Below are 144,179 nucleotides of genomic sequence, written 5' to 3'. Positions count from 1 at the left end.
TGTATGGTTAATGTCGTACGACAGAATTAAAGATGTTACCATATAAATAACTAATCATCTATGCAAGTACATCAAGAACATGGTTAATATAAAAATATTATGATGTTGCTAGTAGAATTAGAATATTAGCTTAAACTGTATGCAGATGTATGACAATTTTATCCTTTTTGAGATTTACCATATCCAAGAGAAAAAGTAATAATAAAATTTGATCAAATGAAAAAGTCGCTATAAAAGTATCAAAATGAACAAACTCACAGGCTTATTCATTATGAAGAATACAGGCGAAAGTTTAAGATTTTCGCTGCTCCTGCAGACTTGCACACATCCATACATGATTAGATTACTTCAAGGCTTCAAAGATGCAAAGCATTTCTGAATCAGAGGAAAGTTGTAGATTTGGCGTCTTACACTAGATGAGCCTAGTATGTTTAGTGCTTTGAAAGTCATATAAAGTCACTAGAGACTTCTTGAATTACCTTTTGAAATAAATTCAGCATCTGTTTTGTTTGATAAAAGAGTGACACATATGTCTGACACTTCTGAAGGCAGGGAGCACTCAGTGGAGGTCATTTGGAGAAGATCATTGGACACAACAGGAAAGAACTGAGGTGATTCTGACAGGTTCTGCTGGGAACTGAGGAAAGCTTTGTTGCAGGGACATAACTTGCACTATCCTGTTCCTGAAATAAACTGATGCTGCTGTATCAGTGTGAAATTTTAATTTAGAGACCTGCTGAAAAACTGCTCTTCATGAGTTAAGGCAAGTTTAATTCAAGAGTATACATGAAACTGAAAGAGGGCCTAAGTAAATCAAGTATTCCAGTAATACTATGCAGGAGTACTTGTTCATTCAGATGGAGAGGAGAGCAACTCACTGCAGGAATTCACGTATGGTATATAGACAGAATTAAGCAAGCATTGCCTGTTCTGAATGGGTGAGGGCACTTGCTGTGGCTGAGCAACATGGATGTTTAACTTGGGCAATAGCATAAGCAAAAACAAAACTTGTCTATAAATCCAAGTCATAAAACCTAGTCACATTCTTTTTCAATCTTAATTTTTTAATGCCTTTGTATTCCCAGATGTAACATATGGATAAGATTAGGTATTTGTGGGAGAGCAAAGGAATTAGAATAGATAGAAATTCTCACATGGACTGTACCATGGATTCTTACTCAGTACTCTCTTTTTAGGAACAACATGAGCAGGAGGGAAAAAGATCCTGAGAGACCTGTAACCATCATATTTCTGTGGAGCTCATTCATTTTGATTACTACTTTTACTCTGATAATTTTCTTGATATCTGTAACAAAACTACAGTTCTCTACAGTTCAGACCTCTTTAAGACACCATCAAACTGGTGTAACTCTCACAAGCTTTTATGGAAGTGATGATGACACCTATTGAGTTCTAGGTGGCAATGTTTTTATGCTTGCTATAAATAATTACTTTCATCAGCAGTTTTCTCAACCATATATCACTATAGAGAGATGCAGCACATTCCAGGTCTCCACACATATTAGCACTGATTTATTGTTTCACCTTCTTCATCTGATATAAGAATAGTACAGGAAGAGTTATCCTTCCCGGCTTTGTTCCTCTTATTTTCTGTATAGTTTCAGAGTTTGACTCTGCTGACTTTGGAAATGGCTTCTGTGTTGTTTTCATGTGAGTAACACTTCAGCAAGGTTGGTTGGATAGGTTCTCTTGTGCAACATAGCTTTTTGCACTGCTAAAGCAGCAACAAGACACTTTAGTAGGGGCACACTGTGCTAGCAGAGAATCCCCTTAGGACAGGAAACTGTGCAGAGCTTAACTTTACCACTGCATCTTTGCCTGCCTCCACGCGAGTAGGGGAGAGAGTTTGTGGAAAGAGAGGGCACACTGGAGATGTGGCAGAGAGACTACTGCTCTTAAGGAACTCTACTGAGGATTGTGGAACAGAACAATTTTCTAGTACAGGGAATAGTACATCTTTTAAGCATTGGATAGTTGAGAAAGCTTAAACTATCAAAACTGATGTTGGAGGCATTTAGGTTGTGGAGTCATATCCTAAAGAGGATGCTGTTCCAGGTAACATACTCTGCCTGTTTGTTGGTACTTTTCTGACCTCCAGGTGAGCAGGTTCAGGAAGAAAATTAATCCAGCTGGCGTTGCTCCTTCATGTCACTGGGAGATCAGATGAGCACCTACTTAAACCAGTGCAAGGGGAGAGGAGGGATGCAGCTGGAGACAGGACCGTAGCAACTTCAATGCTGCTATAAAACTGCACCCTTGGAGAATCTACTGACCAGTCTCCTGGCTATTTGGCAGAGTATAGAGCCAGTACGGCTTAATGCAGATACAACTGTGCCTCTTTCTTCCATGTAAGATGTCCACATCCAGCCCTCGGTGGAGTCTCCTGATCATATGTGAGGGCTGGAAAACAATCAAAGTAAAGTATAATAGAGTGATTATATTAAATGTGCATGCAAAATCACTCATGATCCATTGTATACAGATTGTAGGAAGGTACTGGTTCCACATAGTTTATTCTTGTTTTATGTATTTATGAAATAGCTTCTGTCATTATTTTTTTAGAAGATGAAAGCAAATAGTATTCTTAAGAATTAAAAAATATTTTAGGCGTTTTTTGTGAAACAGGTAAGAACTTCATCTCTAACATATGCTTATCTTGACAGCATCACTTTAATTTGCACTTAATTGGCTGGCTGCATGGCTGTTTCCATGACAGCACAGCAAATATACAGTATGGGCACTTACAAACAGTGATAAATAACAGATCATTAGACTTCAGAGGGAATTATTCACAAGACTGTTGCTGCTTTTTATATTTGTCGGGTGGAGACCACACATTCCATGTTGTCCATGACACCAAGATAAAAGCTGTTGAATTCCAAAGGCCTTGTGTGCTAAAAGACAACACTTACTACCTTCAAAAGTAGGTGAAATACCAGTTTTCAACTATGTCAAAGTACCTCTTCTAACAATTAACTTATTAACTACAACAATACTGAGTCTCTTACTTACCCTCCTCAAACTAGTCATAAGCTCCTACTAGGCAACAGCACTTTCAGGATGGAAGTCACTTCTGATGCACTAAGATTTTTCTGACCACGCTGCATCAGAAAAAAATTCCTACAGGAAGCAAATTTACCCTCTAATTTCACTGCTTTGGGGTTCGCTGTACAATCTTTGTGAAAAGATGTTGAGATAACTCATTCTGCTGAAAGCCATCAAGGGGGACACTCTAAGGGGGATGGGCAGAGGTCAAAGCAGAGGCAGTAACTGTAGTATGCAAGATAACCCTGTTGCCATGAGTAGTGTTTAACCAAGATCCACTTTAATTCAGCCCTAAAACATACATAGATGTCAGAAGCAAACCCCTGAGCCTTTACTCAGGGTAATAGCAGCTGAAATACTGCCATTTCAAAGGAGACTCGATGGTGTTAGATGTGTCCTAGTGCAAAATTTAAAAACTTCTGTTTTGCAAGGATTAGATTAGCATTGCAGAAAAAGACCAAATCTCTTTCCTCTTGAAATCAATGTCAGTTTTGTCAAGAACTTAGGGGGAATCAGAGTTTATTTCTTGTTCTATTATTTTTTATGATAATTTATTTTAATGAAACCAGAAGAGGCAGTATTGAATAAAATATTAACATAAGAGTAATTATCTGCTTGTCTGGACTGTCTAGAAAGCAGGTTGAAATAGAAAGGTCATCTACACACTCCCAAGTTTTACAGAAAGATTTTCTGAACTCCTGCTATATTCCAACCATGCATGATATGTTTCAATTTACTAAAACATTACTGCTTACTGCTGAGACAAATCAGTACCCAATCTTGGACAGCCAAATTTTTGTTTCCACTCTTCTTGTAACACAGTGACTGTTTTTAAACCTGTCCTGTGGTTTACCTAGATTGCTATCCATCAAATTTTAAGGGCATAGTTTAATATTTCCTTTGGTGATAGTCCTGACTCAAGCAGCCTCCACATCTTTGCACCTGTGACTAATCCCCAGTCCTCCTTCTCCTACCTATTCCCCAAAGCAAAAGTTGCACTGGTTTGTAACACTGTATGGTTGACCAAATGAGGGGTTTCAACATAGCATTTGAGGCTTTTTTAATACACATCAATTCTCATCAATTACTAACAACTGCAAATTTCAGAAACTTCAAAAAATGTCCAGTCATCATTTGAAAAACTTGTTTCCCTCAGAGGTACATGAAGTCAGGCTGAAGGTAGCAACACACCCAAGCACACATGACTTTTTGGGGGGGCTTAGGCTACTTTGTAATCTAGTAGCTTCATGGGAGTTTGATGATTACATTTCCCCCTTTTTCAGAAAAAAAGCTTTTTTAGCAATAATGCTCAGCAGGAACCTCTGCTTTATTTCATTTTATAGAATATATGACTCCTGGAGAAGATCAAAGAGATTGTTCCTGTAGTGTTCTGAACCACTCAGTGGTTGTTATAAATCAACAAGGCCCTTCCTCTGCAGTTGTAATGTAAGTGATAACTTTCATGCTCTGGCACTGGAACTTCTTCAGTAGTACACTGTGCTGGCTTCCCAGATAATGCTGTGTAATAGAGATGTGTGGCATTTCTCAGCTGTTCCCATTATACAAGCCAGAGTGAAGCACCAACATGGTGTGCCATCTGTGCTAATGCCGATGATGTTATTAAATCATTCATTACATTTCGCAATTTTATATTAGATTGTTTAAATTCTTATTTTGGCATGGTGTATGGATTTCCTCCTCTGAGGAGGAGGAAACTCGGTATGCATAATGTGTTTGCCCTGTTTTCTAATAAATTCATGACTGGGTTGAGCATGCTTACAAGTGCTGTGGCTCATGTAATTATGCCCTCAGATCTCGATAGTAAAAATAGAGACCCCTAGTTCATGCCGGATTAATTGATCAGTATTTAGCACAAAGTAGATTTAATGCATTCATTTCTGCCAACTGATTTTGAGTCTACAAAATATAGTGCCACCAAGAGATTCTACCCCTTTCTCCCTTTGCTGCCTTTCTTTACTGGTGAAGAAAAGTATTTTTCGTTCACATTTTATGTCACTTAATTGTAGGAGTATTGCACTAAAATCATACTATGGTAGTAAACTAACACTGTGATTTTACTGGTCACTTTCTTGTCTTATCCTTCTGCACAGACTCCCTGGCATCACAGGGACTATTTGTGTGGATAAAGCTTTTCAAAACTGGCTCAGAACATAGTGCAACAGCAAAGACATGATGGGTCAAAAGTTAAGATTTGCTGGAGTTATTCCAGCAATTGGAAGTAACCACCAGAAACAGAGGAAAAACATCTTCCCCTTAAAAGAGTAGGTAGCTCCCCGGTGGACCATAGGCCACGAACCCTATAGGAGTGAATATTCAGATATCCCAATCTCCAGCCAGTGGAGATTTTTCTGACTAGTCCATCTCTGCAGTTTTTACTCTTATTTTTGAGATTATCTCACCACCTGTCAAAACTGTAGCCATCTCACAGTGAGTCTAGTTTCAGGCTGAGCCTGTTCTGTTTTCCAGGAAAGGGAGAGGAAAGAGAGAAGGGATGTCAGAAAGGCAGAAAGACAGTAAGAACCTTTTGTGAGATCTGACACAGTTAATTTGTGTGTGATTGTTCTTCGGGCCATGAGCTGAACAATGCCGACTTGTAGAGTTTGCCCTGACACCACCTACTCAGTGAGATGAGCAGTGTAGCTCTAGCTGTCTCTGTTTGCCAAAATGAATTCAGCTCTGAGATGAAAGCACTTTCTTATATTCCAGCTAGGAAATCTTAATGAAGCTTCTGGGGTCTGGAAGTAATCCTTTTTGCTTTAAACACCTCAGTCCCCCATTGTGCATGCTTGGAGATATAGAAAATCTAGAGAGCTCTTTTCACCTTGCTTAAAATAAAACATCTGGGAGAATACAATACAGCTGAGGAAACAATGCTATTTGAAACGCATTGTTCTTTTGACCCATTTTCATCCCCATTTTACCAAGTACAAAACATTCTTCATTTTAACTTTGTCCACTATCATTAACAATGCCTCATGATATTAATTAATACTGCAAGAGGCTAACCCTCAGGCTGACTGTCTCACATGTGGGAATTAGTTGTGTGGGTTTGCAGAGCAACATCTGCCTGTGAATAGATTTTAAAAAATAATAATTAAATTAAACAAAAGAGAAGCTCTAAGCTGAATCTGTGGCTAAATGATTAATATCACTTCATGTTTAAGATTTTTTTTCCAGCCTATTTTGTTTAATGATTTTCAGCTATGAATATTACATGTCCTTCTGCAGTTAATTATTTATGCTGATGAAACATGGCACTCTCTGTACCCTTTTAGGATTCTAAATGGAAAGGAACACATTTTCTAGACAGCTCCTTCTGAACAGTGATGGCTTATAGAGACTTCTTGTATTCAGAGGCAGAATCATCCTCAAAATGGTTTAAGGAAGTTTGCAGTTCACTAGCAGAAATTGTTCTTAAAGTCTTCACTGCTGGCCACCAGCTGCCTGTGCCAGGCTCCCAGCTCTGTGTTTCAAAGAGCCTTGCCTCAGAAATTCTTTTCTTCCTGGTGGAAAAACCTTTCACATGAATGATTAATTAATCAGCAGGAAGAATAGAATTTCAGAATTTTTGGTGCTCAGGAACAGTTTGCATCTGCCCAGGATTTTGAACTGAGCTCAGAGTCTGGCTAAGTAGAACTCAGACATTTTGAGCTTTCATTCTAAATCAGAGTAAAAGCAGTTATCAGATACTGAAATCCTCTCCAAGCTGGAATTATCTTTTTCCAGCCAGTCACTGTTTATGGATGTCTTTGCAGCCAGATATCCCTCATTCGGTGAGCTGATCTAGGCAAGAGCTTTGACTGAAAAATATCTGCAGATATTATCTCATTGCTATTGTGTCATTTTAGTCATAAAAATGTATGGCTGTCCTGCACCATAAGTCCCTGTGAATTACCAAATCCCTAACACCACTTTTGGATGAGTCAGACCTTCAGAATTTGACCTTTGTAATAAATTGATGGCACTCAAATAGCCTGAATGGCAAGGAGTCCAATGAAATGTAAGCCCCAGAGAAATTACACTTGCTTTAACCAGTCTGAGTACAAGGTACTGTGGTAAACTGGTCCCACTCAGAAACTCAGTGTACCTTGGCATTTAGGGAAACACAGCAAGGTGTTACAAGCTTTACAAACTCTAGCTATTAACTACACATGTACTGCTATTAAGTAAAGGAAGATTTTTTTCTAGGGACAAACAAGCACTAATACAAGGACTAAGAGAGAAACCTGGTTGCTCCTGAACTTAGCCATAAGGGAAAATTCAGCAGTGGATCTAAAAATAACATTTGGGTGAGACTTCTCTGATTCAGTGTGGCTGGTGCATCTAGCATGATTTATACCTCTTTAATTCTTTCTTTTTTATGACCAGTTAAATACTGGGTTTTGAGATTTTCTCTGAGAGCAGATGAACACAGATGCTACAAAACTCATGCTGTTGTTAGCATAATCAGCTGGAAGCACACCCAGAATAAAGCCAAGTTCAGGCTGGTATCTCCAACGCCCATCGCCCTTTGGGCACAAACCCACTGGAACTGTTTCAGCCGTGCTGGGGGACCACTTGTCCATCTTCCAGCCAGAACACCAGCTCCAGCCCCACTGTACCCCCAAGGCTCTTCTGTTCCCGCGCTGGCAGGGGCCAACTGCTGCCTTGTTGGGCTCTCTGTGTCTTCACTCTTCTTGTCCCAAGCATGTGCTGCCAATCATTTGTCAAGAGAAAAATGAGAATTGTCTGCTATCTCTTTCTGAGAAATACTTGATCTCCGCGCTGTGCCTATTGGGAGGGTCTGCCATTCTGGTATATGGAAATGTCTCAGCTGTGTGTGGAGGATGAAGGTGTTTGCAGCTGTATCACACATGCATGTGGCAACAGACCTTTCAGGTGCTTGTTCCCTAAGTGACTCATTCAGTGCTATGACGTGATGTAAGCATATCCTATCAGCGAGAGCCTTTTGGACATCCATTTATGATACAGGGCAAGAGGAGGGAAGAAAGAGATTTCTTAAGCTGAGGGCCTTGCACTCTAGCTGAGGCTGTAGACCCTTGCAGGCGTTTAGCCTTGGGGTCCCTTAGAGTCAGCCAAAGTTGTGCCTGTGAGAAAAAATCCTAAACCTATGCAATTCTGTATGCATCAGCTATTCATAATGCAGGTTGATGATGTTATTGTGATTGTTACTGTGATTTTTTTTCCATGAAGGAATTGCCGTAAATAATTAAAAATAGAGAAACAACAACAACTCATGGTAGTGGATCCTGCTCAGATGAAATTTTCAAAGTACTGAAGACTATTTCCAAACAGCACTTCAAAATGCCCTATGTCTTAACAGGACTGTTTAGCCTGTGTGAAAGTTTATGCTAACATGAGCAGTACTATTTCCAGTATAGCAAGCTAGTCCATTCTGAGCTACCTCTGGAAGCTAGATAGTGCCACATAAACATATTCTTAGCTGCTTTTGTACATTTCCCCAAAGTCCCTTTTGCCTTGAAATCTTCCTCTTCTTAGGATTGTCTATGTTTTTAAAAAAATACATTCTCTGACTCCTAACAATGACAACTTAAATAAAATAACTTCCTGTAATTCTGATAGCAGCTACTATCCTCATTTCCATAGCTTTCATCATTCACCTCTGATCCTCTTTCTTTTTTGCTTGTCATTATTTGTCTTTGCCTTTATTCTTTCTGATCACTATTGTTATCCAATTTCCTTCCTTCTTTCATCTTTCCCTTACTCCCACTGCATTTGTGTCCTGTCATTTTATAATTTTGTTTTTACTCCCCATGTAGCTTTCTATCAAATGTACAACTTTGTAACTGACTTTACCTTCATCTTCCTGTCCTTTTTTTCTTTTCTTAGTCATGCTGTAGTGATCAGACAAAGGCTGGTGATATAGGCAGTCGAAGACTCTCCTTGCACAAAATCCACAGAGCACAAACGCTCAGTCTGTTTCCCCGATGAACAGCAGAACAGCCTTTGGCTGCGTTTGTTATTCATATTAGGCTGAAGGCTCTGGGGGATAGAGAATATCTCTTACTGTGTACTGTGCACTGCCTGAAACACTGGGGCTCTGATCCTAATTGGGGTAGATGCTATTCCAGTAATAATAATAATCTCAGGGAGTAGGTTTTGGCCTGCCAACAGGCTTTGGCTCAATCAAGTGATGCAGGAAGTGCTCAAAGGAGCACCTCTGCTACACTGGCTAATCAAGCATTTATTTATTCATTTACTTGGACAGCTATGAAAAAAAATGAAAAAAAAAGGAGATGAACTGTCCATGACTCCAGGCAGCTTCACCATATATTAAATTAGTAGCAAAATAATGATCAGGAATCAGTGTTTCCACCAACACCTCAGTAAGAACAGAACCAGGGAAAAGCAAAATCTCTTCACAGAGGTTATTTCAACCGAATGGCTGGAGCTAGTCTAAAGTGAGATCTGTTACACAGCTTCATGCTACATAATAAGGAAGAGGACTAGGGTAACCAAGTAGATGTTTCATCAGTTTCTCCACATAATTCCAGCCTGGGTTGCATCTGTCTTGCTCGATTATATACAGCATTTTAGACCACTTGGCTACATATGACGTACAGCCATTTCTGAGGAGAAAGATTGTTCCTGTGCCAGCAATCCTACAAAACAGAGAATAAATCTTCTTCTGAATATAAACAGGAGTTCCCTTTTCTCCTCTTCCTCCCTGTCCACCCCTCCACCTAAAAGAGTGGTCTTCAAAGTTCAGAGATATACTCTCAAGCAGATAGAATGAATATTTAATATGTCTTATTTGGGATTTAAGAAAATGGAAAATGGGTCATCAGCTCCAACAGCATGCTTGAAAATTTCCTGGATGCTGACTTACTTAACTGAAGTTCTTGAATACAGTTGCATTTGTTTTAGTTGTCAAATATGGCCATATTGAATGATCTGTTATGTGGTTTCAAGAGAAAGAGATCATGTCCGTCTCTTGAGAAAAACTAGTCCTGACAGAGGTGTCAGGGACAATATACTTCACTCAATTCAGAATTCAGTGCTCTGTCCCTGAAGCTGTTTGCTCGGCATAGACAGACAACTCCAAGATGTTTCTTGAGAAAATTGAACTCGCAGACTATAAGATTGGCAACAGACCTGTCTTAGAATACTCACATTTGGGATGAAATCCGACTTGCCTTTACATGAATCCTTCTTTTGACTTAAATAGGCAATGTGAGCAAGACCTAGAAGGTACAGCCCAAATGGAGGGCCCGTGCTGAACTCCTCAAAGAGACAGTGTGCTATCTAAGCACATCAGAGCAGAAGCTCCCTCATATTTGTAATCACCAGTCCAGCTTCTCTGTCATTTTCATTCTCTGTCTTTCTGCAGCTCTCTCTCCTTCCTCTGAGACGTTATCTCAAAGGAAAAGAGGAGTGTTTGCTTTCAGACAGGTCAGATTTGGAGAAGTTCACTCTCAGGTTATTGAATTGTTCTGGATATTACACAGTCTGTAGAAACCCTCTTGCTTCAAGCAAATATTCTACCGTGCAAATACTCACTGATACATTACCATGAATTGTACAAGAACAGAATGAGTGTATAGACAACTACAGATACCTCTATGGGCATATGGTTGTAGAGGTGTATACATGCACCACCCAAATCCAGGTGTTCATATAATGCTAGAGCTGAGCAGGCAAGCCCTCAAAACTTACAGTTTAATTCTAATCCAGCAGTGGACTTGAAATATTTTAAGAGTTTAGGGGTGCCAGTTTCAAGCACCTGGATAAACTGGCTGAGTTAGCTAGGCAGTCTCCCACTGCAGGCAGTGAAGACGGAAAGCCAGCCCCATCTCTAACACAGATGTTTGCAATAGCCCTACAGAAGAAAACTATCCTTTTCTGTTACCTTATCTCTACTAAAAGAAAAAAAATATATGGAGATTAGCTGTATGGCCCTGTGTTAGAGTGACAGAGTGATTACCCCCAATAGCAAGGAAGCGCAGGCAAGGCAGCATAACTGAGGCTGGCACAAGTTTGCCGTGGCCCCCAGTGGTGCCTGGGTTGGAGTTTATGAGCTCTTGCCTCCAAGGAGGGCAGGGTGCAGGCGCAGCGTGGATGGCGAGGCGGGGAAGCGAAACAGATGTTCGCCTGTCATTTGACCCAGAGAACATGCTTCCCTTTACAGTGCTCATTAGGGGAACTACAGTTTCCTTTGCCAGCTTGTAAATATGCCTTCACTCAGAAGCTCGAAAAAATTATTTGTCCTGTAATGAATACCAAATTAAACTTCTCATGCAAACTTTTGTACAGTAAACATCCTACTGTGTGGCTTTTTATTGTGTCTATGCTAAAAATCATCTCTTTGTGTTGTGTTTGTGCAGCACCAAGCACCAAAGAGTTCTCAGCCTGTAAGAAGGGTTCTTGGCCCTACGATGAGGAAACCAAAACTGACATTATTTGTTTTGTGGTAGTGCCTCAAGGCCTCAATCAAAAATGACACAAGACAACAGATGGATGTGAGTACACAAGGGAAACACAAGACAAAACATTTATTCTTTTAGTAAGCATCAGACACAGCACGCCAGCTGCTTAGGTATTAAATATTTTGTAGGCAGCATTGTATATACATAAAAATTGTAAAAATTGTTGTTATAACCTAGTAGATATGAGAGAGAGAAAGATTTTGTTGTACCATGGGACTAGAAGATGTGGTCATTAAAAACAAACACCTCTGTAAGTATAAACAGTTAGTCATTCTTCAGCTGTAAACATTACATTTTCCTAGATTGAATCTAAGCTGATAGTTGTGTTCTCATTTAAAAGCTGATAAATATCATATCAGAATTTTCCAAAGAGTATGTCTGCAGTATACAGACAATACAACTGGTTGTAATTTGCAGCGTTGGCTAATTTTACATCTGTTCAGATATTTAAACTGCTTTGAAAAGAAAACTCATGCCCCACACAAAAACACCCAGAAGCATATTAAAGTGGCACTGGTATATGAAGTATGTTAAAAGGGAAGGTAGATGACGAATTTCATTTTAGATATTAGATTTAAAGATAAACTTATGAAAATGTATAGGTCAATATTGCATTTTTTATTATTTCAAAAAGATATTTATTGACAGTTGTTGAAACCTGGCTGAAATGTGAGAGTATTAGATCCCAAGATTATAGTTCAGCTACCATTGAATAGCTTGCTTTGTCTGTCAAATCCATGGAACTATTGGGATATATATATATATTTTTTTTTTTTTTTGAAGTGGAAAAGGCAAAACTGAAATTTTTCAGGGCAATGTCCCAAGATGGATTAAACTTTCCTCAGGATGATTTTCGCAGTCTTGTAATCATATTTTTGCTACAACTGAGGGGAAATAATCCAATGTCTTGGCTAATTTCCCCATTTATTTTGGTGTCAAATTTCTATGCTGAGTGCTGTGGGTACATCAAGCATTTTTATCGTATATATTGTTCTCAGGTCCAAGAGTTAAACTGAAGGAGGCTTCTCAAGAATACATTCCTTAATATGGTAAAACAGGGAGATTTGGCTTGGGCCAGATTCATTTGGACCTAAGGTAATATTTTTCCTAGGTGCTTTTGCCCAATTTTCATCACAGTTATACAATTTAAAGTTTAAAAGCTCAATTTCCCTGCTCTCAAATAAGTTTTAAAACTAATGGTTTTGTCTAAGGTTGTTTTTGTTGTCTTTTTGGCTCAGTTTTAAGATACCCAAAATATTCAGAGAAATTTTCCCTCTTTACTTTTCAAGAACAATCTAAAGCAGTTTTACAGGGAGCGATAAAACAAGTAAAAACACATGTAAAAAAAATTTTGTGTATATAGTACATTGTTTGCCTAGCCAACATACATAAGGCTTTTTCCTACATTCAACTATTTCTTTCTTTTTTTTCTTAAGAAGGGGAAGAATGACAACAATGCCAACCAAGTCCATTGAATTGATTCCATGTGTGCTAAATAGTCTGGAACAGATTCCCAACTAGTATAACTAATCACCAAATTCAGTGAAGGTATGTCAGATAACAAAGTAGCCTTCTAATTTTTGTAAACACTTGAGAAATATGGCATGAGATTTGGAGGTGCATATGGAGTTTTTTGCTTCATCAATAGACAATAACTGTCTTTCAGACCTTCAGTCTGTGGTTTGACATCTGACAAAATTTGTAAAATACAATTCTTAGGTATATGGATTGTGTAGGATGCAGATGTACTTTTGCTATGTGAAAATCAACTAATACACTTTATAAATTGCTGTATAGGCTTTAATATTCACATTATCTCTTATTTACTCTGCGAGTGGCTCTGGTGCTAGGACAAATGGAAGCAGTGAGAACCCTGTCCTGTTCCCAGTTGAAGGAATGTTTGGTTAGTGAATATGCAATTTATAAAGTATTTGAGAGTAAGCATAAATTATAATAAAACCTCTCTCCAGTAGACCTTTTTTAAAAAACTTTTTGTCTTATAGATGGATATAATATATGTTTTAGGAAACCTAAAAGTTATAATATCTGAACCCATCTCTCATACAGCTCATCTTGTTTTGCTTTCAGCTAAAACCTAAACTAAAGTGCCCAGCACATTTATGATGCCCTTGTTAGAACAATTGTCTACCTCAGCACTGCCCTTATTTTGGAAAGACAGTTACATAGGGAATTATATTCCCTATTAATGCAATCTAAAAAGTACATAAATTACCCTTTACATTCATCCCATGTTTTTGGTGACCTGTGTAAATTACTTGAATTTCAGCCTTGTGGTTTAGGATGTCACTATAACATGTCTGCTAGAATTACAGCCTTCTTGGGTACTGAGAAGGGCATACTGTTAGTTATATTTTGGTAGGAACTTTATCTTCTCCTTACAGACTAAGAGCAACTTTTGAATATTAACCATCTTCTGAACACCTTACAGCCTAAGATGTTATCCTGTTTGGAGATCACTGAATTTTCCTGTCCATGGTGGACACAGTCCCTTCTACGGAGAGTGCTGAAGCCTTCTTCAGTGATGCTATTCACTTCAGCTTACCACAGGGGGTCAGTAGAAATCAGTGAGAAATATCCCCTTCTTATCTACCCCAGAAACTAGGAAATGCTCACAGCCAGTATGCCATTCTCTATTAATTTCAGGAATTCAATGACAGCAAAACAGATGTGATTGTTTTTCTTTATAACCAGACAGCTTTTACCGCTAAGGTATAGGAGTGGTCTCCTAAAATTACACAGAAGTTTGTTCTTAATCAAAGCTGGTTGAGGTTCAAAAGCTTACATTTGCTTATTTTTCCAGTATAACTTCATCTTTATATTTCTTTATTACATTTGTTAAAACAAGTGTTCCAGATGTGGCATAGGTCTTAATATTCAAGATCAGGGAGCAAAATTTTTGTTTTTTCCAGATTACATTTTGTAGAATAATTTTTCTTTAAAAAGTAATAGAATTTTAAAGAATTTAAAAATGAAATTAGAACGTTTCCCATTTATTAGAAATAAGCTCTGTTCACTTATCTGTGTAATAGTGCTGACCAGTTGCATATAATTTTTCTCCAAGTGCTTGTGTAACTCATTTCTATTTTATTCATAATTGCCCCATCTAGACTATGCATCATACTTGCGCTATTCTCTCTGTATCACATTCCTTTCATTCCAAAGGGTACTGGGGAAAAGGGGGAAAAAAAAAAAAAGAAAAGATCACTGTCTTAAAGTTTTATTCGCTGTCACTTTTTCAACAGAGCGGTTTGCCTAGGGAGCCTTCCAGACATAAATTACAGCAAATTAAAGACTCGCATACACCACAACGTGAATTGTCCTCTCATAAAGTTTACCAAATGCTATCTGACCATTTTCCTTTAGGCAGGTAATGGGTCAAGATGATGTCGGTTGATCTTAAACTGCAGCAGTATATTAGCTAGTGTTCATGGAGCTCTTGAAAATCCTCTTACTTTTTCGAGCAGTAGCATCATCCTGAACAATTTCAGTCTAATACTAATGAAATAGTGCTGAGAAATAGATTGGGAAATATTCGGGCTTTAATTTATTGAGACTGTTGCAGGCAAAGGGTAGGAATGGTCAAAATACTGTTAAAAGAGGAAGTCCAGTTGTTGAAATTGTCAGGGAATTATGGATTTGTAGATTGAGTCATCCACTAGAAGCATTAATGCACTTTGCTTCCTTTTTGTGATGCAGGGAGCATAAAGGGTAGAAAATGAAATAGATGCTTTTTCACTTCCAACAAATCAGAATTTGAACGATCATGTTGCTGCTTGAGAGAAAAATTTCACTGGTATCATTGCACAGTGACTTTGCTGTGCTTTGTCCCAGAGCTGGGCTATAATGAATCTAAGTTCAGCATGGTATGCAGAAAGAGTATGCACAATAAAAAAGGGTTGATTTTTCATGTATACTGCAAAAAACATGGCAGTATTACTCTTTTAACTCAGACACTGACATTCACTAAGCCTCTCACTGCTAGTATATACAGCAACCAGAGTCTTTGAAACACTATTTTTCTTTTGCAACACACACAATTCATTATGACTATAAAATACATACTTTCCAAGCTTTGTTAGAAGAACCTAATTTCAGTTGCAGAGTTAAGAACTGGCAGATTTATAGTTACCCAGACACCCTTAATTCTGCTTTCTTGAGAGTCTATTCTCTGTGTTGAATGTGGTGGGAGATGCTGTGGAAAAGGTAGCAGAAACCTGTCACACTCTGTGTTGGAGATGGAGCCTAGGGCAGACAATGCAAGCTCCTGTGACATGCACTGCAAAATGTGGACCAACTGATGGCAGATAAAAGCCATTGCTGCAGTGAGTGCATATGTTCAGATGAAACCTGTAAGAAATCTCTTCCTTAACTGTTCCCTCAGAACCTAGAAAGCTGCTGCCATGGATATTGTGGAAGGAAAAACATAAATGAAGCCAAGAGGACCAGGCGTATTTATGATGAAGGACACCAGTGCTGCTCCTTATGGCCCAGAGAAGGGTATAGACAACAGAAGCCATGTCCTGGATTGAGGAGATGGGGAACTCAAGGTGCAGTTACTGTAACAGATTCCTGGCACTCATTGCATGGTGTCAACTGCTTGCATCAGCAGTAGTCTAAACCTGGAACATTTATGTGTTTCATTATTCTTTTGACATGCAGCCAAAAAATGAAGAATAAAAATAAAATGTGGAAAACCATAATTTCTTTTTTCTAAAATTATATAGAGCAAACTCAAAAACAGAATCTTTCAGCTACTAGAGCTTTTTTCCTCTGCCATGCAGAGTGTCACTCTTACTCTGTCCTGAGGATCTGATCCAAGTCATAAGGTTCAGAGAGCTTTTGAAGAACAGTTGTGTCTGGAGGCCTCAAGTAGGACTGGCCCTTAGCTGTGTTACGTGCTGTAAATAAACATTGCAAATGATAGCTTATCTACTATAGACTGAAAAAGCAAGGTGGAAAAAACCTATTATTACCATCCTCATGCAGACTTGGAAAAATCTGTATAAGAGGAAATGGTGGAACATGGCCTTCTGGAGTGCTGCTCTGACACATAGGTGCTTAGAAAAAAGCAAAAGTTGAAAACTTCATAGGACCAGTGAGGTGAGGAAAACAGGAAAATTTGTACGAAGCAGGGGGTAAAAAGGAAACTCCATTGATAAATAGCAACTTAAGACATAGAAGTTGGGTATGCAAAATGAACTTTCCCTGAGGCTAATTGCAGTAATGACATGTTAAATAAATTCTTTCTAAACTTGGCTGTACTACAGGAACACTGTTTAAGAATGAAGTGCTCATGGACAAATTCTCCAAAGTGTTAGGTGGGAAGAGGCTTTTATTTAACACAAATTGTAATATATGGGTTTTTTTCCCACCTATTTATTCCCACTTATTATTAGGACCATTACAAATAAGATCATTTTTTTCTGTTAATCTTCAAGCTGCCTCTTCTTTATGCTATCCTGGGTGACCATGAATAAAACACCTGTTTCTTTGCTTTTTTGTATAGTTCCCCAACAGATATAGAAATGTTCTTTGACCTTTATTGAGCAGTTGGTAACTTCCAGGCCTTTCATTTCCCAACACGCACATGCTCAAGACAAGGCAAACCTGCTGGGAGATGGAAAGATGTTTATGAAACAGTAGACAAGAGGCCAAGCCTCTTGAACAAAGGTGCTTTAAGCTGGGAAGGTAAGTGAGAACAATAGAACAGTTTGTGCCTCACTTAAATCTAAATGATAGCAGTCCGTATTGAGGAAAAGGTAGAATAAAAAAATATGAGTGTAGAGGATATTTCTAAAATTTAAAACTTTTAAATGTGAGTAGTTTCTCTCAGTCTGTTTATATAGAAATAGCTATAGTCATAGATATCCTAGTATGTTTATCATTCAGACAGATTACTGTTAGAAGGAGTCCAAGGGTTCAGATGGTTGACTACACTTGGAAAAATATTTCAGAATGTTATCTAAATTTTTTGACAATTTCTCCACCCAAAGAAGCTGAAAATATTGCAGTATCATACTTCTGTGTTATTTGGGGCATTTCTGCTTCTTGTCTAGTTTACTGGGACAAATGACCTCAGAGACGAGTGAAAGACTGGAAATAAAATTCCGAAATCTTCATAAAGGTTTCCCTTTTCAAGGGAATGGAAGGAGTCATTAACATCAGCAGAAATCTGTAAGTCTGAGTTACAAAAGCATTCCAGTAAAAGTAGGTACTTTGTACCTGATTCATCCCTATTCCTCATCTCTTCTGCAGTCATTTGTGCTGGTGTAAAGCACATAAAGAGTCACTGTTTTGAATAGGTAGCACATAAATGGTCTTTGCAAGAGGTAAGAAGGATATGCTCTTTTTTAACTTTGAAATCCAACCTCATGACCAGACATGATGTAATCACACTGAAGTAACCTTCCAGACCTGTGTCTTTTAGTGTTCAAATGATGTGTTGCCTTTTCTTCGAGTAAATATAAGGTAAAGGTAGGAATGCTTATGTCTACTAAGTGAGATGGTGCTTTACATCTTTGGTGGCTTTTTCCAGAAATACACACAACATTTTATCTTTTTTTCTTTTGATAAAACATTTCCTTCAAGTGTTTTCAGAGGACAACAGAAATAAAAGTATATGATTCTTAGAGTCATACAGCCTTAGAATAATGTGTTTACATATTAGGGAATCTATTTGGTAGAAATCAATATCTTTTCATTTCATCTAGGGAAGAATAATATTAGACACTTGTTGCTTCTCGGCATTCTGAACACTCTGTTTGCAAAGGGAAACAAAGAATTTTACAGCCGCTTCCAAGAGAGTGTGTTATTAGATCTTAATACTTAACTGCGTTTCCTCACAAACATTGATTTGCTGTTGTTACTGTTATGACTGCATCCAGGTGGTCGTATAGTTTGAAAGAAATACACAATTAAATTGGTATCACAAAATTATACTTTCTATATTTGCGTCTGCCTTGGTCCAGTACTCAAAAGCAAGTCATTTGATTTTTCTTCAGCAATGAAAAGCTCAATTTCCTCTGAGGAACTTTTCAACTGCTAACAGCCTCCAAGAGTGACAGGGAGAGGTCTCTTCTAACAGAGAGTTCGCCCTGACGGGGGCTCTTCTAGTTCTTTTGCGGTTGCAAACAGGGAGAGAGACATCCCATTTAGATTCTCATTCACATCCCAGAAAAGTGCCATAATCACCACGCTTTGTTTGGGGTGGGCTGCAGGAGACAAGGGAGCTGAAGGAAGGCAACGTCCCACTTGAAATACCCACAAAGTGCTTTACACTCTCTAGCCCTGGAGTCTGGGCAGTGCCCTGAGGCCGAGGTTCAGGTCCCATGATGGAATGAGGTATAGCAAGGGTGTAAGACTTTCTATTCCACCTCCCCAGCAGGTCACACAGACAGTAAATAATTGCTATACATGTACTTGGCCCAGAAATTCTTTCCATATTAAAACTGTATATGTATTACTATTAGGAGCTTTCTTTGACAAACTGATTTTTCCGTATGAAAAATAGCTTCATCTAAACATTTCCAGCCAGCTCCATTGTATATTTGCTAAAGACATGAATACATAGATATTTTTGCTTCAGTGTTATTATTCTTTTTCTGCTGGCCTTTATCCCGTGTCTGTTCTAATATTAGAATTACAAAGGCACACTCAGACTATGTGCTCTGAGTACTAAAAAGTCTTCCACCTAGAGCACATTAAGAAGAGCTTGATTTTCAGAACTTCTGGTCCATGGTGTGCCAACACTGGGCATATTTAGAATTTTTGCTATCTGTTTGAGCTTTTGAGCAGTTAGTCACTCCATATATTTTTAAAACTGTTACAGCAAGGTCGTGAATTTTATTTTCTCTAAATATCCCTGTAGATTTTAATTCCACAGTAGCAGGAACGTGATATTCATTCTTCTGAGAGATTTGTTCTTCCCTACGCATTAAAACTGATCACAGTCAGCAGAAGCTTTGTCCAAGAAATGATCATTTAAACCAGGCCTTTGCTATGTGGTCTTTGAACAATAACAGTCTACTCAAGTACGTGATTATTGCATCTTGTCTTCTGCTAGTGTAGGGGTTCTGCATTGACATTGAAGGACAGCAGGAGCAGATTAGCCTTTGCAGAATGGAAGCTGGGGTGAACTCATTTATTTTGTTCTTACTGTGGGTCTTGGCAATCTCCTGCTGCGTATACACTGCACTCTCTCCTTCCATGACAGGACACCTAGTGCTCCATGAGTAGGGACAGATTACGCTGGGACAGCTGTATTGGCTACTACCCTCAACTGTCCATCCCAGCCATGGTGAAGGGATAGTTCAGCTGCTCAGGAAACTGTGAAAACTGCTGAACAGCTGCAGTTTGCCACCTCACCTGTTAACATAAACGGGTTCCATCAAGATGGGCAGGTTGCATGAGCTGAGTTACCGATGGCCAGGCAGACAGATGGGCAGGGAGGTCAGTCATTCCTATACATGGGTCTGAGCACAAGGCAGCCAAGCTTACAACTGGCTTAGGTATACCATGCTGCCTGGCAGGGCTTTAACTTGCAGAGAAAACTTTACTCAGGAAAAACTAGGCCAGATTCTGGCCTTTGAAGACTTCTGTAAACTTCTTTCTCAGGGAAAAAGGTTGGCCAACTGGGATTTTTTCATAACTTGTCTGCTTTTCAAAGATCTCTGTGAAAGGGTCTTGGTTAAGGGCATTGCTGGGGGAAACCAATTATAATTTTCAAATATGTTAGACTTAAATAAACATTTAATTAAACTGAGACCAGCTCTTTTAGCCATGGCCAATCTTCTCCCGTTTGTAGAGTTGGGGAGTTCTAAGCAATTCCTGGCACTACACATTTTTTGCCAGCATCAGCAAACTTTTCAGAAAAACCTTCAGTATTTCCTTTCCTTTCTCTTCCCTGCCCCCTATCTTTTTTCCTCAGCCATTTTGGCCTACTTAGTCTTTCCACTCTTTCTTTTGTCTCTATTTCTTGCAAACTCCACTTTCCCTCTAACCTTTCCCTCCTTGTCCATTACTCCCTGGTCCTTTTTATATGCTTTTTTCTCTCCACTCTCTCATTCCCCAACCCAATTGAGCCTTACCCACAAATGTGCTTATCTGCCAAATAGCCTCTCCCTAGTGCTGGCGAGGAATACCCCAAAATGTCAGCTTTGGGCAGAAGGGCAGACACAGCTCTTCTTCTCCTCCCTGCTTCCCACCATTCTCCTCCTGAAGAAGGGTTTGGTTTCTCCCAAAGGTCTGTCCACCTTTGGCAGAAATGAAAGATGTAGCTAGATTGGCAAGAGGCAGAATGAAAGAGAGGGCAGGTTTTGTGGCTTTTCAAGGAGATTTAACCCACCAGAAAGCGCAGGGGAAGAGCTGCAAGGGAGGGTAGTACATGACACAGGGCCAGAGTGGTGGCAGTGGGAAGGGGCACCACGTGAGTGTCATGCAGCATATAAAAATCTGTTCCCACTGAGACATCGTAACACTCTGTTTATGCTATGATGAGCATTATATCCACAACAGAGCATGCAACATTAGATGCTGAGTGTGAGTCTTTGCAGTTATTAAAAACTATAAATATCTTCAATAAAAGCAAAGGGAAAATATTGGTCACACAGTGTTTTTCTTGCAGAAGCATCCAATTGATTCTGGTTTGCCCCAGGTTTAAAGTGCCCCCATCCTCCAATATAATCTGATTTTTACTTTTCCTTTCCTTTTTTTCCCCCTCTTCCTCAAGGACTTCCAGTGCTTAAGTGCACTTACTTGGTAGGACATGATTAAGGAGCACAATACTGCATTGAGATAAAGTAAATATAAACAGTATTATCATCCCAATTTTGCAGAGGGACAAAGACGGTATTGTGCAGTAGCTGGTGACACTGACTGATATTAGACATGCATTAACACATTAAATTGTGACTATTTTTTACACATCTTCAAAGATAAAAGGAAACACAGGTTAGCAAACATGGGCAGAAAATACACATGCTTATTAACTACAAACAAACAAACAAGGCATAACTTTAGCTATTCCAATAGCTTTGTTAGAGTTCTGGCATAATTTGCAGAATAAAAAATAATAATTCAAATAAATACCCACTAAAAAGCTCCCTTCTATTTAAAAGGATGTGACTAAATTCTTTTATACAATTCTCATGCAGGTTTCAGCTCAAAATTCTCTTTCTCCTTCTCGATGCTAAACATACAACATGTTTTTTCCTTTGTTATTTTAAAATAAGCAGGATGCGCAACAAAACCTTATTAACTTTGCCTGCCAGCCTTAACTTCTAGGCTTTTTAAACTTTTAAATGTTTGATCTTATAAATCCAGTTTACCATTAATCTCAGTATTCTCTGTCCTCTTACTGCAATTAAAGCTTTGGAGACATTTCGCTTTACATCTGCAAATATTCTATGAAGACGGACTGCTTTTTCACTTGTCAATTAATTCCCAAAAGCAGAAGATCTTTTTAAATTTTCATAATCTAGAAAAGTTACTCCAGGAAGAATCAGCAGACTAAGGACTCAGTGACAGTCTAAATTAATTTGGAATAGGTGAGGAGGTGTTTTCAGAATCACACCATGATAGCCAGCCTACTTATAAATTCTGTTTCAGCTCTTAGCAGGACTTTTCAGAGGGGAGGCATTTCAAAGAGAAGAAAATACTTAGATCCTACTGAAGATAAGCAGTTTCTAGACTTCAAGAAAAAATGTGAAAACACAATCAAAGTAATAGATGTCTATACTGGTTAAAGTTGTGAACAGAATTGGAAAGATAAGCCGTGGTGGAGATGACATTCAATGTTTTGCATGTAAAGAATTTGATAATGATGCTCTGAATTTTGGAAAACAGAAATAGTTGCTTGATTGGAGGTTTGGATGCAAGCACATTTCTTTTCAAGCACATTTCTTTTCATTTTCATACAGACTGCAGATTTTGTAAAAAGAACAATTTGATGATAAGAAGAACAAGAAAAATACAAGGTTTTTCAGGAATCTTCTCCACACCACAAGACAACTAGCAGCTTCTATATCATTCTGGCCCCATCAAAGACGACTGAATTCTTCCATCTGTTAAAATGCAAAATGTAATGTGGCTTAGAACCTCTTTAAGAACAAGACAGAGAGCATAGCTTGAGTTTTTTGGTTTCACAGGTGAGTTGGTCATAATGAATATGGGGATTGTAGTCATATTCATAACTAGTCAATTGAATGAAAGCAACAGTTTCAATGTTCTGTTTTCTAGGCACCTTAAAACACAGTTTCAGTGTTCTGTAAATGGAATCAAATTATTTATTATACCTATTAATGTACATGTGGATTATATTGAGTTGCACATATTAGTTTTTATGTAGTATAGATGAATCACTAAATACTTAATATATTGTATTACTTTTTCATCTACAGAAACTAATCCAATGTATGACATTTTACTAGACTACAGAAAATTGACACACTAAGCAAGTCTGAAAGCATCTGCCCTGTCTAGTCAAATCACTAAATTAATGATGCAACAATGTAAAATTTCTCCTTCTAGTTAAAATTTTCATCATATTTTAATAGACATTTTATATGTCTATTAAATGTCCATTATTTAGAGGGGTAGAATTTGCATACAGGCCATAAAAAAACCATTTTTTCTGTATTTGGTACACAGGTCTTCATCACACATAATCTATTTCTTCCTATCAGGAATTAATACTTTCAAGGAAGGAATCAATATTCAAGTATTTTTTAAAACTTAAATTTCTTCCCCAATGTAAGGAATTAATAGCCAATGGGATTCATACATCTAAACATATGAACAACCCAGGCTTCCGTCTGAGAAATTAGATCTTGTAAGCCATTTGTTCCTCTGATTTTTATTTCTTTCAGTTTTGTCATAAAAGTTCAGAGAGTATTATGCCCATCTTGGAGGATGGGTTTTGTTTAGCTCTTAAGTGTCTACATTCCCGTTTCACTTAGAGTGCTTTCGAAAAATACTGCCTTCATCATTCTGAGTGCTGCAGTCAGACTCTCGAGCCACAGCAGAGGTGCAGCTGCAACAGCAACTATGGAAGTTTGACTACTCAGCATTTCAGTCCTTAGCAATTAGGAGATACTCTCGCAATGGTTTTGATCTGCCTTGCAAGGCTGTTAATGACACTGCAGTTGTGAGGCTTGAGTTTTAGACTGTGAGCATTACGTGTGCTAAGGACTAACAAATTTTTTTGTCTAATAATGGCCTTACTGATTGCCAAGCACTAAATTTGCACTTCATTCTGAAGGCGAGCAGCAAAGTATCTCAGCTGATGCTCGTGTGACACTAAGATTTTGTCCTTAAAAGAAAAGGTGATGTTGGCTAAGTTTTGTCTTAGGCATGTGTGGTAGTGGCAGATGTTCTTGGCAATTGTTAAATGAGCTCCAGATGGTAGTTTAGAAGTTCGACCTCAAACATTTTCTAACCTTCAGTTGTAATTTTTAAATGAAGAGATGTGTAGATGCATGGCTTGTTCAGTTTTTTTTCTAGATTTAGACTGGAGATATGATGATGAGGTTCATCAAGAAGATGGATGATGATATTATCTTGTCTTGAATTCATCGCAAGTGACGTTTGAAGGAATTATCTGTTCACCATTATGTAAAAAAAGATTTTAAGGGAAAAGAAATAGCCCAGTATTTTTATTCCTCATAGAAACTAAAGCATACTTTCTGCTTGAATCTTTTTATTCATTGTCCAATAAAATTTGATCTATTTATGCAGATTGTTTTCTTTTAGATTGTCCAAAGTAACCCCCAACTTGATGCGTTTTTCCTGACAGAGAACAGACCGCTCAACTTTCAAGTTTAAAGAGCTCTTACTTTGTTTTCTCCTTCAAAAGATGAAGTACATATTTTTAGATCATATACTTCTCTCACCAGAGTAATCACCAGATAGTTCAGCAGAAATTGTAAGAAAGCTCATCTCCATAGGAAGCTTTATAATTTAGAAAATAACATCTAAAATCATCTAAATCTCCTGTCTACTGGAATTGTTCTCTAAGTGTAAAGTTAAAGGAGAATAACTCATCATCTATTGCGCATTTCTTCATTAGGAAAGAAAACAACCTGTTGCTGCACACTGGCCACCTCCACAATGGGTATCTGTAGTAAGTGGGTGATTTCGAATGCACAATAGGCATATGCTGTGAAATCATAGTTCAGTTTTAAATAAATTGGTTGCCTCCATTATTCTTTTTTTCTTCTAACACAAACCTACAATTCTAGCAACTACACTGAAAACCATATTTTGAAGTTACAGTCTAGCCACCAAGTGTGGGTCAAGCTCTGCCTTGCCTGTGCAGCAGGTGCAAGCCAGGAGCCCAGTCCTTGGCGGCACAGATCCAGGGCAGAGTGGTCAAAGCATACCGCATTGTGCTCGGCATACCCGCTTCCCTGCCATGAGCATGATGGTGATGGAAGTGGACTGGGCCATGCCCATGTTTCAGCTCGACATTGGTTCAAAACACAGGGGAGGTGCCTCCAGGAACAGGACTCCAGACCCCTACTGACTCCAGTAATTTAGACACAGTCATAACAGTTAAAACACCAGAGATTATCTGAAGCTGTAGATATCCTACTGCTTCAACCACATTAAGCATCAGTACTTCTACACCAAAAAACAAATTTTAGCAGGAGGCAAATGAAACCTAAAGAAGGCCTGTAAGTAGAATTTGAGCCTTCAGTTGTACAACACTTCTAGGTTCTTTTGAATGAAAACATCTGTGGAAATATTGACTTGAAAATATTTAATGGCTGTCATTGATCATATCTTTGATCTATAGATAATTCAAGAAAATAAGATGTAATAACATATCTTATTACAGTTGATGAATGCAATCAGCAGCTTTCATCCTGACTGAATATTGAATGTTCCTTTATATAGCAATAACTCAAAAGAGTAAGGAGCCTTCGCCCAAGGTAAATGAAAGCAAAACCCGGAGGCCAAAAAGGATTCCTTAAAGCTAATTATAAAACAGGAGGGCTGCGATATTGATTTATGCAAATTCCTTTGTCTGTATGTGCATGAGGCAGAAAGGAAGACAAACAATCTTGACTGTGACCGTAGGAATAAGCAGCGAAATGCAGTGACAGACCCAGATTTCTCAACTGGGCATCCTGCTGGCTGCTTGTTCCCCGTGGCTTCAAGGAAAGGGAACTGTGTGCTTGCATCTGGGTGTGTGCAAAAACAGATCTGCACCCAGGCAGCACCTGAGTGTATAATCCATTTCTCTCCCCCACATACACACACAGATGGGCTGCAGCCAAATATTCCTCAAGTGCTCAGATCAGAAAAGGGGCAAGCTATGCTTACATTTTTTAGATGTTAGTCTTCATCACACTTCACACAGGACTCCACATTGCTATGTGGAGTATTGCTGGAAATGAATTAGCTGCTTGTTGGTGGGGGAATTTAGCCCCTTACACAAAGTAAGGGGTCCCTTACACAAGTATATAGCCAGCACTAGTATGACTTATCTATCCTCAACATGTATTGTCTTTTGAAGAGTGAAGATGGAAGATTTTCTTGACTTTAGAATAATATATGGAAAGTGATCAAATGTTTGTTTGAAAATGCTAAATTGGATAATGCCTTTAATGTCTTTAACCACAGTTGACTATACACATAAACATTCATCAACGGGTTTAAACAAATAAAACCAACTCCACTTTTCTGCCTTTTCTCCTCAGAGATGTCATGAATTTGAATCTAAGGCTAGCTTACCAACCTGGATGAGTTCAATCTGGGTGAGGTATAAGTTGAGGACAAGTTTGACCTGTGCGGTGTGAAGGAAAAGCAGTTTCTTTCTATTTCAAGTTGCTGTGGAATGGAAGTTTTTATGTCGATAGTCATGATGAATTCATTAAGTGTAATTTCAAACTAGCCTGGTACAAAATTGTCCAGAAATCAATGTAACTATGGAGTGAGTAATTAGAATTCAATCAGCAAGGAAATTTGCTGGGTCTTAAGACAGAGAAATCAATATATATTTTGGCAGAAATCATAAATTGCAATGGCTACATTCTGTGAAGTTAGAAGGCAACCTGTTTTATTGTTTTAAAATTACCAATTAATTACATCTTTCACTTACACTCCCTCTGTGGGTCTCTACACAGTACACACAGAACTCTCTATAGCTGTACTTATGATTTTTTTGTTAATCACTGAAATTTGGCACACAGTAAGCAATTTTAATGTTCTGATGAACCTTGGGAAAAATGTCAACTTAAAAAGACACAGATAGAGACAGACAGATTTCTGCATGCAAACTAAAAATTCACTCAGGCAGATTGCTTTAATACTTACACTAATTGTTAAGGTAAATAAAAAGTTTTAGTCTCAAGATGTCTTTTCACAAAAGTTACTCTGTTGCTATTGCAGGAACTTGGAGCCTGGATAAGGTTGTATAATGGGCTTAGATATGTGGAGACAGTAGGTAAAATGGTTACCACCTCATGGTAGAAACTTGGGTGTTTTGCAGGAAAGACAGAACACAAGTAGAAACTACGCAATCTCCAGAATTGTTAAAAGGGCCTTCTGAGATCTCAGGGAGAATGTGTTGAGAACCTAATGTCACAGTGAAGCTTTAACAGAAACTACTATGTATTTCTTTTTGTTTCTTTAATATAAGTCCTATTTATAATAAAAACACAGAAAAAGTTGGGAAATTCTGTGCAAGTATATTGTACTACCTGTCTTAAGTCATCTTATCAAAGATGCACATTAACAGTTGTAGGAGACTTTTCTAACAAGGGCCACCAATTTCTGTTCCTGAAGTTCACCTCTGGAGCATGAAAGAAAGTGGCAAACAAGCAAACGAGTTGACCTAAAAAAATGGTAAATAATAGATTTTATTTCTGTGCTCTGTGGGCGATCCTCAGTGCATCTGCGCATGGTCTTGGTTATCAAGCAAAAAATCCATTTCTTGATCCTGCAAGCTAAGCTTAGCAGCTGCTCCATCTGTTGAGCTATAGTAGCAGGCAGAGGCTGCACTCTACTGCTGGGTGTTATATGTATGCTGAGTGTAGTGTAAGGTTGTCATTGCAAGTAGTGACGACCTTTTCAGGGATTTGTACCAGACCGAGACAATATTCTGTAGCTGAAAGCTGCAATCGTTCATATTCTCCCTGGATGAGGGAAAAGGATCAGTGGGTTACAAGTGGGTCTGTGTTTTTTTCCTGGGCTGGTCCAAATCTTGCTTCCATTTAGGTCAGAGAATAAAGCTCACTTCTTTGCAACTCACCAGTCTCCTACTCAGGTTAATGGCATGGCAAGATGCTGGTTGGTGGAATCACAGGAAGTTATTGATGATCCCAGGATGCCCTGACTTGCCATTAAGAGTAAACCATTTTAATAATCTAGTGTAAATCTCAGGTTTATGCCTCTCTTCAGCTCCATCCTGCAGAGAAGCTCTTAAACTGTTTACATTTATAAGTCTCTGCCATTTAATATTATGCTAGATAGGCTCAACTTGCAAAAAGGAAAGTACATTTGCACCAGACCGTTTTTTTATCACTGCTAAATATCAGGCTGACAGGACAGATAATCTTCTCCGATTACTTCCTTCCTTCATATTTTGTTAGATCATGTTCCTGCATTCATTCAGATATTTCATTTCACTATTGATGGCTGCTTCCTAAAATACGAACAATTCCATCTTGATTTGAAAAAAGGTTTATATGATATCCAATAATTGCCTTAAGTGACAGCAACCACCATTACAAGCTCAATGCATTCTCCGAGGTTACTGAACTCAAGAACATTTTCAGCTGCTAATTGTTTTTCTGCATGCTTCTTTGTTTTTCCCTTGGTCTGACAATTAGTTTCTTCATTCCTTCCTCAGGTTTTCATGTTCACACACTAATTTTCTTCCTCAAGTTCCTGAAATGTTTTTGTGCACCTTACCCTTCAGACAGAACTACTATTCTCCTGAGCATACACCAGTTTCTTACTTGGAGCTGTGCTAAACCAGGTAACTCTAGTGTTGCCCCACCAGCTTCAGAAGAGTCCCTATAGGTGTGTACTGTTATGACTAAAAGAGGGATTGGCCCCTTAGCTATTTACAGATAAAGTACTTTTTCACTCTCTGATTGGGGTCTGCTAATGTAATACTGGGGAATTCCAGAAGTTTTGCTCCGAAAGTTGAGCTAAAAATGCAGAACGCAGCTGGAACACATAAAGTTGCATTTCTTCTTCTTTCCAAACAACTGCAGTGATTACAATGGTATTGAAGCAAAAGACAATGTGACTGAAAGCTCACACCATTCCTTTTAGAGGAATGGCTAAGTGCAATATCAGTCTGTTATGCTCTCTGGCCAGCTACTCTTCCTTCAGAGAGAGCCTGAGGAACTGCTCTTTTGCTGCTTGAACTAGGGACTGACAAAAGCTAAAGGAAATTTCTGAAGAATCATAGCATCACTGGGATCTACCCTCCCTCTGATAAACAGCACTGGAAGAAACAGAAAAAGATCTAGATGTGCTCAAAGGCGAAAGCAAGGAATTGCAGTTGCTGTCAAAGCGTCTGTGGAAATAACATGACTCAGCCTCTATGAATAAGGAGGGGGGTGCTGGCTTGTGTGTGAGTGAGCCACAGCCACCAGTTGCCTTCACGACTCTCAACCTAAAGCTTTTGGCAGTATTAACATAAGAATTACTCATGCTCATGCTGGAGAGCTAGGGACATGCCAGAACAAAATGTGTTACAGAACTTGTTAGTTAACAGTAAGATCTCACTCTCCCAGCACTGCAAACTGCAACGGCTGCTGCAGTGACTTGCATTCTGCATGCGTTTTGCAGTAGCTTCTTGTATGTACTTGCAGATCATTGTACACAGTGGAAATCACAAATGTGAACTTTGCTGACCTGTTCTGATCAATGATAAGTGCCATTTCAAATGCTAGAGTGTGCATGCTGGTTTTCTTAAAATATGAGATGTTTCATGTCTCATTTAGAGCAAAATTTCATGTTATGAAGCATCAGTCTTTGTGGGCTTGTTGACTAGAAGAAAGGAACTCTGTCTGAATCTTCAACCTATCCCTACACCTAAAGCTATTGTACATGAAAAGGAAGGAGAGCTCATTTTGTCTGTACACTTGCAGATATTAAATCGCATATAGTTGAAACTGCAGCTTTTTCTGCAAAAATTATCCCATCTTTTGGTAGTGGCTGTGGTGGCAGCAAAGGTAACTGTGGCAGTTTGGGCCTTCCAAAGCTGGGAAAAGGAAAAAAGAGACCTTACCGAAGAAGAAAAATTGATTATAACAATGCAGAAATGAGAAGAGATGCTCAGGGGCAAATGTAATACCTGCAAGGAGATGTAACTCATTTATTGAAAATGACCAGGTTTCATACTACCATCATCTTCTTAAAGGAATACATTCAGTCCGTTTTGACAGCTTAGAGGTCTCTTTTTCTATATAATGTAATCTTTACAGGCAGCTGCCAGAGAATGCAGTATAATGAATGCAGGTGCTGAATACAAGATACAGTTATGTCATAAGGTGAATTTCATACATATTTTTTGAAGTTGATCCATCAATTCAGAAACATGATCTGATGTAGCTAAATGAGACGCCATTTTGCTGGTAGGGTGACAGAACCGAAATCATATCTATAGCCTCCAGCACCAGAACAACATCATAGCACTATGTATATGCTTGCTGGGGACAGGGAGATCTGAGCAAATGTTGTTAACCCTTTTGCCCCAACCTCCTACAGAGGATACCTTACCCTTCCCCCTATGTTATAACCAAACTTTAAAAGCATGTTCACAACTGCTAGGGGAAAAAAAAGCCAATTTGAAGACAAACCACCCCCTAATTTGTTTGCTAAATACTGTTTAATTCCTTTACTAAAACATCCCTCTGCCCCATAAACTAAATTGGCATTTGTTGACTGTAAGACTGTTCAGTGGTAGCCTAAAATGTCCCGGCTTGTTTGTAGCTGCTGTTGGTTTGGGGGAAGTCATCTGTAAAACCTGTTGTTTCACAGCAGCAGATTTTTACTCTACCTGGAAGACTGCCAGGATGCTGCTGGATGTGGCAGTAGTTTTCTACAGGGCCTAGGGATAAGCAATCAGAGGTGAAAACGCTGGAGTGGCCAAGGCTGAAGGTGCAACTGGAGCTGAGTTTCATGGTGTGGAGCTCTGGAGTTCTAGGTTAATAAAACCAAACTGTGAAATGAGAATGAACTTGGTTTTGAACAGTGTATGGACTGACAGCAGGTTGCCAATGGGCTTTGGTGATAATGATTTCCCTGTGAACTACCTAACATACTGGGTTTTTTTACTATAGCCATTTGTTTGCTTTTGAATACACCGCTTTACCACCTTTCAACACTGAAAGCTAAAGGAGCTTGTTGCAAACAAAGCTTGGCAGTCAGTTTTATTATACTGACACAAGCAGCAGGTGACTAGAGACTGGTGCCAGGAATGTACCTACCACCAATCTGATGGCAGTGAAATACAGTAAGAAAAGTAAACAAAAATTGCTGCTACTTTAATTCACCGCTGGAAGTTTAATTTGGTTTCATAAGCTCAGTTCTTTTTAACTAACCTGAAAATTTGAAACAAACAAACAAATAAGTATATTAGTAAAATCAAAAGTGTATGCAACATCATAGATGTGTGCAGACTTAAACTTGTATTGATCTTAATGTATGTGATTAAAAAATAGGTTTAAGATAGCTGTAGCTGGAAAATGTGGTCACTGGTGATCTGCTGTTTAGGTTAAGGTTGTTAAGTGTGTACAGGGCCCACATTTGTTACCATTTTTTCCCTTGTCTAATATTCAAATCAAAAATCTTCCATCTCTACTGACAAAGAACTTCACAGTTTCCAAACAATACAATAAATAATTGTATCTGTGTTTTAGTTCTACCAAATACTGAGTGTCAAATATTTTCTATGACTGTAAAGATTTCCTAAATAATGTATTTCATACCTAAGCATTTAGCTTTAGAGGGATAATTAGAAAGTAGAGCAATTACTTGTAAAATGAACAGAAGAATAACAGCCTGCTTTGTTTATTCTTTAGCTATTTTCCCATAGTAATTAAGAAAATCCTGAAAATTACAAAGCAATGAAGATAGTAAAGCTTTTCCATTGCCAAAATTTGGTGAAATCCCCAAGCAAATATGTTTTAATAATAACTAAAATAAATAAAAACAGTAATTCCATCCGTAAACTAGGTATGTAGCAGGACAGTTGCTTAAGAGTATGCTGCAGTTCCATTGGTTGTTACCAAGCATTCAATCAGGTGCATAGGTTTTTTTCCCTACATAAAGGTGAACCCTAAAATTCTTTTAAATTCTCTCAAAAATGGGATTATAGCTTATATTCTCCTCTCTAGATGCGCAGTAACAGTCTATAGCAATGAAAACACTGGATGAATGCACTTGTGGAACGTCATAATCCTCAATGTCTCAAGTTAATTATTAAGTGTTCTTAAGCTTCATTCCAAAGATGGAGAGATGGGAAATCCTGATACTGTCTGGAAGAGGTGAATTCAATAATCACAAGTCTGAAGAAAATTCTGGCCGGGAAAAAGGGTCATTACCAGCATCCTCGAGAAAGTCATCTTTGTTCAGTAGATTATGATGAGAAGGAAACAGAGAAAGTGGCTTACACTGAATTCATGAATGAAAGAAATTCATTGCAGAGTTCAAACGGAGGGTAAAGGGTGATTGCTTCTTACTTGGGAAACAATCTGGTCTGGATGATTGCTTCCTACTAAGGAAACAATCTGGTCCGTGTTTCAGCATGTAATAGGTTACCACAAAGGAGGTAAGGAGCTCTTCTGTATCCTTTGGGGATAGAATGGGAAGAAATGGGCATGAAATCAGCAAGGGAGAATTAGCTTAGCTATGAAAAAGAGTTTCCTAAAAACAAAGAAGAACCTTCCTGGGAAATCTAATTGCTGGAGGGAAAGTAAGCCAAATTCTGGAGAGAATTATTTATGGACAGTTGAGCCTGAATTGAGCCAAGAGAATCTACCAGGCAACCTGTGAAATTTGTTAGGATTTTATGATCCTGGAGCTTCAACACGATGTTCACTTGCACTTCTTTCTGCAGCATTCTGCAGTAATGGAGCCCAAAGGCAAGAAATACAGAATTATGTGTATCTGACAGGAAGGAAATCCCCTAGGTTAGAGAATTTTCTGCCACCACCCCACTTCCAGATAGCTTCAAGCCTAGTTCCCATTCTGAGCTGAAACTGTCTTCCAAATCTCCTCATCTGTGAGCAGTCCAAAGTTAGAAGCGTATTGAGTTTCCCCAAGCTACTCTTCCTTTTACTGTGTAAGGTAATTCACTCTAGTGTTTGGAAAGTTTGATTATACAGAGTTTAATTTTTGATGCATGCTGTTGACCCCCAAATCCATCTAGTCTCACAGTATTAACTGAGAGTTTTTAATATATGGAGGTGATCACAGAACCAGGAGCACGTGTAATTCCAATGATCCATCTAAGAGGAGGGATAAGAGAAACAGACACACAGTTTTAGCTACGCTGTCAGATCTCATGAAAAACAGCATCACATGACAGTCAACACCACCAAATACTGCCAACAGACCTACCTACATTAGCAGAACAATTAGTCTAAAGTTTATAGCTAAAAGAAGATGGGCCACCAGAGCAATCAACATTGTCTCAGTATAATATCTTCATCTAAAAACCCAGCTGTGAGAATATTTAGGAAACTGGCAGAGATCAGGCAATAATAGGTCCCTCTGGCTTTTGCCCCCTTAAAGGCTATTCTCTGTTTGTATGTATCTCAACTTCTAGCTAAAAAGGGAAGTTTGCAATTAGTAGTGAAACTGCTTCCAAAACTTAGGCTAGCCAGCATGCACCCTACATCCACTGCAGCCTATGTGCCCTAGTTTTCATTCGACTGCCCCTGTGATAATGCCTTGCCAATGTGCAAAGGCACAGAACAGTACTGACACTTGGCCACGTGTGAATCGTTACACAGTGACCAAGCATTTGAGAATTATGCCAACAGATATTTTTTAAAGCTGTAGTTCTTCTGTGTCTCTTCTTTTTTACGGTGTCTGGCTGTCAGTCACTGCCTAGTATTTATTCTACTTTCCACCCTATTTTAGCCCTGGAATGTCTCAGCAACTTTTTTTCTGGCACACATGAATAATGTTATGATTTGCTAGATGTTTGAATTCAGGCTGCCAGACTGAGTTCAAAATACGTCCATTGGTCCTAATAAGCAATGCAAACATTCAACATGTAGTAAGATGCTGACACTGGCTAAGAGAGCTGTATATTGCCTTACTCCATTCAATCCTATCTGTGCTTCAGGGCAGCTGCTGGACTGTCATGTCACTATTTTATTCTAGGTATTTAGGCTGTTTAGGACAGAAGAGGAACTGTAACACTAGAGTTACATATTTAATGGTTCAGTGTCATGTTTCAACTCATCATGAATCACTGTAGAAGCACACTCAGCTTCATGTATCAGTTTGTTTCTCTGATGGTCTATACAGACAGCTTGTCAACAGATATGGAGTGTGCAGAACTCAGTGCACAACTTAATTTACTATCAAGAGTGTTGTTGGGAGTAAGAGAAATGTGTTTGTCTCAAATTCAGGAATTGTGTAGTGATCAAAGCATATTATTCAGATTTTACTTCTCTGACTTCTCGTAGTTATGTAAAAGATAATAAAATGAGTCTAAGAGCTTTAAAAAAAAAATCCGCACAATGCCTAAGAGCAGTTAGTTGTAGCTGAGAAATGCAGCTTCCACAGTGAGGATGGAGGTGATACGTTAGTGTCCCCTCAATCAAAATGGAGAGACAGGAGTGAGGAACACACCCTTCAAGATCTTTACAAGTGCCTTTAAAGCATTTAAACTGAACAGTTTAGAAATTTGCATTTAATTCTTTGTGAATACCACAATACCAACAACTGAAACACCAAAGAAACTGTTTCCCAGCTAGGCATTTTAAAACAATAGCCTGTTCTTTGTAAGGCTGTGTCTAGGAGGTACCATAATCAACCATTATTTTGGAGAACAAAGATAGATGTTCTCGTTTCTCTAGAACTAGGCAGACTAGAAATTACAACGTCACACAGCTTTTACAGACACTGTTCAAAAGGCCTGGAAAAACAGTTCTCATTTAGAATCTTCTCATGAAAGTGATGAAGGTTTTCAGTGAAACCTCCTCATGTTTTACAAATCTCTCATCAAAAGAAAGCCTCCTGATCCTACGTAAGGTCCTAATTCATTCATCTGTGGTCTGTGATCCTGTGGTCTTCTCATGATAGGGTAGAAATCTTCAAATCTTGGTTTTGAAGTGACAATAGCCACTTTTAGTGACGCTGTGGCCTCCTGATTTTTAGCTATGCTATTTAGGAAGAGCTCATAGGAACACAGGATAACCCAGGCAGGATGGGACATCAGGAGGTCTGTTGTCCAACCTTCAGTGCAAGGTTGGGTCAACTCATGGTCAGCCAGGTTGCTCAGGGTTTTATCCGGTTTTGTCTTGAAAACCTCCAAGGATGGAGATTGCACAACCTGGTATACTTTGATCTAAGCTGTAAATGTATTATATAATAGCATGAGAACATCGCTCTGCTCACCAGTAGTAGGGCAGATGTAGTAGGAGAAGTAATCTTCACCTTCCTGGATATCCCTGTACCTGGAAGTCCTCACCTCTAAAAACAGAATGCATTTTCTTTTTCAGAAAATCAATTTTCAGGACATTCTGAGCCATTTTCCAGCCCTGCAATAGGGCAGTAGCTGTCATTTAAAGAGCCTTCTAGAATTAGGGTAAGATAATGCACCACCCCACAGGAAAAAAGATTGTAACTATAATCCTCTTTTGGGCTTCCTTTGAAATAGGAGACCATTCGAATAAAGTAGCTTTCCAGCTAATGTATGGAAGTGTTTAAGTCAAGTTGGTTTTGTTTCTAGAGACTTCTTAAATATGGAACATTATAATAGCTGAAGAACAATAAACAATTTGAATTGCCTAGTATTTTTGAACGAGCACACTAACTTTCTTAGAAAGACTGATAATTACCTAAGTATGGGAGTTACTGAGCAAATGAATTTCATGCCAAGCTGCTAGCAAGTGGGGTTTTTTTAAAAAAGAAATAAGCAAATGTCCCATAGCAATGTTGAGCTGAGGCAAATTTTAGTCTCCTAACTGAGAAAAGAAGTATATTGTAGGTGGGGTGTTTTAGCTAATTAGCTGAAAAATAAAAAAGCTCAATGAATTAAAATAGAACTACTTGCTAGATGGTTTATGTCCTGAAGCAAAAGACACCATCATAGTGATAACATGCTTTTAATCACCAAAGGTTGGTCTAGTTGTGCTGTGTTGATATACAGCACGCATCACTGAAACAGAGGTGCTGCCAGCGTGGCCTGTCTTGAAATTCACTGAGGTAAATGATATTGGCACTTGGCATGAGTTTGCCTAATCTAGAGAAACTTTAAAGGTTTAATCCTCCTCCCCAGGAAAAAGGATCAGGCCAAACAGGCACAGTTTTGTCACAGCTGCTACCCAGGTTGTGGATTTTAAAATATGAATCCATGACTTACGACTTCTTGAAAGTTGCGTATGTGTGTAGGTGGCTGAGCTAGCTTTGCTGAAAAGTTTGTAAAATCTCAAATGGAAACTTGGCATGGCAAGTTCACTTAGAGGGACATTTCTTAACAAAGCTCAAAGCAATGGAGCACATGGTTTCTTTCCTTCATTGTGGGGGCACGGTCCAAACATTCACAGGTGATTTAAGGGGCTTTTGCCATATGCACCTGCAGTCCATGGAGAAGCAGTGGTGAGTGAGGACAACTGTGACCTTCCTCTATGCCAAACTTTTCTCCACAGCTGTTGCTGCTCAGTTGAGCTGATAAACTACGCAGGGAGCATTCTTAAAAAAGCCGGAATTCGTCTTATTGTGGAGTAAAGCTGTTTTAATTTCAGTAATGTGACCTGTAATTTTTGGCAGGTTCTGGTTTCAGTTCATGACCTGTTACCTTTCTTTTGTAACTGCACCATGACTACTCATGTTACTATGAGTAGGCATCACCATCCATCCACTGTCTCCACTGCTTTCAGAAGATGACCCTGCTATTTTAACCATTGAGCTGCTCTCTACAAGAAGATACAGAAAATGTAGAAACCTGACAAGCATAGGTTTTCTGATGCAGGAGCTGGCTCTATACCAATCCAGCTGACCCAGACAGAGTGCTGCCACCCTTGTGTAATTTGTTTCTTTTTTGCTACATGTTAAGCTTTAGGAGGTGCTGATTACATGTATGTAGTTGATGAGCTTTCTAATCCAGTGTCTAATTTCACCTGCATATTGAATTTTTAATCTGGTAAAAATCCTTAAATCCACAGTTGAAATATGCCCTCCACACTGGAAGAATCTGTAGTGGAATAAGCACTATACAAGCTAAATGCATTTTTTTTCCCTCTCTTAAGTTATAAAATGAGAATTGGCTTTATTCCAAAGCAGTTAATTTATTCCTTTAACTGAAAAAAAAACCCCACCACCAAGACATCTGATCTTCTCAGTGTTATATATAACTTTAATCAGTTGATGGGTACAGCCTGTGAGTAGATCAACCTGAAGAAATATGTTTGCAGCCCGTACTTATTGAGTGAAATTAAATCTACAACACTCAGAAGGTTATTCTGTATATCTTTATTAAAAAATTCAGTGACCTTCATTACAATCTTTTGAGTGCATTACCTGAGGAAACTAAAATTCAGTAGGCATGCTGTTTTTCTCAAAATTCTCCCTGGCCATCTGGGACTAATAGATATACAATTTACATCTGAGGTTGTATGTTTTCTTAGGGCATATGGTTATCCTAGCATCACATGCCTGCCAGCTTGTCTAAAAGGGGAAACGTGCTCAACTCTTGTAAAACAGCTAGGAAACAACATATTCTGATGTTATATCATTTTCATCCTCCTCCCCCATTTATTTGTACTGTTGAGCCAAACAAGCTGCAGGTGTGACAGCATGAGGGATCGTCTCTCCTCGCTAGAACTTTAGAAGTGGTTCCATGGTCGGCTTTAAAGGAAAAGAGGGAAACTTCAGTTCTCCCTGGGTCTGCTGTGAGTGCTAGCCTCCATCATATCCATAATGAATTGTGACTGGGAAGATCCTTAAGTGAGGTAAAACAGGGAGTGATCCTGGAAGCTGAAAGTTTACAGCACCACGGTTGAGGTCACGCGTGTTCACACAACCAAAACTACACAGGCACAGGATGGCTTAGTGTTTGAATAGGAAATTCCCAGGGAAGACCCCTGCGCACAGGTCCTGACTGCCTGTGGCTGCTTCAGAGCCGGAAGCATTTTGCTGTGAACATGTGTTATCCCCAGGCCCTAAGTTCTGGTTGGGGTAATTGCATTCTGCTCAGCTGAATCCCTCCGGAAATCAGAGTAACACATGGCTCTTTACTGCCTGCCGAGTTGTCTTGGGCCGGTTGGCAGTGTTAAGCTTCACGCCAAAGGTGGTCGTGCTTCGCTGGTCGGAGAAGTGATCCCCATGCACTGCCTGTAACAGCGGGTGAGATGATTTGAGATCTGTCAAAAGATGCTGTAAAAATGTGAAGTGTTACATTGCTGTTATTCCAAGAAAGGGCTTATGCCACAAGTGAGGGATGGGACAGCGAGCCAGGGACTATTTCAGAACCAAATCCTGGAGTAACCCTAGAGACATAGCACTGCAGCAAAACCCTAGAGGGGAGAGAGGTGGATACCGGTGATTTGAGCACAGCTCCAGGAAGTCGCAGCTCCTCTGTGCTTACCCCATCCCTGGCAGGAACTAGAGCAAGTCCTTGAAGAAACGTAAGCAACGCAATGTGCCTGTTAAATAGAGATAGTGTCATTTGCCTACATGGCTGGACTATTGTCACAATTAGCTGATAATGTTTGCAAAACAAATATGAAGTGCTAATAAGCACTAATTAAGTAGTTTTCTCTGTCATCTCTTCCCATTTCCTATAGATGACAATGAAGTTTTATGTAGGAATACTACTTGTTTTAGTAGCTAATTCCAGTTAGGACTTTCCATAGCCTTTACCTGGCAGCTCAGATGCAGCCGGCTGATTGCATAGGCAGAGTCTACCTATGGATATGCGAAAGCAAACAAAACTCGCTAGCAAAACGCATAATCTCAGAGGAGTTTTGAGGAGGGAATGGAAGGACTCTCCCTATAATTACACGGGCTTTGTAGACGGATGGGCCAAAGGGGCAGACGGCGCAGGAAATGTTTTATCTACCTGCCTCAGCGGGGTCCCGCCCGGCCCCAAAGTTTTGCGGCGAAAGTTTGCGCCCAGGCGCCTCCCTGAGCTCCCCCCGCGGAGACGCGGCTTCGGCGGGCGGCGCCGCGCACCTTCCGCGGGGGCCGCCCTTCCCTGACCTTCCCGCGGGTAACCGCGGGGCCGCCCCGCGCCCTCGAGGCCGCCGCGGGGAGGAGCGCTGCCGGCGCCAGGCGGGGGAGCGGCGCGCCGCGGAGCCGAGCGGCGGGCGCGGAGCGGCGGCGGGCAGGTGAGGGGCCCGCGGGGCCGCGCGCGCGGTCGGGCCGGGCCGGGCGCGGGGGTTTCCGCGGCCGAACAGCGAGCGCTTTCGCTCCCTTGGCGCCGCTGCCCGCGGGCGGCGCCCGCTGCGGGGGCTCCGGCACCGCTGCTCGGGCACCTCCGGGACGAGCCGCGGAGGGTTTGCGCGGCCGGTGGCGTTAGGAGCCCCGCGTGTTACGGGGTCGGGAGCAAACCTGAAAAGTTTAAATGGATCCCTCAGCTGCCTTGCTGTGGCACCGCGCAAGGCAGCGCTGCGCGGCCGTACCAACTTTTCTGCTGACCCCCCCCTCCCCCCAATCGTCGCACAGCAGAAATCTGGAATTCGGGGCTTGTCAGCAAAATAAAATGTTAGGTAGTATTGCCTGTACATTTTTAAACAGCAGAGTGAGTGATTGGGGCAGAGCACAGGTCTGCTTGGCATACTGACAACGCACTGGTTCACCGCAGTCAATAAACAGGATCCCTGATTTGAATTTAACAAATTTATAAGAAGATCCTACTCTTGACACGGTCCGTTTTCTAGTCCCCTCCATCCGAAGGGCGGGGGGGGAGGAGTCCCCCCTCCAACCCTCCTGGCGGATGCAGAGCCGTCCGGTTGCCCTCCCGTGAGCCCTGCTGCTGTTTAACTTCGCGCAGCCCCGGTCACTTTCCCGGGAGCGCTCGCTTGCGGCGCTTGAGGCAGGTAAGAGCAAAGCCCGGCGGCGCTGTCTTTGTCTGCTCAGGTGCTTACTGCGGTAGGGTCTCCCCTCCGGACTTGGAGTTACTATGAAAAATAATGCTTTTTTATTTTCGGTGTAAGAGTGTCTCCAGCAGCTGTAGAACGACTCCCTTGATAATGAATTTTCGGGTAAAGCGGCATATTCGGTACCGCTGGAATATCCTCTCCTCTGTCTTTAAACATGCAAAACTTTTCAAGAAGTTGATACGCTACTACTTACGTGTAGGACTGCTCTGCATGCATCTGTTAATGCAAGCACAGCTTTTGTAATGAAAAATGATTAGAACTGCAGCTTTAACTTAACCTGCAAGTGGCTGACAGTTGCTGTACAGATTAAATTAGCATGATCTGCAGTTCAGTAGGATTTATGTTTGAGGAGGAGGACAGGGAAGTGGCTGTATTGCTGAATGTGCTCAAAAGCAGTGCAGATACTGTGGACTGCTTTCAGTCACCTTGTGCAATTCCTACGGAAAGATTTAATGGCATCAGAAACCAATATGTCCTTCTTAACTAAAATGAGTCATGTTTATGTCTATTCTTTCATTAAGGGGAGTTCTTTCTTTGGAAAAATATTTAAGTAGTAATGAGAAACTAGTGGCTTTAATATATTAAAATGGCCAAATCAAATGCAAAACATTTATTTTGTCATTTATTTTGTATAACATGTATGCTATAAAGTGCATTAATAGCAAAATGTAATTGCTGTAACAACATTGAGGTCTGCTATGTAATAAGGGAGAGTGAAATAGAAAAATGTTGAATATGTGTGACTTGGCTGGGTGGAAGTTGCTCTGGTGATGTTGATGTTTGGAATTTCCTGATTGTTCTTGAAACTTTTATTTTTTGAAGGGGCTTTATTATTTTAGAGTTTTCTGTGGGTGAGGGAAGGATGTCCACTTTTTAAAGCAGGTCTCTCCTTTGAAAGTAGGTCCCTACCTATTTCGCACAGAAGATTTCATTATTTTTGTCTTATGGAACTCTGTAACAAATTTTTCTTAATGGGATTTGCGAGGTCAGTAGGTAGTAATTTTATGTTATTGCCAGTAATAAAAGTTTTGCAGGCCAGATGGTGTCTTCAGTTACACTTGGGCACAACCTTCTTACAAGTGGTTCTTCAGGGTATGAAGTTGCTGAGGTGTTGGCAGTAGGCTGGGACAGGCTGTTTTTCTCCCCCTTTGGCACCAGCTACTGAAGTCCTGTCTGTCAGGGGGTGGCAGGGAAATTCGTCACTGCGCTGCCCTGTTCTCAGCCACTGCAGTGAGGCTTGTCATATAGCTAACCCCCCCCCCCCCCCCCCCCGGCTGAGTGTCCTGTGGATTGAAAAGGCTACATTATGATAATTTTTTTCATTATTATTATTCCTTTGTTGTCAGGGTTTATATTAGCCAGGTTCATTCCTGTAACTTGCCTAGCAGAACTGAGTTTGGTTATCTTGATCTGGTCATGCACTTAATGCAAATTTCTGTAAAGGCTTTGGCTTCACCCAGCGAAAATACTCACTTAACTTGCTGGAATAAGAAAATGGCCAATACTGTATGCTTTTTCATAGCCACTGATGGAATAAACCACTGCCTGATATGAGGTACTGTGTGAGCATTGTTAAAAGCCTGGGCTGTGCCTTCACGCTTTTATTGTGAAGCCAGAAAGTTGACGTGTGCAAGGTGGAAAGGTGATCCTGGAGGATACGTGTGAAATAGGACATGTGCTAACAGATGAGAAGTAAGGGAGGAGGGGTGCCTTGCACTGAGAAGATATCCTCATCTCCTTTTGCTGCCCAAGCTGAAAGTCGCCTGGGCCAGTGTCCAGGAGGACATTCCTCAGTGCAAAATTTCCCTCTCATGATACTCCGGTGGAGGCATCAGAATATGTATTGCTTCTTGGGGTAAAGAAGGAAGGAAGGGAAAATGGGTGTGGGCTGCGAAGGGTTGCGGTAGCTTTCTGTATTGTTTTTCCATTTTGCTTTTATTAATTCAGGTGTGTCTAAGGAGATGCTGAGCTAGTGAGTGAGTATTTGTGGTAACCTGCAGTAACATGAATACTTTGACCATTGTAAGGAGAGTCGTTTTTTTCATCACTAGTCTGCTGTCTAACCACTAATCTTCATAATCTTTTTTCAGATAAAGAAAAGAAGACAGAAGGGAATGAAAAGGAAGGGTTTCTAAATAGTTCCTGAGACAAACTAATACTTGTTTTAATATATTTTTGATTTCTGAACTAGAAAGGAGAGTGAACTAGAAAAGGAGAGTGGTAAGGAAGTTTTAGGTTAGCCAGACATATTGCAACCAGATGCCATGAGTTTTGTGTGTGGTGTTAAATATCAAGAAGCCAGGAACAGTACCTGAGTGCTGGATTTCACTGGCACAGCATGGCCCTAGGAGGTGCCTCTCCTCAGCTGCAAGTGTATTTGCTTGTCAAGAAGAGAATGGTGGACAATCTAGTGAAATGAGGAATCATGCCAGAAGCAGGAGGTGCGCTCTTCCTCCTTTTGGGTGGCTGTGCTATTTCACTTGCTTGTGTTGGCCTTACACAGGAACATGCCTCTTTGAACTGGGCCCAAAACATGACAGGAAAATGCAGCGATTGTACGTTAGTGGAATGCGGATTCCTGAAACGCTGAAATCTGACAATGGAATTCAATAATTTGGCCTCGAAAGTGAATGATTATAAGCTTGTCAGGTTTTAAAATTCTTGCCACAAAAAGCTCTATATGGTCAAGTAAGGCGTGTTATGTTGTGTCTGCCACAACAACTCTTCCTCCATGATTGATAAGAATGATACGTAGCAATATCTCTCAAATAGTCAAAAGGACTCAAAATTTTCAGGTACATGGGTCATTGCGGCGTTCTCTGTGCAAGTTCAAGTTGAAACAGGAGGTCCATGCTTAAAAAAAGAGATGGGTGAGGCTGGGCTAAAGAAAGAATTGAGTTCAAGAATTGAGGCTGCTTTTAGTTTCCCTATAGCAAACACTAATCTAGCTATGGCCCAGTGGAGCTGTGTTGCGCAGGACTGGGGAGAAAGAAAGATTTACAGCTAGTTAGGACATTGAACCCCCATGTGGATTTCTCTTTTGGAAGTACTTAAGTTCAAAGTAATTGCTTGTTTGCTCTTCCTTCACAGCTGTAAGGGAGTATTCATCTTGATTAAAGAATCTTTGCAGGTATTTCTTCTCTCCCAGGATGCTGGGAAGTGTTATGCACAATCTCCACTTTCAGTGCTAGAAAAGCCAATTTGTCAATGTTGTGTGGCCATTTTTAAAGTTCTGGTAGAAGACTGCCAGACTCAGACTTTTTTTAATGCCGCTATGATTTTTTTCATATGTAGGTGACAAATCACTGTGTTAAATAAGCTTAGTTACTTATTCAGGCTGAAAAGCCATTAAAAATCTCATAAGGTATAAGCATCTTCAAATTTCAGGGTATTTTAATGTATTTATTGTCTGACCTATGCTAAAATAAGTAGTCTTACTTAAAATTAATCTTAATTTTAACTTGGCCTGAACATAAAGAATATGGTTTCTCTTAAATTTAAACAGATTAAACTGATTTCAACTAGCATCTGCACTCCTGATACAAAGATAATTGTAGTGACTGTGAAGGTGGCATTATTATTTGGGGATGTGACTATGTGCTTGAGATAAATTGGCTGTAGAGGGTTCTTTTTTTCCCTCCTAGCATTCTTCTGTACTTTTAAAAAAAAAAAAGGGGGGGGGGAATGCATCTTGAACTAATTTTTTTGTTTGTTTGAGGAACTCTCATCCCCTCAAAACTGAAATTACCCTAGTAGAAAAAAATAATTTCCCTACTAATGTATTAAATTGCTTGACACTGCTGATTTTTACCATGTGTCTGTCTGAAAAATGATAACGCAATGCTTGTAGCTGGTACTGCATGCCACCTTTTTGGTGTTTGGGCTACCTCAGCTATCTGTCTCCTGTGGGCCATCCCGTAGCCTGAATGCATATGATAACTGCAGGCACCTTCCTCAGGTAAATCTTTTGGAGGCTGTAGCTTGGTAAGCCAGTGCTTGCCTACTTCCTTTCACAGCAAGGTCCCCGTTTTGCCTTTCTGGAGCAGTTTTCAGCAGGATCAGTTTGCTGCGCGTTGCTGTGCGGGCTTGAGAGCACTCGCGCTGGCAGAGCAGGCGGGGACAAGGAGAACAAGTGGCTGGCGGGAGCAGTGGTGCCAGCCTGCGCGCTTGGTGTGCTGGTGGAGCTGTGGGCCGAGGTCCTGAAAGCAGAGTATCGGCTGTGTGGCTTGAGGAAGCATTTCCTGCCCACCCAAGGACACAGTTTTGGAGAGGAGAGCTGAAAATGCGAGTGAGAGTTGCAGAGAGGCAGGGATGGGAACAGAAGTGACAAAATTACAAAGTGGGTCTATTTGGAAGCCGGCCAGCATTCACCAGGCATGTCTGGATTGCTTGCTTTTTGTAAGAAGAAAGTTATGAATACCAAATAGCTTTTCCAAAAGAAACTGATTTCCAGTTTCTGGTACCTGCAGTTTAATTTGTTTCTTTCAAAGATATTCGTTCCAACCTGCAGAGTATTCAAATGTCTTTTTCTTTTCTCTTTTTTTTTTTTTTTTTTTTTTTTTGGTTAATCCAGATGCTGTCAGTGTCCTGTTATGTGAACAACATAGCTTTTGTTTGGAAAAAAAACAGAAGAGGTTTGTATTCGTTTGTCCTTTTAACTGTAAGTGTTCGTGAAGCGTTGATTGTGCTGGAAAGCTGCTATCTGGTTAGCAGAGCGAGCTCGGTGGAGGCCCACAAACAGCCGATTTGCTGCAGGACCCAGGCTCGGTGCAGAGACTGGCAGCACAGGCCCAAGTAAACCTTTTCGCATAGATAAGGGAGCCTGGAAGTCTGAGACTGCTGAGAGCGCTGGGGGAAAAGGTGCAAGTGATAACAGCTACTAAAGAGCTGGCGGGAAGGAGATGCCACTACCCCCACCCAGGCAAAAAGCATTTCACGAGGAACTCCCAAGCATTTTCCTTTCTTTCGTCCAGTTTTCATTGCTTCTTTCCAATAAAATGCATCATAATAATAGCTGCAAACAGCTATGTAGGGAACAGGTATGCCTTCTGTAGGGATTTCCATCTCTGCAGAATTAAGGCAGAAGGAGCTATAGAGAATCAAGCACCTACTCACCTTCCTTCCGTGTTCCCTTTTTGAACTACTTACTTCATGAGCTGTATGAAAAAAGGCTTCCATTTATGTTCTGTTAGTGTTTAGCTATCTGTCTGACTACAGAAAAGTTGTATATAAAATGATGAGTACTTAGAAGTATGCTTTACGTTTTCAGCAACAGATTTGAAGGCAAGGTTGTGCTTCATAAAGAACTATATTTTTTTTTAATGGCACAGAACTGAAAAAATTCTGTAAAGTTCTGAATATCATTTGGTTGTTCTTGGACTCTTATCTCTTAGAAAATGTAATTACTTTTTTAGTTCAGCAGCTATTTTTAATAGATGTTCCTATTAAACCTTATGTGTATGCCTGTTTTTTAGAAACTCAACAATCAGATATGTGACAGTGATGAGTTATTTAAAATACAAACTTTTCTTGGGAACTCAAAGTACTCTTATATTTTGGGATAACTGTTAAATGCCTGTATTTTCTTTTTGTGTTTATTTGAATGCTCAGGTAGTTTAGTTCTGTTCTTTCAATAGACTTCTCTTTCAAATATTTTTTAAAGTGTACTATTGTCCTTTAAAAGCTATTCATTGCATTCTTTATTGTAGTTTACTGGAAACGTCTGTCAGATACTCACTTACAAGGGTGGCCACTGTGTTGAATTTCTCCCCCCCCACACACACACACACCTGTGCAGACTAGTTTAACAGCTACTCTTCAGCTCCTAGTAACCTGCTTTCAAGGTGAACACATTCTGGTTTGGGTTAAGAAATTTTAAAAATTCTTGAAAAAAATATGTATTTTTCTACAGTGTCTTCCATATTCCGTTGTTATAAACTGATTTTTATGACTCCTTGGTGGCAGGTGCGGTACATTAGGTAAATTACTTCCTTTTTCTGATGCCCTCAGCTGTGTCATAAAGTAATCTTTCTTGGTAAGGTTTTATGTTTGATCTCATTCCCACTGCCGTTAGTGGCAAGAAACAGGTTCTTGACAAGTCTTTCCCCTGTTGCAAACTGGCTGGATATAAAAGATAATCCATTAATTCCCTTTCTGCAGGCCAAGTTACTGATACCACCTGATGCTGGGTTTTGTAGGCTTGAGGAAGGTTGATTTTTCTGGATTCACGTTTGCAAGTAAACATTGGTTATAACTCCCCAGAGCCTAGGCCTTGGCGGAGCCTGTAGCGAGGCATTATAAGCAGAGCTGTTGTGCAAGGGTGACTGCACAACTCTTGCTCCCTGTGTGAAGGGCCATTTGCACCAGCTCCAGCAGCAGAGATGCTAGATTGCTGCTTGCATGGGTTTGGTAGCACCAGCCTTCACCCAGGTCGCTTGGGGAGGGCTCTGGCTGTTGCTGCAGCTCCCAAACCGCGGCAGTGTGCGGGCAGTGGCGTGTTGGTGTAACACCTGGAGAGTCGGCACTCTCCGTCATCCTAGAGCATTGTGTCCGTCTGCATGGAGGTGAAGTGGTATCTGCAGTAACTTCTGCTTCAAACTGATCGAGGTGTACAAAGACTGTGAAGATTCATAATAGAAAACAAAGTGTTAGAAGTAATAGCTTGTAAGAGCTGCACCTTGTATATTGTACACTGTTTAAACCGCCTCTGATGTGGCGGATAAAGTAACACAAGAACTAGCTGCATCTCTTATTATTCCAGGTCAGTGTCTCAGGAAAAGGTACAGAAGAAGATGCAGGCACGCTGAAAACTTGCGCAAAGTGAACCATGCGTCCTTTTGAAAGCTGAAAAGCAGCCTTCTGGTAGGGTCATGAACCTAAGACAAGTCTTTGTGTCTGTGCTGATGTTTGGGGTAGCTGGTCTACTCCTGTTCATGTATCTGCAGGCTTGGATTGAAGAGCAGCATACAGGTACAGTAGGTTTTTTTTCAGTAATTGCATCCATTACTTTAAAGATGATTGGTGTTTTAAAAAACCTGCTTTGTTGAATATGTACGAATAGTTGGGCTAAGTCTCCCCTGTTTGGCAGTAGAATGGGATTAGCAACAGATTTGTTTCAATTTCTGTACTTCATATAACTGTGAAGAAATTTCTTGAGTCACGTAAGAAGCCCCCAGGTACCTAATATTATGTTACCAGTATCATTTGTGTTGTAAAAATGTACTCTGTATGCATGAAGCCAAGCAAGGCCAGTTTTGAAATAATTCTGTATTTTTGTGGGTTTTTTTTACATCCTATGTTGTGGGGCAAAGGAATTTCTGCAAGGTCTTGTAGGCACAAGTGGACTTCTGGGCACCAATTGCTCATGTGGAATAATCTTATATGGGCTTTTTTTGTTTGTTTGTTAGGGTTTTTTTGTTTTTTGAGACAGATACTGGACTTGACAAGCCTTTTCTATGTATAACATCAAAGGCATATGGAAAACTCAGGTACATCTGTGTTAGCACATGGCTCAGGATTATGCTTCTGAGTTGAATGTCTGTTGTCCACATTCACCAAGCTTTGGTATGAACCATAGGGTGATCTGGATTCCTTTTTGGATGAAACTGAAACAGGGGATGCATGTCAGCCTCTAATGGATGCGCAGCTTACAGGACTGGGATAGAGCTAGTTTGAAGTAATCCCCCTTGAAATATCTACAGGGTGGATTTCAGGACCTCAGCACCAACTATTTCACTCTACTGATCCACTCCTGTTGTACCAAATTACTTGATGACATACCCACAGTTTTAGGGTGTGTGTGTGTGTGTGTGTGTGTATGTGTGTGTGTGTATATATATATATATACACACACACACACAAAAGGGTTTTTTTCCCCATTAAAAATACGGAATGTTCCCAACTTGTTAAGATCGACTGACTTTTATGTCCTCTTGTCTCAATTGCTCAGCTTCCTTTGCCTCTGCAAATCTCTTACTTTATAATATCCTGAAATTGTGAAGAAATACATCTGTAAAACCACCTTAGTCTTTCAGTTTTATTGGTCTGTGCTTTTATTCTGCAAAAGTTGTTAGACTCTGGTAAGCTATGTTTTAGAGGGCAGAGAAAGGGTGCAGAAATGTAGTTCGTTATCCCTGCAACTCTTTGACACTGATCTTGAGTTTTTTCATGCAAGTGTAATGATCACTTCATTCCTCTCAACCTATTAATGTTTCTGCGATGGTCCAACATATTTACAAGAAAAAAAAAACTGTTAAAAGAGGAAGTATTGGTTCTCTTTGGAAATGTTCCCTTTGATACTAGGATGTTGACAGAAATATGTAGAACTGCAGACGGAGTCTTCCTTGAAAATCTCCGTTGTCAGGAATGTAAAGGGCAAATATTCTCTTCACTTGCTAACATTCTTCACATTCCTTGCATCTTTTCTTGTCCTGAAGTTAACCTTTTTTTCCTTGTAGTGCCCCTTGTTTCTTTTCCTCAGTGTGGTTTTCCCTCATTTTCCTTTTGTGTGTGTACATGTACCAGTAAAAAGAAAGAGGAAAAAATACAGGGGAGATTAGAAGATTAAACTAAAAACCATGTACCTTGGTCAACCAGATGCTTTCTTGGGAGTTTTGTCTTTGATGTATTGCCATGATGCTCTTCAGGAGACAGGCTGCTGCTTGTATAAGTGCATCACCTGTGTGTGAAAATGTTTCCATAACAAAAACATAGAAATAATCCGAGAAGGGCAGAGAAATTAGCTTAAATGGAAAACTTCAGTTTTGAGTGGCCCTTTATCTCATTGGACTGTTGTGACAGCACTTTGGCGAGAACCCTTATCCAAAAAAATGGATTTTGACTTTCTCTATGGTGGCTAGCTCTTGCCATCAAAAAGAGCATGGAGAAAAGTAGTTCTTTGGTGTCTGCTCTTTCCTGTTTTTCTTCCAGTTTAACATGTACAGAGCCATATTTTTTTATTTCAAACACCTGCATCTCCTCTAAACTTTCTGCAGCTCTATTCTCCAGTGATCTTTCTCTCCCCTATAGTCTTTATGCTGCTTACAAGTTTCTACAAAATAAAACCTTTGCATATTTACAATATGCCTTAGTTTACCTATGGGCATTTTGCACTTTTTTCTTTTTCTCTGCTGCTGTATTTTTCATGCTATGTGTTCTACACTGTGGGTTTTTGGGGGATGAACTCTGTTGCAGTTCTGGAGAGTCCCAAATGGACAAGTATCTTCAGGATTTTATGTGCTCCTTTTATCGTATCAGTAGTCACATAGCTGTAAGACAGCTAGAGTTTTAATCTGCAAGTGGCAGGGCGTGTGATTTGATGTTCTATTAAGAAATGGAAAGCATGCCTTGTGCTTCTGAACTGTCACTCCGTGAGCCTGTAGGGACAAGTGCGTTTGTAGGCAGAGCTATTTTTATCTTCCATGGTGCCCTACTCCAAACCTTCACAAATGAGGACTGCATCTGGCTGCTGAATGATGGAAAGTTGGCTACGTTTGAGTTTAAGAAAGTATCTGTTTTGCACCAGTGAGCTGCTGCTGCTTACCACCCTACTTTTCTGAATATGGAGCCTTTATAAATCAAGATCCCTGGGACAGACGCTAAACTTTACTCAGTTGTTGTTTACAGTGTTTATGCTTATTTCTCGGGCTCTCCTGGCTCAGATGTGAATGATTCCCAGGAAGATGTAGATTTTGTGGGAAATCCAAAAATTGTATATGTTGTTCCTTATTAGCATTCATCCTACTATTTTAAAGTCAGAATATCTGCTTACACACTTAGCATTCTCATTGTCACCTCTTATCCTTCTAGCTGTTTGTATGCTTTTACAGTAGACCTAATGCTGCTTTTTTTCATATTTTCTCTCTATTTACTCTTCACATCTTTGAGATGTCAACTGTGATTGGATTCTCCTCTTTTTTTTTATGATTTTTTCCTTCACCCAGTCTTTTCTAACATGGCTTTTCTGATCTAATTTTGCAGACTTCCCTCATCGCTCACATTTATCCAGCCCAGGAACAACAACACTAATCTTGTATCCTGTCCTTGTGCTGCACCCACAGGCTCAGCAGCTGAGGGCAGCTCTTGCCTCAGCCACATCTTCTGCGCCCTCCCACTGTGCTTGGAGACTTTGTGTTATTTCCGGTCATCTTTATTGTCCTTTATCCTCTGTATAACAAGGGAAATTTTTCAGTTAGAAGCAGGGCTACTAGCTTCTTGGTGGTCCTCTCCGATGGCTTTTTAGTGAGAGAGGTTTGCAGACCGATAGTACAAGGTTTTGTGGTTTGGCTCTGTGGGTGGAGCATATAAACACAGGATGATGAATCCTTCCTACCTGGGATGAGCAGAGCCCGCCTGCTGGAGGTCTTCAGTTGCCCTCGGCAAGGCAGTGGGGAAGAGGCTTGTACAGAGCAGCTCAGGACTAGTACACATATGCATGTGCTGACACATACTAATGTTATGCAGGTGAAAATGTCATTGAAATCAACATTGATAATGTAAAGTATGTGGAGTACTTCAAGTGCAGCATTTTAAATGAAGGTGATGCGTATTCAGCTAAATCTTACAGCTTTGCTTTGACAGTTCTCCATACTGTCTTACATTCTTCAGTGAAAGCATCCAATACTGTGTCATGGATTAAAATGCAATGGCTGTTTATTACCTGCTTATTAATTTCCAGGAATGTTAATCTTATACAAGGGAGGCAAACTAATGGATCTTCCACGCTTGATGTCCTGTTGCAGCGTGCATTTTATACCATGAATCACCTGAGTTATGAGAGGGACAGACATTTGTGTTTTAACACTACTGAGTTACAGACTTGAATTAGAGTTTTAAGTTAAGGATTCTAATTTTGTACTTTAAAACTTTTTGGTTTGAGCTGATACAACTTTTTGTGTGGCTGACTACTACAAAATAATCTGTGAATATCTCAGTGAGTAGGTCTGTATGCTGGGCTTGTGTTATTTTTGTTGCATTTTTCTCTCTCTCCTCAGTAAAGTGTATGTAATTCTTTGTTGTCGAGTACTCCTAGTGACTGCATGCCTACCAAGGACCACTTTGGTATTTCATGGCCTGAAGTAGGAGTAATGATTCATTTGAAAAGGACTGCACTGCCTCTGTCCTGCTGTAGATTTCTAGCTGCCAAGGATGGGAAAAACTGCGTCTTCTCTTCCTCAGTAGCTCTGCATCTCACCTTAGGGATGCCAGCCTTTTTGTGCATGCTTTCTCCTCCCTTTGTAGGGCACCAGTGTGGCTGCTTTTCTTTTTTGCCATGGACTGAAGTTCTTTGCAGCCAGACTGTCCCCACAGGTAGGCAAGATTCAAGTGAAGGGCTGAAGAACAAAATTATGCTGAAATGCCTTTTTCTTTGGGACCTTGCTGACTCTTTGGAATGCTGGTGGACTCTGAACAGCCAGCAGGTGCCCGGCCAGTGTTGTGCAGTGGGCATGCTTTCCTGCCGTGTTGTCCATCGAGCTCCTGAGCAGCTTCATCATGCAGAGCCCTTCCCCTATTCCTTAGGCCACAGCTCTTGCTTTTTTGAAGAATCTGAAGAATCTCCATCACAAATTGGAATAATAACATTTTAAGAAATGTTTGAATGCTTTCTCAGTTCGGTCTGCCCTTGCTAGCCGCCAGCGCTAGCTATCCAGGCTATCTGTACTACGTAGCATGTGAAGGTGGGCTCTCTTTCCCAATCTGCTAGACTTGGTAACCTAGAGGCATATTTTAGGTCCGTGAAGCTGCTTTCTTATTTTGAGGCTCTAAATAGCAAATGAGTGTATGTACACACACAGTAATATTTAGTCTTCGCTGTTTGTATGGGTTGGTTTTTATTAAATCTTTCCTAAATGGAGTGATGTTCACGTGGCTTAAATGACAGTTCACATGTAATGAATCACAAAGGAAACTGTTTATGCAGAAGTCATAGGTTTGCCAGCCAGTTTTCAGTAAATACTAATACATTAGTATATTTGTAGAAACCAGGGTTGTAAACAAAGGAGAAAAGGGCTTTGCTTAATAATGGATATTAATGATGAATAATGTAGTTCTTTTAGTAACCTTGAAATATTTCTTTTGTAGAAGCCTTGGGTAGTTCATGAAAGTCTTGCTAACTCAGCTGGGGAACACTATTGATACAGCAAAGCAAATCTTTCTGGTTTACAATGTCCCGTTATTAATGAGGCTGTTCTTCTGGGTTTATTCAGGATTTATTCTTCTGGTCAGAATATGGTGTTGTGTGTGTGTAAGTTTTTTGTTTGTTTTTTAAGTCTGCCTCACTATTGGCTTGAATCACAAAAGAAAGAGATTTTAATGGAATCAATAAATGCTGCTTCGTGAGATGTTATAGTGTTCTTGAACAGGTCCCTGATATACTACTAGGTGGATTTGACCATATAGCTTAAAACAGTTTCCCTTTCCTTTCTTTTTCCTTTCTTTTTCGTTCGTTCTTTTTTTCTTTTAATGGATGCAATCTGCAGGGAGTAAACAATTCTGTTTGGACAAAAAAAATCTACTAAGAAACATGTAGAGGCTAATATTTTGTCAAAACATAACGATCTAAAATCCAAATAAAGAGGCAATATGAGAAATAACAGGCTTTCAGAGTTAGTGATTGTAGAGACTCACATTATCTTCAGCAGAAGCAAACCCCCCAAATTTTAAGAAAACAAAGTTTAAATTTCACATGCAGCATGTAACAAGGCTGTGTTTATCTGTTTGTGAGGATCCTCTTCCAAGGTCTCGCTGCTTAGTAGCCCTCAATCTTGCATCTCATCTCATTTTACTTTTCGTTTTCCTATAGCTAAGTATTACATCCAGTTTTACAAAGTATAATTTTAAGAAAGACATTACTGTCATGCTGTTTTCTGGAGTATGTTGTGGAAGAGCATTTCTAAGTTGGTGGTGTGTTTTAATCCTTTTGTATTTAGCTTCCTTGTTCCAATGGTGTGATGGAAACTAAATGGACAGCTTTTTATGGGCTCCTCTCAGCAATATATTCAATAACATGTTTAAGCAGAAGTCGATGGCATTTCATTTATTATTGTATGTAAGCTATTGATAACCCACCCAACCTTCTTAGTATCTAGAACATAGAATTCTACTTCTAACAAGTTGTTAGACGTATTTTGATTGTACTGAAGACAACTGAACATATTGTTTCATGCCTCATTTCAAATAGGACTGCAGAAGAAACTCCTGCAACTTTCTTCTAGCTATAGGTATATAACTGAGTTGATTTCAGAATTTTTATTGTAATTGCTGCTGGAGGGTCTTTTTGGCTTGAGATTTGAACAATGTGTTGTAGATGTGTTGTCATTCAGTGGAGTGGTCAACTTTTGGTTATTGTTCAGAGTTTATTGTTGTTTTTAACAACTTTCAGCTCATAGCATCTCTTCAATTCTGGAGAGCCCTTTTCTTCAACACTGATCATTCAGGCAGTGAAATCCTGCAGTCTTGTCTCTTCAGTGCACAGATTGTATGACTGCAATACCATTGGAGGCATATATGTGACTTTACAAAACAAGAAGGTGGGAGATGTAATTTTTACATGGCAGAATTTAGAAATAATAATAGGAAAAGTTTGAGAGAAAAGTTTCTCTGTTCCTGACTTGTTCCTTTTTCCTTAAGCGTGTTGCCCATTTTCAGAATAACGAGTGGTTGCTGCTGGAGTCCATTTAAGGCTGTTTACCTCTGTGTCTGATGTTGAACCATTTTGATTTGTCACTTGATTACAAACTGCCCTGTTAAAACAAGTGATGTGGTGGGTGCAAATTCCAAGGGAAAACTTTGGTTTCCTACTAGAACAAAACCGGAAATTTTGACATTTGTTTTAAAATACAGTGTGTGTGTATGTATCTATCTAATTTTAGTAACTGCTTTATTTCCCTTCTTGGAGTGAGGACTTCTGATAGGAGAAATACTAAAGACAGAAACCTATTCTCTCACCACAGTCAGATATTTGGATCTCTGGGGGTCAGTGTGTGTTACCATACAATAAGAAGGTTTTGTTCTGAAATTCAGTCTGAGTCCTTGTTTCTGTCTTTTTGCTTCAGATTCACTCATTTGGTGTTACTATAAGCAGGTTATTGCTATAAATTAGGGATGACTCTTGCTTATCTTGCAGCATCCTTGAGAATAAACGTTTAAAGATCAGGAGGCAGATGGGTTACAAGGTAGTGGGAGTTATTTCAATGTACAAGGGATTAATGTCCTTCACACCATGTGTATGATTTAGCTGAAAAAACTGTGATGTATGTCTCGAGGAGCAAAGGGTTCAAGGAAGAAAAAAGCTCCCTTTAATAGTTTGGGGGTTTTTTGTTGTTTGGTGTGTTGCTTTTTTTGAAAACTTTTTATTTTTTTTCCTTTTGTACTTTTAAAGGCAATCATCAAGCAGCATGGCACCATGAGGATCAGCTAGGCCGTCAGGTCTGGGTCCCTGCTGCCTCAGACAACTGCCTCATATACGTTCTATATTTTTACATTATATTTATGTTAATGGCATATTCTAAGAAAAAGAATGTTTCCATGTGTTTGGAGTATTTCTGTGGAAGGCATTTCATTACTGTCAGTTTGAAACTTGGAAGATTCATGTCACATCAGCAAATAGCATTTTCCTTCTCAACTCCCCCAACCTTGAGCCCTGTGGATATGTCTGTAGGAGTGAATGTTACTGTCTTTTGCCACCAAGGAAGAGTGAGTTAGATCCTATCAAACGCTAGGCTAAAAAACCCTCCAAACGGTGTGCATTTCTATCCAAAGTGGGAGTTAGTGACCAAATCAGCTTAAAGATTTTTTTTTTTTTTTTTTTTGGTAAAACTGTGAATATTCAGGGAAACTGCAGAATATGCTGCATTTCAAGTGTTTCACTGTTTATGGATGAAACTGTTCTCAGACACGTATCAGCCTCACTTGATGTAAAGCAGGAGGAGGAAAATATCAGGCAATTATGCTGGATTTTAACTATTTTGATTTAGTGAAGATGTGCAACAAAGCCCTGCACCACTTGGAAAGTCTTAGCTGGCCCTAACTGGCAATAATACTTTGCAACTTTATCTGTTAACTTATCTGTTACAGTAGTTCTTTAGGAGCTCCACTCCTTCTGGTCCGACTCGCCAAAATGATTGTTTCCTTACCACTTTGCAGCCTCCTGACAGTAACTAAATCCAAAAGTATCACTGGCCTCTAGGAAACTTGTGTGATATCTGCTACAAAATAAATCTGCCGCTTGCTGCCGGGTTGAGTCAAGTTATTTTGTGTTTATACTGACCATGTAGCTTTCTATAGTGTGATCCAGGCTGCAATTCACAGCCCTTCCCTCTAGCAACGATTGTGCCTACTGAGCCAGATTTGGTCTCTTAATCCCCCAACTTCTACTTAGCACCATCTGTAAGGGACAATGATAGGACAGTTACGAAAATATCTGAGGGGTGGTAGAGATCTTGCAGTTTGTGGGAGCAAAATAAGGATGCTAAGCAAAAAGGATTTAAAACCTCACATCATCTTTTTAATAATTATTTCCCTGCTTAAACCTCTAATAATCTTAAAACACACAAACAAAAACAAGCAAACAAAAAATGCACAAGTGCATGTGGTCAAATGCTAGCCCTTTCCAAACTAATAATAGAGGAAGGGGATGCACAGGCAGTTGATGGCTAGGCAGTTGACAAGTACTTTGCCACTCGCTTTGTTTTTTTTGTCTCAGGGATGCTGCAGCTTAGAAGCCCCTGGAATGGCAGTGTGGGATATATTGTGACCAGTGTTGAGACGCTGGTTGCAAAAAATTGGGTCGAGCAGCACAAAACGTGCTGTGAGCTAAGCAGACGATGCCCACTAGAAGCTGGAGCGCTGGGGGGATTCTCTTCAAGGCTAGGCCACTCTGACAGCAACAGAGAGACAACCTTTGCCACTCAGACTCCCTTTCTGCTTCTGTGATGCAGGAAGTATTCCTGGCTTGGAAAGCCAACCCATGATTTTCACTGCTTCTTGGGTGCTTTTTTCTCTTTTCCTGATGCCTCCACCACAACTCCTTGGTTTGCCAGCCATGCCGTGTTGCACCATCAGCCCTGCTGCAGGGTAGGAGGTAGAGAAGTGGCTGCCTGCTTTGCCACCTCTGGCATGCTGGGCAGGCTGCAGGACTCGTGTCCCTGTCTGGCGTGGGGGGGGGGGGCAGGCTGCCGACGGTGAGGGGCGCTTTGCGTGTCCCGTGTCCCTTGGGAAGGCAGCGTTGGAGCGCAGTCCTGTGCGCTCGGTGCAGGCTGCAGGTGCCGCTGAACTGGGGCTGCTGCTGGGCACCCAGAGGGTCTGTCTTGGCTAAGCCTGTGGTGTTGCTGCCTCCATCCGACAACTGCCCTTGTGCTTCAGTGGAAAACTGTCCCTGCGGTCGACTTAAGGCAACTTCTGGCCTGCCTGAAGTAATGCCACCATGTTCCCCGAAATCCTCAGCTTTTTCTGTCATGCCTTTTTCCAGTTGATTCCCGTAGCTAGATCATCTTTGTCAAAACTATCGAAGTGACTTGGGTTTGGTCAATAAGACTATTGAATGAAACAGGTCTCACTCTAGTCTTTGATATAAGAACCAGTGTCGTTTCGTTCCTGCCTATACTATGGCTGTCCAAAGAAAACAGTCAGTCTTCCATTCCTTGTTTAAAAAGTGCATGTATTTTTGCTATGGAAAGGCATAACTTAGTGCCTTATCTGTGGTTGATGTTCTGTCTAATGACACGGGATGAAATTCACTCCTCCAGCAAGATCTCGTCACTCATCTGTTTTGTTCCTGCACAATGTTATCACGCTGTGCCCAGATATCGTTCACAAAAGCTGTAAGTGAACCAGCATGGTCTGCGGTTCTGACTTCCCTTGGACCAGTCAGATCTGAGAAGTGACAGGTAGAGTCCATCCATCAGCCGTCTTAAAAAGAAAAAGAAAAATAACTCCCCCCCATGGGTCTCTGAACATCTCTTAACTGCTAGATTAAACACTTCAGCAGTACACTTTCAACTTTCAAAACTTGCTATAGCAGACCAAAGACAACTGTGTCTTTTGTTTGTTTTCTTCTCTTCCCCAATCTAAGTAGCAGTCAAGCATCAGGTCTAGCATTTTAACTCCAGCAGACTGTGAGGATTGTGATTTGTTTACTCCTGTCTTGATCCAGTCCTCATTTGGTGCAGTTGAGCCTGGCCCTTGAAGGTGATTCTGCAGTTTTTCCAGCAATTTTGATCTTCCTTGGGGTGCTAGATAATATAATTAGAATATTTTGGCTTTTTGGATGTGGCTCCTGATTTTTTTTTTTTTAACTAAAAACTGCTTTAATTTTCATATGTACAAGCCCAAGAAAGTTGTGGGCTTTGGAAAATTGGGTTTTGTCCTGGGAAGCAGAGATAACAAGGAAATACGTGTCTCCTGGCAAAGAATTTCACTAGCCTAGAACATAATGGATGATGGCCTAATAGCCACAAAATTTGAAATGAACCTTGAGGGGCTGTTCATGCGTGTCATGAACACTGGGCAGCATTCAGGAAACCATGTGAAGAACAGCCTAAGGTTAAGAATAATCAGAATCAATATTAAATTTCACTGTGAGCAAATGCCAGGTGAAAGAAGAGGAGCTGTTAATTGATTTTATTTAATGTGATTGGAATGGAGCAGGTCATTTCAGTGCCAATTATAATCTAGCAGTAGAAGAACTTACCCAACTGTACATGTGTAATGGCACAGATGGAGGAAGAAAACTTGTTGTTGTTAAAGGTCTGTAGTACTTTCTACCACAGAGATATTATAATATAGACTTAATACAAGCATCCACTTAGAAATTGCTCAGTTGAATTGGGATAATTTAGAGTCATGCAGTTGTGCCCCATGTATGTGCATATCCTCTCTTGGTAAATTATTTGCAAGAGGAAAGAGGGACTGGGGTTTTTTTGTTTTGATTATGCTCATCTAGGGAGATGTGGTGCATGAGCTCTGTTAGCTGCAGCTGGAAGCACTCGTTTGTGTTAAATAGAGGGAAATATCAGTGCCTGATGTGTCACCATTCATCCACAAAATACATCTGTTAAGTGAAGAAGATATGTTTAATAGGAAATAATGAATATAATAAACATTCTTCACAAAGGCAGTTTTCTCTCTTGCTTTTGGTCATATTTGGCATCCTTGCTTACATTTTGAGACAGATCCTAGAAAGTAAGAAATGTAGTTGTTCCTGAATGCTTCTTTTAGTTACCAGAAATTCATGAATTTTCTCTCATATTGGCCTAGGAGGTCACTTTGACATTGCTTAACCATACTGTATTTTCAGAGAATGGTATAGATTGGACATAATGTTATGTTTAAAAAATGGAGGTATGTTCCTACTGTCATACAGCAGTTGATCATTTCCAAACACACTACTGTGTTTGAACTTGTAGAGAACCGGTACTAAATGTGGTTTTGTCTCGACATTGCTGCTGCTGCAGAGCCGCCACTGCCAAGGTGCGTCGGGCAATGCCGCGCCAGTGCCCCCGAGAGCCGTCCGCGAGGTAAACAACCTCGTGCACCTGCACGGGGGGAAAAGGGCGCGAAAAGGACAGAAGGTCGCCTCTAGGGGAACAGCACGTCTGGCACGAACCGCACGTACTCATTTGCCATCTGCGCATGAGCAGGAGACCCCCAGAGGCCCCCAGGCTGCTTCTGGAAGGTTCCGAGAGGGCGGACTGCGCATGGCAGCTAATCTGCATGGGACGTGAGGAAGCACCTCCCAGAGGCGGGGCAGGAACCTATAAAAACTGCAGACTGTATGAATGGGGGGGGATTGTTTGGGATGACTGACGGTCTTCAGTGGAGTCAGCGGAACATCATCAGACTCGGAGTGGCGGTAGCTAGTTTCTTTTCTCCTTTTCCAACTTTCTCTATTTTTTTCCCTTACCCTTGTTCCCCTCTCCCTTTCGCCTTTCCCCACCTCTTCTCCCCACTCCGTTGAAAATAAAGTTAAAAGGTTGTACGATATTTGACTAGTTTTAGGGTTTTAATCTCGTCCTTAGGATCGTAACGAAACCCCCCCGCTATTGGATCGGGACAGAACTGGCAAGCTTTAATTCAAATAAAGGTCTCATTTTCTTGGGTCAGGGTGTGGGTTCGGGATCTCCTCCTAGGAGACTTGCTCTCTGTGGTGTGCAGGCAGGGTTTGCTCTGCCCAGGTGTGAGTTGCTCCAAGACTCCCGCAGTTGTCATTCATGTGGGAAGTCAGCCGCGGTGAGTGCTGCTGGCAGCGTTTCGGTAGGAATGAAAATACAGTGGCGTGCATGCTACGCAAACTTCATGGGAGGCCCAGCGACTTCGCTGGAGGTGGCACAATGTCAAGTCCGTGCTCTTAAAGGACGGCAGTAGTCAGTGGAGAGCAAGGCAACTGTTATTGATGGGCATTGGAAGGGGAAGCGCCACCAACTTTATCCATTGTAGAGGGCTTTGGAGACCAAAGCAGAGTAAGAAAAACTGTTGTTCTTTTATTAAAGGAGGGCTACTTGGTAGAAATCAAAAGCTTCCAGGGCTGTTGTGCATTAGTCCTTTTACTTTTCAAATTTATTTCTAACTTTGGCCTCACAGCAATGGCAGTTGAAGGAGAGGCTTTATTGATGAAAAGCTTATTAAAGCTGGGACGATAGGATTTCTCTCCTTTTGCTCCACTAATCTACACAGATTGATTTATTTGAAATAATTTTTAATTCATGTAATTAATGTGTTAGTGTTCTCTGAAAAAAATGTTTAGTTCAGTGAAATCTGTATTGTGATGATAATATATCCACAAGATATACTACAGTATATTAAAGTATTACTATACATTTTCCAAGTGAAGCACAGCAAGATGAATGAGGAAAATGCACATTGATGCATTAGTTTTGTTTATGTTTCTCTCTGTTTCTGGCTCTTGCTAGCCTAAAAGATTCGTTACTGCACAGTAGGTCTTGCCCCCTCCTGAGGACTCATGGGCTACAGCTGTTGACGTAGGACATGACAATTGAATTTTGTGTAAAATGCAACCTGTTACTTTAAACATGCTACTTACATAATTCAGTATGTTTCATTGCTTTCTGGTGTTTCTCTGATTGTGGTCAGGAATCATGACTGCTTTTCCAGAAAGCTCTGCTGCTCTGTTCTTGATGTAGAGGTAAAGAATCAGAGTTTTCTTGAACGTCTGCTTCATTTACAAGCCATTTAGGAACACTCAAACTAAGCTCCAGAGAACAGTTACTGATAAAGGCAGTGGGAACTTGTTTTCCTTAGGAACATAAGAAAACACCTGTGGTGTTCTCAAGCCGTCTAACCTTTTCTGCCTACTAGCAGTCCTCCAAGAGATCATCAAATATGGAAAATACTCACATTGGGAAGAAATAAATCTGTGCCATATTCTGTGATAAGAGAGAAAAAAAACAGGGCAGGAAGATTGGTAGAGGGACTGGAATTTCCTTGTATTTTTGTTTTCTTTTTTTATTCCTTTGCTCTGGGAGGTGCTGAATTATTAATGTCCATTTGATTCGAATAGTCCCTAATCACTAAAGAAATTACTTGTAGGAGTGAAATCATTAGAGTGAGAGCTGGATGACTGGCCTCTGAGTAACTAATATCCAGTGAAGCAGCAGAATGTAAAACAAATATATTTGTAGAAGAATTATCTGATGATTTTTCTTCTTCTGTTTGATCTCATGTCAAACAGTTTTGCCGTTGCAGTCTTGAGAGTGGTGGCAGAAGGAAGGAAATGATAAATGTCTCAATAAACTGTCTTTGCCCCTCACTTGTGAGTTTGACCGGGACAGGGCAGGACGCAAAGTATATTGTGAAGCATAAGGAATAATACAAAGCTGATTTTTTTTTAAATTTGCTTTGGCTTGTTACAGGTGGAAAAATTAATTTCACCCTACCTCTTTTTTTGTTAAAATTTTGCACTTCAGTGCATATATTTTGAAGAGGAACAGGCGGATGAGATTGTCCTTATGTAGGCTGAGGTAGTTACTGACAGTGAAGTATAAATACTTCATGATTTATTTAACCTGTGAGCAGAAATTCCTTTCTGGTAGAATTAATCTGCAAATAGCTGAGGTATGCTGCCTCTTAAGTTATGATTGATCATGCAGTATAATGAAACTCTATTGGCATCAGGTTTAAAACTGATGTACGTATAAATATAACCTGGATGAATCTGCCAGATACTGTGACTGATAGGTGGGTTCAAGGTATTCTAGGCAAGTAGAGCCAGCCTTGCCTCTCCAGCCACCCAAAATACATGTACTGTGCAGCTGGGATTAATATGCTGTAAATAAAGCATAGTTTAGATGACAGTTGGGAGTCAATTTAAACAAAACCTCTTCTATAATGACAGATGCCATACTACAAATAAATGATCAACTCTCTTGAAAGTTAGAGGTTGATCTTGAATATTTAAATGGACTAAAGAGGACTAGTATGCACTTAAAGTATTCATCTTAACTGCTTGAGAGGTCATTTGTTTACCTCTAATGCACAAGACAAACTTCTTCCATGTATTCTCTCTTTCTCTGCAAAAGTGGTTTTGGTCAGATTGTAGAACTAAATTTTTGTCATGGTCTGTTTTGCACACTTGAATGAGCAAGTGTATTTTGTTTTGTTTTTTGATTGAATTAAGGTTAAAAACTAAGGAAACGGGAAACTACCAATGAAGCCTTTGCTATCGTTCTAGCATTTTTTTGTGCCTGAAGACCATATATTTCCTCTGGATTAGAGGACTGTCTGAATACAACTAGAAATGGTAGCACAGAGCTTTTTTCAAGGGCAGTTGTCAATTTGCAGTCCCTTGCTGTCATTAAACGCCACAGGTAAGAAAGAATAAAAACCTCAAAGCATCAAAAAGGCTTGTTTAGCCTGTTCAGTAATGAGCTGCTTAAAGTTGACATGTTGGCTAAGAAATTTGTTTTATTACTGTTTACTTTCTGTGGTAAACCACAGAAAAATGGGAAACATTCCAAAAGTGACAGAGAAAAGTGAATGGTTTCTTACTCTTCAATGACAGGAAAGGCAAGGAAGCCAGGCAATTACAGTCACTTAATTCTAACCTCTATCATGAGAAGAGAAATTGCTAAACTTATTTTATACTATTACATATCTTATTTATTGTGCTTGTTACTATTTTTCATGATTACATACTACTTGGGTCCAACTCTGTTTCTTGGCAGCTGCTATCACTAAATATTTTTGGCGTAGACTATGTCATTTCTCAGACATCAATCATTAGATAAATTCTGTATCACTAAGCCATGTTTCAGTGACTCTGGTAAAAGAAGACCATCATTGCAGTTAGCCATTATGAGAGGTGGGAAATGCAGAAGCAATATTGCAGGTCTATTATGACTAACCTGGACAAAATGCTGGTTTTGGCTTTTGAAACCTGATATTTCAAATTTTTCCAGAACTCAAATTTCTGCCATTATTTCTTCTCCTGCCTTCCAAATATTTGGAAGAAACTAATGCAGCTGCAGTTTGTAGAGGTTTACTACAGTGCATGTGTAGGAGTATCATCTTTTTTTTAAATGGTAAGAACTAAAAATACGTTCCTCATTACTGCTCTGGGCCAAAAAGAAGGTCTGTGCTCTAGAGCATGATGATGTTACAAGTAATCAATAAAACTCCCAGAAGATTTTTTTTATGAAAGCAACACTGAAGTTTGACCAATTATAAATACTTCTGTGTACATTTCTACAAAATCACTCCCTAAATATTTTTCTCTTCAACATTTGTTGTTTTTCTCTGAGCTGATAATACACTTGTGCAACAAGTATTTTTCTGTGTTTTTGGCATAAAGGTGATGTTTTCAGGTAATTGTATTGCTCTAGACAGTCACATTTTGTTCTTAAATAAGTAACAATAAAACAGAGCAGATAAATACGTAGCAAGTTTGTATTTCATGTGATACCAAATACCCAGTCATCAGAAACGTTCATTTGAAACTGCACTATCTAGGAATGTTTTCCAGCTGCTAATAAAATATTTGGGGTGGGGAATGAGGCCTAATCTGAAATCTAAACGTCTAATGGGAAGCAACAGGAAGCATTTGTATGTGGAGGCATTGCCTTTTAGTGATACTGTGAGCTGGGGGAAGAGAGTAGCGCGGGAAGGCAGAGCCTGGAAGGCAGTAAAATAGATATATAGGTGTTGCGACATTTGATCCTTGAAAACACTGCCTGTCCGAGAGTGACAAACTCAGCAGTTCAAAGAAAAGCAAAAAGCCCAAATCAGATCTGTATCATTTTTTTCTTTTTTAATGAGGAAAATTTAATCAAGTGGTTCAAAAATAATCCTTTTAATGACGGATGTTTATGGGACATCGTAACGTAGTTTCAAAATGTTGGCTGGCCTGAATACCAGTGGTGCTGAGGGGAGGCATTCAAGCTGGTACAACCCAGAAAGCAGTGGTTTTGAGGAGGAATGCTGCTTGCACGGAGGAGTGCTGCTTGCACGGAGCAGAGGGTAGTGTGGCAGGAAGAGGATCACCCTCTGCAGCGGGAGACGTATGAGGTCACTGCTTGCTTCAGATATCTCAGGCAGAGACTTGACAAAGCCGACTGCAGATAAGAAATAAAACTAAACCAGGTTAGGTCCAAAGGTCTAGCTAGGTTAGCATGCTGCCTTTGACTGTAGCCAGCAACAGTGCCTAAAAGAGACTATATAAATAAGGCAAGTATATAGTAATAATTCAGTGAATTTTTTTTGCACTTTGTGATTTATAACTCAGATGTGTTAAGTAGCCCTGGGTTATTTCTTCTCCCATGAATTTGTCCGGTGTGTCCCAGACTGATTCCTTTCCCCTGTGTTGAGGAGTGCCTTCCTTAAGTGTATTAGAGATGTTTAATAGTGATCTTTTATATTACCTTTTTTTTAATTCTATGGGAGTATTATTCGTTAGAGGGCATGGTATCATTGGTTCACTAAAATGCCTTGTGTCCCAGTAAGAAGGTCATTTATCTTAAAACAATAAAGTGACTAATGTGTGACTGGCTCAGCAGAGCACCCTGGCTGCTTTGGTGTTTACCTCCTTACTTTTCTGTGCCTTTCTGTAGCAAAGGTAGTAGCACAGGAATGACTCATTGCATCCCCTTTGTTTTGTGCGAGTCAAAGAGTTAGTAGTCATTTGGAGAATGCTTTTTTCTAATTACTTAAAAAAGGGCTAGAATCCATTTATCTCATGGCTATTTTGAGATTAAGTTCTAATGTGTAAATAGTCTTTCAAAGAGGGAGGTTTCTATACAGATCTATTAGATATTTGGAGGGGTTTGGGTGTAAAGTACTTTTTTCCGTAAGTGGAAGATTATCATTTTTTAAATGTGAATCACAGGTAGAACTGCACTTCTCTGCTGGTGAGGTCAGTAACATGACTGAAATAATGATCAGTTCCTGGTTAGGTAGATGGCCTTTTCATGTCTTTGGTAAAACATGCCTCTTCTAGTGTCTAATATTGAGCAGGAGAGAAATATTTGAGGATTTCGGTGTATAAAACATCTAGTGTTCCGAGTGCCAGGTTTGTTCAGTGTTGCTTGTACAGTGATTAGAAACACAGCTGACAGTCTGAGGTGGGCAAAACGCCTGCTAGGTGTGGATAACAAATAGAATACTAGGATAGCTTTTCTTTTTTTTTTTTTTTTTTTGTCATCATCAAAAGTGAAGTTTTAGTGTATCAGTCAGTCGCAACACCTTTGGGAGCATAATAATGATTAAAAAGTGTTTGAGAAGTTACTGCTCTTGTTCTTTCTGCCGCTTAAATGACACGGCAGCAGGTCAGATCCTCCCAGACGAGCTGCCTGCCGTTGGTGGATAGAGGTGTGCCAGCTCGCTGCTGCTGCTCACAGAAACCAAACCTCCAGCAGGCACCCGAGGCGTTTTAGCTACAAAACTGCCAGGTAAACGTTCGCAGACAGAAATTAAATTTTCCTGTCTTATCCAACAATTAATGAGGAAGATGACAGCACCGTCACTGCTGAATAAAGTTTTGAGATGTGAGAGATGGGTGAACGGAAAAAAGTTAAGTTACTAATTTGAAGCACTTTAGCTAACCACATGTGTTTTGGAAAAACAGACAAAAGCAAAACAAAAAAACAGGCCTGGGTGGAGGGAAGAAAAGCTGTAAGAGATTATGCTTAACATTAAATAGATGCAAGGTACTATATTAACTTTCATAACAATTTGCACTTTTATTTTCCTGATAGGTGTTTATATTTTCAAGAAAACTGGAAAATGAAATTGCAGAGACTTTTTTTGTAGGTTTGGAAGGGTAAGTTTTTGTTTACATCCCAGAAGAGTAACAATAGGTAAATTAAGGTTAAGACTACTTGAAAATCTTTCAGAATAATTTTGCTGGAAAATATTGTTTGGTCTGAATAGATACAAAGTAGAAATTAAAAATACATAGGCTCTTTTCTATTTCAAAGAAAAATGCAATACAAATTTAAATATTTAATTTCTGATTTTGCTTCTAATGGAACCTTTTGATTCAAAGCAAGATATGATGCATAGCTTACACATCCATGTCCTGTTAAAGATGAAAAAAGAACATCAAGGTTTCTTTGAGAAGAATAATTGAGATTTCTACCATCTGTAACAAAGACCCTCTAAATTCACATGGATATGTTGGAGATGCATTACAGATTACTTTATTGTGTGAATTTAAGAGTCAGAAGGCAAGTGATAATGTATTGCTTAATTTATTTGACAAATGTACTTTGTTTAATTAGTTGTTATAGTACTTTGTAAACTATTAGAAAATGTTTTGTGATCTGTCCCCTAAAAAATGATTTCTTGTAAGAAGGTCTTGCAACAGCAATCTATTAAATTTTGATTTGAGATGAAGAGAACTCAGAATTTCGTGACTAAAATCTGGCTGTATAGTTTATTGAAACATGAGTTAGAGAGTCTGATACAGATATCTGCTTTGCCTATCCCTCATTAAACTTGTGTTTGTTTTTTTTTTTTATTTAGTTTGCTAAGTTACACTTTCTGGTAGGACTGTGTCTTGTTGGAACCATTAGTTAAGGGTCACGTTCCTTTTTAATTCGATTCTTGAAAGTAAGAAAAGACGACCTTCAGTCACAGATGAAATAATGTCTGAAGTAGACCTGATCAAACATTTTCAAAGCTTTCAGAAAGTAATTTCAGCCATCTCACTATTTCTTTTAATTTTTCTTCTATGCAGTTTTAGTTTGGAGAAAACTTGTAAAAATATGTATTCTTCTTCAAGAGGAAAATTTCTTGGGGAAAAAGTACCCAAGAAGTTTATTTTTAGTAACTGTTTGATTAACATATGTGAGAAGATGTATTTCAGATTGTGAATCTCTGCTGAAGAATCTCAAGTATTTTAATAAAAAAATCTGGCTGTCTTTGTATCACGTGGCAACTGTTTTGAGGATAGTTTCTATTAAAAAGCCTATCAGTTTAGAAGCGATCTAGTGGGTACTATCCCTGAACAATAATGGTTCACTGTTGAATATGAAACAGCGTTTCAGAAGATACAGAGCATCATGCCTTCTCTTATGTATAATGCAAAATGGGACAGGAGAAAGTGACATATGCGCTTGCTTTTCATAGCTATAGTGACAAGTGGTAGATGAGACTTCGCAGGTTTATGTGTGCTTCATACATTTTTGCCTGACAGAAGAAGTGCCAGTATAAATTTGACTCCTCTATTGCCTAAATTGCAAAATGTCAGTCAGTAGTTGCAGTGGTTTATGGAAATGAGGGTAATGTCAGCTTACTTCAGTGTTACGCTTTTCATGCTTTAAGCAAATAAGACTGCTTGTGGTTTGAAAAGTTTGAGGTATTTTAGATTTGAACAGTAAAGCATTGTAACACGTTTCCCACATTGCACTGAACATGACATGGCCATTGCCACTAAGACACTTGAATGCGCTCAGCCGTTGATTGTGAGTGTGTTTGTATGCCTTTGGGAATAAATAGGGCTGTAATGGATGGTGCTGCTCTCCTACGCTTGCTCAGGTACATGCTGTTCCTCTTACCATTCCTAAGTTTAAAAAAAATAAAAAAAGGAAGATTTTGCGTAGTTTTTTTGGCCTGGGCCTCAGTAGATCACGACTGTGGAGTCAGTGGCCCCCCAGTATAATCCCAGAAGATGAAAAAATGATTTGCAATACTCTGTTAAGTACCAGAGAAGTTTCTTGTTGGGCTAAGGGGACTTAAGGCTGTGTTGCGTGTGTATGGAGACTTATCAAGAAAGGTGTAAACAGATTTGAAATCATGACCTACATCTTAAACCTAGGCACATCAGTCAGGACACGTAGGAGAAAGCAGAAGACAAGACACATAGGAGAGCATTTTTAAAAGAAATGTTAGGCTCAGTAGCCTAGTCCTCCTGAGCACCATAGTCGGTGGAGAGATGCTTCCTTTGCCCCCCAAGGCACTCTTGGGTCCCAGGCTCTTCTCCAGTGCAGTGCCAGTGAGGTCCATGCCATGCACTGATTTGGACTTAGGCTGGGCCAGAGAGTTGGTGGTATTTGTAGTGTGGGGTGCGAGCAGATTGGGAGGAAGAGGAACGTATTTGCCCAGGTGAGGCTAAAAATGAGTTGGGAGCAGGCAGAGATATAGATACAGGCAAGTTACTGGTTTAAAGTTTCAAAATAACAATGGTTTCTTTATTTTTCTTTTTTTCTTGTTGTATTGCTGGTTGTAATTACAAATCCAATTTAATTTTCCTTTTCTGAATTTCTCCTGTGGAGACGCTGACTTTCCAATGGCTGTAGAAAGAGTCTAGAAAGAGACTGATTTCCTCTGCCTAAAATTAGCCTTGTGAATATCCCCTGGAGGTCCTATGGTTTGTATGTGCTCTATATAAACATTTTAAAGAGGGTGCGCAAAGGAAACCTAGCCAAGAATAGAAAGGAGGTTTCATGTTGCTAGGTTATATAAAACTGCAAAGGTTTGCCAGGTTCTTCTGTGGTTATTCAGCTTACTTAACCCTTTGTATGTCCTATAGCTAAAGTTAATATTTTAAGATAGTTTTGAAAGATTGTATCAAGTACTAATCACCAAGGTGGAAAAATAATACAAAATAGTTTCTGCACCATGAAATACTGTGAGGAGGACTGTATAGCATGCGGCGTCCTCTTTCAGCCATTATACATTCAGGAAGTTTCTGTTTTGTGAAGGTACGTGGCTCCCCCTTGATGTGTGGTGTGCTTACCTGGTAAGCAGTAAATTATCAGATTAATCTGGCATCAAACTCTCTTACCTCCCTTTTTTGTGGGGAGGAAGGGTGACCTCCTAATTGACGTCCTAGATAAGATGTAAAATTTGCCTTCCGTCTGCACTTGCTGTAGATTGCCTATGAAACCTTCAACAATGGAGCTAACTCTTCGACCCCCATTCCTTGTCTGCAGAGTGAGGGGATGCCAGTTCCTGCATCCTCGGTTTCCTTTGGTATTCAGATCTCATAGTAACAGGGACATATCAGCTTATGTTAAAGGAAGGCTCTTAATAATCAGCATGCTTCGTTGACCTTTGCTTACAAAGGCAAAAGAGCTTTCTTCGCGGGAAGGTGAAATTCTATTTATTCCATTTCTTCTTAGTATCTCTGAAAAAATGGGGTCATTATGAATGAAATTCTGAGATACAATTTTGCTGCTCCTTGAGATTCACGCTCTGCTTTCATTATTTACAAAGTTCTTGCAACCAATTCCTTTATCTTATCAAAACATATTATCTAGTCAGATAAATCATTTTAGTAGATGATTTAGTAGATTTTTGTAGACAGTAATGTCCATTGTACACAGGCTCAGTAGCAGGGGTTGCAAAGTAGAAAAGTGGTGCATAAAATGTGACTTGTATGAGTACTTCATTATTTATCCTAGTTTAAGAGCTGCCAATCATTTATATGTCAGTATGAATATTTAATTTACAGCATTTAGAAGCCAGTTCAGTTCACCATCTCAAATTCTAGTTTTCTATGTCCTTGTATATTTGGCCCAATAAGGCCAAGTAAAAAAACCCCAAACATTGTGCATTGCTCGATTAAAATATTAAACACAAACAACTTAATCTAAAATCTAATAAATTCTCCGGTAGATCTTCAAGAAATATTATTTCAGTATCAGGAAGACAATTATCTATAACTTGAGTATTCACACATTTAAGGACCAAAAGAAGGGGGAAGATGAAATGTATAGTTCACTAATGATTTAAACTATAAGGACCCATGCAAAGCTTACAGGCTTGTATTGTAAAGCTATATCCCTCCAAAGGTGTGATGGTGGGAGATGTTTCAGTGCTGTTTATATTAAATGTACTGAAGACATGTTGATCACACTGGTCTAAACAGAGTTTTTCCATAAACGCGATATATTCTTCTTTACCCAGTTATAGATCTGTATTGTATGGTTAGTGTTTTTCTGGTAATGTTAATATTGCACACTTTGTATCAGGTAGATCATGTCCTAATAGTGTCTGAAGAAGTGCTTCTGCACATAATAAGTTTTTGCCTTGTTCCTTTTCCCTTTTTATTACCTCTAATTATCAAAAACAAAGTGCATGTATTTTTGGTGGGTTTTTGGAGCTTAATATGGAAAAAATTACATGTGTATTCTGCACACTTGAGCTGTAAACTGGTAATGTGAAAGCAGAAGTGTTCTAAAGGGGCAAAGAGCAGAGCAAAGAGGGTGCAATGTGCAACCTGCAGTGGTAGAGATGCAGCTCCGCATTGCTATACTTTCTCAGGATAGTTGTTAAATTCTTTTTGTGCAATATCCAAGCTATCACCTGTAATTCTTTGAGTATTCTTTTTATCTGAGCTTTGACAGATTCACTGTTTTTCTCATTCTCCCATTTCTCTTTCACTCCCTCAGGCAGAATGTTCTTTTCTTTTTTTTTAATTTTCATTCAAACAGCTGTATATCTTAAGGTATATTAAAGTAGGAGAAGAAAAATATTCAGAACCAACAGGCACCGATAAATAAAGAAGAGCAAGTTAGCATTAACTTCCTTTGCTTTTCTTATCTGCAGCCAGGAGCCTCAAACTACCTCCTCGTTTTACACAAACATTGCAATATTTTATTACTAGCATGTCCTTCTGTACCACAAAATACTTGAAAATAAAAATGTTTACAGTACAAGCAAAAGTGAAAAAGGAGTCTGAATACAGCAATAATTAGAGCAGGGGGAAAACTATGTTCCTATTACTGATCAAAAATATGAAGCACTGCTATTTATATATATGTTCTCTTGTGCTGCCATTTCAAAGTACTTTAGTTATAAAGGCTTTATTTATTGCAACAGGAAACTTATTTGAACAGGGCAAGTTAGTCTGACCGTAACTAAAAAAGAGTTGGTATTTGGCCTCTGATGCTTGTTTCCTAGTTATTGTTGCCTTGGAGGCTAGCTCCAGTGTCTGGTTAGCTTTCTGATATAAGGTGAAAGCTCTTCAAGACTTTTGGTTTCTTGCTGTCTGGAACCCACTATCCATATATCTGGAACCCACTATCTAGGTGATATCTTACTAACTAGGTACTGAAGTTCCCAAGAAGTCTGGACCTGGAAACCATCACCAGAATAATTTTACTTGTGAAGTTACAGAGCATGAAATCCAAAGTGACACTCAGGATTTACATAGACAGATCTTAATTAGGTGTTGGGGTTCTTCTTTGAGTGTTATACCACTTTGTACTACCAGACATTTAATGTCTGGCTTGGTATCTGTGAGTGATGTGCAGCTGTTCTTTTATCATTTTGAAGGTCTTTTATTACCCCACAAAATGGGCAGCAGTACAGAAAGCCTAGCAAATGGCTCCATCTGATGAGGACACAGTGAAGATGTTCCTACAAACCCAATTACTTGGCTTATTCAGGCTGGGGAGAACCCAACAGCTCAACATTTTCTTCAGCTAATGCCTGCACTTCTCGCTGCAGAAAGAAAGGTGATGAGAGACAGACAGAATTTGACCACATTAAAAAAAGTGTCCCCTGGCCCTTTCTAAAGTCTTCGAAGTATTGAGTCCACAATACAAAGTAGAAGGGGAACTAACTCTCCTACTGCAAAAAATGGGCAAATGGTAAGAGCAGTTAATTTTGGATAAAGGAAAAATATCAGTAGCTGTTTGAAAGAAAAAAAAAAAGAAAGAAAAATCTTTGGGCTATATTTTGCTGCTTCCCAAACATTTAGTTCTTTTTTTTTTTTTTTTAACATATGTATCGTTGTTTTATACACAATTTGTTGCTCCATTAACCTGAATATGCAGCAGGGTCTTGGGGCATTGGGAACAAAGTATCTTTTTGTAAATAGATAAGATATGGATAACCTTTTTTCTTTTTCTTCTTCTTCTTCCCCTTCGCCCCCCTTTTTCAGCTTTTTTTAACTTTTCTTTCCAGATCAGCATGACTTTAGCACAGAATGTGGTTTATTTTCCTCTACTCTGGTGCATTCATAACGTCAAGCTATTCAAAGGTGTTTTTTTTTAAATAGTTTTATGTACATGTGGATATAGTTCATTATGTTAACAGGCTTATGGAAATAAAATGTTTATTCATTATCAAGAGCTAGAGAGTTTCAGTCTTGCTTTTAACTTTTTATAAAACCTGTAACTTAGGAAGTATTGCAAATGAAGTAAGAGCTATAGGTTGGCAGGAATAAGTGTGCTTTGTTCTTTCTGGCTAGTAGCTGCAGGGTCCGTTCCCCCACACCCTTATTTTATAGGTGGGGCTGTCTGGAGCGAGCGGGAAAAGAGTATAAGAGAGCAAGATTAAAAAGCTGACAGTTTAGTGGTTGGTTGGTTGACTTTTTTAAAAAACAAAAATCAAAAAAACAGGGCACACTTTGCTCATAGGTGCCGTGAGAATAGTGAAGTTTAGAGTATTTTGGTGACTCCTTATAAAACCAAACAGCAAAAAACAGGGAGGGAAGTACCCACAGATGCTTTGTTATATTACACTGCATTCTGCATGGCTTACTGAACTTCAGCCTTATAATGTAATGAGAACATGAGTGTGAGGGTATGTAGAAACAGAGCAATTAAAATGCTATTTTTACTCTTTTTGAGACTCTCAACATAAATAGTTTGAGCATTCAGTATTTTGGGATCTTAACACTATATAATTTGGGTAAAACTTTTCAGTAGTGATTCAGGCTTTCCATAACATATGAGACCTGTCTAAAACATGTTAAAAATTTTCCCCATGTTTAAAAGAAAACCAAGAGGCAAAATCCAACCAAGTTTGTTTTCCTGTACATGGAACATAAAATTCTTATATCACTAAAGTCCTCACTGGATGTTGGAGCTGCCATGGTACCTCACTAAACTTAAATCATTTCAGCAACTGAACGAAATACAACTGGGGTTTTAAGCTTCCCCCTGCCCTTCCCTTAGAGATAAAATGCTGGTACACCCCTTTCCCTTTGTGGGGCTCATCTAGACCATAGCATAAAAGGTGGCTTTCTTGATGTTCAGTTAGCTCATTGGCATGGCTTTGACGCAACAGGGTGCTATCCACGCTGGAGATTTTGCTTCTAATTTATATATACCATTTTTATAGTTGTCTTTTTGCAGTATTTTATTCTTTGGAATTGTTTGTTCTAGATCTTTGTTTTTCTTCTATGGCAACCATAAAAACTGTTGGCTTGGAAGAAAAACTGCAAGACATCAGGAGTCTGATCTATCTACACCTGGCATCTCCCATTTCAGCAGACTTTCAGGCATTACCTTAAAGCAGATACTAGCAACATGGATATTGATTCTTGGAATTTGCTTATAATAGTACTTTTTTTATCAAGCCAGTGAGTCTTATTTTGATAGCTGCAGTGATGGTTGGATGTTATTACGGTATGGTACTGCCTAGGAAAGTTGAAGCCCTTTGCTCTTTCTTCCTTGTCATTTCTCTTAATAAATTATAAAATTGCTATAGAGGAATACTGAAAAAAAAATCTGCTGTTAATCTGAAAAGTTATAGAGAGAGGGAAAATAGCGGGAGAGAAATAGCACTGCAGATAGGGCCAAGTTAGTGATCTGTGCTACTTCAATAGAGATTTTGAAGATGTATAGTCCATTACATGACCTTCATGTTTTGCAATCAACAATAATTGAAATCTAAAGCAGGATTCAAAGTCTGCCCTAGGATTTGTATGTTTGAACAGTACTCTAGAGATAAAAATCTGTTGCATTTATTACCCCATGTGGAAGGGATCTTTTACAATCCTCTGCCTCATAATAGCAAATATATTTGCAGCTTCTTGAATTATAACTGTCAGTTCAGATTGCTGTTATTCTGCTATGACCAGTCCATGGCCATCAGAGCCCAAATAAATTATCTCAAGGCCACACTTTTGGAGCTGGTGGAACATGGGTTGTTTAGTTGTTTGAAAGTACTTTTTACAGTACTTCGGAGGGATGTTGTCGGGGGAACCAGAGAGGCATTCAAGTAGAAAAAAATTTCCAGATGAGATACATTTCATGAAAGACAAAGATAACAAAGACTGAGAAAGACAAACCATATTCGAGAGAAGTCATTTTCAGTTAAGGGAGAAGAAAAGAATCACTTCTCAAACTTCTCTTGAGAATCACTTCTCAAGCTCAAAGACATCTATTGGTGATGCCCGTGAAACAAAAGCTGTTCTCTGCCCCCTTAGAAAATGTTAAGTCAGTGTTTTCAGCTGAATGGCAGAAAATTGAATGTAAGTCATAAGATGAGAAGTGTGTGTCATAAAAATAAGACATTGTTGCTTATGTGGAGAAACTCAGTGCAATAGGTATTGCCACAAAATTGAGTCCTTGCAGGTAGGGCATTAAATTGTGGAGGTGAGCACTAAACCTGCGTACTCAGCATAGTAGTATAAGGAGGTTTATACCACTTAACTGAGTCTGTAAAAATTTAAGTATAGGTCATTTAAAATACCAGCAATATTAGGATCACTAATCACTTTAGTGAATCATCTCATTAGGTGAAGTAGTGGGTGAGATGTGTTTAGATTCTTGAAGAATTAGCTGCTTGTGAGGAGAGAAAGTAATTTCAGTTAGCTCTGAATCTCACAGCCTTCCAATTGTGGGATACTTTTCTGAGGAGCTCCTGGCCACAGGTTGAGCAGTTTTGCGGGGCTGTGCAAGTCACTGTAACATTCATGGACTGTAGAAGAATCCCTGTGACACTGCCTACAGCAGCCCTTTGCTGCTGTGGTCCCAACCCCAGCAACTGCAGGATGGGAAGAAGTTTTCTTCAGCTGGATATGAAACTACCACTGCTTTGTCTCTCCATCGTAGCTGGGATGCCAAGGCTGGAGCAACTGTGAGTCTTTTACCGAATTTGTCCTCCTTGCTTTAGTTTTGGCTCTTTGTAAGAGGATGCTGCCTATTTAAAATACTACCATAGTTCCATATGCTGTCATACAAATAACAAAAAAAAAAAAGGAAGAAAGAAACAGGTGAAAATATTTTGTCATTTTGATTTCGATTTTATTTTATGTTATTTAAGATATTGGGGCCTTCAGAAGTAAAAGAAATTTATTCCATGGTAAGCCAGCAAAGAATCTACAGCTGTCAGATAAAGCAAGGCACGCTTCTTCAGAATTGGCTGAAGGTATTAGAAAAACTAGAGGAAATCAACTGAGAATACTGGAATGAGAAAGCTTGAGAATCGGTGGGGTGGCTGACTGATCAGGAAGGAAAAGGAACCATTATAGAAGAACAGGATACTAGCAGAGAGGTTCAGTAATTTGAAAACTGGTCTTAACTATAAAATACCTCTGTTGTGGCAGAGTTGAGTACGGTGTTCGTTTCTGGTACTAAAGACACACTGAGATTTGCATTTAGAACAGGAAATACAGGAACAAGCTGATTTAAAGTAACATTAAGTCTCTGAATAAAAATTATTTGAATTTGAAAGCAATTTAGTCTCATTAAAATTTCTGCTTTATTAGGTGGAAGCAAAATGTGCATCGTGTGTGTGTATTGTGTTTTTCATCTGAAGTAATATGAAGGGTATATGAATGCAAGTGATGAGCCTAAGAGTTGCAGTTCAGAGCACTTTTCCCCAAGACTGTGAAAACAGCCTGGAGTAAGATGAAGCAATCCTTCCAAAGTGAATTGTATTCCTATTCGTTATTCCAGGAGTCTGTTTTTTTCAGAGTAGTGAGGAAGGTGGTTTCCGTGAAGCTCAGTAGCATATTGACAGAACAGAACCCGGGCCTTTTCTCTACACTGATGTCTTGCCCATTTGGCAGTGCTGCCTCTTGACAAACTGATGCTTCTTGTGAAAACAGTTTGGATATCGTTGCATCTGCTCTTTCAAGTGCTTATGCTATCTCTGTCTCTACTACTTCAATGTCTCATTGCTGAGGTAGCTACCAATGTATGTAGGAGCATATGGTAGCGGAAAACATAAATTTTAATGAACGAGTTAAAAATCTGTATGCAAAATATTAAGGTGCTGTTCTACAAACTAGTAAATTCTTCGCAATGAAAGCCACGTTTAGCTCTTGTCACTCATTAAGCACAGTACTACCACACTGAGACAGTAGGCACTAACTTAGAATTGTAAAACTCTACAAGGTTTTAGCCCAGATCCTGGCTAGTTGTCCTCCATACTGGCAAGCAGACTAAATTGTTATTAGCCTTTTCAAGACTCAGCTGACCTATCCAGGGCAATTCAGTTGGATTGATAGAAATAGTAATTCAGGAAAGGAAGAAAGCAATAAAGAGAGAGGAAGTTGTCTTTTATAAGGATGAGGTGGGAATGGAAACCTGGGAAGAGGGTATGAAATTAAGCAGATTATTTCTTACCTGTGCTATAAGGATTTTCCTGAGTTCTTCAGAAACATGCCATACTTACTTCTGTTAATGCTACTAGGCTGGATGGTTTACCAGATACGAGGTGGTATCTTAGTTCTCATACTCTTTAATCGTATCTTCATGAAAAATATGTTTCCTCTTTTTCCTGAGCAATGTTAGTAATGTCAGACAGTGTTAGATACAGTACTCCATGATTACATGCCCTTCTTGCTATAGAGCCTTAATGCTGCTTTTGCCATACTTTCCTGTAATATTTGTTCATACTTTTGATTGAGGCTTCAGGACATCTGAAGAGCTACGTTTCACGTGAAGAGGGTGGCAGCCACAGCTGCCAGACCACCATGCAAGGCAAGATTTCTTTTCTGGTGAAATGTAATTACCAGAATGTTTGTCACCAGCTTCAGAGCTAAAACTAGATTTTTAAATATACAATTAACATTTTAAACTCTTAATTAAGAGTGGGGTGTTTTGTTATACTTTTTCTCTGTTAAAATTGACTGTCATGAGTTAAAGCTGAAAACATTTACTTTGATGTATCTCATCTGAAGAAAGTTTCCTCTTCTTCCACCCACCCTAAATCTAAAGTACGAGGGAAAAGTAATTCCACATTGTTGCCCAAGTTACTACTACTACAAAGCATTATTAAAGCACAACTACCAAACCAGAAAGCTTAGTCCTGTAAATTTAAAGCAGTGTCAGTTTTGATCTAGGTGTTTTTCTCTCTGAAGAAATGCTTAATCTAGTAAATGAAAATGAACCTCTTCTTCTGTGAATGAATTTCAAAAAAAAAAAAAAAAAAAAAAAAGTTGCCATGTCAGTGCAAATTTACTTACATGATTTTGAACTGAGTAGATCTTTGTTGATGTAATAGTTATCTGGTATACTTAAGTCACCATAAAAACCAATGCCAAAGTACAGATCTTCATCAGATATGACTTCTAGTACAGTGTCAGTGATGATGGTATATATATAAATGCCTGATTAATAAAATGTTTTCAGTTTGGCAAGTTCTAATTTGGCAAGTTCTAGTTTTAAAATTGGATCTGACTTTTAAATTTTTTAAAATATAACTAGTGATAGCTTTATATAATTGAATGTAAAATAGTTTTGTTTGTATGACTTTTATACGCTTAAGTACTTTCAGGATGCAAAACTTGTATTTAAATACATTTGAAGGGTGTGAGGCAAAAACAAGGTTATTTGAACATAGTTACTTGGCTACTTCATTGTGCTCTTAATTGCATTCACAATAGTGACTTCACTGTGTTGGAGACACCCTGGACTGACATTTGGCCAGGTGCTTTGCGTGTAAGTAGCAGTCTTGCTGTGGCATAAAAAAATTTCTCATGATTATTCTACTTCCATGACTGTCTTGTAGACATAATTCAACTCTCCGTAATCTTTCAGTCCTTTGAAATTGCCTGTGCATCATTCTCTTTACCAAGCACAAGGATTTTTGAACAGCCGAAATGTTATTTCCTGTTTAAGGCAACTGATGTGTCATAGTCTACAGATGCTATATTGCATCCTCTTCATCTTTTCCTGAAAAACTTACAGGAAATTATTTGGTTTGCTCCCCTACACTGGTAAGGCTTCTTTCAACCACTCCTGCAGTGTGGAAGGGAAGCAGTTTCTCACTGTTTGTGTCAGGTACTCAGGCTTAGCTTTGTGCAAACCGTGTATGTTTAGTACTGAGTATGAGAGAAACGCTGAATATTGAGGGAAACAGACTCTACTTACATTTTAAACTAATGGATGGCCTTTCAAAACCCCTAAACAACATAGGACCCACTTTTAAAAAAATGCTTCTTAAACACCTAAGAGTATAATATTCAGTATTTCTGAAAATGTCAAATGCAGTCTTCTCAAACCCTACGAAGATGGAGAGGAAATGAAAACTGGTTGGAGAGGGGTTTCTTTAAAAAAATAACAAAAACAAAAAAAAACCCAAAAACTTTGAGGAATTCACGTGCTCTTCCATATTAGAGAAAGTTTCTTTGTGTTATTTAAAAGGTAACATGAGTGTGCCACAGTAGTGTCTTCTAGAAGTGTCTGACATCCATGTTCCCATAAAGAATTGAGAAGGGAACTGTTTGCAGTTGTTAATTGGAAAGCACCAGAACATTATGCAGCAGGAAGAAAAAAACTGTCTAGTGGCAGTGCTGGTCTTGGAAGGGCATTTTTGGTTTCTGTATTCTGTAAAAGGTGAAGACTATTTTCATTATCATTATGTTGATGGCAGTGTTTGGACCCAGGTATATTCCCTATAATAATCATAATACTAGCATCCAAGACAAAATCTGTATTGAAAACTCAGTAGCCTTGGTTACTATCTCTTTGTCAAAGTGCCTTGTTCACTTTCAAGGCAAGACTTCACAAAGGCTCGCTTTCCGCAGAAATAGCAAAGATTTGCAGGCTTGCACTGATGCTTTTAGTTCTCTCATTCCCACAGAATGCACAAATTAAGATATTATGAGTGCTTGCAGCATTCAGTGCATACTGCTTTTTCTTGGTTCTCTCCGTGTTTTTAAGAACTACAAGTTAAATTTCCCAAGTAAGCATATATACCAAATACTGATACACATACACCCAAGCCAATGCTTTCCATCTTCAGTGATGGGAAGGGATCCCACAGAGATGGAATTTGTTCTCATGCACTTGAATTGCAATGGATATCAGTACCCCAAAATTTTGGGGAAGTCAATCTTGTAGGCCTTCTTTTTAAGCCAGTCAGCTCAGTAAGGGTGGTGTAATTCAGCTGTGTATACCAACTTCACAGAGTAAGTTAATTTGCCTTTAAATCTGTGTGAACAAGCTGGGGCAGGGGTGGAGGGTAGACAGGTGGAGTGTCTTGTTTCATCTTGCTTCATGTCCACTAACACAATTTAAATTGTAACACAGATAAGGCATTTTCAGAGTTTTCGATGAGGTAGCAGGTTGTATTAAAGACCTTGAGGGTACCAGAGAATTCCATCCAGCTAACCTGGAGGAAAAATTATGAATTGCCTTGTCTGTGCTAGGATTTTGCTTCATGTTTTCCATTCAGCTAAACTACTTGCCTTGTCTGTGCTAGGATTTTGCTTCATGTTTTCCATTCAGCTAAACTACTTATGCTCGCTAGGTAAAAAGAGGCATTCAGGCCGCATCCTACACTTGTACTCGTTCACTTCTTTTGTTTTACAGAACTTTGCAACGTGTAACTTACACATGGTTTGAGCCATTGGTAAGCCTTCATAGATGAGACAGATACATGAGTGAATACACAAAGGCAGGATGTGTATAGAAATGAGTCGCTGCACTTAATGATACCACTCAGTGGATGAATGTGAAGTGGACAGGCAGGTACAAGTGAGTTGTTTTACTTGATGAAATCTGCTTGTGAAATGAGTGTTTTGTGATATGATGGAGTAAAGCCATAGAAAGAGTATGAATTCAGATGCAGAGGCATAAGTCATTGCATATGCTTATAACAATAAACTTCTAAATGTTACGCTAATTTGCTTAGGCATATACAGTAAAATTTTATTTTCAAATGTTTTATGGTAAATATGTTTCTATGCATTTCACTGGATATTAGATAATGTTCTCATTACTGAACTATTTCTAATAAAGACATTGTGGCATGTTTAAAACTTTGCCAGTAACTATGAAGCTGAACATTTAAGCTTGTTTTTAATTCATGTTGCATGTCTCTCAATTATCCAGAAGCATTCCAAATGAACCTATGCTATGCAAACTGTAGACTATGTGGGTTTTTTTCTTATTTTTTCTTGTTAATGCATATTCTTTTATCTCAGGGTCTTGATTTTTAAAATGCAGCTTCTGCAAGGTAGTTTTCTTGTCTCAAATCTGTGCGTTCCTCATGGCACTTTTTAACAAAGAGAAACATTAAGCTTAAATGAACATCTCCAGGTAGCCTAGCAACAGGATATGATTAATAATACCTTTCACCTAACTGTATGCAGATAAATGCCTGAAAGTGAAAGCAAATTCAGAATTGGTTGGCTAGAGACTGGCAGTGCAGTGAGAGAGAAAAGGTAATGTGATAATAACTTGTGATCTTTGTTAAAAAGGGAGAGAAAATTAAAGATGTATTTAATGGGTTGGATCTGCCTAAAGGAGCAAAATACAGGATATAATGGCTTTTTTATTTTTTTTCCTAACAATTAAATGGTATACTAAGAGAGAGCAAAAATGCCCTTGCTTCTCATTATTGGTTATCATCACTAATTTACAAGCCATGCTTTTTCGTTTGTGAGAAATCAGAAACCATCGGTAGTAATTACTGGGCCATCACCACTAAAATGAAATGTAGTATAATTTAATATACAGTTAATGGCTTTATAGGACCATACCAGTGTTTTTAGGCCTAAAATGGCCCTTTGTACTTAGTGTTGTGCTTAAACTTAATACTATATCCTATATTTGATGTATTTCTTTTTATAATTAAGCAGTTTTCTAGGAAAGAAAAGGAGGGGGGTTATTACTGTCATTCTGTATTAAATGACAGTGCATTATTTAGCTTTTTATTAAAACTTTGTAAAAGTTCAAATTCATTTTTTTTAAAAAATTCATTTTTTATTAAAAAAAATCTATAAATCAGAGATACTTCCTTTTCAAACACTTTAAAGGTGTTAGAATACAAATTGGCCACACAAGCTTCATTCTTTCCTACTGTGTATTTATTCTGTATAAAGGAAGGGGCAATGTGATTAGGGTGAATGTGGGATTCATTGTAAGCTCATCTCATAACAGTGGGAAAATTGCTATTTGTATAGGAGTAAACTGGAGCCATATATTTATATGCTGATTGTAAATCTAGTTATCCGGAGACAATCTCTCGGACTGGCATAAAGTCATAAATTTTTGCCTTTAGAGGAAAAATAAGCTATTACAATGCAGAAGCACAAATTTTTGTCCTTAAGACTGCACTTCAAAACCTGCAGAAACTGTTTTTTCTGTTTTCTGAATTACTTAATTATACTGATCGTGCACCATCTCCTGTGTGAAATCAGTAGTGATGTTTTTTCCAGTTTTTACTGGATTTTATATTTTTGTTTTTGCCGTTCAAAAAAGCGTACCTTTCAGTGTATTATAGAAGTTGAGGGCAAAATATTGTGAAAGGTTAACTGTTGATAGTACTCCTTGTAACTACCTTGTTGTATTTTCATCTGTTAACATCCAGCAGCGATCATTTCAGTCTTCACTTATTTTACCTTTACAGAGATTAATTCTTTAGTGCCTAGTAAGATTCCATGCTTTGTTACAGAGATAGAAAGGGAAGGTTTCCTGCATTTAATAGGAAATTTACTTCACTTCATTCGTGTTTGGTACTCTGCTTTAAGAGTATAATTGTTCTTCTGAATTAGGAACCAGGTCTGTTTAAGTTCTGACTCTTTTCAAAGGAAAGTTGCTGCGTATTTCTGTTATAGCTGCCATCAACAATTATTATGCAAAGATGTTGGCATAGGTGCTTTACGGTGTGTGAGAGGTGTAGCGGGGACCCTAACCTTCGTTAGGCAAAATGCCCCCTTGCAGCGTGTTGGGATCCAGTAGCTGACTGCTGTTAGACCTGACGGTGTTCTCTGCCCAAACACTTTCTGTCCATGAGATTTCCACCGAGATCAGCTTTGGTGCTCCTTTCAGAGAGGAACAACCTTTTGGTTTAGAAACTTTTTGGTCTCTACCTGAATCCACTGCAGTCTTGGCTGAGCGGGCACGTGCTGCCCAACAGCGGTGCCCAACCCTGTCTACTTGCTGCCTCTGCTTTTACCCGCTTGGGGACATGTCACTCAGTGGCTGTGCGGCTCCTCAGCCGTCATGGCCCAAGTGTGCAGCAGGAGGTGTGAGGGGACCAGAGGGCAAGAGGAGGACTATTCACCTTTGCTTCGTCACCATCAGGCTTGCAGCTGATAACTGCCTATTTACACCACATGACTAAATTATGGGGCAAAAAGTTATTAAATGCTACCAAGCAGAGTAATACTGGGTGCCTTGTGCTTCCTTTGATGTGGAAGTGGAAACCGTGGAGCTTTTTGTCATTATCTACAGCTACCCACTCCATAGTGGGCAATAATTTTGTTGCCTGGCATCCGGTGCAGTAAACTTAAGAATGAGGGTTGCCAGCATGCAGGTGAGACAGAGATAAAGGCAAGTCCTTAGTTTTGCTTTTTTTTGTTTAAACAAACACCCAATCCATTATTTTTTGAGGGATTTCGGTAACATTTCTTTCTAGAATTAGTAGAGAGAAGAATTCCTGATGAGGAAATATAAATCATCCTTACTCCTTAGGTCTGAGATTCCTCTTTTTGAAATTACTGTAACTTGTGCCACTAATTTCCCTGAGATAAGATGGTGCCCTTATTTACCTAGCTCTGTGTCGAATGACATCTCTCTAGATTTGTGCTTGTGACCTATCCTAACTATCTGGTTATACAAATAACTCCTTATGTTTATACATCTTTAGAACAGCATTCAGTGAAGACTATTCGCAGAACTAGTTTGACCTGTATCTCAGATAATTGTTTATTTCCTGAGAAATACAGCTTTTGGTCAATGAATGCTATTCATGCACCTGTTTTCCAGCTTTACTGACCATCTAGTTTGAGTCAGCTCTCTTTGTTTGGGTCTTCTGTTCTTAAATACATTTATAGGTTTTGGTTGGAAACAATCAAACCAAAAAAGCACAGAACTACAACCTGCCCTCTCTTTCTGGACTGTAGTTTCAGGGCAGCTTTTATTTTGCTGGTGAATCACATTTTCAGCTTGTGGAATAGACTTTCATAGAGGGTCTGTAAACTTAAATGAGATCAGAAGTGATTGCTTTCAAACAAACTTCATTTTCCAACCAGTCAATTTTAAGATGGAGTATAAGTAACAAAACAGCTGTGCACTACTATTTTGCAAATGGGTACAATTTTGTTGTTTAACACAGCTCTGGGAAGTGTGTTTATGCAAGCAAAACAAATCTGAAATGATAAATGGCTAATGCAAAAAAAAAAAAAAAAAAAGCTTCACATTGACAAAAGTGAGATGTGAAAATGTTTCCATGCGGTTCTCTGCAACTCGTTGTAGTTTAATAGGTGGATGCAACAATCCTCATTGAAATAGAGTGTATTTAAATACTATATCCCCTGAGTAATTATTAATGAAAGAGTATTACATGTTTATTACACATTATCTGGTCTAAATTTTCATTTGTGATTTGTCATTTGTGATTTAGAGTTCCTCTGTCTATCTCAACTGAGAAGCCTTGTAAGAACCCCATTTTCGAAGTGCCGTAAATCTGCCCTGAGTTTAAGGCAGAAAGATGAGCTGAATCCTTGTTGCTTTTTAATATAATTCACAGTTGTGGTCTGTCTTTCTTACAGAACTGAAAGGGGTAAGGAGATCTGCTTGGCTGAGAAATGTGGAGGGAGGGAAGGAGGAGAGAGAGGGAGGGAAAGGTTTTACCCCTCTCTGCCCTCTACCACAGCTGCCAAAACACTTTTGCTTGTATCTCTGACTTGCTCTAAAATTCTCTATACTTCCATAAGGGAAGTGAAATAGGGGTCCGTGTATTTCAATCATAAATTTGACCACTCAGTTGCAAATGCTCTCAAGATCCCCACACTGGTGAGGAACTGGCATCAGCCAGGAAATGTACTTCCTAAATTGCTTGTTACTGTGCAGGATGACCTACTGCTTCACGTGCCCTTGCTTCATGTGTCTCAAGTAGCATGAGAAAGAATTAGAGCTGCTTACCTCTTTGGTATCTGTTCAAAGGCCCTGTGGATCAGTCTGATGATGTAACACTGTTACGATGCAATCATTAAGATTAATGTTTTCATTCTTGTGGAGGTCGGTAGTACTCACAGATGTCTGAGCAAATCCATTTTGTTCACTGAATCTTGTTCAGCATATCCATACCGCTCTTGTATGGCCTTGCAGTTTTCAGTTTCACGGATGTCTGAAATGTTAAGTATTTGTTCTTTTCCCCTGGAGTAAGCAGAGATGGCTTTTTAAAAAATGGAGAGGGTAAATGCAGTGGTACAAATTGCTTCTGCATCCAAGTTCAGGCTGAACATTGCTATTTCTCTTTTGTGACTGCTAGTTCATCATACACCCTTTTATTTGGGTATATTATCCTCTAGATAGCTCCTTCTTTAGCATGATAATTTTTACTGTCTGTTTAACACAGTCAGATCTGAAAGGATATCATCTCTTCACTCTTCTTTCTCTTTTTCCCTCTCAGCTGTGTTCACTCTTTTTTTTCTTTTGCTGAACAAATCACACAATGATTTGCTCTTGGTCAGAGGATAACTGGCATATTACTACATTGTCCTTCCAGTGCCACTCTTAGACAAGCTGTTTAGATACAGTTTCGTGTGAAAATCATTTGCCAGATGCTGTTAGCCTTTCAGGTTAATAACAATTTATTCATTATCTTTATTGTTCCTTGGCCATTCGAGAAGCAACATCATATTATTATAGTATCATAGGGATGGGTTTGTGGTGTTGTGGGTTGGGTGTATTTACTGGGTTGTGACTATTGGGGTGCCTTTTTTGTCATTTATTTATTTATTTATTTTAGTCTTTTTTTAAAGGGTGCTTTGGGGTTTGGTTATTTTTTTTGGTTTGTTTGTTTTTGGCCTAGGAGAATTACTTTGACTTAAACATACTCAGTACAGCTGGAGCATTTTTTCCTTAAGTGAGTTTCAAAGTCTAGTGGGACTTGCAAAATGCCATACAAAAATACAGCCCCATCTGATTGAGGAGATATTTTCTGGGCAGAGTTGACAAGGCTATTTAAAAGAGACCCTCAATTCCTTTGCTTTTGTTCTTTTTTGGCTACTAAAGAGCTTCTCTTTGGTCTGCAGCAGAGTAGATAACTTCTCAAATTGTCTCTGCTATTTGCAGGTGCAAAAGGCGTGTGTGTATGCAAGCAAAAGTAGTAGCAAAGGGAGAGCATAAAGGGAGATAACAAAACACAACATCCTCCTAGGGAATGGCAAAAACAAAGCTCAAGAACCCAACACCAAGTAATAAAGAAAATGAAAAAAAGAAAATGAATGCTAGGCAAGAGGTGTAATGGGAAAAGGCACAAAAAGAACTGGCTTGTGTGGAGCCACCTGTGGACCTTAGGGCTCCTTGCAGGCACGTACATTCATGCTTTTTATTCTCACTTCCTCTATCTGTAAGAGGTAGGCTCTCAGAGCTGACAAATAAGGTTTGTGAATCACCGTAGTTGATTTCTCCTTCTATGAAACTTGTGCTTAGCTTGTGACACTTGAGTAGGCCCAGAAGTCAAGAGGCACTTTTCATGCAGTTAAAGTTAAGGGAGTGCTGAAGTGCTGGAGCGCCCAGCTCCTTGCTGCAGAATTGAGGTTTAGTACATGCAATATATTAAGGTCAGAAGAGGCAGGTTTAGGAACCAAACTTGCTACACCTTGGCTTCCATTTCTGGTCTTCCGTGAGCCATATCACCATGGTGCATCTCTTTTCCTGTAGAGGGCTCAATTTTTGAGTGTCTTGTGACGGACTGGAAGACTCAGTGAAACCCTAACCTAAACCATAAAAAAGCAGGCAAATGATAAATGCATTGAGAGGTGGAGTAAAGAAGATTATTTTCCTTGGCTTTAATAATGGAACCATAAGCAATAAGACAAATAGGCTTAGGAAGGATAAATCTAGCCAAATTGTTTTTTTACTTCTGATAAGATTACAAAATAAGCAGATGAAAGGCAAGTGATATAATATGTGCATTTCAGTAAACCTTTTGATACCATCTCACAAAAGCTCACATGAAAAACTAATGCAACTCAGCTTGGATAGAAACATGGGCATATGGACTGTAGACAAGTTGAAGGACTGTAAATAATGAGCAGCAGTGAATGGTGATGCATTGAGATGGGGTGAACTGTAGTAATGAGGCTATGCAGGAGTCAAGATTTAAGCTCAAGTTTTTATTCTTTAGCATCTTCATTACAGCATCTTTTCAACGTGCTGTTGATTTCCCCTCTTATCTAAAATGCCTGTGAGGCAGGTAAGTAAAAAAAATGGCGCCAACTGGGATTAGTCCTGGGTAGAAGACAAGCTCAAATATATATTAGTAATGTCCAGACCTCAAAAGTCAGGAGGCTGAAGAACACTTTTTTTTCCCCCTCCTTTCTCCTTCCCTCCACCCCTCCCACCCCCCAGGAAGAGAGAATGAACTTGCTAGTAATTCTGATAGATGTAGGTGTTTATGCAGCGAGTAGTGGATTAAAGTACTGGGTGAGTGAGGAGTAGTGACACTATTCACGTTGGGTCCTAGGAATACTTAAAGGGAGTTTAGTTTTCTGTCTGGGATGTGTAATAAGTTACTGAACAGCTTCCAGAAGAAAGTTACTTAAAACCTTGCTACCTGAGACATCCTATGCTGCATTGGACAAAATGCAGTAAACATGCTGAGTGAGGAAAGATAGTCTGAATAACTTCTCTTTATATTCTTTGTCTGCAAGTCTAATCCCCAGGCAGCTCTCAGACACTGTCATATATAGCAAGTGTTACCCCCTCTGCTCCCATCCCCAGTCCTGTCCTCCACAGATCAGCTCCGATGCCTTTGGGAAGACACCCTGCTGCGGAGCCTGAAATTTGGTGGTCTTCCCCTGGCATCTGTGCCTACCTTCTTGAAGATAAGGAAGGAAAGGGAAAATGTCAGAATGTAGTTAATACTTTACACCCGCATTCTGCAATGCAGCAAAAGTGTTCAGCCGTGCTATGAAGAATGACCAGGAAATGGCTTAGGTGGAATAACTGGTGTTGGAGAGCTGTTGCTCAAAGATTTTAACAATAATAGAACAGAATGTCTACAAAACAATCCTGTACTAAATACCATCAAAGCAAGCAGAAAAGGATTAGACTTGCTCAAAAATTCTTTTTTCAGAATATTTTTAGGGAAGAGTGCTTTTCTTGTTAAAATCAGCACTGCTGGAAAAATGCTTCTTTTGACAGATTGCCACCAAGTGTTGAAATAATGATTTCATTTTTTTCTGAACTTGTTTATATCTTCAAAATATTAATAGACAATAGCTAATAATTCCCTTAAAATCACAAAATGCATAACATATTGTTGAAATAAATAATAGCTTTGTTGCAAGTGGTATGAAAAAAATGCCTGTGTGAATCTATCAATGATATAATAATCAACAGAATACTGACTTTTTTTCACCTAAATCAGTGCCTCCTGTTTCATAATGAAAGGTTGTCACTTGGACGTAGATGTGTACTACTGCAATTGATGTGTGATGAAATAATGGAAAGATAATGTTGGAAAGGAATTTTTTCTTAAAATTGTCATACAGGATACTGGGAGAATATTGTCTATTTCTCCTCAATTTTGGTGCACAGAAACCAGGTTAATTAAAGTTTCCTCTGCTGAAATTCTGTATTTCAGGCAGTTCCAAAATGATTGTTCTTGTTAAGTGGGCATATAGAATATGTTGTCTATGCAATGGAAATTAAACGAAGGACATCAAAGGAAATGATAATAGCAATATTTTATCCTGAATTTAAAAAGTGAAATTAATTGGTGAACCAGTTGCTGTAGAAATAGGAATTTTGTGAATGCAGGCTTTCAATTCCCTAAGCATTTTGTGGAAATTCTGTCAAACTGATCAAACTAATTTTGCTTTACATTTCTTGTGGCAGCTATGATGTATCTGTCTAAACAGCAAATATGCTTCCTGTATGCAAGCATAAGCAATTAATAGCACTGTTATGCTGAAAGTATGGGAAACATAGTAAACAGTTTAGCGAGGAAATGTTTCAGCTTCTTCCTTCCACTTCTTGTAATTAAGCCTGTATGATATGTAATTAAGTCCTATTATATATGTCTCGCAGTGCTGCTGCTGCTTGTCTTTTTAAATTTAAATCTAAGCCAAAAGAAAAAGAAGACTGTTTTCTTCCACATCTTTTAGGTTGAGCTGGAGCTGACTTAACACAAACGATACTGCAGTTGATCAGATGTGAAAATATTGCCTGTTTGTGTATACCTTGGATTTAGAAAAAAGGAAGAAAATACAATTAGAATAGTAAAAGATGTGCATTGCGTATAGATCATGCATCACTGTAATGCTATAAGGAGACTAAACTAATTAGTTTGAAAGACTGGCAGAGAGTAAGAACTGTTTTGTATTCTGAGTATATCTGGTAGTACCATAAACTTTTACAATTTCAGTTTTGAAACAAATGATTTGTTTAGTGATAATTTACATTGGCACCATTAGAAGCAGTTGTTCGATGACTTTGTAATGCAAACAACTTGGTGTCTAATTCAGTAAATTAGCATGAACATTTTGCTTTATTTTTCACAGATATTAACCCGACTCTCCTCCACTGGTATACCAACAGTAGAGTATAACTGATGATCCACAACATGTAACTCTTGCACTCTCTTGCCTTTGGGAGGGATTGACTGTTGTGTCTTACAAATTTGGCACTTCAGTGTGTTGTCTGTGATGCTGTTCAGCAGATGAAGCACTGTCTTTCTAATTCCCTGAAGAAACTGAAGCATACGTTAATATCTAGGCTTGTCCCTTGGCTCTCTAAGGGTGGAAATGGCTTTTGAATGAGAGGTTATTTGAGATCAGCTGGAGCTCTGTCATACAACAGCAACCAGTAGCGATCAGTGTCGACCACCTGTTTTCTTGAAAGTCTTTTGGAAAAAATCCTCCCAGTTCAGTGATAAGCATAAGAAAATGGCTCTGTTCATTCTGGGTTTGACTGAAGGACATTCAACAGAACAGTAATCCTACTTCTTACACTAACACCACGTGAGCAAATGGAATAATTTTTCGTGTTAGCGCACAGCCTAGCCCAGCTTGGGGCCCCAGCCTTGATGAATGTCGTGGCTCCTGTGTTCACCAGCCACAAGCTGGTCACCTGTTTTCTGCAGCCAGAAAATTAAATAAAGTATGTCCTTGTTCTAGATGACTGTTAGGTGTGGTGTAGTACCAGCATTGTTCTGGCGTTGGTAATCCCAACCCCCAGTGATCACTTGCTTCTGCGGAAACTCGTATCTCTTCACCATTTAGGCAGTAATGCAATCACTAACAAGGCCATGTGGATACATATAACACTTCTTATAAAATTAATGCAGTAATCTTCAAATGTTTCCATAGCATCTGTCACATAGTGCCTCTAGCCGCATTGTATTATTGATGCTTAAAAATAATATTGAAAATTTATCATGAAGCCACGAGATGTACAGACTTGCCATAATTCATTCCAAGCTGTGAAATGAGGATGTAGTATAAATCGTATAGTAAAATGGGAATAATCAGAAAAGATTAGACCCTTGATACATACAAACATGAAGCTAAAAAAATTAAGTATGATACTGAAAGATTATTTGAGCATAAAACTAAGTACTGTTTTATACATTCATATATACAGTGAATATCTGCTTCAGCAATGGGAAATGAGTTAAAATTATACAGATGAACTAATACTTTAGATTATAATTAAGCTTCCATTGCAGTCATTTTAGGTTTTTGTGTGTTTTCTTTTGAAATACTCACTGGTTCAGGAAATTGGAGAACAAAAAGGAGCAGGCAAGATGCTGTAACCCTCCCTCAGTATTGCTGCCTTCTTCAGATTCCCTGTATTTTTTTTTTTTTTAACTCTAAGTACTTTATACCTTCCCATGTAGGCGTTTTTCCTTGTGAATCATGTAGCAGCTAACTGCCGCCAGCTCAACAGCTTTACCTCTCTTTGCACTTTTGCCATTCTTGCCTTGCATGGCTCCAGCCCACAAATTTTCTCGCAGCTTTCCCTCACAGCCTAGCAGCTTTCTTGGAAGTTTGAGCCAAGGTGCAGCTGTGCCCTGTCAGAACTGGGCCTGGGATTACAGGCAGCTCAGCCCCAAGGAGCAGGCATACAGTACTTCTGATAGAAAAACATCTTTTCAGGCCTCAGTTCTCCTGTTGCTAGCATGTAGGCAAACAGACAGCCCTAGAGCAAGTCAAGGATCTTCCTAACAGAATATTCTTCTTTAGAAAGAACTGCTTATTCAGTTCAACTGAAACAGCGTGTGGGAAAGAATGTTTCAAATGAGTTTTCTAAATTCATTTCTTCGGAGAAATGTGTTGGCATTGTTGTTTTGACATCTTCTGAATCAAAGGATACTTTTTCATTATTCTGAATTTATGCTAGAGTCCACAGCCTAAGAAAAAGGACAGGATGTTTTGAAATTATTTGAAAATTTTAACTAGTCCAAAGTGAGTATTTATTATAAAATTACTGTAATCTTACACTCTTCTTCCTGAGTTGGAGCAGAAAAGTTCACAAAACCCCAAATGTTTTCCCAGAACAGGAGAAGTGTTTCCTACTTTATTCTCAAGGCAACTCAGAAATAGGAAGACTGCTGATAGTAAAACATTTTGAGAATAGACTAAGACATGAAAGCTGGACTTTGACAGATCAGAAGGAGATTAGAGAAAAATTTTCTGCTACCTTAAAGCAGAAGGACAAAGACAAGACACACACATGCAAACTCTAGAGCTAGGAGGTTCAGAAAGAGATGGGTATTTCTACTTGTTTGATACAAAAGAGGAAAAGCCAGCCATAGCCATGTTCATTTATATATTATACCTTCATCCCAGAGCATTTCTGTCCAGAGTCTTGTCTTTTTTTTATGGTTTTGAGTTTGCGTTCTCTTTTTGGAATTTATTGTAAGTTATGCTTTTAAGCTTAGTTATGTAAGGAGGAAGAAGTATAGTGCAGGGAAAATTGGGTCTCCATGAGCTTACTCTTGGTACAGAGACTAAAAATTTGGAAGATGGAAATGAGCAAAAGCAAGGCTTTGGATTCAAGTTGTGCCCTGCATTTCCCATCCAGATCTTAAAACTGCCGGAATGAAGTCTACATTGACTTGAGTTGAGATCTTAGACTAGCCTGTGGTGAAGATCATGCCCACATAGCTTAGGAGTTTCACATACTTGTTTCTTGAAAAGGTATCCTGTAGTACTTTTTCCAAATAAAACGTAATGGATGATTATTCTAGAGGACTTCCAAAATCAGTTAATTATGTTTTTAGTCTCCTAAAGTTGAAAAGGTGCACCGCTTCAGTGGAATACATAGTCATTTTATTTCTTTTAGAAACATTACAAACCCAGCTGCAATCCAGGCAAGTTTGGAAACTGGTCTTTAAGGCCATTCTCACATTTTGCAATCCATATGCAGTGAAAGCTACCTATTGTGGAATTTGCTTCTTAAGAATGAGTTGCTTTAATGCTAATGCATTTTATGTATCTTGTCTTATTTAAAATAAAGCTAACGGAATTTTGATCATGGTTTACTGAGAATATTTTCTTGGAAAGGTGAGCATTAGAGGTTAAATGCCAGAGTTGATCTGGAAGAACCCAGAAGCGTTTGCATAAGCATCAAGACAGTTTTTCTACAGGAGTTTCTTTGCATTCTGCACCCCTTTTTTAGCTCTGTCACTTGGAAAAGGCATCTTATTCCTGATGTTATGAAATCAGTTTTCTGATATTCTTTCTATTCTTAGCCCGAGAACTACACTCCAAGGAATTTTATCCTCAATATAGTGTCCAAGAACATTGGTTAGTCTTCATGGACCAAAATTACCAGTATCAAAACTCATGCAGTGTGGGACAAGTTCTTTTCAGGCGCTCTTGATACTGACGTTTTTCTTCTGTTACGCGAGTTCTCTGGCACTGGAAGCCAGTTCATTTTTCATTTCTGGCTTTCTACTGGGTAAGAGGATTAGGTGTATTTGTGTGTTTTGGACTGGCACTCATGAAAGGAAGGGTACAAAGTGCGGGTGAAGTCTGCATTTGAATGTTGCTGGAGAAGGCTCCAGAGGTGCTCCATGACTCCCATGGACTCTACCACCAGCATCCAGGGGGACAGGCCGGCTCAGGGGCATGCAGACCTTCAGTCTCCTCTGTCTGCACATCCCTTCCTCCGGTCTGAGCAATCCACTCACAAGATCACTTTGTGTCTGGGTAGCTCAAAACCTGGGCAAGGAGGCTCTGGCTAGGTCACGTGGCCGCTGCAGTCTTGGTTGCGATGTCAAGGACAGATGCCACTCTGTATGCCACATCTCTTCACTTGGCCAAAACCAAGAAACTGTCCAAGCCGGGCCTGGAACCCCATCAAGGATACACTGACAAACTTTGTTAGGAAACAGCTGAGACTATCTGTTTTTTTGGACTTAATATTTTGATTTCTTATTGTCAGAAGGAAAGAAAACTTTATACTATGCTATAGCAAAACAACAGCTATACTCTGGGTTTACAACATACAGCTCTCTGTCTGCCCCTGATGGCTGAAATGCAGAATAGTTTATAAATGTACTTCAAGGTAACAGAGCTGGATTTCTTTAATTTTAAAAATGTGGTTCTGTAGCATCAGGTGTTAGATTGGATCCCCCTTGCTCATAGCTTACCCCTGGCATCACACTGAAGGAATGACATCCTAAAATTCCTACAGAATGTTTCATCCAATGTACCAGGCTAGTAAAAAAGGCAGAATTTCTATTTTTTCCTCATTTTTTTCCTCCTCTAATTGACCCCTTTTTTCTGTATCCAAATATAACTCCTTTTTGTTTGGTTTTTTTTAGTTAAATTATGCACGATTCCAGCAAAACATTATTCTGAGTTTTGTCATGCATAGTAATTTCATGATTACTAGCTAGGATGTCTTCACATTTGTGTATTTACAAGTTGATTAAATAGCTGGTTACTTACTTGAGTAATGAAATTTATATAAAATGGCATCACTCTGGGAGGAGGGGAGAGGAAGGGTTTCTGCCTTGTAAAGAACTCGCTTTGCTGCATAAAATACATGAATCTGGTAGCTGCCGCATTGAAACGGTGCAGCCAGCAGCTTTTCTTCTCTGCTGCAGCTTTTTCCTCCCTGGGAACTGATGTCCTCCTGGCCTCAGTGGCGAGGTTGTGGTTGAGTTGGGCAATGCCACTACTCAGAGGTGTCTATACATTACAGTAGGTGTAGGTCAGAATTGGTGGAGCAGGCATAATACAGATGAGGCAGCTTTGGTTCTCCTTCTTCCACTACGGTGGGAGCTCAGGCATGAGACGTCTCTGCTTTTCACACCTCTACGTGGGAGGGTCTCTGCCAATGCTGCGGGTGGGAGTGTTCAAAAAATAGACCAGTCTGCTGGCAGTTATTAAATGTGCCCTTCCATGAAAGTGCCAGCTCAGTTATCTACCCTTAACTAGGAAGTCTGGAAGTGAAAGCCCAGTACCCTGTTTTTGGAAATTTCACCTTTTGCTGGCCTTAGTAGTGGTCACAATTCAGGCTTGAGAATTTCTTGCCCCTCCCACCTACCAGCCACAGCTGGTCCACACGTTCATTTACTTGGAAGACTACAAAATGTCCCTTCTTTCCATGGACGCATGTAGTCACTGCTGTTTAAATGAAGAAAATATGTTAGAAATAACAGTCTCAAATTTGAGAGGGTTTTACCTTACTGTTTTGTTGTATGGCCTGTTGGCTTATCTAAGATTGTACATGAGTACTTCCAACTTCTCTTCCAAAACAAATAGTCTTTAAAGATTCAGAATTTATAATTTCTCTGTTTTTAAGTAGAATGACTGTCCTTTCCACTGTCTGTACAGCTCAGCATCAATATGCTATATGTTTTCATGTTTGTGTATAGTTTACTATTGCTGAAGAGGGTTTCTCAAAGTGTTATTACTCCCCTTGCTGGTCTGTTGCAGCAATGGCACTCATGTTTATCCTGCTTGCAGCAGTAGACTGCTTGTTATTTGAATCCAAGAGGACGATTTTTATGGAGACATAGGGCATAATTTAAGAGTAAAGGTTTTCTCGTACTGTGTGGCTGTTTACTAAATGAATAGATTGAATTTAACCCTGTTTTCATTTATGCAGGTGTGGACCTTGGTGCTGCGTAGGCTTGTCAGCATATTTTTATCATAATTAGAGCTATTTAAACAATGGTATGGCAGCTGTTTTAGCTGTCGTCTTTTATAGAATACTGTATTCTGTAGGTAAAATCAAAATGCCTTGTGTATATTTTGGTAAAGATTTTCTGATATTGCTACGTTAAGGGTTAATAATAATTAGTTTCCCAGGACTGATGCAGCTCAAGTATTTCTAACCTCACTTCTAGGTAAAATCAATTCTTTATGATGCATATAGAAAAATCTGTGCAGCTTTTTTGCCTCCCTGTAAAAACCACCAAAATATTAATTTACAGAGAAGGGATGATGTAGAAGCTAGACCAGATTTTTAGTGAAATTGGGATCTTCCCATGGAACGTGCTGCATTTTTGTTTTGGGATTATTTTTGGTTTTTTTTGTTTTTTACCTTGAAAAAGGTAATAGAAACAATACAGAACTATGTTTTAGGAATTCATCAGTTGCAGCACAGAATAATGGTCTACTCCTTCATCTGGTGTTACTTTGGACTAGCTTTCACATGATTTTTATATAAGCAGGACATAGTTTGTTTGTTTGCCTTACGAGAATAGGCCGTATGGAGTCAGACAGAAAATCTGCTGAGCATAGTTATCTGGTCTCCAGCAGATATCCCCAAGCGGATTGCAGGGGAAGAATGCCAGAATAAAGCAAGCACTGGTGGTCCCTCCCCCCAGTTGTCTCTCAGTTTCACTTAAGTAATGCTCGAATGAGGAGAGCTTTCAAAAGTACTTTCCAAGAGAAGATTTGTATCCTTGTTTTTTGGAGACTAAAATGCAGAGGAAAGTTGGTTCCCTTTCCTCGAATGACACTGGAGTGTAGCAGGGTATTAGGAAAGGCGCAAGATGTTCCAAATACAAAGTGCACGTGTCCTAAAAAACAGCAGAACGTATAAAGTAAGATGAGACTTACAGGCCTTAGAGCAGAGACTAATCTCACGTTATGTACTGTAGTTCATATGGGATTTCCTATATATTAGTGTGATTTTCTTTCCAAATGGTGAATCTGTGCCTTATGATAGTAGTATAGAGCCCCAGTGAGTCATTAAAACAGGTCAAGAATAAGGAAATTAATTTTATCTGTGCTCATTTCAGTGAACAAAACCAATCAAATGAAATGTAGACTAACTAGGGACCCAGGTCAGAACTGTGGCACTTACACTTCTGACTTGTGAATATTGACCCTGCGGTCTAAAATGCAGATCTCAGCAGGGTGATTTGTCTCCTTTCGTATAGACTGTCCAGCTATAAGGTGTCCTAACTGTATCGTGGCCATCGAGGTGCTTGGCGTGGAGCTCTTGTGGGGCACAGCAGGTGAACAAGACCTTTGAGACAAGTGCTGAGATTTCTCTTGCCTGGGGGGTTCAGCAGGAGCTGCCCGGGAGGGCCCATGTCCCCTGTCCTGCCACCCCTCTCCCCTGGGACCGCATCCTGCGAGGGACACTGCTCCTCTTCTGCTTCTTGCTCATAGCAGTGGATTTTCCTCTGCAAGGACCTGATGCGCAGCCCATTCGAGGGAGGAGGGGGAGTGCATTCGATACGCCTACTTAAGAGCAAGAAGTAGAATTTTCAAGGTGTATGTTTAAAACATAAGTTGAGACTTTTTAATTGTTTTTCTGCCTTGCTTTGTATGGCATACTGGAAAACATTTTTGAGAGAGCTGTGTCTTTAAAGGCTTCTCTTCAAGTGGGCTACATTGCCTCTTTTCTCTTTTTTCTTCTTTTTTTTTCACTTTTTTTTAATTAAACCCCCTGAGGCTAAATATGGCTAGTTGACGGCACTATGGGACTGTAATCCAGAAACACAGAACTAATTTTCTTGTTTTACTTTTAAATTAGTTTTTTCTGTTAACTAAAATTGAAATATTTCAATTATGAATAATGCCAGGAAGAACTAGTACACTTCAGTGGGCTTAATGAATTGTGTGTGTTCTTGCTGCTTTGTGAGCGTGTGCATGGTGGTGGGGTTTCTGAGACCTGTCACTTAATATATACTGAAATACATGTTTTATTTATGATGTATTAATTTTAACTATCCTAGCTTTTCTGTTTTATGAGCAGGGTTTCTGTAGAGCCTTAAGATCAATTTAATATGTTCAGAAGAAATTTCCATAGACACTGAATTCCATGAAAGTGGAAAAAGTAGCATGTTTCTTGTCTACATTTATTAGCCTTAAGAAGGCACTGGATTTTTCTGCAATGATGGAAAAACACTAAATGGTGGTTTATTCTTTACTCTGGGTAACTAATTAGTTGGCATTTACAGTCCATGATATTAAATGTCGAGTCTAAATATATTAGCCATACATTGAATATGAACAAAGAGATGGCTGCATAAGTACAATGCTAAAACTTGAGAATAGGTACAAACAGTAAAACTGTATGTTTTTTGAAAGTAATTTAAAAGGTCAGATTGCCATTCAGAGCATCTTAGTAGTGATCTCTACTGATTTTAAGGAAAATTTCCTTAGGCAATTTGAACTTACTTCAGTGCATTTTTATGTTGTCTTCAGTTGAACAATTTGTCTCTTTTGCAATGTCCTCTTTGTTTTATAAACTGTTCCTTTTTTATCTAAGAAATTGATTACTGAAAAGTTGTATTTTAAGACTTCATTTTAATGTTCCAGAAGAACATTTGATTCAAACCCCAGTCTTATGGTAACTTGTGAGCACTCAGAAGTGCTTTTCTAGCCGACATCATTGATTATAATAGTGCAAAGACAATGAAGCAAACAAAATTAATGTAGTGTGGTTATTGCTTCATTAGAAAAACAAGAAAATATAATTCATGCTTATTAAGTGTGGAGGGAGATTTTCCCTGTTTTCTCAGAAGTGGCATCTTCAAGTTTCTTAGGAAAAGAGAAAGCAGAAAATACTGTTTAGAATAGTTGATAATGGCCCTTTCAAAATTGATCTAGAACTATTTTTAAAACTGAAGCAAAACTGATGTTGTAAGATTCTCCAAATTAAAAAACAAGGACAACATTTGAGAAAATGATGCAACTCTTATTTACAGAACAGCAGTGAATAATTTTGAAGTAGATCCGATGGCCTATTTGCTGAGAGAGAAGAGAGAGAAAATTTATATACAGAGTTTTCTTCTGTATTTAAGAATAATTTGTGAATCTTCAGCTCTTACTTTAGTGAGGTAAGATCTTTTCTGGGATTCCTCTAATTTCACAACTCAGAAATGTTTGAGTGCAAAGAAAAACATTAGGATTTCTGGGTTCAGAGGGTTTTTGTTTTCTAAGAGCTCATTTGTAAGGCAAGCCTCACAGAGGATGTGTTTTCCATTTACATTTTTGGAGAGAACAACCAAACAGAGGAAGCTCCATACGTGCCTGTTAGACATCGCTGCTAGCATGTGGGTGGGATTTTCGGGGGGGAATGATTGATTTGAGGCAGGCTTGGGTGTGGGGTGAGGGAGGATATGCAGTGAGAGGCAGGGTTGGTGCAGAATTGATTTGCTTTTCTGCTGTTTCAGCATCACCACTGAGTGACAGCTCTTAGAAGCAACAGAAATGCATCGGCTAATTGGATACTGTGTAATTTTAACAGCTCACTGAGGAGCTGACTCTGCATCTCTCCTGAGTTACGTTTACACTGACTTTGATGCTACCTATGCAGGGAAAGACTCATTGAAGCATTTGGAGTCCTGTTTCAAATAAATAATGCTGCTTTTAGGCTAACACTTTGGTTTTTTTGGAACTAGAGGTTGGTTGGCTGTGTTGCTTTGTTTAAAAAAATGTTTGAGATAACAAGAACCAAAGTAAATGACATAACTGAAATCATGGCATTTTTCTGGAAAATGCAGCGAACCGTGTATGGCATGGAAGAGGCTGCAAAAGTTGTCTGGAGTTGGACTGTGTCACTAGGGGGCACTTAGTCACACAAAATTAGCTGTGTTTTCGGTTTGGGCTTTGTGTGTGCATGCAAGCTTCTTTCTTCAAAATATCTCTTAAAAATATCTGTTGATTTTTGTATTGATTTCAGAGTGTGAACACATAGGAGGAAGTGCAAACATAGAAGAGATTCAGGGCAGTGATCCAAGTGCAACATTTGCTCTGGGAGAGAGTAGAGCAATAAGGCTAAGCAGAGACTGCAGTGTACAGAATTTAGATAGCGCAGCATACACTCAGGCTAAAAATATACCAGAAGGCTTCTCAATTAGTGCTAATTTAATTAATAAAATCTGAAGTGGTGCAAATGATGATATTTAGCAGTGGGGAAGAATAATCACAAACACATTTACATTTCTTATGAATACCAAAATACCGCCACTATAATTTCCTACCTTCAAAAACTCCTGTTACTAGAAACAAATGAAAACACAGCCCACATTTGCACGTACCAGTCATGAAGCAGCTGAGATGCCAACTGGAGTGCTTTTCTGCAAAATGGTATAAAATGCTTGGCGCTTTATGTTATCTAGATTCACTCTGCCTCGGCTGTTTGTTTTGCTAGGCCTCTCTATAGCACAGGGTGCTTCTGTGGGATGCTTAAGATATGCTGGCAAACCAGCCACAAACAGTCATATTGGCATCTCCTATTATGCCAGTAAAGCTGGTTTTGTGTCTAGAAATAATAATTTTTACCTACCAGCGGCATGGCTGTGAGAATTTGCCATGGGACCCCTTTTCTCCATAGCCCTGTGAAGGATAAACTATCCCGGGAGGCTGGGAAGTGAGCCAAGGGCTGACCCAAGGGCGTGGGTTTTGCTGTACTTTTTGTGGCTGTCCCCACCAGTCACAGAGTGTGAAGCAGGCACTGTGCGACTGTGTCTGCCAGGGCAGCTTAATGTTGAAGCATGCAGATTGCAAGGATTAGTTTACAAATATTTTAAATGGCATGGCACGCACTCATATCACCGTACTCCTGTGTCGTAGCCCTGCTGATTGGCTGTGTCGTCCTGAGCTTCGGACTAAAACTTGCCATGGAAGGCCTCGGTCCAGGGTTGTAGGCAGTCTGACAGGTTAGTTATTCAATTAATCAGCCATTCTCTAGGTGGGAATGTGCAGTGAGAGGCTGGAGCTGGGGTGAATATCCCAGATGTGAACCACAGTGAGCCTGGGAGGAGGAAGAGAAGGCAATCGCCAAATTGCTGGTGTCCAAGCCCTGGGAAGAGGAGGAAGCAAGGACAAGGACTGTACTGTGCTGGAAGCATGATTTTTTAAACCGAATTGCCTCAAATAGAATCCTTATTGGAAACATATTGAAGTTTAGAAATGTAGGTGGTTGCAAAAAAACCCACCACCACCAAGAACAAAACCCAACAGGTTCAGGTGGCTGAATATCTATGTGGGCATTTGTGTTTCCCTGTATTCCCTGCCTTAGGCAGAGGGCAGTGCTACCGTGGCACATCCCTGCACATGGAATAATAAAATTCTAGCACATAGATTGCCATGATTTCCTATGTTAGAACTATTGGTCGTGATTAATGTCACGCACACCCGCAGCCACTGCATTGCCTTTGCATACATAGTCCTTGAGGTCAGGTGTGGTTCTCTGTGTGGCTTTCTGCTGCATGGTTCTTGTTCCTTTACAAATGGACATAGTAATACTTACTGTCCTGCAGCACAGAGGGACAGCGTTAAAATCCAAAAGTTAATGCATATCTTTGGGGGGAAAAAAAGAAAAGAATAGGTTTCCTGTAGCTCCTCTATAGCTGAGGAATTCCAAACAGTTCTCTTAGGCAGAATTTAGAGTTCATAATGCAAGTCAGACATAGTAATTATGGGTTATAGTAGCTTAGGCTAGCCTACCCTGACAGGTCAAGACTATTAAGCCAAAATTTTTCCAGGTCTTTATTTATGGTACTGGCTATCTGCTGTGGTTCACAGCAATATGTTTGTATATTTTTCTATGGTAGAAACTTTGTCCTTTAGGGTACAGTCTGATCTGTGCAGGCATCAGTGCCTGCCCACCTTTACTATGAGCCGAGTGCTCAGACAGCCCATACAAGTGTTTCAGTGCATGGCTCATCCTGCAGGACCAGGATTCATGAGCTGGAGTTCTTTTTCTCTGTCAGAGTGAACTTCACTGTAGGGTGCCTCCCACCACATTTCCTGGAAAGGTAAGGCGGACATCTGAATTTACATTCTCAATGGCTGTATGTTATTAAGGGAAGTTTAAAATCAGGTTTTTTAAAACCTAATATAAAATTATGCAAGAAGCAAATAATCTGCACATTTCATGATGACATTCCCTCGTGTAGCTTGGAATCTAGAAGAGAAAAATACTGCTGACTCTCCTGATTGACAAAATAGATGAGAAATCAGTCATAAACAAAATGCTTTTGGCCAGCTTAGATGAATTGTTGGCCTGGCAGAATTGCAAAAATTAGAAAATGAAGTTTTCTGGTTTTACTTCTTAGGCATTTTAAGTAAGGCAGGTAGAGGGCACTAGGTGCTAACATTCAGGGTATCTGTTCCATTGTACTGATGCTGGGCAAATCACTTTGCTGGTCTTCAGCAGTGATTCTAGGTAACCTGATTTTAAACGGAAATAGACTGGGAGCACTCACCAACCATTAACACAATTTAATAGTGGGAGCTGTAATACCTTAAACTGCTTACAAGTTCCCCTCCCTTTTGAACTTAAGAATGAGCGTGAAAACACTACAGACATTGGTTTGGGGGTTCTCCATGCATGTGAAGTTTAAAGCTGACAGCTGATTTTGACCCAAGACAGCTAAAATATTTAGTGTTTTGTGTGGATGTTATTTTTAATTTTTAAAAACAAATGTAATAGGCATTTTTTGCCATGAAGATGAATCTCTAAGAGGAGGAAATCTATAGGAGGAGTACTGTATGAACAAAACTTAATTAAAATATAGTTATTTTTAATCAATGCAGTATAATTAGAAACGGTGTTTAAGATTTTATTATAATGGCTGTTCGGTTATTTGTTTTCTTTAAATGAATGTCCGTTTTAGGAATGAAAATCCAACATGGTGCAGTTCTCAACAAGGCTCATCTGTTTTTCCCTAGAGACTTTGTCCAGTTCCAGGGGAGCAAAAACAGAAACCCAGTGTATTGGCAGGTGGTACAGAATTCCTGTAATAGCTCCTAAACACACACCATTCCTAGTCTGCAGCCTAGAAGGAGAATGGTCTGGTGTTCGCATGTGGTTTAGGAGACTGCAGTTCAATCTCCTATTCTCAGTATGCTTCCTAGTAACTTTGAGAAGTCACTCAAGTCCTTGTGTTCACTTATCCCTAAACATTGCACGCACAGCCTGATATTTTCATTATTCAGTTAGGCTTTTTTCCCCCTTTCCTTGGAAACTGGTTCAAACACTACTCAGCCTCTTGTTGTCCAAAGCATATATATCAGCTCGATGGGAGAGGTCAGCAGAGTCCTATCTGAGCCTATGTGGGGAGCTAGGGCATCTCCTCCCAAACCAGGTAGATGTCATTTTTATGTCACTTCAGCAAAGGACAGATTTCAGCCCAGGTCTCCTCTATGTGCTCTAACAGTGAACGGTAGGATCATAAAAAGAGCATTGCTCGGAGACCACCCCCTAGCTTGGTCCACGGAAGCACAACAAGCCAAGGATGAACTTTCAGCTTGTGACACCTGAAGAGCTTAGATATAAACAGGTTGTTTTCCTGCTCAGCACTGTCTCAGTTTAGGGGTTCTTGGCATGGCTGGAAGAAAACTTTTATATCTGCAGAGAGCCTTACTGGTAGAAAGCAGCCCTGTGAACACTTTGCCTGTCCAGGCATCAAGAGCTGAGAATGATTTAAGTTGTTATCTGACTTATGGCTGCTGTTCAGAGAGGTATGAGATAAGGAGCACAACTTCAGTCCTCTCCTGCCTGCCTGTCGCCGGTTTGACGCATCGTTAAGCTGACGGGCATACCTGCTGAGGATGTCCAGACTGTGAAGAGTTTTAAACTTGGGGCCTCCCATTACTTTCCCAAACTCCAATGGTCTGTGATTCAGGGACTTCCTGCGCCAGAGGTAGTTTCTATTTGCTTATTAATCCCCAAAGGATTTCCCTTCTCTCAGCTTCTTCAGTTGTCCCCTGAATCCATATAATCCGTAATGTCCCCTGCCAGCGTTTCCTTTCCCAGCCGCGTGGAGAGCTGCTTCCTTGTGTCTGTGTTGAACCTGCCATCTGCCTGCTTCAGTTGATGCCCCCTGGCCTTGCATTAGAAGAGGCAGTGAACAGTCAGTTCTGATTCACCCTTTCCATGTCACTTATGATTTTACAGATCTCTATCATATCTCCTCTGGATCATTGCTTTTCCAGGTTTCTTAGCTATTGCTCATGTGCAAGCTATCCTATGGTAAATCCACCCATCTTACCCTCTTTTGTCCTTTTCCAATTCCCTCACATCCTCCTTCCCATGCATGGAACGATCAGAATTGCATATAGCAACAGTTGTACATATCATATTCAAGATGCCGGTGTGCATATATACAGTAATATAATGGTTTCTTTTGTTTTTTTGGTAGTATTCAGTTGGGTTTCTCCAACTGTTGTGAGCACCAAGCTGATATTCACATAGCACTATTACCTCCCCAAGATCTCATTCCTGAGTAGTAATGATCAGTTCAAAATCCACCATTTTTGAGTTTAAATTAAAATTGCTTTTCCCTATTTCACATCAGTTTGCATAAATGGAATTTTAGGTGTCGTTTTATTACCTACCTAGTCTTGTAAAGTTCTGTAGCCTCTATCATTCCTATCCTGAGTAACTTAATATCATCTGCAAATGTTGTCATCTCTCCGTTCAGTCCCTTTCTCAGTGATCTTAAAAATATGTTGAACAGCATGGGTCCTTTCTCGCTGCCTGCAGGACTCCAGTGGTGATTTTCCTCCACTGTGAAAATAGACTATTAATTCCTCTGTTCCATTTCCTATCTGTTCCTACCATTTTCTTTTTTTAATCCAGGCAAAAATGTTCCCTCTAATTCTGTGCCTGCTAAGTTTGCTTAAGAAATCTTTGGTGCGAGACCTTATCAAATACCTTTTAGAAATCCAAATAGACTGTGTATCTGAGTTTTTAAAAAAAGGGGGGGGAGGGAGCCCAGTGTGATGCATGTGCTGAAGGAAAATAGCAAGCAGGCAGAGGGCTTGCTTTGTTATTGCTGCTCATCTGAACCGTTCAGTCATTTGTGACAAGGGTCGGTGTTCTGGTACCGGCGGTTCGGTAGCAGCTGAATGGATGAGGGCTCTCGGGACGTGCATTTACAAGGGGTTTGTGCTGATCTGCTTGTGAGCTTCCCCAGACAGGGGCTTCTGCTTGCCTCTGCAGTCTGCCCCACCGCATCTGCTCCTTCCTGTATGCTGGCAGAGCGCTCGCGTGGCGGATCAGAGCTGGTACGGGTGAAAATCAGCCTATTCAGCAAGATGGGAACTTTTGGCTGACTCAGGTTTGTGAAGCCTCTTGGCCACGTGTTGCAGGTGCCCCTGTGCTGGCGCAATGAAGGAGTAAGCGCACTTCGCTATGGCAGGGGCGAGGGCAGGGCCGTCCTTTTTTGCCAGGCCTCCAGCAGCTTAAGCTGATTGTGAAACCAAGCCCTGAGGTGATCGATATGGCTACTTTCTGTTTTTCTAGTGATTATGTTAGTATATTTAACTTAACTTTGGTGCTATGTGGCAGCAATCAGAGGGTCTTACATTTTGGGGTTTTTTTCTGTTGTCCTGGGAGCTAGTTATCTGTAATCAAGAGTGAGAAAAATTATTGTTGAAAGTAAATACAATACTGAAACATTTGTATGAATGGAAGAAATCTGAAACTCTGAGTTGTCTGCGACTTTGCTATTTCAGAGTATCTAGCTGTGCATCTATTTAACCATCCATTACAAAAATACTGTCCATTATGACTCTCCACCAGCAACATTAAGATAAAAAAATTACTTTTTCTGAAGATTTACTTCTCATATACTTGTAATACCTGGACCTACCTGTTATATTCTAAACAATTGAAAGTAGATAGATCAGTTTAATTGTAGCAACAGGTTCTTGGTGCCCAGAATTTCTGGGGGGCAAAGGAAGAAGGAAGGCAGGAGGAATGCTCAATCATCATGTTTTCTTTTCTAGATTTCTGAAAAGGTAGGAAATTCAGTCCTGTCAAATCATTTTTTCTCTCCTCATTTCTTATTTAAAAAATAGCAATAAGTGTGGCTTTGATCCAAAATACTTTCTAATTTGAAGAGAATTTTTTCCCATTTCCTTTGTGTTTCCTTTCACATTCTTTAATTAGGTTTTTAGATACAGAATTGTATCTAGTTACAAATAAATAGTAATAATGAGCTAAATGGAAATATGCCTTTTTCCCTTAATCTGTGGGAATATGTAAAGAGCTTCCGCCTGCAATTAGCAATATGCCCATAATGAGTTAAGTTCTGTTGATAATCAGATGCAACATTGACTAGGTGTCCTTGTCAGAAGCAAAGAGAAATGTCTGCTCCCGAGTGCTCAATTCAGTAGAAATTAGTAATTTACATGTGAATAATGGCACCAAATTATGAATATGTCACTTCGTACTTGCTGAAGCTAACTTGGTCAGTAATTCACGTGCTGATTCATGTCAGGCACGCATGATTGTTTTTTAATGGAGTGAAGAAGAATACAGTTCACTGGGGATGAATAAGCATGGCGTGATTTTTCAGTCATAAAGAAAATATTTTAATTTAGTCACTTGGTGATAAGGATTCTTTCGGAATTCCTTTTTCACCCTTGTAGAAGGTACATTAATCTTCTCCTCTGTTCAGGGCATCATCATCCCTGCAAGTATTAATATACAGGCAGGGACTGCAAACTAGGACTGGATGGACATGCATTTTAAATCAGTCTGTCCATCATTGAATGCAGTTGTGATTTCGGTTGTAATCTCTCTCTCCTTCTCGGGTCTGGCATGTTTACATCCTGTGGTGGCAAACGGGAAGATTACTAAGCTTGTTGTCTGAAGGCTGAGCTGTAGATGGTAGTTGTGTGCTGTGCGGTCACGTTCTTCTCGTAGGTCTCCATAAACCAGCACCTGCACACTTTATGGATGCAAATTGTACCTAAGCACCAGCTTTTGGGTATGTACAGACAGTCCTTTGTGAACAGCAGTATTGCGTTTTGTGGACAGAAAATGCTTGTGTGTGCAAAACCTGCAGGTGTGCCTTTGAAGCCTGTTTGACTATTTCCCCTCTATGCATGGAAAAAGGTGTGCCGTACATAGGAACGTCTATTTAGACTCTGCCCAAGTGATCGAATTGATACAGTACATCATTTATGGTTTTGCCGTTGGGGTGCTTCGAAGTTTCTGGGTATTTGATACTGCCTTACCGCTGTTATTTTCAGTCTCCGTTTAATTAAAAGGAGACATTTAACCACGTTTGCAGTGACACGTGTGAGTTCAGTTCTCATAATGTTTTCTCCAGCCGAACTTGCGGCATCACCCCCGCTGCTTTGCGCGTCTGAGCGCTGCCAGCGCCTGAGCTGGCGCAGCGACGATGGTGCTCAGAGGGAGGCAGAACTGGAATTTCTAAAGTAAGCGAGAGACCCCTGCCAAAGCAGAGCATGGCGCTGTTTTACGGCGTGGAGCATCAGGGTGTTTCACCTGCAGGAGAGGACGTGGTTACGATTAGCTGCAGCATGTGCAATGAGCATTCAGGTGTTGCTCAGCTGGGAAAAGCTAGTGGTAGGGCAGACCAAAAGCTCGGGCTGCAGGTTTTGTCCTTAAAGACATTATACACACACAAGAAATTTTTTGCAAAAGCTTAAATGTGCCCTCGTGTAGCGGTGGCAAATCCTTTGCAGACTGGCTTTCAGAGTAGTTTAGAGATTTTTGGGGAGGTGGTCTCGTAAGATTCTGATGAAATAACTACTCTCAGTTATTTTTTTATATAAATTTGCTTTTACTTCTACAGGTAAATATTATATCCTTTTCTCCCCCCCCCCCCCCCAAGTGAGCTACCTTTTTGATATGGAGGACATAGTCTAAATTTTCTCATGTTTTTTGGTGTTCCAGAAATGTTGTTATGTACATCTATTGAGTTTTCTTCTTGTTGAGAATTGCTGTATATTCTTACAGGTTCTTCTTTAAAGTGCTCCCTAAAACATCATCCATCCACTATCTTTCGAAAAATCCAATAATAAAGGAAGGTTCATATGCAGAAATACAGGCACAGATGTTTAATATGTGTATAAACCTCTGTCTTAGCTGGAGAGTCATATTTCTTTATAACTATAAAAACTGGGCTTCCATAAGCTTTTCCTCCCACTATTTCTCTGTCTTATGAAGAGGTTTTACAGTGCCATAGTTATCAAAATTTAACTCAAATTACAAAAAGCAAATAGATAGCTTTATTTGGTAAAATTTCTCTCAGTAATGTAGTCATCAATGACAAACATTAAAGTTGTGTATACTCTAGTATTTCATACTCATGTATTGAAAATAGTCTAGTTATATTAAACAGTGTTTTCAAACTATTCAAATCCATTTGGGAACCAAATCTGTAGCGGTGCTTGAGCTTCCCACCCTCCTCCTCCCTCCTCACTTTATTTTGACTGGTGCAAGGCAAAATAGCAGAAACCTGAACCCTTGTGCATCTTGGATTCATATTATATTCTTATCCATGGATGACCTTTTACAAATGACTTCGAATAACTGCAGCTGAATTCAAGCACAAGAGTTGGTAGCGAAAGGTCATTCTCTAGATACGCAAAACAAAACGTAGATAAATTTGTACTCCCCGCAGCGACTGATTGCTATAGGTTTTTGTTTTGTATTTGACCAATCTTAATTCAAAACCATGCATTAGGAAAGGTTATGTTTTAGCTTTATTTCTCTCTGCCTTTCTCCTAGTTATCTTTCACTATAAAATTACCTTGTTTAGAATTTTTTTTTTTAGTTTTACAGTTGTTAATTTTCTATTTCAGAGGGCTGCTTGCTGCCACCTTTCCTTTTCCCCTTGTTCTTTACCTGCAGGATTGTCTTACATATAACCTTCCCTCTAAGTGTGAGCAGCATTTTCCAGTGAGCAAGAGTTAGATTCTTATTGGGGAATATTTTACTTCCAAATGGAATAATTTCAGTGAAGTTATTTGTGCTTCTGATTCAGACCAGAGGAGCTTTGCTGCTGTTTATGGTGCAGTTGTCCTTGCAGGTGAGTCAAGGCAAAGGCTCTGTGGGCATAACCCTGTAGAAGCTTGTGTGATGCTTGCCCTCAGCTCTGGTGCCTTTATCTTTCTTGGCCATTTACAGGGTGTTCAAATTAAGATTGTATGGGGATGGTGTGTTTCAGAGCCAGACTTCAGACCATCCTTACTACAAGTGACAGACAGCTGACCCTCTCTGGGATATGCCAGAATGAAGATCACGGCTCCATGTGGCTTGCCTCAACAGAGTTAATGTGACTGCAAATTTCAGCTGCAGTCACATTCCTCCTCTGGGTGAGGGCAGCCATATGTTCTTAATGTGGACAGAAACCAAGCAGGAACCCAACACTGAAGCCAAACTGCTGCAAAGTTCCAGCCCTAATGTCAGTGCAGTACAGAGTTTCAGCTGCCTTAAAGCACTAGCAGTATATACGTCCTTGGCTTTATTTATGCGCGAGGTCTGTGAGTATGTAAGTGCACATGCGCTAGTTGCTCTCCATAGTCTTTTCTTGTAGAGGAGCTCTTACCTTACTCTTCTCATACTAAAAGCCAGATAGTTTTCCTTCAGTGGAAAAAAATCAGGGTCAACCATCCCTCGTTTGACACAAAGAGAAAGCCTCAATACAGGAAGCTACCATGGACCAGCTGACAGGTGGAGGTAACTACTTTTGAGTCAAAGCCCAGAAATCTGTTTTGTGGAAGATAGCTGCATGAACAGTTGAGCTTAACACTGGAGCAGAGTCAGGAAGGCATTTTAACAGATGGTGACCTTTCCTCTAGACGATCATAATATAAAGCACCATTGACATAACTGACAACATGGAAATGGAGACTGCTGGTCCATGGGATTTCAAATGGAAAAGCAGTGGCCCTTGCAGTTAGTGGCATGAGAGCTGAGGCAGTCCTTACCATAGGATTGGGAATGCATTGTGATGAAGTTTGAGGAAATGGACCTGCTAAGCCAAAATTAACTGATCTTTGCCTGCCTAATTGCAGATGACTAGGAATCTATGGTTTGTTCCATTCAGCTGCTTAAGAGAGCAGGGATCCAAAGAAGTCATAAAGTAGCTAGATACAACAAAAAGCATTTGAAAGTAGTTGAATAGTGAGCTCTAAACCAAAATTGAAACAAATATTCTTGTTGCTAGTTACAAGATGAATGCCAATAAGCATTGAAAATACGCACAGTATTCAGTTGGAAACAATCCAAAGCACCATATCAATATCGTACTTATGTTAAAATAAAAATGTGCTGCCTGGCATGCTTCCATTATCTCAAATCTTCCATTCTTAAAGGAACACGGTGACAAACCTTTGCCTTCCCTTTCACCAGGTGTATAAAATGCAACTTTCTACAAGAAAATCTGCCTGTTAATTCTGATAGTGGGGATACTGGCAGTGCTTGTTGAAAGAAAATAGTGTATCATTTGGAAATATTTGTCAATGCTGATGAGGGAGAGGGCAGGTAAAACTCCAAATTCTAAATTAATTTATATTCCAGCATTTTCTTGTCTTAAGTACAATTATATACACAGTGTTAGTCAATGCAGAATTTGGTCTAGGCATAGATTTCTAAAACAGAACTGCACCCTCCCCACCTTCTTGTGCCCCAAAGAATTAATGAATGAGGGCCTTCAATCTTATTAACACTAACGTTTTTTTGTCAGACCAAGAACATTCACCCCCCTCCTTTTTTTTTTTTTATTGCTGCATTAGATGGAAACTGAATGGTGTATGTTAATCAGCACAAGATGTTTGGCTACTAGAGCTTTCGTAAATGTTTGCTTTCCCAAGGTCCTTTGAACCTCCTAGGGAAGAGTTCTGCATCCTTATTAGATACTGACAATTAAAGGTCTGTTTTCATATCAAAAGTAATCATGAAAAATTAGCTGGGGAGACCTTGGAATGCTGTGAGAATTTCGATGTTTAGAGATGGCCAACTTTCCTTCATTTGGTTCAATCAGTATCAACTTGGGTTTCTTTTTATGTTTCCTACTGCCAGGGCAACTTATGAGTTAGCGTTGTGACAACTGAGGAGGATTATGCAATACCATGAAGATGTGATTAATGCATTTTAGGCCACTGTTAATCATATTCAGTTGCATAATTACCATAGAAGTGCAAAAGTAAGTTAAAGCAGGTTTTGAAGGTAGTGCTATAAATGAACATTTTCAGTTTTCTGAGTTCCATATTAGAAGAAGGATGTAAATGCTGTGCACATCTGCAGGAGCTGTGTTGCATCAGGTTCATGGAGATTCTGTGATTAATTTACAGGAAATATTTGGTTCTGTCCTTAAGAAATTTTAGAGTCTTTGTGTGCCAAATTATAGGCTTTTAAAAAAAAATTTGTATCCCACCTTCCCTGTTATGAGTCTGAAAAATAAACCTTAGTGCTTTTTCCTTAGTCTCTGCGGCCACTGGAAAGAGTTGCAGAAGTTGGTCATGAATGGATGCTCTGGTTTCTTTCCACTCTTCAGAAGCTGCTCTGATAGGTTAGGAAATCAGTAATGAAAGTAGAATGGATTACAAACACATCGGTCTCTTGTTTGATTATTTAGGTTTGTAAAAATAGTCAAAAGCTCTTAGTGTTTCTGTCACAACTGGAAGAACAAAATTAAACTGATACTACGATATCAGATTCATTTCCCAAAGCCTATTTCCTTGTAGTGCCGTTCTGACTTGTAGAGAAGCAATTATGGATGTTGCAGAGCAAGACTGAGTTTTTTCATGAGCTGAGGGTCCCCCTTGCCCTCTGAGATTCTTCCCATTTTTCTCGTTCTGGTTGGAAATCCTGAGACACTGGGCGCAGGGAGACAGACACGGAATTTCTGTTCTTCCCCTCTCTTCTCATCATGCCAAAAAATATTAGTAGGATTATCTGAAGACTAAAGGAACCAGACTTTTTATTCCACAGCCTTCCCTTTATTGATGTTGATGATGTTTTTATAGGGTATAAATTGGGATTTGATTTTTGGAAAAAAAGAAACTCTTTGTTCCTAGGACTTGTAGCAGTCACGTCACATAAATTGGCAGACCAGTGTGTTTAAAAGGATTTTACACCCTAATTAAATGCAGTAGTACTTGTTTGCCTTTTGAAATGAAACTTTTTTTTCCTTTTGCTATATACTGAAGGATTTTGACAGCATGTTTGTTCCCTAATGCATCCAGCTACTTGAGCATAAGAAACAGCATCAAGCTGTTATTTGTTCTGTTTGTACTCGTATTTCCAGTCTGAATCTTTTATACCTGGTGATCTTAATTATATTTGAGCTGGAAGTAGTTTAACATTCAAAGGAATTACAGCAGATTAATCTGTAAACCTGCATGAATATCACATTCCTTTGTATGGAGGTAAGCAGGGCATAGTGTGCTTAATTATGTGGCGTTCTCTGTGTAGGTCATACGTATAAGGCTGAAGAGTCCGCGTTGCGGTTCCTCATGACAGCATCCATTATGACATGTTCTTGTGTCTTGCATTGGTCAGCTACATTATAGAGCAAAAATTATTCCTTCAGTAAGGTAATTTTCCATATTATAAGAAGTAAGCAAAAAAATGAAAACCCTGGAAACAGGATGTTGATGCCCTGAAAACAGGAATTAGTATACTAATTAGTGAATGAAAATACAGATAAATCTTTAAAAGAATGTTTGTTGTAAATGTTTTTTTTCTTAAGTGATACAGCTTGAGGTCAACCCAAGGAGGCCATTTATTTCAATCATCCAAAAACAAATAAAGGTGGTATTTTACATTTTTTGTGGATGGAGAAACATTGCTTTAGTGTTATTGAAAAAGCAAATCACTAAAAATAAATTTGGGGTAGCTTTGTTTCTCCAGTTCACGATTCCCTAGTGGCACCAGTTTAGCCTCAATTAGTGTTAGGAGAATAGAGTCTTGGCCAACAAGAATCTTCGTTTGTGCTGGTAAATATATGTCTTTTGACTAAATGTATCAATGGTGTATGGTTGTCTATGGTTAAGGCCTTCTGACTTGCATGTATCGTCAAGTCTGGTCAGATGGCACTATTGAGCTGATTTAGGAACAGTTTGCCAGATGACAGGTAGAAAAAGCAATTTTTAGTGTATTAGGAAAAATATAGGAAGAGAAGAGTCCATTCACATGTAATCTGATTTGTGGAAGATGTGCCTTTTGGATTACATGGACTACCTACTGTGCGACTTCCATACAGATTTCCAGATGGCAATAAATTTCCCAATTAGTCTGATTTTCATGCGTTCGTTCACCTTGCATGAGGTGCCACCACAGTGGCTCTGGAGAAACTGATATAAAAGTTGAATTTAGTGTGTGTAGGTCTACAGGTAATGAAACTTCTGGAACATCTCAAGAATGATGTGAATTTCTTGAGACTAACCCAGGTGTTGCCTATGGGACTGGCTTACATGTTCTGAAAATTTTGGTTTTATCTGTGTCAGATTGCCTCATGTTCTTTAAATTTGGAGCTGTCTCTCTAGTGGAACTTCTCCAGTGCTTCTACTGAATGATAGCAGGGTGGCTTATAAATGACAAGGCACCTAAACAGAAGCATCCTTCTCAAAAATGAGGCTGTGATATATAAATTACAGATCAGTGACTAGTTACTGTATGTGTAATCAGAGGATAAAAAAAGAAAAAAAAAAAAGGCAGGAGAAACAAAGTTGTGGTTAATTTCAATAGCAAAGCCTTTTACTTCCCTTGTTGTTGTCAGCCAAAAATTGAAACCCCTTTTAGTGCTGTGTGTTTGGTGTGGAGGATCCTTTAAGGATCTATATTAAGATATAACATTATTGGGCCTTTTAAAATCCTTTTTTTGCTTTAAGCTGCATTCTAGAGGGACGTTTTTATTTGGTAGCTGCTGTTTTCAAAGGAATATCTTTTTCAAACTTGATGATGATCTATTAGCAATGAGGAAGAGGGAAATAAGAGACTATTCCATTGCTAAGGAAGAAGAAGGTATTGTTTTGTGTGTTCATGGGGTTTTTTTCACTTTTTTGTAGCTTTTCTCCTTAAAAGTACAGTACACACCAGTATTTTGCAAGCTTCCTGATATAATGGTGCCAATATATTTCCCCCTTAATTTGCTGCATCTCTGTTATTATGGACCTTGGCCTCTTCTGAGCGTACTGCTGACTATGCCAAATTCATTGAGTTGTTCTGTGATGAGGACAAGGATCATGTAGTGAATAAATGGAGAATAAGTAGTCAGTTTGCTGGTGACCTTGAATTTGATCTCCTTTCTATCTTTAACTGGCTAGTCAATCTCTGTCCTGTTTAACCCATGTCGTCATTACTAGTATATCATAAGTTTAGGCAACTGCCTTTTCATTGGTACTGTTGTATTTAAATTGCCAAAAGAAAGAACTATGAATGGTGCCATAAATTCTTCACATTTTTCTTAACAGTGTCAGCAGTGGTCAGAAAGGTCTTTCCCAGTCTTTCTGTTCATTTTTATATTTGTCTGAGGTAGAAACCACAGGTTTGGTTGATATTGCAATTTGCATCTTGAGGCATCACTGTAAACACAATGGCATGAAAGGCTACTGTTGCAGAGCTCACTTTTCCCTCTGGGCTGACTTTAGAAACTCATTGATGTCACTTCCTTCCTCAGTCAGCAAGTGAATTTTCACTAATTCTCAAGACCAGCTGTCCATGCTGTCAACAGAAAGTTATTAAAATTCCTTTAAAGTGAATCAAAATAGCCTAAAAACAAATGTACTGGGAAACAGGAAAGCATCAGTATTCAAAGTCCACAAACCTTTGAGCAAAATAGTGTTGATCTAACCAGAGATTTCAAACACACTGCTTTCCTAGCAACTTGTATATCATTAGAGAATGCTAAAAACACATATTCCTTTAATCTTCTATTACCAACAATCTATTTGGTTAAAAAATTAGTTACAGGAATAAATTCCATTACTCCCAAAGATGATCTCAGTGAACAAAGGAATACATTTTGGGAAGTCTCCCATCAATATTTCTTTTTTATTTCTTGGAGCCAAAAAAGTATTTTTTTTATATATATTTAGCAAACAAAAACACAACACAACCTTTCAGGAAATAATTATCATAAGAGACAATCTTATAAGATAGCCTGAATTGACTATCTTTATCTAAATCATCCATAGTGCTTTACTTGAGAAGAGTATTCTCGGGGACCAGTAGGGAAGATGGTTTTTATTTAACTAACAATATTTTTATGTTATGTTTTAACACTTTAAAATCTTTTCATCTGGTTTTAAAAACTGTATCATATGCCACACAGCAGTACAAAGAAATTCTATTGAAATGGAGCAACATTTACAGTCCAGAAGGAGGCAGCCACCAGTGCTATGCAGAAATAGGCTCCTCTGCCAGTTAATAGTGATAGTGACAAGTTGTAAAGAGCGTCCTATCATTATTACCCCAAAAAACTCTGATGGATACATGTAGACCTAGCTGGATAGGTAAGTGTGAAATTCCTGACTTTCCCTGATATGTGCAGATGGTCTCTGATAGCAAAGGGAGGGTAATTGAAACCAGCTGCTCTTCTGACAGCTACTGCATGGTAGCAGCTAATGAGGCCAGAGTGCTGTCCTTTTGGATCTGAAAGGAAAAAATAGGTTTGAGATGTCATTGCTGGTAGGGTCCCGGGCAGTTGTAGGAGGAGCAGTGTTCTGCCGAGGCTTTGGTCGTGTCTTCAGCGGCGCTGAGCACCGCTGCAGAAGGCGGCCAGGACAGGTGAGCAAGGCCATAATTCAACTCGCCACTTCGTGCCGGATTGTCAGGGTAGGGTTTCTTCTTTGAGCCGGCTGGTGGCTAACTTCAGTCATCACGCGTGCGCAAACTTGTATCTTCGGTTAGCTGCAGAGTCCACTTTTCTCCTCAGACGTTCAAATCCAGAGCTGGATGCTGCCAGTGTCTCAGTCGCGTATTCCTGCAGCAGTGCATCTTGCAAAGTTAATTAAGGGGCTTCTTAGCGCATATTTGAAATTTATTGTCTTCACATTGAATGTTGTAATGCCTTGTGGAGTACCAGGCTAGTAAGACTGGCTTCCTACCTCAGCCTTCTTTTTATGACATCTTGATTAAGAACGGTTGTTTTTTCTTTCACCACTTAAGGTGGATTTCCATTTTGAAGGTTTTTCGAAGTCATTTATACATGTTAAACTGTACTGTTTAATTAGAACTTGTTTGATTTTTTTGTTGACTTCACCATTTTTGTTGTACATGTGTGTGATCGTATCCATTAAAATATGTACAAACTAATTATTTTCATTCTCTTTCAGTGTCTGGAGAAAAATTGCAACAGCAGATAATTAATCAGGTATTCTGACATTTTCATACTTTTTTTACTTAATTTTTCATGTAGAAAAATTGTAGCAATTACAAAGAGGAGAACATCATAGGACAAAAGCTAAAATTAACTGTATAGGTATGTTAAGGACCATGTATCAGACCACGGCCTGGCTCTGCAGATGTGTTGAATTCACAAGAGTAACCATCCTTTTGATTTAAATACAAGATTTGCCACTTAAGCAGTTTAGTACATCTCCTTATTGATGTGTTGAAGGTGAGGATACAGATGATGAACAACTTGTCCACTGGCCTCAAATTTTGTAGCACGGAACTGTGGGTTTTATGTTGTTGTTTTTTAATTAATGGTTTAGTTTGCCTGTTTGCTAGCATTGCTTTTAAAAGCCAGAAGACTATTGGTATGAAATATGTGCATGCCATATGTAGATTATATCTTTCAATGTTGTTTAGGTTTCGTTTCTGCCATGAAATTTCATTGAGGCTTCACTAAACTGTGACATTACTTGTGGAGGTATTTTCTATCCTGTCTTTATGACTGCATCAGGTAGGGAAAATTACTTGAAAAATAACTTTTTAATATTCTTATTTAGCATTTCAATGTCAGGAAAATCATATAAGGAACTATACTGAAATAAAATTTCCCTTAACCAGAGGAGAGGAGGAAAGCCACAGTTTGCTTTTCTGAAACGTATGCTGGTCCTGAATGAAAAGACCTGACTTGTACAGAAGTCACATTCACATTCCTCATTCACAGCTTGTTGTCCTCTTACTGAATGTTGTTATCCAAGTGGCATGAAAACAGGTATTTTTAGCATTTGTGAGATTTATTTTGAAAAGTCACTTACAGACATTTTAATGACTGCTTTTTATACCAGCAACAGTCTTCAGAGTAGCTATTGGTGCGCATGACTACCTTGGTTTTATTTCAGCTTCTGTGTTCATTCACACCCTCACCCTCAAACTATAAGAAGAAGTGGTGCTAAAGGGGTATAGTAGGGCTTCCTTGTCACATGCTCTTCACTGCCTTCTGAGAAAGGAAGGAGGTGCCTAGCAGCTGTAATGGCCATTTTCAGTATCTGTTTGACCAAGAAAGGAAATGGCTGGAAAGCAGCAGCTAGTAGGAGCAGATGAATTTATAGCAGCCCACCAGCGTGAATACCTGGTAGCTTTGTGTGTCACCACCAGTATAACAGCTCTTATCCTGCCTTCGGCAGGCTTCCTTCCAAGTCCTAAGTTCAGGTGTTGGGCATCATAAAGTCCATTTACCTAACTTTTATTGGTGATCTGATTATCTAGACTGAGGGCTAACCAGCCAGGTGATTACCCACCTAAGAGGTTTGTGCACAGCCCCATTTGGGTTAAAAAGCATTTAGTTCGCTGTGGCAGAGCACTGCGCTGTTGTTGCTATATCATTTATGTGCTCTGAACTGGCACCACTCCTGACCAAATAAGCCTTTTGGGTCTGGAAGCTTACAGGAAGCCTGGTCTTGAGATACCTAGTAATAGCCATAGTTTTGTTTTGTTAGAATTGTTATAACCTTCCCATTATCTTGAATAATTGATGGCTGAACGTATTTAGCCCAGAATATAGCATTACATCAGGCAAAGAAAAATCTTCATTTTTCCTAAACAATTGTAGAACTGTTCAGAAACTTCATGGAAGTTGTATGCTTTTGCTGAGAATTTATATCCTAAAACAAACCTAATTAACTTGAAATGTTTTGTGAAAACACTTTTGGGAGTGCTTATTGGCCAGAAGGGGGGGCACCTGTATTTTTAAAACACAACTTGAGGCTACTTTGACAGGGCTGGGGATGGCTGATTGGAGACCTAACTCTGCACATTTTCTATACCACAAAATCAGCTCAGTGGAAGACATTGACGTTCTCTGAGGAAGAGCATGTTGTGATAAATAAGGACATTTGTCGCAATTGCAAAGGATGGATTCGATGCCATACTTTGTGTTTCCAGCGTCGGTCCTTCCCTGCGTGCCACTGCCTTGCCCCCCTGGAATTGCTGATCTGCTCTGTCTACAGTTAGCTAAGGAACATCCAGTGTTACAGTAGAATTGCAATGCCTTAATGTGGTGGTGGGTATACACAAACAAAGCTGTAAAAAGTTGGTTTGGGGGCATATGGTAAGGCAGTCATTTTAAATAGATGCTAATGAAGCTCTTGATACCCCACTCCACAACTAACTTCTTTGAACTTCCAAGAAATAGAAGAATATTTTATATTAGAAAGCAATCTTATTTTCAAGCCTGTAATCCAGGGCATCATTGCAGAGGCGCTGTGTGTTTGTTTTGAAGTAATACTACTTCCAAAAAAAAAAAAGAGAGAGAGATTTAAATTGGGGTGGATTCTCATAGAATACCTTCCATGGAAGGACTCCATTTATTTTCAGTACTGAAGTAGAAATTTTTATATGTAGGATCAAATCCTTACTTGGCTTAAGCTCCTGTAGTTCCACTTAAGTCAGTTCACCACCACTGAGTTAAACTGTCTGCCAGAAATTTTAGTGGGGGAGAAGTCATTCTTCAGAAGATAAATGGTGCTACAATTTGACAGGAGCAGAAGTGTGAATGGGCAAATACCAAGGAATACCTTATTGAGAGGTGACTGAAAAAAGGGAGGGGACTGGGAAACAATAAAGCTACCGTCTTAGTGGCCTCCTGCTAGGTTAAACCCTCACCAACTGTGGGGATTTGCAACACCTTATATCCTGAAGACCCCTGTTGTTTTCTGTTTGGTTCTTAGTTCCTTCTAAAGTCTAAGCTAAGTTTGGTGAAATATGGCATAGATTTATCACCAAGGTAATCTGCTTCCAAAAACTGCCCTGAGTACAGTTATGACCTTCACTGGCTCATCTTCCATTTTATCTTGAGGCATTTGCTGGTTTTCCTTGGGCGCCTTTTTGTTGTTTATGTGTGTAAGAATGTACATATGTATGTTTAACTGCACCCTCTTCCACAGCCTGAGCGGAGTCGTCCAGAAATGTTATGCACTTCGCTCTTCAATACCTGCTTTTACTACCTTTGCAACTTCAGGGTAAATTCTGGTAGCTACGTACAGCCCGATTAGCTGTGGAGCATATTAGCTATTGCGAGGGAAAATGCGAAGAGACAAGAACAAACCTTGCACTTTGTGTAACAGTCCTGGCTAAAATACACATTACAGACTGCCTGTTGAAATGTGTCTGAAGGCAATCCTTTGTTTCATCTTTACCACTCCGGTTTGTCTGGGCTGTGGTCTTAATGTATAGTCCTACACATGGTTTTGCCCAGTGCCTCCTAGAAGGTCTGCAGGACTATTAAGAATACACGTACTTGTAATCTGAATCTGTAGCTCTTTGCGTGGCCAGGTTTTGGGGTTAAATTCCAGCTGTGTTTGAGCTCAGACTTGAACGTGTCCCTTCTGCAGTGAAATTGCAGGCCAGGTCACCAGGCTGGCTGCTGGGAGTCCTCCACAATATCTTTCCTGTTGTTTTGTCCCCGAGGAGCTCTTTCCTCAAGGCAAGCTCTCTTGCAGTGGCACAGCCATTTATTAGAGTCTTTGAACATCTCTGTCAGGGAGCATTTTCCTTTCTGCACATGGGGATGAGCAATGATCATGGATGATTTGTTCATCCTTCAGTATCCATGTGGTGTAACAAACCCACATCAGTATGAGCAAAATCTCTGCAGTTCGGTCCAGATGCCTTGCCTTTTCTTGTGCTGTGCTGTGCTCTACTTCAGTGCTCCTGTTCCCTTCCATCCTTTCATGCGACCTAGCTAGCAAAAGCTCCATGTGTGCTGGTTTCCAAATGCTGCCACTTTGTGCTTAAGTAGTGAAGTGGGCATGTTCCTTGCTTCCATTATCCCAGTCAGTGTGTTCACATTCCTCAGTGTTACTTTGTTCCCCCAAAATTAGGAGTTTGATAGTCCCCAAAAGAGCAAGTGTATTTTGTCCACTAAACAAACTAAATCTTATTTCATTTTCCCATTGTCCCTGGGACAGCTTCCTTGCTGTCCCAGCCTGTCCTTCATAAAGAGCCTGTATCCATCCACGGCAGCACTCCAGCCACGTGAGCTGTCCCACCTTGTCTCTGTGATCCCAGTGAGAGCGTAGCCCTGTAACTGCAGGCAGATCTCTGTTTCCACCTGTTTGTTCCCCATGCTGTGTGCATTCATGGACAGGCACTTCAGGGAGGACCCAAGTCATGCTGATTTCCCAGAAAAGGTGCAAGAGCCTTCCCCATCATGCTGTCCCATAGGCACTTCCTTATTTATGTGCATATACTTGAGGTGGGCCACCTTCAGCTATGTTTTCTTGGTTACGAGGTCCCTCCTGCTCACACCACCCTGCACAATTTGCTTGCCAGCAAGCAGAAGTTACCTTTTTTTCAAACTCATTTATCATTACGTGTTATTTGATCAGATAGGAAAATCTGGACAGGAAAATGGTTCACATCTGCAGACAGAAATCTAGTGCCCTGCACATAACATTTTCTTTCTTCTAAGTTGATCAAGGCTACTCCTGATACCTTCCTCTATCCCTTAAAGTTTAGATGATGCAGTAATCCTTCACTGATAAAATATGTAGTACAGAGATGGTGAATCTCATAAAAATATAGGAGGAAGTATTATTCAAATAAGAACAGCAGACACTGGTATTTGAGAACCATTTCAGTATCCCTTTGAAGGAAACCATTTCTGGGGCTGAATAAACAGGAATATATATGCAATATGTACCAAGATGTTAAGGTAAACATATCTTCGATTTTATGAAGAAAGATTCTTCTTGTGCAAAAACAAGGATTAGCGTATGCAGTAGACTAAGTCTGGATGTTGAGCACAAGTATTAGAAGAAATGATATGAGGTATGAGGAATAACAGCAAGATGGGCCAGGAAGTTAAGAGCTGTGATCCTGACTCTCAGCTTGTCGGCTGTTAATTCTCACTCTGTAAAATGGCGACGGCTTTTCACCGGTGTTGTGCAGAAGTTAACAATATTCACATGAGGTAGGCAGTTATTATCTGCCCTTGTTTTGCAGACATGGAAAAACAAAGTGTGAAGGTCAATTGGCTTGCTCAAAATTATAAAACCAAACTCTGTGGCTCTGGCCTCTGCATCTACTTGTAACCACAACGCAGTTCTCTAATTATTCCTCCACTTCAAAGAGGGATTGGGTTTGAACGAGCTAGTGTTTGTGTGGCAAACCGAAGATCTGTAGCGCTACTTATAGATTAATGCCTGCTGAGAAGATAGGTATACAAAAAACCTGCCACAGAATAAGCTAGGATGTTTCCTCTTATCCGTGATAAACGTGAGGTAGTTCCCTTCAGTGAAAATAGGGTACGTTACTTTACACTTAACATGAAGAGAGACTGTGCAATGGACAATTCCTGTTGCAAATTCACAGCCTATCTTGTCCCACAGTAATCTTTGAATATGATCAGTTCTCAAGTATTACTATTTTTGTAAACTCAAGCACATGAAGTTGTCTAAAAATTCAGCCAAATTCAGGTGTCTTGCTTATGCTGGAAAATAAGTATGTTTACCTGCAGATAAGATGGAAATGGATTCTGTTTACCAGCAAAAAATCCCTGTGGATCTTACTGCAGCCACTAATGTGAGAAGTATTGCCATGTGCACAACAGTACAGCGTTATATTACAAGCCTCTCTTCTCAAAAGGGATGGTGAGTTTTGTGGGGAAGGAGTACGGTTGTTTATTTGTCTTCATTTTTACATCTTTCTGGTTATAAATGCCCTTGGCTCCCTAGGGAAGCTTTCTCAGGCACATTGTCTGGCTATCTGCCTGTCAGTGCTTCCCCACTAACGTTTGAAACCAGGGCCAATTTTAGCCTACTCTGATGAGGAGCTAAGAAGAGAGCTCAAAGATGTGCAGAGTGGCAGCTAGTTAGAGGAGAAAATATTGTCCTCACTGAGGAAAAGGCAATCAGTCATATCGCAGCTGCATATCTGTTTCAGGAGGCGGCCAAGGGCTGGGCGGGGAGCCTGAATGTGGCTGTACGGCCTCCGTGTTGCCTGCTGCTGGGAGATGGGGAAGCACAGGAGCTGAGAGTGCTGGCCAGGGAGACGCACGATAGGGGAAATATGATACAAGCCCCTGCAAAACTAGGCCATCACTTGTTTCGCTGCTTGTAAGAGCAGCTTGTTGAACAGCTTGTTTGTAGCTTAATGTTCGCAGCTGAAATAATTCTTTTAAAGTAATTGTTGGAAAGGATTTGGTACCCGATTCAAAGCCCTTTGTGCCTAGAATTGCATTGTTTCCCCTTATAACACATGCTCTTTGCCCTGGTTGTGAATGCAGGTATGTTAATAGGCATCCAAGCTCCACATGTGGTTATTCAGAAGAACATCTAAGCCCCTATTTAAACAACTGAGTCTTCATTGTAGTTCAGGAGGGCAGATTAGGAAGGAAAATGAAAAATTCAGTCTCAATTGAATTCCAAAATTCAGCCTAGATCTAGAGCTCTGATAACCTCTGCTCATTTGTCACCTACCAGGATGGGCAGCTGAGCCTGGCAGGCTTGTTCCTCTGTGTGTGTGGATGAGCCCCGGTGTTGGCAGGACTGATCCAACCCAGGCCTCCTCTAGGAATCCAGAAATGCTCGTATCAGCAGAAAAGCTCATACCTGACAGATTGCATGAAGCACAGACATGCCAGGCTGTTGTCTTGAAACAGCATTGGCATGTCTTTGCAAAGTAAGTCAGTGACTAGAGCAGTCATCCCTGATCTAGGGAAATGCAGGTTCACTTGCTCCCTCTGTCTAAGGTGATCCAAGCTTACAGCCTCCAGAGTTACATGTCCCAGAGTCTGATCACCCTCCCAAGAGATGCATGTTGAACCTGCTCAGGCAGACAGGGTCTCCTGTTGTGGGGTGGGTGCTCTAACCACCAGCTGCCAGGATGCTGTCCCTGCTACCTCTGGATAGAGAAATGTTGGTGTCTAGCCTCAGGTGTCAGTCCTTGTTTTGGGAAAGAAAACAGATATTGCTTAAAACATGATGTGTGCTCAGAAATGCCTGTGTGGCTTGAGTTGTGAACATGCAAGAGGCATTATTTATTTTCCTCTTCGTAATATGACTGTTTATATGAAATACCATATAGTTGGAAGTGATGATTTTGAGAATTGCATTTGTCAACAGAGAGAGCTGTTTAGATTATTTGACTTGCTTCTGTGCTTTAAGTTACGAAAATCAGCACATTATTTAATGAGCTCAAATATGAGACCAATGTGTAATATATTGAGATTACCTGAAAATCTGTCATCTTCAGATTTAAACTCCCTATATATATAAAATAAACCTACCAGTCAGTGGAACTGGAGAATCTTTTTTTCTAATATCCTCCTTCATAAAATGAGTATTTTTGTGCTTAGTTTGAGTCCATTTTGAATTTCACATTGTTTAAGCTGCTTTACGCTGAGTTCCTATTATTCTATATAGAAATCAGAGTGACTACTGAGTGAAGATTTCTGGTCACTGACTGCAGTGGCTGACTTAGGTTTCATTAATAGAATATGGAAAAGAGAAGGACAGAGCTCAGAATTAAAAACTGTTGAAACATGGTAGATTATTTGTACCCAAAATGAGCAAGGCTGCATAGGAAGGAGGCAAGGGTGAACTTGGCCATCTGAAAGTTACTTTTTTTTTTTTTTTTAATACTAACAAAGCATTTTAACAACATATCTCAAGACAAGCACTCTGTGTGAACTGGATGCAGCCTCTGTCTAAACAGAAGTTGTAACAGCTCTATGATTATTTAAAAATCTGTGGGTTGTGCAGTGAAGAAACCCAGACCCATTAAACCATTGCTGGAAAGCTAGAGAGGTACCTTCGGCACTGTGCTATCCAGAAGGCACATAATCATTACTGTTGACCTTGAGACATCTCCAGTAAGCTAAAGATGATGACTTAGTAATAAGGGGGGTGGGGCAGTTATTTTTAATGTCAACACTTTGTTGTTGTTGTCTTGGTGAATCTTTAATCTGTCACACACATTTACGTGACCTTGCAAGTTTCTGATAACCGTGGCATCTTATCTGGGACTTTTTCTATTGGACTGTGCCTTGATCTTTCTTAGCCTTACCTTTTTGAGCATGTTTTGGAGAAATCAAAGGTTTTGCCCATGAGGGCAGATACAGGAGGGAATTAACTCCAGATTTGAACAAGAATTGGCAAGTAAAATTAGAGATTCATTTCCTTCATTGAGGTTGCTGACCATATGAATCAGCTTGTTGAGATGGCTTGTGCAGACTGTCTTGCTTCATTAGCCTGGGTGACTTTGTGCTTTCTGTGTATAAGGGCAGGAGAGGAGGGGAGCCCAAAGCAGCACCTGCGCTGTATCTGGGAAGGCCTTGGACAAACATTGAAAATGGGTTCCCTCAGTCCCCTCGTTGAATGACTTGCATTACTATTTATCCTGTCCTGTTGGACCTCTCCACTTTCCACATGGCCTGTGCTCCTGGGTTGCACACCCCTAAAACCAGCGCTGGGTTGGTGCTGCTCCTTCAGACTTTTCCACATCGGCTCATTTCCTGACATACTGCCACACCACATTAAAAAAAAGAACTCCCTCCTCCTGCCCTCTTCTTCCTTGTCACTCCCTTTGTCTGTCGCCTTGCTGTAACTCCAAGTCACCCTGTCAGTGAGACTGCATGGCCTTCTGCTAACAGATTCAAGGGGAAATAACCACTGACTCACCAGCTGTGTTTTCTAAATGCTTTCAGAAAGCAGCATTTAAAATTATCTGTATCTGTTAATTAAAACTTAGCTGCTGTATTTTTTTTATTATTATTACCATTTGTTATTCTCTTTTGTGTCTGACTTGGTGTTCATAAGTACCTCTCTTTAACCAAACTGTTTTTGAACTCAAAATATAATATTTGCCTCTTTCTGTCCAGGAAGCGCTGATCATCTCATATGCTCATTTCTTTTTTATTTTTTCTTCTTCTCACTTGTTTATTAATCATAGAAATGTTTAGTACAAGTGCATATGTTCTAGTGATACATATGTTATAGGAAAATGTTGTGTTTATCATAGTAAAACTTTGCCTGTCAGGCTTATGAATGGTGGTGCCATGTAAGAAATATTCCTAGATCTTAATCTGGAGGAAAGATAAGTTTGCTGCTATTTTGTGATCTTTTGAGAACTTTAGGGACAGAAGGAGCTATGAAAGTTCAAAGCACAAATGTACTATTCTTTCTCTTTTGTAATGGAATTCTGTATAAACCACAAGGCAATATTATGTCTCTCTGAAAGAAGCACCTCTACTGAATTTGCACTGTTCACAAGCAGTACGTGTGTGAACTCTGGCTTGTGAGGAATGTAGCAGTGATGATTTTTCTTGAATAAATTGGGTAAGTCAAAAATTCATTACTCCACTGGGAGGAGAGGGGCTAGTGGTGCTTATCTCCAGAGTAGCTGTTTTAAGCATGAGTGATAAATCAAGAGGTTTATTTCCACTGCATGGAAGGTGAAGCACCTCATTAGCACATATTTCCTGTCACTTGCTGCCATCCTTCATTGGGTGACTACTTGAGTTGTTTCCCCCCCAAGAGCTCCTTTAGGGACTTGTTTAGCTTACCAACTTTACGCTACACAGTTTCTCTGATGTGGGAAAGTGATGAGCATATGTCCTTGTTGCCTCGGATAGCATTGCAATTGAGGAGTCTGGCCATTCCAAATTCTGCTTAGCAAATACTATTCTAGCACAAAAAGGTTAAGGATGGTCTCTACTTTTGGCAAGCTCAAAAAAACTTGAACGTGCATGGTATGTATTGTTTTACATGTTTTTTCACTTAAGAAAGTGAGGTAGCAATAGCTGCAGGCTTCACTGGTGCATGCTGGAGGTGGGAGTCATGAAAGTTTTTCCCTATATTTGAACTACATGTTAATTCTGACCTCCAGCTGCCACAAGTCATGGACCTCTACTGATGAAATCCTTCTAGTTGTGCCCAATTAAGTGTTCAGGTTGAAATTATATATTATCTTTTCAAAGACTCACATCTACCTACAATCCAAGTAAGAAGATTTCTTTTACAGTTCATCAGTATTCATATTGCCTGTGTTTAAAGACCTGAATTTGGAGGTTGATCTCCCTGTGCTCCCTAATCAATGAGGAGTCAGAGAGTGAGTCAGATAACAAACCTTGTCTCAGAAGAGCCCCTTTCTCTGTTTGGTTTCTACAGAGAGATCCTAGGGAAACAAGTAGGATCCTGAAATTAGGTGGTCATTGTGATATAATCCTCATGTTAGAAGCAATGTGAAGAAATATGTTTATACACTGAAGTAACATATCTAATGATCTCAGTTCATGCTGAACTTTGGTACTGCCTCAGTATAGCTAGTACTAAAGGACTGGAATATAAGATTAGATACAGGGTGCTCCACGCGTATACTGTATTTCTAACCCCTGTCGCTTCATCAGTAAGGGGCTATGTCCTCCATCATATGTAGGTTTCTGCGAGTGTGTACTGCAGAACCCCTGCCTAGGGTTGATCTTTGTCCAGAAGCCACAAATATTCCTTCCTTATGAATATCTGTCTTTCATAAGTTTCATTTGGAAAAAATATTTCCAGCCTGCTCTTGTCTTAAGGAATGAAGTGACGTTTTTATCACTTTTGAACACCCATGTTTGCAGAGCACTCGCATTAGGTATTTAATATAATAGTGCTGAGAGAGTCCTTGGGGCACTCAAACCTGCCACAGTCACTTGACTAGTGAAAATAATGGTGAAAATGAAACCCCAGTGAAAAGCAGAGTACAGTGTACTCCAAGGTAATTCATGCAGTTGCCCCTAAGGAGCATCATAAAGACTATTTGAGGCAGCCTGTGTTACAGGACAGAAGATATATTAGCTAGATGTTGAGAAACAGACCAGACATTACTAATACCTGAAGTGTAGTTATTTAGCAGCACAGAAGAGCACGATATAACAGAATCTTTCTTTCTTTCTCTACCCCACATTTTCTATTGGGCTCACTTAATTTTATTATTTTGGATAGTAAAAATGAAGATCCAACACTAAAACATTTAGAAAATACAGCGCTGTCTGCACTGCAAACCATTAAATCTTTGTAAATCAGCCCTGGAATATCATTCTTCCCAATACATCATTATCTTTTTGCATGGCAGGATGCTCTAATTACAAACTGTCTAGATGAGATCCCACCAGTGCATTGTAAAACTACCACAAAGCGTAATTGGATGAGTCTTAACCATTCTTGGCAGTAGTCAATCTCTTCCACTTCAGTGGCTTGTGAAGGTACTAAGGGGGAAAGGACAGTTTCGATGTGCATAAAAGAAGGTATTAGCTACTTATTTCTACAGTGAGGAGAAATCCTTTTGTGAATAGGGGAGGAGCAGGGAATCTCCTGCAATAAAAATGTAGAAAAAAATCTGTGAACCCATTAATGACCTCAGAAATGCCTTTTGTTGCAGCAGCTTCACTGAGCTGCCTGCCAGTAGCCAAACACCACACTGAGACTCTGTTCAATTCCTTTTTTCTTTGTATTTAAACTAATTTTTAAGTCTTTCTTCAGTGCCTGTTTAGCCAAAGGAAGACAGAGGTTATGTGCATACTCTTCTAAATTAGACTTATGGCCATTTCATGACTTCCTTTCATATGCATAAGTGCAAAGAGAGAACATGGCACTCTGCATAATTACTGGCAAGGATGCACCACTTCACTGAATTTTAATTCTCAGGTACGCAATCTGCTCCATAGGTTGTCAGCATGTCTCAAGGACAGCTTTGCTTCTGTCCAAGGTGACCACAGAGCTCATTGCCCATGCAACTTAGATCCCAAACATCCTTGCTCTTTAGGAAGCTTTGAATGGCCATCTCTGTTCTTGGACCCGTGTCTCAAACAGTATGTGGTAGAAGCTTTTGCACGGGATGATCTGGATCCAGAGATAGCGACTGATAGGGATTTATCTATTTGGTGCCTATTGTTGGTATTCATTCAGGCATTTTTAAAAATAATGCTGCTCAGCAGCTTGTGAAGAGGACTGTTAGGTATAATGACCATGTCTTTTTAAAAAACGGTTATTTATTTTGGAGGTTTTCTTGTTTTCCCATTTCCACTCTGAAAACAAGTCGGTGTGACATGGAGATGTTCAGGTCTTTAAGGTGTCATGGCATTCAGTGCCATAACATGGGCACTGAAAAATCACTAGCACCAAGAGGAAGCCAAAGAAGGCACCTCACTTTGTGTAAGCCTAATATTTTAAAATATTAAAATCCTTTCAAAGCATGTGGCTTTCAGCTAAATATACTGGATTTTTAGGTAGTTTTGTTTAAGAAATATGGCACTACCTATTCAATAGTTCCTATTAATTTCCTAAAAAATCTTTTCAGTTAAGTATCTGTCATCAAAAGCAAGCTTGATTCATTCCTTGATTCATCTCAGTGTTACTAGTTACTTAATCCAGTTAACTAAGGCAGGTATATACATAGGTTTAATCTTTTTTGAGTTGGAAAACTTCCATAGCAGCTGGCAGTATGCCTTTAAAAATTATCATCACCATCCTTTTCCCTTGTTTAGATACAGCATGTTGCAGCCAGCATTTCCTGCAAGCACACAATTCCTTGTGGAGCTTATAATAACGTTTATTAGCCATTATTGTTGTATTCACTATGGGATATGTATGTCAAGGAGAAGGGGAAGCAGAGAGGGGAAGCAACTAATAGTATTTTACATAATCTTTTTTTTTTTTGTCCTCAGAACTTCCATGTCATTGTTTTTCCGCTAGGTCTTTTTTCCCTTCTGTTTGGGGCTTTTTCTTCCTGAGACATTCTTTCTTGTTTTGCCGCATCTTGCTTAGAGGGAACCCCTTTCAAGTGACTCCCACTGTGCATATGTTGTTCCTTTAGGGTGTTACCTGAGATCTCTCTGATTTGTTCTGCCTATTCTTTTCTGAAGTTTTTAATCCCATGAAAAATCTTTCAGTAGTGGTTCCTATAGTCCTATAGCTGTATTCACAGTTGCTAAAACTGAAATGCCATCCTGTTTTGGTGTCTCCTCAGGTTATCTTCTGAGGTTGGTCCTGGATCCAAGGCAGACTGTTTGAAATGGAACAAAATATAGACCACAAATGTTTTGGTCTTCCTTTTTTTCACCTGGCCTGGTGGAACCAAGGCAGCTCTCCACTAGTCAAAATGTTAGACTGAATCAGAAGAAGCCTGAACTTTCCTCTGAAGTGTATGCCTCATTGTAGTGGATTTACTTTGATACTCAGCTGGTTTATGTGTTTTTGCGCTATCCCCTGAAGTAGACTCCTAAATTCAGATTACATACCTTAGGAAGATATGAGGTACTATTTTCCTCTTTGAATTTTCTCTGTTTACGGGAGCCTCAATCCAATCAGATATATTTGGAGACTGTCTTCTGAATTATAAAATTTCTACAAGAACTGAGCTGATAAATCCATGATCTTCAGTAACTTTGTCATCATAGTATAAATTTATTCCTACCTTTGTTGAGCCTTGTATTGTGTAGTTGGTGTCTGTGTATACCATACACATTTTCATCTTTTTAAATTCCAGATTTTCCTTTTAAGGTCAAAAGATTTCATTTCCTTTTATTTGCAAGCCTGTGGTTCTGTGTTAGCATTTATAAGGTGTCATTCACTGTGATGCTGAAATTCTCGTTAGGCTCACAGACCTCCCCTGTTTTACTATTAGTACTACGTCCTGTTATTATAAACTAACCATGCTCCTGAATTCTTTCCATCCTGCAACAGAAGGGATAAATCTCTAGGCACATGCATTTTAGTTTTTTAAAGAATGAAACATTAGACAACAGAATTAAAAATTAGATCATATCAGAGAAGCAAACCAGGCCAAACTGAAACAATTCAAGTAGCCTATTGCAACTCTATAAACACCAGTGTGCACTCGCTCTCAGATGTGCAGGTTCTGAACAGCTCTGTTCTTCTATTTGCTTTCATCAATACAAAAATCACTTTACTGAACTGAGGTTCAGTGAAAACAGGGAGCTGGTACTTAAAGGTTTGTGGCAGTTCAGAATAGCCTGATTCCCCAGTGTTCTTTTTGTCACTGGAAATTATTATACTGCAAGATAGGCTAACTTTTCTTGGAACTGCTTGTTTTTCTGCAGGCCTTATTTCAAACTGGCATTCAGATCTGTGTTCCATGCATTCCCTTTTCTCAGATTATTCCTCTGAATTTTAACAGCTTTTTTTGAATTGGCTATGAATTTCCTGTCCCCCAAATCCACACTTAGCGGTCTGCCAGTCCACAAATCAACTTGCCAGTAAACATTCAATCAGTTTATGGGAGAAGTTTTATTACACTCATTTAAAAAAATTAGACTTACGAAATCAGGCAATCCGTGTGTGCCTGTCCATCTAACTGTGGCTTTTGGCTACCTTTTATTTGCCCTGAGAAGTTTAAAAACCTGTTGACCAGCTTCTCATTTCTCAGGAAGCGTAATGAGAATAGGCAGCTGGATACACCTCCTAATGCTGCCGACTTGCCTACTGAAAGGAGAAAGATTATACAAGCCTAAATAGACACAAGAGAACTCACTTGAGGATGAGAAAACAGCAATACCCAAACTGCAAGAAAATCTTTGGTCAACTTGCAAGTTATTTACCCTGGAGACAACAAAACACAGATCCAAGCTTTGCCATTTCTGTTCCACAAAAGCTGGAAATGTTAGAAGAAGTGTTTGGGAGGAAAGTCCCATCTTTTCACACTCTTGGCAGGGTCATTGGTTGGCACTTAGGTAGCTGATGTCATTGATGTTGATGTTTAAATAGATCAGATGAAATAAGCTCTAAAAGCTGCTATTTTGTCCCGTCACCTGTGAAAGCAGCTGGATCAGATGCAGACATTGATACTGCAGGTACCTGCATGTAGGCAGGTGCATCCCACTTCCATGATCTATCGGTAGGGAAGCAGGAAGTGGCCCTTTATGGAGCGGGATTTCCTCTGTCACTATATCCTGCTCAAACTACCTGATGTTAGTTATTTAGGAACCATAGTGTTGTTCCCCTACCACAAGCACCGGCCTTGCAACCACTGAGTAACAAGGCCTGCTCCAAGTCACACTAGTAAAAGTAGATGAAGCAGCTGCTAGCTTCGCTGTGCCAGTGCACTGTGGAAAGCTGTTAACACCAGTGCAAGTCAACCAGCGCTGTCATAGGGGAAAAATGTATTAGGTATGGAGAAGCACCTGGTCACCTCTAGCAGGGCTGTGAGCCTCCCTGGGTGAACCTCTTCTGATTTCTTAAAAGGCTTAAGCTATTTATTTTTGTAGGAGGACCTACTGTTCACTAACAGGTAAGCTTCAGAAGCATATTTTTCAATAATTAGCCCAGCTTGTTGCTAAATTAGATGTATCAATCAAGCGGTTCAAATAGAACTTGCAGTACTAAATTTGCCTTACCAACGCGCATGCACGCCCATGAATGAGCACCACTGTTCTTGTCACTGTTACGATGTGGATGAGCTCAGCTGTGCTGTCGCTGCATTTTAAACTCTCGTTCTCTCAATGTTTGCAGGATTTCAAGCTCCCACCTCCTGGGGAGCCAAGGAGAGCAGCCAAGAACAGGAGCACTCCTGCTTGCCTCAGCAAGCAAAAGATGGTGGCCTCGGGGGGCACGCATTCGCAGGGGAAGGCTGACCCTTTTGCTGTGGTAGCTGTCTCCTTGGCAAGCCAGCTGTTTGACCAGCAGAAGAAGACCGAGTCGTTTCTCAGCCAGTTCAGAGAGGTGTATTTACCCCCTGCAATGCGCCCTTTAAACAAGAGTTTAATCAAGGGAGACAAGTGGAAGGATGTTGATGGTGTCCAGGAAAAACGCAGATCCTTCCTTCATGGCTTCTGTAAAGAATATAACAGCAGGAAGAAGCTGCGAACCCACCTTGTGCATGTGGTGTCAAGGATTTATGTGGAGGATAGACACAAGATCCTGTACTGTGAAGTGCCTAAAGCAGGCTGCTCCAACTGGAAGAGAGTTCTCATGGTGCTCAATGGACTTGCCGCTTCAGCACACAACATTTCTCATGATGATGTGCACTATGGTAAGCATCTAAAGAAACTAGACAGTTATGACCTAAAAGGGATATACACACGTTTGAACACTTACACTAAGACTATATTTGTACGTGATCCAATGGAAAGACTGGTATCTGCATTCAGGGATAAATTTGAACATCCAAACAGCTATTACCATCCAGTATTTGGGAAGGCAATAATTAAGAAATACAGGCAAAATGCAAATGAAGAGGCATTGAAAACAGGATCAGGAGTTAAGTTCAAAGAGTTTATCCAGTATTTGTTAGATTCCCATCGACCAGTAGGAATGGACATACACTGGGAGCAAGTTAGTAAGCTGTGCTATCCCTGTCTCATCAACTATGATTTTATAGGAAAGTTTGAAACCCTGGAAGAAGATGCCAATTACTTCTTGCAGCTGGTAGGTGCCCCAGCTGAGCTGAAGTTTCCTAATTTCAAAGACCGACATTCCTCTGATGAAAGAACAAATGCAGAAGTAGTGAGGCAATACTTAAAGAAATTGTCTAAGCAGGAGAGACAGCTGACCTATGACTTCTACTACTTAGATTACTTAATGTTCAATTATACATTACCAGTTGTATAGCACCAGAATAGCTTCAGGCTTCTATTAGATATTTATCATTTCAGGATTCAAAACAACTACTTTGATGTTAGCCCTGAAAGGAAACAAAGTGACTGCTAAGTGGAGTTGTCTTGACTTAGTGGAGATTTTATAAACTAGAGTGACATCAATTGACATAAAATTATAGGAAAATGCACAAAAAAGACCTGTAAACAGCATAAATTGCACTAAAATGCCCGGAAAAAGCTGCTTTTACCATTATAGATTATGTTGTGGAAGCAGTAGCGCAGCCAGCTGTTACATTAGCTTACCTAATGTTCTTTTAATGGTTTAAGAAAAAAGCATTCAAAATAGCATGATTGTTTCTGTTTTAGAAATTTTTTTGAAACTATTTTTGAATGTATTTTTTACTTTCTGTAGCTTATTAATAAAAGAAAGCATTGACTAATTTTCTAAAATGTTTGCAGTATTCTCAGTTATAAGGCATGGTTGTATGATTACCATCAGACTGTAGCTGTTTTCAGAACTGACTGTATTTTACTGAAGGATGCTCTCGAATACAAATGCATAAAATCTACAAGTAATGCAGCAGCCAGCTGTTGTGCAGAAGAGATTTTGGTAAGCCAGTGATCCAGAGTCATGGACCACAACCCCATTTTGACTGATGCACCTCAGATGACACAAAAAATGACCCTCCTCTCAGGGAACTGACACATACTATTAAAATTAATGTTTTAATTTGCAGTGGAGGCAGCCACATGAAGCACGCTGTGGTTCCGGTATTCAAGCAAGTCTTCATATTAAGTGGTAGGGTAAAGTCTTAGGTGTTGGCAATAGGACCTTCTACTGAGAAGCACAGTGCAATTGCTGTGACCCCTCTGTGTCTGCCAGTGTTGGATCACATATGCCGATATCGCCTCCCAAATCCATGGACTACTTTTTTTCCCCCAGAGCTTTGAGGAGTCTCCTGCATTTTGCTGTCCTTTCTGCTTTGTCAGCATCCAGCAAAGCCCAGGGGTTAACAGCAGGATGGGTATTGGTGATGAGCCCTAGAAGCAGTTTGTGTGCAGAGTCCCAGTCTTTGTTGTAAAAGGATAAGTGCCTTTCCTCCTCCGCTCTTCCCTCTCCTCCCTCAAGTGCTGTCTAACTGATATATGCAGTTGTTCCTGTGATCCACGGTGGCACATGATGTTGTAGGATGGCCAGAGTAGAGTGTCCTAGGAGAAAGAGAAGTCTCTGTAAAATGGATGGGGAGAAATCCCTATGGCTGCCCTTCCGAGATAAAGGTGACGTCCGGTTTGGATACCGTATGATCTGGGGTGTTTGGCTCCGGCATCTTGACTTAACAATTTATAGAATAAGGAAACAGTCTGACAGGAAACTGATGCAAGTAAAATAGTATTTGTCCCCTGTTTTTGACAAGTGTTCACTATTAAAACTATTGCTGTCCTTTCCCCTCATGCCATACAGGTGCATGGCTTCGGTGTTTCCACAGGACTAATCAAGGGCCTTTGCTGAAAGGAGAGACCATTTCCTGCTGTGTCTTCGCTGCTTGTTTCTCTCTGTTTTCTCCTTAGAAGGAGGAAAAAAGCCCCTTCCAGCCTCCAGAGTACCACTGCGTAGCATAGCATGCTCCGCACATCTCTCCAAGGCAGGCTGAGCTCCTCCGAGTGGGAAGGACAAGAGCACACTGGGGAGCAGAGGTCATGCTGCGTTTGGCTACCAGCTGGCCACACCTGTAGCAGAAGCCAGCCCATTCCCTGGGGGCCTTGAAGCAAAGAGAGGGAAAAAGAAAAACCCCACAAACTATCTTCACCAGGTGGTGAGGACAGGAGCTGATGCTCAGCACTGAACAGGACCTAGCAGAGTGCCCCAGACACGTGCATGTGCCCAGGTTTACTTGTGTGAGCCATTGCCATGTCTAGCTGGACCCACAGATGGTCACCCCAGAAGCATTTAGGGGAAGGGATGAGATAGCTAAACATAAACTCAGGTTAATAGTGTCTCCCTAAATCTTCCCCTTAATTCTCAAGATTGTGACTGATTTTCACCTTCTTCCTTAATACAAATCCCTCCTGGTTTATCTACAGTGCCATTCTCAGAGCTGGGAACATGGTTTCTGTGGGGAGAAGGCAGCTGCCCTGCAGCCGATGACGGCCCTTTGCAAAAGGCACTGGAGAGAGGTTTCCTTGTAGTTGGTCTCAGGCATTCTTGCAGCACCTACCACATGTATGTCATGCTTTTTTATGGCTGTTACTGGGTAGGATGAAATTCCCTGTGTCTTTACCGAGCATAATTCTTTTCTGATTTTGGCCTTGCACTTAGACTGTTGCCCTTGAGTGGGAATATGCCTTAGGACCTTAAAGAGCACATCCTGCCAGAGTTTCAATTTTGTGTGATCCAGCCTCCTAAGTTATGTGACAACAAAGTCAGTCCTTAGTTTTCACTCAGGTTTTTACCTTGGTGTATCAGCATCTTTCCACTGGTGCGGCAGAGATCTCTAGGTCCTCTGGTCTTGTAAGTATTGATCCTCATCTCAAATTCTGAATGAACTTCTCTTGCTTTTGTAGGGAGATATTCCAGGTCATTAAAGATGTCACATAAAAAGTGAATGTACACTGACCTTTTGATGTCTGTATATTTTCTTTGTCTTGTCTGTTGTGAATGTGTGTTAGTTAGTTGTTAATCTACAGACAAGAAACGATTATGTACTAATATATTTCAAAATTTGTTTGAGAAAAAAAGAAATTTAACATGCTAATAAAGAATGCAGATCAATTTATATATGAGTTTCGTATGAATTATTTATTTGAGAGAAATAAGTAGTAGTAGATTACAGAGTCTCTGAAGAGCATGAGTTTAACCTTAAGCTTGAGTGAGTGACAAACTTTCAGCTTATCTGATCAGGGAATGAAAGATTTTGGAGGGGGGCATATTTGTATTGAAAAAAATACACAAGCTTATAAGGTTTCATCTACTAACTGGTCTTAGTTAAAGCCTTTGTTTGAGACGAGGGGGTGGTGAGAGAAGTTATTAGCAAATGTTTGGCTTCTGCAAATGAGAAGGAAAATGACATTGATTTGCATGCATCTGTGGACATAGGCATCAGACACTACTTAAGGTCTTTAAAGTGTGTATGTGCACAGAAGCATAATTGTTTTAGCTGCGCTGTTGTTCTATGGCTCTAGTGAAAGTAATTTAACTTCTTTGTATGCTCAACTTCAAGTTTCATAGCCCCTAACTGCACTTAAAAATTCATTTTTTGAAAAGCTAACCCAGACTTTTGTAAAGAAGAGCCTCTCCATAGTCATCTTCAGTAACCTAAGGGATTCAGATGATCTCAGTAGCAGAATCTAGATTGTATTTTGCCTCATTAACCACATTTTGAAAATCACCAGCCTGCTTTGCCAGGAATTAAGTTACATGATTTAAAATTAACATACGAGTTTAGCATAATTGAAGTGGGACTGTGATATCTGACTTGTGGGATTATAAGAGATAAAGGCATAATTTGCAGCATAAAAGATAACCTCTATTTTAAAAGTAAATTTTAAAAGGTCAAAGTGTGAGGTTGGGTTGTAGCTTACATTACGTTTTGTAAGGTTGTTAGGCAAAACCAAAAATTGAAGGTCATCCACTATAACTTACACAAAATCCCAGCTCCACAACTACACACAGATGTTTATTTTACTCAGAAAGTCATAGTGAACGTATGCAGAAGAGGAATGAAAACACAATCTACAACATTCAATAATGCAATTACACTTATACTAAAGATCAGCTGCAGCATGCAGTGCCTCTTTTAAAGGGCATCATTAAGGTAACTGCTTTTTAGGTATGAGCATTTCTTCATTTTAAGATCTCAAAGCACTTCTTCAGTGCAGGTCAGTTGCCAGGAGAAGTCAAATGACCTGTGAAGGCATTATCGCCAATCTGTGGAAAGGCTGGAGCGGGAGGAGAGCACTTCCTCAGCAAATTTGTGTCTTGAAAACACCAGACAGTTGTGCTTCCCTCCTGAAGCAAAACCTTGATTTTTTGGAAATCAACAGTGTTCCATATTTGCTTTTCTTCTTAAATGAATCAGCATGAATCTGCAAATGAATTAAACTGCATAGATTTGCATTCTCAAATTCTAGTATTTTTCCCACAAAATGGTAGTTTCCCTCTCCACGCTGGATTTGGCTTGCAGACCTAAGACACAGCCGTTAATGCCTACCTCCTCTAAAATTGGAGGTAAGCTGTTCCTGGATAGAAGTCAGAGGTGTGCAGCCACAGTGCAATCAAATCTGGTACACCCTCTTGCAAGGTCCTCTGGTGTAACTCCCCCAGAAGGCTAAATTTATTGGAGCTATTCCTGCCCCAAGCTATTCTATCTTGGTGATGGGTCATTGGAGATCACCACTTTAATTTTAAATGTAGTTTAAATTTAAATGAAAATTATAGTATGACACTATTCAAAAGTCTGAGAAGAAAATGTTTTAGCTGAGCTCCATATTGTATATATAGGGTATATGTAAAAGTCTTTGTTGTATGTGCCTTCAGGCTAACAATCTATCAGATAAGTATTTTTAACTGCAGTGTTAATACCAGTTTATCAGCTGGGTAACCTGCTGTGATGTTTTCAAAACTAAATGAATCTGGTCTCAGAGTCTAATGTCCAAAATCAGACCATAAATTGTTGTACTTTATAAAAAATACAGATGTGCTCGTCTTGTATCAAGTAATTCATTTACACTTCAGAGGGCAGAGCAAGAACATGGAGGACTAGGGAATATAACCGACTCAGCCAAGGAAATGTCTTCTTAACCTCAGATATTTGGGATTGTATTGTGTTCTCAAGTGTGTGTGTTTTGGGGGGAATTGTCATATTATTTAGTTGAATGAGATTTTCTTAAATTAGGTATTCATAAAAATATCTATTTATTTTGGTTAAAATTGATGAGCTCTTGGGTCTGAAACTAATTGACCTGAGTCCAATAGATTTATCATATATTAGCTGAAATTCTACTTGTGGCTGGAGTGTCAGACTTTGACTTCAGAGACCTAGATTCTCTTCCAAGTTCTGTAACTTGGACTTGTTGGGCAAGCTTCAGCAGCTCTATGCCTCCCCATTAGTAAAGTGGTCCTGTAAAGGGAAGGTAATTAAACCAAATGCCTTTGAAAAAGAACATTGAACTGTGTGGATAAATAGTCCTGTTCAGAAATTAAGTATTAGTATGGAATTTAACTCATAGGACTTCGATGCCCTATCTTTGTGTTTTCTTTCCAAAGGCTTGGAGGAAGCTGGGGACTTCCCGGTTTTGTTCCAGCCATGAAGTGCATCATTCAGCTCTGGTTCATGCAGTTGGCAATCTCAAGAAAGCAAGCTCTGTTTCCAAATGCTGTGCATCTGTCAAGCCTGCCCCGACACAAACCCCGTGCCAGTCTGTCTAACCAGAGGGAAATGCCCCTCCAGTTCCTTTTATACAGAGTAGAGCAGACAGAGACAGGGTAGGAATCTCACTTTCTCTTTTTATTCTGATGCCAAATTAAGAGAAGCGACTGTATTTTGGTGCATTAGCCCTAAATACTGTGACGGTCAACTGGAAGGTCCTGCAGGAGTGGAAAAGAGATTTGAGCACGGTGAGTGACTCAGCCATGTAAGCAGACTTACAGAAGGAAAGAGAAAATCTTGAGTCCACTGTCAGAACTTTTTTTTGATATATATAATTGTTGCTTCCTTTTCTCTGTCCTCTCACATACGATTTCCCACCTTCTTTATGCATGTCAGCATAAACGGGTGCAACCAATTGCCAATTCGCACTCAGCTGCTGAGCATAAGCCAGTTCTAGTCCAGCACAGCTATGTTATCATGGCACTGAGGCTGCACTAATAAGCCAGCCTGGGAGTATGGTACTGTCAGTCACCATCTGTGCACACGTATCTGTCCTGTCCTTTTCATTTAGGAGTTCCTCCCATGTCAGATTTTTCTCAAGTTCTTCCCCAAAATGTAGTTTGCACTGAATCTCCCAATACTGCTCATTTCCCAAGATCTGCAAGTATACTTTGCATTCAAGAAACAGCATTCTGAGACATAGCGGGTGAGAGCAGAGCAGCTTTATCTGGATTTTTAAGCATATAGAGATGTAAATCAGCACTCAGTGGATTGTAAATACATGTCAGTAGGATATTAAATGCTTTAGGTTTAACTTTCTCAAGCTAGTTACTTGGATGCAAAAACTGGATGTAGACAGACTAGCAGCTGCCTATTAAACAATCCCTTAATAAAAGCAGACACGCATGTTGAAAGATTCTAAGTGTTGGGAATGATTATGAACTATAATTCGTTTGGGACTGGTCTATGTTCAGAGAGCTGAGTGGTCAACCATACAGAAGTTCCTTCCCTACAAACTTGCACACATGCATGTGTAAATGCACGCATGTGTTTTATAAATGCATATGTGTGCACACACACACGCACTCACTGCAACTATTTGAAAGTCATTTGGTCAAATGTTTCTCACCACTGGTAGTAGGGAGCTACATAGCTAAGTCCTGCACTTGACTCTAAAGATCTTAAATCAGAGTTAAGATTCACTCCATCTGTTGGCTTTAGATGTACTGACAGAACTTAGGTAACTCTGTTTTCATCTCTGACTGTAGCAGAGAATGGCTATGGTGGCACTGTATGTGCAAAGGTATCATATGTGACATAGTCATGTAAATGCTTTATTAGCTTGTTGCAGAGCCACCAGGCTACTCGAAATGAAGCCAAGCTCTTCGCAAGGATTGCAAGTTTCCCTCTTGCCTGGGTTTTCTTTTTGCTCCTCGAGCTGGCCCAGCCCATGGTGCTGCTGGTCCTAGGGGCCGGTGGTTTGTGCGGCTACAACTGGTTGTGGTCAGCAGTAATGCTACTGCTGTTGCGGGAAGCAAGAGTTTGCAGCATCTCTCTGCTTTCAGGGAAGTTAAGGTGTTGCCACCTATAATGCGTTCCCAGCAACAGACAGCAGCTGTCACCTTTTCTGTGACTTCTGCTATTTTCTTAAAAAAAAAAAAAAAAAAGGGACAGAGGGAAAAACCTCTAATGAGAAGGGGAAATGTTAATTGTGGCTGGAGGTGAGAGTGCACAACGAGAAATTGCTGCCTTGCTTTTGTATCTTTGATGAAAGTGTCCTAAAGACGGCAGCACAGCAAAACCTGAGCTCCGAGGGAGGCTGACGTTTCTAGAAATCATACTGGTCCCTGCAGGTTCAATAGCAGGGAAAAAACAAAGAGAGAACCGAAGTTAGACAAAATTACTCTGTGTCTCACCCAGGCTGCCAACAAATCCTCTTCTGTTTCTCCCTGGATCTTTCAGCTGCATTCAGACCAGTGACTCTAGCGGGGTCAAGACTGATGGTGTCTGCTTTTCACACGTATAAACTCTCTTAACGGAGGTGTTGTTATCAAGCAGAATCTGACTCACAATTTGTTTTCTGTTTTGCCTTACTTAAAACTGCCACTAAGATTGAAATTTCCAGCTTAAGCCAATATACATTAGACTACTCAATCCACAAATGGGCAGTTCAGGGGAGCAGGAGGATCTTTGCAGGTGGTCTGAGCAACCACTGCTGCCAGAGAAATCAATAGGAGCTGCAAGGGTCACCTGTAAAAAGCAGGCGGCCTTGATGGAAACTCCTAGTTGGGGCTGAAGAGCCCAATTCTTAGGCAACTGTGTCTGACAGCTGGGGCAGGGAAGTAATACTTGGCATAAAAGATAACCTTAAACAAACGTTAGGTAGAAGTGGCAGAGGCTACTTTGAAAAAGCCATACCTTTCTGAATGGGCCTTGGAGAAGCAGAGGGAATCCTTTGAATTTTGAGAGACTCTTCTTAGCATTTTCAGTTTGGTTTTTTTTTTGTTTTTTTGGGTTTTTTTTTTTTTTTTTTTTTTTTTGGTCTTCTGTGAGCACTGAGGCATTCCTTCAATTTATTGCAATTTACTGAAGGAAAACAAGCTCTCCCACTGACATCGTTAGAGCTCAAATCTGCTCTCTGTGCTGCCTTGGTTGCAGGACTGGGCACACGCTGAATGAGAGAAGCTGGGAACTCGTTATGTAAAATCCACAGTAACTGAGCTTTTCTAGTGCTATTATGCCCTGACCCCTTATTTTGGCGTAGTAACAAAACCACTGAGAATGGACAATTACAGGGTTTCCCAGGCTCATTTCTTGTCCTTTTTGGCCTCATCACAAAACCCAAGCAAATCAATGGTGTTCCCAAACCTCTGAAATAGTCCAGGACTTTCAGTATGTCCAACACACAAAGAAACAGTGGGGAAATATCTGTATTTTAGTTATTTATTATTCAACCAGGAGAGTCTCCTGTCTACAAGACGCTGTGCTCTGGATCACTTGAAAAGTCTCTGGCACATTTTCTAGTCACTTGATATTTGGGCAATACTATGTTCCCTTCAGCTTTACATTTACTTTGATTTCTGTATGTGGCTCAAGTTCTTCATTTTTCCAACAAAATATACTTGCCTGTAAGTCAAAAGATTATTCCCTCCCTACCTCCAAGACTCCATCTTCGTTCCATTCCAATATCTTTACTTGAGTAACAGATAAGATATTTCTTGGCTACGGGCTGCTAAGAATTCATATGTACTTTTGCCCCTTCACAGTCTTGCAAGCTGAGAGAGTCACCTGCAATTTCTCAGGCACATCATCAGCTTTGGGACCAGTATCAGCAAAACTTTTAAAGAAAGAATTACAAAGTAGGACAGCAAAAATTGCATTGTGAGGCTGCATACGACATGCCTCTCTGTGCCCATCATGTCAAATGTGCTGAGTTTACATGTCAAAAATCATTTTCTGAGAGCTCGCTCTGCAAACTCCACCCTGCAAATCTGAAAAACAGACTGCGTGGTTTTGTGCCCCCTCTTGCAGCGCCAGGAATAAACGCGCCATAGCTGAAGCCACACCGCTAACGGTGCCGATGAGGCGTGTAGCTGAAAAGAATCTCTGTCACCGCTGTGTTGGTTCTGCAGGGCTGGTGGAAGAAAAAGGAGTTCATGCCAGTCAAGTATGCATACTGAAACCGAAAATCAGATGGCTAGTGTAGATGTTTAGCTTATATAAAAAGGAAAATGTGAAACCACAACTCCCACAGAAATTTCCCTCACTCTGAATTCATTCTCATAAAGGTAAATCTATTTTTAATAGGGATTGGACTTTTTTTGGCGTGTATCTTCCAAGTAAGAGGTAGGATTAGCCATATTTGCTCTATTCTTACCATTTAATACGCCATTTAATACAATACTTGTCTTCACAAAAACAATTGTCTCCAAGAAACTCATAAAATTCACTGTGAACAGCAATTTATAGCAGGTTATCTACAACCTATCCAAAGTGTGGCTGCAGAAAGAGAGAAGACTGATGAGGTGAAAGTGATAAGCCATGGAAAGTGGTCACAGACTGATTGTTCTGTAGTAATAAGGTAAGTTGGCAAACAAACCAACAAAATATTTATATTCCCAAAGTCTTCTAGAATAAATGTCTTTTGGTATTGTTTTTAATTATTCACACAGCTTGCAGCTTTTTCCCCTCAGCTGGCTTTGCAAAAGAGCAGCTTGCTATTTTATAGGTGCCTGCAGAAAGTAATAGTGAAGGTGATATTAGAAAATGTTCCTTAAGAAAGGAACACAAACTGCAAAAGTAGCATAAAGCTGAGAGTGCTCAGGCTCTGTATTTGATTTCCTCCAGTTTTTGCAGTTTCCCTCCGCCACTCTGTGTCCACTAGTGTGCGGACAGGAGAAATGTGCAGATACCAGGCGAGGGCAATGGGCCTCAAAAGACACTTTCCTAGGGTTGCATGTTCTCCCAGAGCACATTCAGTGATTGAAGACGAAATATCACTAAATGATCAGTTTTCTCATGTAGGGCAGCCAGCCATGTATCCATCTGTGTAGTGACTAGAGGTTAGTACCAGTAGAGTTGAAGATGACAACAAGAGGTGTTTGTTTCTCTGTATTTTATTGAGATTTAGCTCAATTATCTTTGTAGATAATTGAGTCAGATACATGAATCTCTGAGTAATATAGTTTAAGTCATAACATAGACTAAATAGCCTGAATTGCTATTTCTGAGTTTAAAATTGTTCTACTAGTCCAGTGAAACTGTGACATCTATAGCTCAAGTTATTAGACTTCACATAATTTTTTTCAAGCTGTAAACATGAAAACCTGTCAGAAATGAAACTGTTGTTCTACAAAGAATTTCAGGAAAAGCATGCTGTCAGATTTTCTTTAGAAGCTTTTGGACAAAAGAGCTTGAACTTGTAAATATTCATAGTCAGACCCTGCTTTTTAGTTAGTTCAATGAAAGATAAACCTTTGCATAGAGAAATATCAACATCTTCACTTCTAAGGCCTGGGGTGTAGCTTTTAGAAGGTATTAATGTTGAGAAGGAAGAATAAAAACCCTATAAAAAATATACAGTATTAGGAAGACAGTTACTATTGTAATCTGCAAAGATAGCCTGAATGATGCGAAGCAAAATTGTCATTCTCAGAACAAGCTGCATAACTCCATTCATGTCATACATTTCTAGTAGGCATACAAATCTTGTGAGTATGAAGCTATATATGTATTATAAATATTATCGTTATATTACATACAGCAGATGGCTACAGCAAGGACCAATTCTGAGCATTACGGTGAATGTGAAGTATACTATGCCACGGAGCCTCAATCTTCTCGAAAAAAAAAAAAACAGGCAAGATTTCATTTTTAAAATTACACATTGGTTGACAGAAGTGGCTGCACAGAGTGATGCCTTTTTAGTGTTTCTAGAGGCTTTACCACAAAACTGAGTGACATTTGTTTAAAGTATTACCACTGTACATTAGCCATAGAGCATTAAATGGATTCAGACCTGGTTGACAGATCTCTGAAAGGACTTAATGTACTAGTAATGGTAGCAGCTGGCAGGGATCTGAGGGGATGACTGGGAGGCCTGATGCACTTCAGGGCTTTCCTCAGTGATCTGGAAGTAAATGCAGAATTACTGCCAATATAGTTCAAACATGACTAAAATTAGCAGGCTGAGAAAAGGGTGCCCCAGCAGAGCAGTCCAGGCCATTCTCTAGTTTGATCCCCATCAGAAAAAAGGTCTTTTAATATCAGAAAATGCAAAGTTGGATATCTTGGAGTGAAACAAGCCTTATCTACTGAAGGAAGGACATATCTGGAGAAGGACTTAGGGATTATCGTAGAGAAGCAAGTAAGAGCACACTCTCAATGTGATGCTGCAGTAAGAAGGGCTAATGAAGTGTGCTACAACACATGCTTTTACTTCTGAATATGCTTCTTGAGAGTCCAATGTTGAAAATGCATTTTAAAAAGCATGTTGAAAAAGTGGTGAAGGCACGAACAAGAGTCAAAAAAACTGTTGGAGAAATTTCTTCAGAGTGAGAGACTTAGAGAGCTCAGCCTGCTTAGCTTATCAAAAGGATGATGGAGAGATGACTTGCTCACATTACATAAGTATACTTATGGGGAGAAAATAGAAGTACAAAAAGCTTTTTAATCTGGGAGAGAACAGCATAATAAGAACCACTATTAGGCAGATGAATTCACACAAATTCATTCTAGAAAGAAAGATCATTTTTGGTGACAAAAATGATTAGTCTTGGGAATCAGCTACCAAGGGAACAGGTGGATTTTCTATCCCATGAGTTTTCAAATCAAGCAAGGCTGCATTTTGGAAAATATATTTAACCCAATGTAGCTAATAAAATCAATGATTGCATGACCAAATGTCAGTGTGTCCCTAGCAAAGTAAGATATATCTCTTCAGTCTTGCTGATTAAAACCACACCACCCCAGTATGTAGGCAGCTAGCACATGGGGTCAGGCAGCCACTTCAGGATGGCACTTGAAGGACAGCCTCAAAATACCCCTGAAGAGGGGCGAAAGGGGAGGTGAGAGTAGCCCCAACCTCCTGGGTGAAGTAGTGCAGCAGATTTGCTCCCCTCATGCTCTGACTCTTGCCTATGCGCTTCCATGCATCACGGCATGTCATTCCCTTCTTCCACAGGGGATCTGGACTAATTCTTTCCCGCATTTGCAATTGCCCCAGGAGTCTTCCCTTTACTCCCCCATACCCCAAACAAGCGTCCAAGACAACTTTCCTGCTCTTCCCCTCCTATTCATCAAATCCTGTCCATGCATCTACCACGGATGCAGCTTTTTGCAGCAGGAGTTGCAGAAGTTTGGAGTAGGGGAAGAGAGAAAGGGCTTTTTCCTGCCTTCCCAGCAAAGGGTCTAGCCATGCCATGTTCCAAAGCCCTTCAAATGAAAACATTTCTAAGATTAAAAAGCCTCCAGGTGGTTCCTATCCTATCTAGCTCATAATTTTGCTTTTCTAAGTGTAATTGCTGTTTATTGAGGTGGGGGGAGAGAGCAAAGACAAGGCAGTCAATCCAAATCATCTCGTGAGGAAAGTAATCGAGCAGGAGTAAGGAAGCTCAGCAGTCATCCAACTGCACAGCTTCTTGTAAAACCTTTATGAAAAGCCTGAATGAACCCCTCAAATGAATGGCCATTTTGTCCCTTTCAGTTCTCCTTCTCTAGCATGGGACTCAATGTGCAGCTTGTGGATAGACAGATTCCACAATAAATAGAGAAGGAGAGTAAAACTAAACCCTCTGGAGCTTGGCCAGCAGCAATGTCAAATCTCTTCAGTGATTTCCCAGGGAATTCTTGCTCTAAATGTCAGGAGAACATAGCCCTGCAGCCAAATCTGGACCAGACTGATACCAAGGCGTGACAAACTGAATGACCTAAGTAACAAGATTACACTGCAGGAAAATTAAAACTTTAGAAATGTGCAAAGATCACATTTCAGTAAGTGGTGTTTTATTAAAGATCCTTTTAGTAGACAAAGCTTAGCCCAAACTTATAAAACATAAACTGGTGAGGAGAGGGGGATTTATTAGTGACAAGAGGGTCAAACTTTTAGTCAGTCAGTAAAGAAAGTCTGAGAGTTTCTGTAAGTATCCACGGTTTCTAAAAGGCTTACAGTCTCTTTTCAAGTGCCCTTGTCAATAGGAGCTGAGGAAGGTCAAGGGAATATAGTGTCCTAGGAGTCTGCCCCACTTAGGAAAATGGCAGCTAAATTCTTTCATCACTCAAGCACTTTGGAAAATCCTTTTGGAGTCACTGCTCCGAGTGGCAGCAAGCTTCCCATCCACCATGAGTTACCTGCAAACCCTACTTGGACACATTCTGACGTGGTTGGCAGGAACTTAAATTGTTTGGGGATTTTCTGATCCTCTATCAGCTGTAGCTGAAATTGGCCTGTGGGTTCAAAAACTATTGGAAAGGGCAGGAACGCAGAGAGGGAGAGAGAGAGAGAAAGCACATTCATGTAAGCCTCATTGCTTTTGGAAACTGAAAGCCTGAAGTGGTGCTGGGAGATGAGCTGAGCGAGCTGAGCAACTTAAAAACAGCAGCATAAATGAGAACAATCCAGATCCTCTGGGCACAAGTGGAAAAGAACTGAGATCACTGAGAAAACACAGGGTGCTTCTAAATTATGTCAGTCGCAAGGTGGAGTGGGTGGCCGTCTTTCTTTTCCCTGCTTCAGTCTC

At 39.7% G+C, this 144,179-nt stretch overlaps 1 protein-coding gene across 10 annotated transcripts; it reads left to right on the top strand.

The window, feature by feature from the left end:
• Positions 1-38,965: 38,965 nt before the first annotated feature.
• CHST9 (carbohydrate sulfotransferase 9) lies at positions 38,966-133,063 on the top strand. 10 transcript variants are annotated; one of them, XM_064507345.1, is made up of 6 exons: positions 38,967-39,082; positions 44,430-44,490; positions 46,617-46,717; positions 113,928-113,965; positions 114,406-114,499; positions 129,492-133,063. In XM_064507345.1, the coding sequence occupies exon 6, from the start codon at positions 129,573-129,575 to the stop codon at positions 130,587-130,589; it is 1,017 nt and encodes a 338-aa protein (XP_064363415.1). In that variant the 5' UTR covers positions 38,967-39,082; positions 44,430-44,490; positions 46,617-46,717; positions 113,928-113,965; positions 114,406-114,499; positions 129,492-129,572; the 3' UTR covers positions 130,590-133,063. The 10 variants fall into 10 exon arrangements, with proteins under 10 accessions (XP_025951743.1, XP_064363412.1, XP_064363415.1 ...); XM_026095958.2 differs by lacking the exon at positions 114,406-114,499 and having other exon boundaries at positions 38,966-39,082; positions 46,617-46,825; XM_064507343.1 differs by lacking the exon at positions 114,406-114,499.
• Positions 133,064-144,179: the final 11,116 nt, after the last annotated feature.

This window comes from Dromaius novaehollandiae, chromosome 2 (assembly GCF_036370855.1).
Source record: "Dromaius novaehollandiae isolate bDroNov1 chromosome 2, bDroNov1.hap1, whole genome shotgun sequence".
Taxonomy (NCBI): domain Eukaryota; kingdom Metazoa; phylum Chordata; class Aves; order Casuariiformes; family Dromaiidae; genus Dromaius; species Dromaius novaehollandiae.
Note: the sequence above shows the minus strand (reverse complement) of the source record. Positions and strands in the feature narration are given on the sequence as shown.

Bases quoted from the DNA above. Each gene is read 5' to 3' on its own strand.
- CHST9 (XM_064507342.1), top strand. From the start codon at position 46,726: ATGAACCTAAGACAAGTCTTTGTGTCTGTGCTGATGTTTGGGGTAGCT. The intron at 46,826-113,927 runs GTACAGTAGGTT...ATTCTCTTTCAG, and splicing joins GATTGAAGAGCAGCATACAG to TGTCTGGAGAAAAATTGCAA. The intron at 113,966-129,491 runs GTATTCTGACAT...CAATGTTTGCAG, and splicing joins AACAGCAGATAATTAATCAG to GATTTCAAGCTCCCACCTCC.